Here is a 144,179-nt window from a genome sequence, read left to right as displayed (position 1 = left end):
TGGAAGAGGAAGATCCCAGACAAAAGGAAAAAGGGAGCAATGGACTATAGTATAGAGTGCGTCAGGAACCACAAGGAGGCCCAAGTGGATGGAGCAGAAGCAGCACAGTGCAGAGGAGATGGAGTTGGAGATAACGGTTTGGCTTCTACTTAAGGAAATCGGGAGCCACAACAGGAGTCTGAGCAGAGGAGCAACATGCTCTGACTTGCATTACTAGGATTACTTTGATTGCTATGTGTTGTTTTAAATATTCTTCAGGGTATGGAAGCAAATTATTGCCAGACAGCCTTCCCAAATACTCTAATACACATTTCTACAAGGGATACATGAGAATATTTTACACCTCCTCCTCAATTCTACCACTTAGAATTATTGCACTTTTCAATTTTGCAAACAGGGAGAGAAGTGACATCTTACTGTTACTTTAATTTATACTTCCCTACTTGTTCATGAATATCATTTCATATATTTATTAGCCATTTTGATTTCTCTTATGATAACCAGCCATTTATGTCCTTTGCTTACTTTCTCTTTGGGTTGCCTTTTCCTTATCAATTTGTAAGAGGATTTACATGTTTTATTTTTTCCCCTTTTTAATTCCCTCCCCTCCCTCACTTTCACCCCTGAACTATGGATGTTGCCATTTCCCCTTAATAACTAGATCTCTGAAGGCATGGCGTCTCCTCCTACACACTCACAGCACACCTGGCACCTGACACCCCCGGCGCACTAGGCGGGGCTTGGCACACTCTGGGGGCCTGGCGCACCCGGGGTATGGTCCTTGGTTCCACCTGGGGCATGAGCCCAGGACCTTCTGCACATAAAGCAGAAGTGCTAACCACTACACTATGGAGCCGCCTCCGAGTTTATATGTTTTAGATATTATGTTATGTTGTGTTGTAAATATTTTGTTATATTATTTGTCAATTGTAATTTTTTGCATTTTATTATGGTATAATTTACATACACTAAAATGCACAGATTTAAATGTACAATTCACTGAGTTGTGACAAATGTATACAACCATGTAACTATCCTTATAATCAAAATACAAACCCAGATAGTTCCATCATGACCCTTTGCCATAAATCTCAGCTACCAAGAGGCAACCTATGTTCTGCTTTCCCTGATTTCTATCACCCTAGCTAAGCTGTCTCTTCTTAAAGTCATAAAAATAGAATCATATAGTAACTGAATATAGTGGCTTCTTTTTCTGAATATAATGTTTGAGATTCATATGTTATGACATATATCAAGTTTGTTCATTTTTATGGCTGTCAATTTGTTCATGGTATTTATTTGCCATAAAATAGCTTCTGAATTTCCTGATTTAAAATATCTATCTCTTGGACTATATATAGTCATCTAAATATTATTCTAAGATTGTTTACTTTGTACATGTAAGCCTTTAATTCATTTGGAAATTATTTTGGAAAATGATGAAAATAGGGATCCAACTTTATTTTTCTCAGATGTCTCAGTTTTGCCAGCACCATCTACTAAATGAATCATCTTTTTCTCACTATTCTAAAAATTCCCAAGTGGATATTTATCCATATCACTGACAATCATGAAGTTAAGTACTCCTAACTGACAATACTTATCTCATGCCCAGAATGTTCAAAGATATGTATCTTTCGAAAAACAGACATGAAATCACTCTTCCACTTTCAAAACTCTTTGATGGCTTTGCATTGTCCTTAGAACAAAGATCTCAGGTGGACCATGCAAACCTCCCCAGCATCATCTAACCCCACTCTCTCCCTCACTCCCGTACTCCCATCACACTGGCCTTCTTCCAGTTCCTCAAACTCTGATCTTTCCTGTCTGATCTTCACAGAAGGCCTCAACTGCTTGGGAAGCTTACTTGCTCTTCTCTTACCTACCAGAGCCTAGCCTTCTTTCGCTCTTCCATCAAGTCTGTTTAAATATCCTTTATTCAGATGGTTTTCCCTAGCTGCACAAAAAGAGTTGCCCTACTCCCCTAACCCCTATGTTTCCTCCAAGTCTCTCCCATACTTCTCCCTTACAGCACTGTGCACACTTCGAATTAGTTAAATATTTGCTTCATGTTATCTTCCCCAATTATACTACTGTAAGTTCCACAAGGGCAAGAACCATTTCTATTTTGTTCACCACTATATTCCTGTACATCTCATTAACTGTCTCAAGAAATACTAATCACAAAGAAGTCAGTAAGAAAAATGAACACAAAAGAAGCATCGCAGAATAGCAACAGAAAAGTCACAGAAATACAAAAAGGCAAATAAAACTTGAAGATGGTCAGTGCACTAACGATTAATGAAATAAAAAATAAAACTTAAAATATCTTATTTTCCTCCTACGAGACTGTCAAGAAAAGAAAAAAACCATACGTCATTATTTGTCAAAATACATTGGCACAACCTTCTGGAAGGCAACATGGTAACTAAGCAATTCCATGTCAAAAAATTTATTCTATAGAAACCTTCATACAAATAAGCAAAGATGCATGTACACAGCTTTCTCTGCAGCAGTTTCTAATGCAGAAAAATAAGAAACATCTCAAAAGGGTGCAATCAGGTTTTAAGTAAATAAATTATCATTTAGCTCTACAGTACTATACTGATATGAAAAGGTATCCAAGATACATTAAGTTAAATAAAACAAGTTGCATTTCTGTAAAAATGCTATTAATAAGTTTCTCACAATGAAAAGCTTAAAAAACTAAATAAAAATGACTACAGATTCATATATGTATTTTAAAAACTCTAAAAGAAATATAACAAACAGTGGTTGTATCTGGGAATTGCCATTTCTATTCTAATTTATTCATTTTGATAATATTTAACTATTTTAACTATGAACATATATCACTTTTATAATTAGGGAAAATGTTTTTTTGTGTGTTATCTTGCTAAGCACCCCAAGCACAGCAGTATCAGCAGCTGGCCTGTTAGCAGCTTAGCCTCTCTCAAGCACTAGCAAGTCCAGCACAAGTAAAGAGAATCCACAGATCACTTTGTAGCTCACACCAAGTGGCCCTGGGTAGGGCACAGGTAGTGGTTGACCTTGGCCTGCAACAGAGCCTCTCTCAAGAGGCCTCAGAACAACACATCCAGTGCCAGTTTCAGACATCAGAGCACCACCCAACCACCACCACATACGATACACCCAGGGAGCAAACTGGGCAGGCACCAGAGCCCCACTAAAGCGAATCTTGCTATGTAGGGTCAGCCCCTGCACAACAGGTCCTCCACTGTAGTCACAGCTAGTCCTCACAACCAATCAGCCTGAGGGTCAATCTCGCCCACTGACATGCAAACAGCAACCAAGGCTCAAGTACAACTGGAGGGCACAAACAACCCACACAAGGGACACAACTGGAACACCCTGCTCAGGTGACCAGAAAGACTGTGCCACTGAGCCCCCACAGGACACCTACTACATAAGACCACTCTTCTAAGACCAGGAGACACAGTAGTTCTGCATATACACAGAAACAAAAAAGGGGAGGCAGACAAAATGAGGAGACAAAGAAACATGTCCCAAATGAAAGAACAGGACAAAACAAAACAAACAAACAAAACCCACTAAATAAAATGGAGACAAGCAATCTACCAAACGCAGAATTCAAAACACTGGTTATAAGGATGCTCAATGAACTTAAGGAAAAAATAGATTATCTCAGTGAAAACCTCAACAAAGAGACAGGAAAAAGAAAAATAGAAAATCATAAAAAAGAACCAGTCAGAAATGAAGAATATACTAACTAAAATGAAGGATAACTTGAAGGAATCAACAGTAGATAGAAGAAGCAGAGGATCAAATCTCTGATTTGGAAGATAAGGCAGCAGAAAATATCCAATCAGAACAGCAAAAAGAAAAATGAATTTTATAAAATGAGGATAGTTTAAGGGACCTCTGAGACAACATCAAGTGTACCAACATTTGCATCACAGGGGTACCACAAGAAGAGAGAACAAGGATTGGAAAACCTATTTGAAGAAATAATGATGGAAAATTTCCCTAACCTGGTGAAGGAAATACATACCAACCCAAGAAGTGCAGAGTCCCAAACAAGAGGAACCCAAAGAGGCACACACCAGGACACACCAAATGCCAAAGGTGAAAAACAAAAAGAATCTTAAAGGCAGTAAGAGAAAAACAGTTACCTATAAGGGAGCTCCATAAGACTGTCAGCTGATTTCCCAAAAGAAACTTTGTAGGCCAGAAGGGATCAGAATGAAATATTCAAAGTGATAAAAAGCAAGGACCAAAACCAATATTAATCTACCCAGCAAAGCTATCCCTTAGAACCAAAGGACAAATAAAGAGCTTCCAGACAAGAAATAGCTAAAAGATTTTATCACCACCAAAATAGTATTTTAAGAAATGTTAAATGGGACTTCTTTTATAAAAATAAGAAAAAAAAAAGATCAAAAATATGAATAATAAAATAGCAATAACTATGTATCTATCAACAATTACTTTAAATGTAAGTGGATTAAATTCTTTAATCAAAAGACAAAGGATGGCTGGAGAGATGAGAAAACAGGGCCCGCTACATATGCTGCCTACAAGAGTCTCACTTCAGATCAAAAGATACACACAGACTCAAAGTAAAGCAATGGAAAAAGATATTTTATGAATATGGAAATGAAAAAAAAAAAGCTGGGGTAGCAGTAATTGTCCCAGACAAAATAGACTTTAAAACAAAGGCTATAATGAGAGAGAAAGAAGTACCCTGCAATTCTACTCTGGATATTTATCCAAAGAAACTCAAAACACTTAATTCAAAAAGATATGCATTCATACATTCATGGCAGCATTATTTACAAGAACCAAGATATAGAGGCAACCTGGGTATCTATCAGTGGATGAATGGATAACAAAGAGGTGGTAAATATATACAATGGAGTAGCCAGAAAAAAAGAATGAAATCTTGCCATCTATAACAACATGGATGGACCTAGAGGGTATTGTGCTGTGTGGAGTAAGTTAGACAGAGAAAGACAAATGCCACAGGTATCACTTATATGTGGAATATAAATAACAAAATAAACAAAACAGAAAGAAACTCGTAGATACAGAGAACATTTTGATGACTGCCAGATGGGAGAGGATGAAGGGGAATGGATGAAAAGAGGGAAGGGATTAAGAAGTATAAATTGGTAGTTACAGAAATAAACATGGGAATGTAAAGTACAGCATAAGGAATATAACCAATAATACTGTAATAACTATGTATGGTGACAGATGGGTACTAGATTTTGGTAATCACTTTGTAAGTTATATAAACGTCTAATCACTATGTTGTACACCTCAAACTAATAATATTGTATGTCAACTGTAATTGAAAAATAAAAACTACTTTTAAAAAAATAAAAATATTTTTCATTCTGATAGACAAAATCTAAGTATCCTCTCTATTCAAAAAACAAAACCTACTCTGCAATTAAATTTTTGTACATCTCAAAAAATGGGAAATTAAGAGCTAATATTATTTAACATTTTTTGTACTAGGCACTGACTTGTATTTCTTGGTGCCCTCTATCAACAGAGACTAAGACAAACTACACAAAGGGCTCTGAGAAGAATTAACCTTTCAGCTAGAGATTGTGAGATAAATTTAGTTTTGGCTTTAAACTTTTTTTCCCCTTAGTTTCAACGGTGCTTTGCAATTTTTTTGGAGAGCAATTAAACTGTACAATCAGAAAACTTTAAAACTGTGCATGCTATTTGCTCTGCTAATTCCAATTCTAGGAACTGAACTTAAAAGAAATAATCAGATATATTCAGCAGGTATATATTATCCTCACTGTACTTTTCTATAACAAGTAAAACCTAAACATCTTATAACATGGGTTTATACACTTGGTGATGTGATATGACAAGAAAAATGACTAAAGAAAAAAGTACAGGAGAAAAACAAGAAAAAAGTACATTTAGAACAGTCCATTTTTTCCTCACCCCACTAAAATGAAGTACACAGAAGCAAGGACTTTCTTTTACTTACTACTTTATTCCTAGCAGTTAGAACAATGCCTGCCACACAGTAGCACTCAAAACCTTACAAAATGAATGAATTTGAGTAATCCAAGTGCATACAAAAAAGATTTTTAGCTAGACATAATAGCAGAATCACATAACATATCCATTTACTGGAATTCAACTGTCCAGACTAAGCAAAACAAAAGAACAAAATAATGTAAATCAAGTAGCCTGGCCTGCTTTGGAATGAGAGTAGAGGGAAAAGCTTTATCTGCTGTTCCCTCAATAGATTTCAGGTCCCTGGGGCTCTCACACAAACCACACAAACCAAGTGTGATTCTGGTATTAAAAAGAGGATTTTTTGTAAATACAATATGGCCTCTAAATATAAGCCAATTACTAGCTCTGTTACTTCACCCCCGCACCCCCCAAATAAAAAGTAATATTCTCCAAAGTTGAGCTTTTTAAAAGAATTTCCAAGAGGAATTTTGACTATATAGAAATACTGCCTTGACTTCAGAAGGCAACTTAAGATAATTTTAGAACAGCCTTCCCACCTCCAAATATAATGTGTATCTACTGTATGCCATGGGGATAATCTCAGATATGAATATGCATGATTTCCTTGTTTTTAGTTTATTTTCTAATATCTCTACAATTAGCAAATGTTGCTTTTACCATAAGAAAAAAAGCTCTACCTAATTTTTTATTAGTCCATAATAGCTCTTTCTACATTTATCATGGATATGCTAGATCTGGTATCAATATTCTTCTGTTTGACCTATAAAATAACACTACTCCTATAGTATATTATCATTTGTTAAAGAGGTTACATGTGCAGCATATTGTTTATTTTATCTCAGTGCTCTATGCTATTTTAAACAATTTCTTAATAAACATATAACTCAAGCTATATATATTTTCAACAATAAGGCAATTTTCTATTTCTATTAAGATGCACTTAAATTTCTATGAAATAAAAAAAGTAAGTTCTTTATTAATAAACATGCAAGTTTTTTAAAAAAATCCAAAATAAGTTACCTGAACATCATAGAGTGCTACAATATTTTCATGCTGAAGTTCCTGTTAAGGAAATTAAGAATTCAAAATATTTGTATTTATTCTTATAATATAAATATATTTCAATATACAAATATAAGCATATACATAGATACATACATATATACTATTTCTAGCATATTGCAGTTTTATTACTAGGTTAGAACAATTCAATCTACTAAAAAATAACAAATATGCTTGATCAAAATTTACCTGGAGCCTAAACTTTTTTCACCACTATCATTTTTTAGACTCAAGGTACTTAAGAAAGTACTCTTGTTTACAAAACAAATGACATAGTAAGCATGACCAAGACTTTCTGCTGGTCTTTTAAATTTAATATACAACTTCTAATAGTAATAGAGGCATAAAATTCCAAAACTGCACATTATTTGCCTGAAAGAAAACAAAGTATAATTCTTAGCTCAAAGAGCTGCCTACAGAATAGTTTTGATGAAAGTTAGTGTTAGATGAGGGTTCCATGTTCATATTAGCTTGAGAAACTCTAAACTGGTTTCCTCACTGTGTAATTTTTCAGACTTTAATGAGTCAAGTGCTTTGCAACTCTCAAAGAAGTATTTAATAAACAAAATTTGACCATAGAACCTTTTTCTCCTCAAAGCATCTCACTTGGATAACATTGCTTACGAATGATCTAAAAAGACCACTTCCAAGGAAAATAACTTTCCTCAACTTAAGAGGATAAAAGATCCCAAGTTCCCCTAGTCATCCAAAAAACTTAACTGTAATGTGAAAGGGATCAATAGAAAAAGTAACGTATAAGAGAGGCCTGGATCCCCCCAAACAATCACACAATAACTAGGGGAAAGAAGAAAAGAAATTATAAGAATCTAAAATCGGTGTTAATAGACTCTAAGTATTGGGAAAAGCGACAAACATCTATTTTTAAAAATAGCTTCTGAGTACTCAGTTTTAAAAAACTGAGCATGCAAAATAAGAGCAACAGGTGAAAATTCTCAAACTTTGGTGCAACTACCAAAATTGCAAAGGACTTCATCACGTAGTCATTTAATTTAAAATAAGTTTTAACCCAGTATGAAATATCACTGTATGAAATTTAAATAATATCACTGTATGAAATTTAAATAATTTAAAATAAGTTTTAACCCAGTATGAAATAAATAAACATACCTTTAAGATTTTAATTTCCTTCCCAAGCAGTATTTGTGATTTTGACAAGTTCTTTTTATTAATACTTTTAATAGCTACCTCCCAATCAGTTTTCTGAAAAGGAAAAACAGTGTTACTCCTGGAAATTATTCCTTGGAAATAATTCAACAGAAAAAAAATCTTATTATAAGCATAAAGATGTTTTTAGCAAACTCATGTACAGCACCGCGGAGGAGGGGTGGGGGGAATGGAAAAGAACCTGAATCTTCAAATGGAAAATGATTTCATAAATTACAACATTGACACCTAATGTCCTACAAGACAGCCACTAAAAAATAATACAAAGACCATATAGTAACTAGCATTAAGTGAAAAAAGAACAGTTTTACAACTATTTAGAAGTTATGGTGAAATGTGGATAATAAACTGGAAGGTGGTATGGTTAAAAGAAAAGTGATAGCTTGGCTGTGTTTTCAACTATTTTTGAGTTTCAAATTATTTCCATAATGAACAGTAGTATTTATTACTTTATCTGATAGGCAACAAAACCAGCCCCTTGGCAATAATCGGAACTGCCAAACCCTTTTATGATTATTTCCACTCCCAAGGTGACTTTCTAAATTCTTTAAATTCTAAAACCTCGTGACCCTATTTACGAAATAGTAAAAGCTTAAAAAAAAAAATGCTGAACCTGCTTTCATATTTATTTAGACTGGAAAATGGAGCATCCAACATCTTTTCCACTCAGAGCCCGCTTATCTAACCCCAAAAAAGGAAGATGGTATCGGACTCATCAGGACGTAGAGGAACCAATGCTAGGAAATGTGATACCACCACCACCCCGAGTTTGAGAAAGCCTCGGGCGAACGGGAAACCAGCCCGTTTTCCGCTGGGTCTGCAATTATCGACCTCAAAGGTGCCTGCCGAGCCCTGGCCGCCCAGGGTAAGGGAAAAAAACAAAGTTCGGTCCACGCCCGAGCCTGGAGCTGTGTAGTCCTCTAGAATTCGAGTACGTTCAAGTGAAAGCCTTGCTTGGGCGGCCAGAGGGGTGCGTCCCTCCGCAGACTCGTTACCAGGCACTTTGACTAAGAGGTTAAATCAGAGCCCGGGCAGTGAGTCGGTAGGTGGTGCGCTGCCTAGCGGCTTCGGCCTCAAAACAATCCTCGCCCAACCAAAACAAACCCTGCAACACTGACAGCGCGCACAATGGCAGGCCTCTGCGAGCCAAGTCAGGGGGCCTCCGCACGCGCGGCTCCGTCAAGCTGCAGGACCCCCCAGTCCGCCTGCGGCCGCGCGGGCAAAACGGAGGGCGGACGGCGGAGGCGCCGCAGGCCACACACCCTGGCCTCGCCCCAGCCCGCGGGGCTCACCTGGCGGTGCCGCCCACGGAAGACCACGGCGAAGGCCCCGTGTCCCACGAGGTCCCTCTTGCTGTACTCGAAGTCGCCCACCACCTCCATGGCCGCGCCCCCGGGGCATACAGCAGGCTGGCGGCGGCCGGGATCAGCACCGTCGGCCCGCCGGTCCGGAAGGCCCCCTCGGGCCGCCGGGCTGGGGCAGCCGCGGCCCCGTCCCCGGGCGGACGTTCATGCCGAGTGGACGGAGCGGAAACGGGAGAGACCGCTGCGCGGGGCCGGGCTCAAGCGAGGCCTGGCCCGGCCCTGGCTGCTCATGGCCCGGCCCGCCGCCGGCCGCGGGTTGGCTGGCGAACGGCCTCGGAGCTGCCGGGCCAGTGGCGCCGCCGCCGTCACTGTGCGCCCCCGGAGACGCCCGCGCGCCCGGGAGAGGTGCGGGGCCCGGTCATCCCCATCCCCAGCTCGTCTGGCCGCTTCGGCCCTCTCCTCCTGGGGCGCTGCTGCTGCTGCGGCGGCGACCGCCGCCCTAGGACCCGCACAGCTACGCTCCCCGCGCGCCTCCCGCCCTCAAGGTAGTGTCCAACGAACAGGCGCGCGCCACCCGCTCCCGCACCGACTGCCGGCCTCCGGCGACGTCAGCACGTCTTGTAGGATGGAACACATGACGAAGCACGCTCTCTCTGCCAGGAAAATGAGGGCGCGCACCGCTCGGGGTTCGGCTCGGCGACGGTACGCCGTCGCTCGCTGAGTCTGGGTGGGCGGGTTCTCACGGTTGTGGCCACAGCTAGTTACCCGCTGCAGGGCCTGGGAACAGATTTGAGCCTGCCACGCCCCGGGTTGAACCCGCTAAGAGGCGGAGTCGGAGAAAAAGGCCTTGAACTCCCGCTGCAGAAGGGACGGGAGCGTACCTTGTGCAATGTAGATCCCAGGGATCCGGTGAGGGCAAAGGAGCATCTCCCTTAAGCCAGGCAGTTCCCGCGCCCTCTAAAACATAAGTCATACTGGCAAACTGCTGGTCTTCCCCAGCACTTCTGCGTTTATTGCTCAGAGTCCCTGAAGACATGATGTAGGGCAGGATCCTGCACCTTTTTGGGTCCCTTTGCTTCTCTGAGAAGCTGATGACAGCTCAGAACCCTCTTCCCTGAGAAATGTTTATTATATGCGCTGTATTGCATATAGTTTCAAGGACTCTAAAAGAACCCCTGCTTTCCACCCTCCTGGTGTCCTTCCACTTTGACCTCAAGGGATCTTTCTTTTCTACCTGATTATTACATTTCAAGTGACGAAGAATTTATTTGTCAGCTTACCCTCAAGAAAATCTTACAAAACCATTTAATAAATTAGGCCCCACATTATAATGTATGTTTAATTTTTTGGCACATTTACTCTCAGGTTATTCCTTACCTCCAGAACTGTATTTCTCACTCCAGGTTAATTCCTGAAAACTGACCTCTGAAGGCAGGTCAAGGACCCTATCCAAACTTGAGGCAGTCAGCCCTGGAATTCTGAAAGGAACCCCTTCCCTTCCTCAAACCTTCAACATGTATTATCTTGGATTTCTGTTCCCACTGTTGTAGCCGCCAGCCCCGGAAAGACACACTGACCACCAGAACTCAGTGAGTTACAGGAAATAACGCTCTTTATTCAGCCAGCTGGGTCTGCCAGGGGTACGCAGACCCCCAAATTAAGCAGCCCCGAAATGTAGAGGTACAGGGTTTTTAAGCCCTAAATCCCATTCCTCATTCTGTCTTAAACACAAAGGTCTATTTTTCTCCTATTCACTACCTGTCAATCCACAGGTCGGTTGTGCAAGCGGGGGTACAGAAGCAGAAAGCTTATTGTTAGAATGTTATGTTCCCATGGGTGATAACCTATGTTCCCATGGGCGATAGCCTATGTTCCCATGGGCAATAGCCAAGCAGTAATTTTCCAGCCAGCACATTCCCCACTGGCCTTAGCAGAAAATCAAATCCTTGATTCTTCATGTGGAATTTGCTCATAGTCTCTATTTTGTAATACTAAAAGTCTAATAGAATTAATTTTCTTTCTTATATATGTAAACAAGAAATTGAGGAAACATGAGCCAAAAGTTAACAAGAAGGTTCAGCTACAGCAGATAGAAGGGTTGTTAGCTATGATGACCAATTGAACATCCTATGAAACCAGTTATTTGATTTTAGTCTCTGTTTTTCCCTGGCATCTAAATTTCTCTGTACTAGTTGTAACCTTTTTCTAATTATTCCAGAGTTATTGGCATAGAAGCAACAGGTTTCACCTAGAGCCATACATAATCTATCTTCTTCTAAGAATAATAAATGTAAACCTCTTCTATTCTGAAGGACTACTTCTGCTAGTGAATCGACTTGAAGTTCTAGCCTGCTGAGCTCAGTTAAGTTTAGGGGAGTTCCTACCCTGACATAGTAAGGGGTTTTTGGGTTTAGGCACAACCGGCAATCTTGTACTATGTCTGGGGTAGTCTTATTTAAGACCTTGTGTATTATCATTAGCAAAGTTATTAATGCTCCTTCTGTTTTCAGTTGTGGCTGGTTGAATGCCTGGGCGAAAGAGGAAAAAAGGAAGAAACAGAGGGTTAGACTTATGTATGCTTGAGTCTTAGTCTTAAGGGCCCGTCTTCCTGAGCTGTCCACTCTCGTGCTGCCTTCACGTGGGAGTGATGAATCCATGATGGGATGCTGTCTACTTTAACTGCAGTGGGCGTCGTCAGGTAGACAGTGAAAGGTCCTTTCTATTTGGGTTCTAGGCCTTTGGAAGTGAACTTCCAGATCCACACAGAGTCCCCAGGCTGAAACTGGTGGGGAAGTCCGTCCTCCGGAGCTGAGTGAACAGCACGAACCCGGGACCAAATCTCCTTCTGTATACTTTGAAGGGCCTGTAAAGATTTAAGTAAGCCAAGGTTACGCAGTTCTGCCTTTTTCTCATCTTAGGTACTAAAGGTGGGGATTTTCCAAAGAAAATTTCAAATGGGGTGAATCCATTAATATATGGAGTACACCTGGCTTGGAGAAGAGCAAAGGAGAGAAGTTCTACCCAGGTCCCACCAGTTTCTAATCCTAACTTGACTAATGTCTCTTTTAGGGTCTGATTCATTTGCTCTACTTGGCCCGAACTTTGGGGCCAGTAGGCACAGTGGAGTTTCCATCGCAAATTTAGGTAGCTAGCCAATTGCTGTGATACCTTTGCTACAAAGGCTGGCCCGTCATCCGACCCTAAAGTTCCAGGGAGACCAAACGAGGGAGAATTTCTCGTAGTAGTTTCTTCCTGGTGGGGAAGGCCTCTACCCATCCTGAAAAGGTGTCTATAAAAACAAGTAAATATTTGTAGCCCCCCACAGTCGGGGTTACCTCAGTGAAATCAACTTCCCAGTGGTCCCCTGGATAAGTTCCTCTTTCTCTATGCCTAGGTTCTTCTATCTTCCCCTTCTTTGGATTAACTTGGGCACAAGCCGGGCATCGTGAGGCAGTCTCCTCCGCAGTTCTCCCTTCTGGAGTATCTTAGTTCGCCCTACGTGTGTGGTCTGGTGTACTTGGTGGGGGAGAGTCCTTCCAAGGGCCAGTGAGAGCCTGTTTTTTCCATCTGGGGTCGTCCACCACCCCTGTTGGTTCTTAGTGGCTTCCTTGTCTTGAAAATATATGTTCTCTTCCGCTGTATAGGTTGGAGACGGAGGCAGTTCTGGGTAAGGGAAACAGTCAGTAGATGTGGTGGGGGCCCCACTAGCCTTGTGGCCGCTGTTCTTGTCTCTGCATTGGCTTTTTGGTTTTCCTCAGCCTCGGGACTATTCCCTTTTTGATGCCCTTTACAAAGAACAATAGCAAGAGCCTTAGGCATCTATATGGCTTCAAGTAAGGCTAAGATCTCCTCCTTATTCTCAATGTCCTTCCCAGCTGAAGTCAGAAGCCCTCTTTTCTTGTAGATGGCTCCGTGTACATGTGCAGTGGCAAAGGCGTATCAGCTGTCAGTGTATATTGTGACTGCCTTATCCTTTCCCCATCTTAGTGCCTCAGTGAGGGCGATGAGTTCTGCCTTTTGAGCAGAAGTCCTATGGGAAAGAGCCTGTGACCAGATGGTGCCAGTTAGAGTTACGACCGCTGCCCCAGCATACCTCCTACCTTCTTGCATGAAGCTGCTCCCGTCCATGAGCAGAACTTCATCAGCCTCAAGCAGAGGGGAGTCTTTGAGGTCTGGCCCCGAGGAACACACAGCGTCAGTGAAATCTGTGCAGTCATGAACAGGGATCTCGGGGTCTGGGTCTGGCAGCAGATTGGCTAGGTTTATGACAGTAGCTTTGGATTTTAGCCATATGTTTGGGGTCATCCGGTGCCTCCCTGTTGTTGAACACCTTCTGGGCTATCTCAACAAGTTGGGACAGGTTCATCCCTGCAAAACCTTCTAATTTTTGTCATTTATGCTGGATATCAAGGGCTGCCTGGGTAGCAAAGGCTATATTAATTGCTTGCTGGTTTTCAGGGGCCTCAGGATCAATGGGGGTGTATACCCGGTATGCCTCGTTCAAGAAATGCTCCAGGGGATTCCTGAGGTCCCTCCTTGTATAACTTCAGTTACCTCAGAAAGATTAGTTGGCTGACGAGCAGCCATCCTAATTCCCCCAATTAGAATCTGGTGGTACCGATCTAATGCTGTTCTCCCTGCCTGAGCATTGTGCTCTCAGTCTGGGCAGGTGGAGGGAAATTCCTCCTCAATCTGTTCCCCTGCTTCCTTGACTCTCCTCCCTCCCGCAGCTATCTTTTGTGTTTTAGTCTGAATGAGTCTGCACTCTTCTGAGGTCAAGGGGATAATTAAAAGCTGTTGGCAATCGTCTCAGGTGAGGCAGTGAGTCTGAAAGACACTTTCTAAGAGTCCCATTAATACCTGGGGTTTCTCAGAGAAAGGCAGATTCTGTGCCTTCCAGTTGTATAGGTCACTAGTCAAGAAAGGCACATAAACCATAAAGGGCCTGTCTGTGTGATGCCCCTGGGGTGGTGCTTCTCGCAAGGGGAGAATGGCCAGGGTGGTGGTATTGGCTGGTGCCCCACTCCGAGGAGGAGCAGATGGCCCATAGGGGTTACCTGCCCGCAGGAGGTGAGGCAGTGCTATTTGGCCTCTGTTGTCCTGGATTATAGGGCGGGGGAAGATCACTGTCCTCCGGTGGAGATGGGAGGACTGAGGGACTGGGCTGTCTTGGAGATTCAGTTGCTGCATGCTTCGGGGTACTCACAACTAAAACTCGTGCCTCCAGAGAAAGGACACACCGACGGAGCCAGGGAGGGGGGCGCGTTCTGAACAAGGTTTAACTGTTGATCAATGTAGGGAAACTGATCAGGATGTCCCGGATCTCCCGTGACAAATGTTTGGACAATCTTCCAAACATTTCTCATTAAACCCCTGTCAAAAGAACCCTCAGGAGGCCAGTTTACATCAAAAGACAGCCGCTCAACTTTACACAATGTTCTTAGTCTGGCCTGGAGAAAACTTTATACCATAGTTAGCTCCTTCTACAAACCCTTCTTTGAAATGTCGCAGGAGACTCCCCAAGGGTGTCTTTTGTGAACTCGGGCTTCCCCCATCGCTTGTGCACAAAACACAAAACAGATACTCAGACGAGAACAATTACTGAGGTGTAGGTGGACCCAGAGAAGTCCGCCGCCTAGACAAGACCAGACAAGACCAGAGACAATAAACAGAACCCGACAACAGGGCACAGGAGGCAGCATCCCGCAGCCTGGCCATGGTCTGGGAGATATGACTGCGTCCAGTCTCTCCACAGACCCCCAATGACCGGTCAACAGAAACAGAAAGGTACCTTTTATCCAGATGCTGAGGCCTCGGAGATTCCAGATTCCCGTCAGGACCAGGAACAAAGAGCGTGTCTTAAAAGTTGTGTCCTTGACAATTGCATTAACCCAGTTGTGGCATTCAAGGGCCCTGGAGCGTCTCAGATTGGCCATCCCTTTGAATCCGTAACAGGGACAGCAACCGCTTTGGAGGCCAGTCCAGTCTTAGATCCCAGGGCCACTCCCTGAGATCTCGCTGGGGCCTCCAAATGTTGTAGCCACCAGCCCTGGAAAGACACACAGACCACCAGAACTCAGTGAGTTATAGGAAACACGCTCTTTATTCAGCCAGCTGGGTCTGTCGGGGGTACGCAGACCCCAAATTAAGCAGCCCCAAAATGTAGAGGTACAGGGTTTTTAAGCCCTAAATCCCATTCCTCATTCTGTCTTAAACACAAAGGTCTATTTTTCTCCTATTCACTACCTGTCAACCCACAGGTCGGTTGTGCAAGCGGGGGTGCAGAAGCAGAAAGCTTATTGTTAGAATGTTATGTTCCCATGGGCGATAGCCTATGTTCCCATGGGCGATAGCCTATGTTCCCATGGGCGATAGCCTATGTTCCCATGGGCGATAGCCAAGCAGTAATTTTCCAGCCAGCACACCACTACTGTGCTAAACTATATAATTCTCTCCCTACTTCAAAATCTGGCCAGGTGAGTGTTAGACACTGAAAATCTGGAGCCTTCAAAAATTAAGAGTAAATCAAGCAAGTTTGTGCATACACACACACACACACACACACACACACACACACACACATCATTTGAAGATTCCTTACCTCTGAAATATTCTCTATAGTATATCTTTAAAGATGAGTATTTAAATAGGATATAGGATTTAATGTACCAAAATTCACTAAAAACCAGCTCTTCAGGAATATGTATGTTCTGCGTGTAGGACCTTGAACAAGTTACTTCACCTCTCAAGCCTCAGTTTCCTCACCTGTAAAATGAGGGTAACAGCAACTATCTCATTGTATTAAGAGGATTAAATGAGTTAAATGTGAAAAGCTCTTAGAACAGTGCCTGCCTTGTACAAAGCGCTATTTAAACATTTGTTAGGTAAATAAAGTGAGATCAAAGCTGGCCTTAGGCAACACTTCCCCAGCCCCAAACCAGTGCCACAGGATCTTTCCCTTTTCCTCCTCTGTATACTCCCTCAGGTGATTCTTCGGTGAACAGAAGCCAAGCTTTTCAGTTCTATGGATGGGCCTCCTACACCTGTGTAGGGGCAGTTTATCTAACAAATGTCTGGAGAAATCATTTCTGTTTAAAAGCAAAATTCAACTGAGTAAATTTTAAACATCTTACTGGCTTTATTCAATGATTAATGAATTGAGCAGCATCCCATCTAGCAGATAGAAACGAATTCTGAGTCTACAGCCGTGCCACCCTGAACAAGCCTAATCTCATTTGATCTCGGAAGCTACGCAGGGTCGTGCCTGGTTAGTACCTGGATGGGAGACCACCAAGGAAGACCAGGTGCCGTAGGCCTAAAAAATAAGGGATTATAAACTGACAAGGTCCTTGCAATCTGTGAGGTCAAGCAAGGGGTGCCTCACCTAAAAAAAAAAAAAAGAAAGAAAGAAAGAAAAAGAACTCTGAGGAGCTGTACAAAATGAAAGATGTTTACAGGCAGAAGGGAGCTGGAATAAGAAGTTTTATTAGCAAAAAAACCTAATTGGTTATTTTTTTCTCTTTTTTTTAAAAATTAATTTTATTATGGTGACATTGGTTAATAAAATCCAGTAAGTTTCAGGTGTATAATTTAACAGTAAGGAATATATATATATATATTGCATTGTGTGTTCACCACTCATAGATTTCTTTCTGTCACCACATATTTGACCCACTAATTGGTTATTGCAAGGTCACTTTCCTTTAGGGGATGGTAGGGATCTATCAGGCAGATTATTTCACTAATGCTGACCAGGCAATTCCTGATTGAATGGTTTAAGATTCCAGTTCTGGGAAAGGCCCAAACTATAATTGTCTCAGTTTAGTAACATGGGACTTAGCATAAAAGACTCCATTTGGGGCCTGTTGGCTTGTTTTTAACACATTCTATAAACGTTCCCAGCAAAAGCAATGAGTATAAAATTTTCAGATAGCAGGAAAGCAATAGGGAGGAGCCTTGTGGGAAAGGCTGCCAGACCTAGTCCAAGGTCTTTCCCCAGACCTTGGACTAGGTCTGGCAGCCTTTCCCACATTGTACCTGGTAGCAGCCAACATCCCAGGAGGAACAGGGGGAATCCTCCCACGCTTCCCAGAGGCAGTCAAAGCTGTTGGTTTGGGGATCTATCAAATGAGGCTTTGTTGGCCCTCAGTACCCTCCAGGAGCAGCAGTTCATCCTTCCTGCTGGTCACTTCACCATCCAGAAGAGGACAAGTATACCCTTTTCCGCTGAGCCAATGCATATTTTATGCATATCTGTGTCTCGCAGCTTCTGTTGTGGGACATAATTAATAATCTAGTCCTGTCAACAAGGTCACATTCACTAGGAAATTAAGCTAATTAAAGCTAATTAATATACAATTTAGAGTTCTTTATATTTAATATCATTAAAATTACAACCCCACACTAGGACATGTTTTAAGAAGCCACCGGAGGCCCTTAATTCAGACCTGCATCACATCCTGTCTGCACAGAGTAAGCATGGGCCCTATAAATACACCCTTGCTTTAAAAAATAAAGGCACACTTAAGGATTTTTGTCCTCGAGGCTCATTATTGAAGAGAAGTGGAAGGGGGCTTTTTGCTAAGGGAATGGTTAGTTAGGACTGTCGGTAGCAAATAACAAACGCCACACGAGGTAAAACAGAAAATAACAAAAGAATGTAAAAGTATAGCTGTGCCTCTCAGTTCACAGACAGGGCCTCAAAGCAAACTTCCGGTAGAACCAGGGACTCAAAGAGGGCTGCTTACCATTGGTGCCCTGCTTTTCTTTTCTTTCACCTCAGCATTCCTTTGACATGGCTGAAGGACATAAGCACTAGCAGCGACCAGTCAGTCTCAAGCCAAAATTCTTAAGGAAGGAATTTCAATTGTCCCAACTTAGGTGAGGTGCACAGAACAATCATCTAAAGCCAGGGATTGGTTTTGAGGGAGTCAAGTCTAGTTGTATAACTAAAGCTGCTTCCCAAAGCAAGCCTTCAGGTGCCAGAGAGAGGGAGAAGGTGATTGATTCCCTAGAAGCAGCTGCTGAAGCAGTAACCCGGGAGGTATTTATCAGAGGTCAAATTTAGGCTTAATTCAGGAATGGAAGCAAGGGAGATTTTTAGTTTGCTTATGAAATCACTCAAAGTTGCCAATCTGATTCACTTTCATTGTTCTTAATTTGTCCTATTGTGTGTGTGTGTATGTGTGTGTATGTAAACCTGACTGTTGATAAACTATTGAAATGTTTCAGTGTCAGTAAATTTTATTATAGTAACTGCAATGAGAGATAAAATTAATTACCAGTATAAATTTTAATATTATAAATTTAGTTTATCAGCCAAATGATGTAGGTTGTTCTGATGATAAAAGGGCCTCTGTCAAAGTAAATGTGAGAAATGTTCACGGCCCAATCTCTTGGGCAGGGAAGCATTCTGAGATTTAGAATAATTACCATTTTATTATTCTCCTCGAATCACATCATTGCTATTGCTTAAATTTGGGTTCTCTTCTTTCTATTCTGATTACACTGCCGATGCTTTTAAATTCTTGTGAATAGTTAGTGTGCACAGCTTTGATATTTATACATGCATAAATGTATTGTAAAATGTAAAAATAAAGTGCATAAAAAGAGATAATAAAGTTTAGATATATTTCTTGCTTTTTACAAAATATCATAACCACGAATCTTCTGAGTCATAAACATATACTTCTGAAATACTATCAAAATAACCTTCAACCTAGGAATTTTCCAATACTATAATTATATGAGAACAGCAAGAAGCATCTTTCTATATTGTACAAGAATCGGTATCAAATTTGCATTTCTAAAATGAAAAAGTTTTATTATTTCAACCAAAAATATGAGCAGCTAATTTTTACTATTGCTGTAACTGTTAGACACAAACAGTGCTCAAAACTTGAATCATTAAACGTTAAAACTTCTACATGCATATTTCATAGGAATGGCCATAATGTTCTGTGAATGCTAATAGTTGAAATAAGGAATATTTGCAAACATCTCTGAGATAAATTTTAAAGAATATCATAAGTCAGTCTCCCAAATAAAGCATTTGAAATATCAAAACTCCTAAAAGAATTATTTTACTGATGTGATGATAAAAAAAATATAAAAATCATTTTAAATTAAAAAAAAAAAATTTAAGCAGGGAGCATTTGAGATCTTGCTTCCCAGCATATGTCGTCAGTTTGGCTCAAATAAACTCTTAAAAAATTGTATACAGGTTTGGATGTTTCTTATGTCGATGTTTATTTGGCATAGTTAGCAGGATTTCTAAGAAGCCCACCCAGGACCACCCTGTAAACCCAGACCCAGTGATAGGTACAAGCATGGGCCCATTGTTTTGTTTGTTTGTTTGTTTGTTTGTTTAAAAAATATGGAATGCTTCACGAATTTGCGTATCATCCTTGCGCAGGGGCCATGCTAATCTCACATTGTTCCAATTCTAGTATATGTGCTGCCAAAGCAAGCACAAGCATGGGCCCATTATGCCCCACCAGCTCCCAGTTTCATATCAGGTGAACTTGGGTGAGTTTCTTTTAGAATTCCAGGCCTCCTTGCTTTAACTTAACTAGCAAGCCGTGACTTTGAGCTGTTCTTATAAAATCTTGGAGGAGGATAAAGGTTGATATAACCAGGGAAGGCAAAATAATAATAATAACAAGTTGCTGTTTTAATTTCGGCTTTTTAATTGGATTGTTTACTAAGAGTCTGAATAAAATCTTTGCTGGTCAAATGAGAGGTTGAACTCTCTTTAACTCTGAATAGCTAATGGGGTAATGACAAGTGTTTCAGATCCCCAAATCCAGAGTGACAGAGCTGGGTGCTTTGAAGTGTCCAGTGTGGTAATGCAGCTAATCAAGGAGAATACCCAGAAGAAGGGCAGGGTGCCCTGGAATAGGCTTACCCCAAGAGAGGGGCCAGAGAGGGGCGTGTGCCTTGCAAAGTATCACAGTTCTGTCAGGGTCTGGGAAGCTATCTCTGGTGAATAAGGATCTTTGTAGGTTGCCTGAGGAAAAATTTTCTCTAGAGCATAAAGCAGTCCTATAGAAATATCCATTGCATTTGGCTCATCCAGGGATGCATATAAAGCTGGTTTTTCCTAGAAATTTGTTCAGATTCTACAGATCTCAAAATTAACATGGGAAATCGTCCCTGTGAGGCTAACAAGCCCCCTGACAGTCATTTTTTCATTAATACTAAGATGGCCAAGATGAGGATGCTTAGATACTTCTAAACTAATTTTTCGTGTGCACAATTAGAAAAAGCCAGCTATAAAATTAGATAAAATGAGTGGAAAACATATTTAATTGGTCACTTGAAGTTTCATAAAGAGGATTTAGATAAATAGATCAATCCATGCTGTCATTTAAGTGTCAAACCAATTCTTTAAGGAATTAAAAATGGCTATCTTTATTTTAAAAGGAGGAAGGTCATTTGGAACTTGACTTGTCAAGTACAGGTATAAATTGTAAATGATTCCAAAACAAAAATTGGATCCAACTGTTCCCTTTTTGTGTCCATCTGTGTATGTCTACATATGTATGTTTTAATGTGAGATAATTTTCTACCTCAAGAAGGTATTGTTAAAATTAATTTAAAGGAAGCACTATTAAGAATTGGGTATGCTAAAATTCTCAGAAAGATAGACACAAACCCAAATGCTTTTAAAGTTTATGTGATCTAAGTTTACTCTTTTGTAAATAAAAACTAGCTTAAGTTTGTTGGTTTGAGTTAAACGGACATGTCTTTATTTTATCTGGGTTTTACAAAACTAAGTCTATGTTAATAATTGACTTTTATGTCTATGAAATATGTTTCTAGAACTATCTTCATAAGTTATGAAACATCTTCATAAGTCTGCTAAGCTAAAGAATGCTAATTGTTTACTTCTTAGTTTTCATTGGAAATTGAGGTTTTAAGGGTCGAAATCTCAACAAATGTAGGAACACCTTTGTGGTATTTCAGAAGGGTCCCTAGAACACCTCAAAAGATTTGTTTTTTATATTAAATTTCATGGGAAGCATTGTAAAATAAGCAATGGAAAACTTTTAGGGTATATTGTATTGGTAAACAATGGTGGTATATTAAACGAACAGTCAGGGCTATGGGAAAGCCAAGATGGTCACTTGGTTCTTCCTGCCTCCCTGGCTCCCATTTTATTTTATTTTTTTACATTCTTTTATGCATCACAGTGCATATAAACTGGACTTAGATTAAGAAACTTATGAGCTGACATTATTGAAAGGAGACATCTTACAATATTGCCAAGGTTTGATAGAGTCACTTCAAGAAACTGTTTCCTTTCACAGCGAGCTCCCAGGAGCCAAAGACTTTAAAGATCGTTGACTGCCACCTGGACATTTTGTTTAATGGATTGGACATTAAATAAAAGACACTTGCCAACCTCATTGGAAGGGATCTTATCAGGTGCCTACCCTCGAATGGACATCTAAAATTGTCTACGAACATTAAAGACTGCTGGAGGACAAGAAGCCACCAACACTGGAGGTGGACAGTGATCCCAAGACATGGACAGGGCCTGTATACCTATGAATTAATACTGAACTCAGAATCCATTTTATTTGATTGTCTTTACCTGTCTTCTAGTGATATTAGTCATAATAATAGTTATACTTGTTTTAGTTATTTAGAATAATATTTAGAACAAGTTATTCTTTGTGTTTTTCTATATAGTTCAATTGTGTATGATTACTGAAGATGTATAAGAAAAATGTTAATACTCTTAACATGGCTTATGTAAATGTTATACTAAATTCCAACTACCAAAAAAAATGATACAGGAGGAAAAACTACTCATGATAACGATAGTTCACAGGATAGAAATTATTCAAGGTTTTTTCCCAATGAAAGCCATAAGACCTGACTGCCATCCATTTATCTGCCCTTCCCTTTTTGGGAAAAATTCAGCCTCAACTCAGATCCAATGGTTATGGTATTGCCCATCCCCAATAGTCAATGAGATGACCTTTATACTGAGAATTCCTGGGAATGAGCCTTCCTAGGGCTTTGAAACCATACTATACAAGTAAAAGGTTGGTCATTAATGTATCTTTTGGATCGATTTATGATCAAAAGGGAGAACTGTGGATTAAAAAAGGGGGAGGTATTCTATGGAAAGTAACCTAACAGGGTGATCTGATCATAAACTCCTAACTGGGCAGGTCATGGTGGGTAGTCAAGCCTCAAGCATATAACTTTTTAGTAAAAAGTTTATCTTTGCCTTAAGCAAGCCCTGTCCATTGCTTCTGTAATGATTAACCACCCTTAAGAAAGTACATAAATATCCAGCAGAGGGATTGCTGGATCATATGGTAGATCAATTCTTAGTTTTTTGAGGAAACTTTGTACTGTTTTGCATAGCAGCTGTACCAATTTGCAGTCCCACCAGCAGTGTAGGAGAGTTCTTTTTTCTCCACATTCTATCCAACATTTGTTATTACTTGTCCTGTTGATATCAGCTATTCTAACAGGTGTGAGATATCTCATTGGGTTTTGATTTGCATTTCCCTAATAGCTAGCGATGTTGAGCATCTTTTCATATGTTTGTTGGCCATTTGTATGTCTTCTTGGGAGAAGCGTCTATTCAGGTCCTCTGCCCATTTTTTCATTGGATTGTTTGTTTTTTTGTTGTTATTGAGTTGTATGAGTTCTTTGTATATTTTGGATAGTAAGCCCTTATCTGAGGCATTGCTTCCAAATATATTTTCCCATTCAGATGGTTGTCTTTTTACCATGTTGACAGTTTCTTTTGCTGTGCAGAAGCTTTTTAGTTTGATGTAGTTCCATTCATTTATTTTAGCTTTTACTTCCCTTGCTTTTGATGTCAAATTCATAAAATCCTCTTTAAGTCCAAGGTTCTTGAGTTTAGTTCCTATGTTTTCTTCTATGCATTTTATTGTTTCAGGTCTTATATTCAGGGCCTTAATCCATTTCAAATTAATTTTAGTGTGTAGTGATAGCAGTCTAGTTTCATTCTTTTGCAGGTGGCTTTCCAGTTTTCCCAGCACCATTTATTGCAGAGGCTTCCTTTCTCCATTGTATGCTTTTGGCTCTTTTGTTGAAAATTACTTGCACACATAAACATAGGTTTATTTCTGGACTGTCGATTTTGTTCCACTGGTTCGTGTGTCTGTTTTTCTGCCAATACCATGCCATTTTGATTATTGTTGGGGATTATGAGGAGCTAGCAAGAACAACATTTAAAATCATATGTAAATTTGACTGTTAGTGCTCAAGTAAAATGGTTTCAATGAGAAATACATATGTAAAAACTTTATTGGACTTTGTACAGATGGTACCAGTGTCATACTAGGTAGAAAGTCTAGCATTTCAGCCAGATTTTTATAAAATTTTCAGACATTTTCATTTGGCACTTAGGCACTATATTCAGTTATCTCAGGATGATGCAACAAATTTGCAAATCAAGTAAATCACTTTAAATCTTTCCTTGAAAAACTTTATATTTACTACCTATGTCAAATAAATAGCAGGAAGAATAAAATAAAATACCTGAAAGGTGAGAATGAAATAATGACAACTGAATGAAGAAGGTGGACTTCCATAGGCAGTATCCTGTTATCTTAAAAGGATAAAGTAGTAAAAAAATTCTATCGATCCTCCTCTACGGAATTTAATAAAAATTGTAAAATGGAAGTGGCTAATAAATAAATAATAAATAAATTTAAGAGTTTGGATTTAATAAATGATATTATACATTAAAATAGAAAAGCCAAACTTTACTTTTACAAGGATACTATTGAAGCTGATAGATCAATTCAATGGTCCTAAAAGCTTTGAGGACTCCTGAAGTTCTCTGAGACAATTTCATGGGTTCTATAGGTCAACACTATATTCATAAAAACACATACATGAATTGTCTTTTTTACTGTATCAGTATTGGCACTGATAATGCAAAAGCCACTTTTCTCATTAAATTTGTTTTGGAAAATACAGTTATTTTTCATAATAATATGTTATTTGCGTTAATTTACAATGGATATATTGTTATCTTTAAATTAATTAAGAATAAAATATCTTTTGAATTTCTTTGTGTTTATTTTTAATACTGTAACTGTCAAGGGTCTTGAGAGTAAAAAGTTTGAGAACTGGATTAATTAAGAAAATTATATAAGTGACTGAATATATAAAGCTAAGTAAGGGAAACTATGAAAAGGGAGTGAAAGAAAAAAATAAAGATATTTGATATGCTATTAGAAATAAAATGAAGTATCAATTCTAAGAGAAAACTTTTAGGTTGTTTAATTATATGAAAATGAACTTATTTAATGACAAAAATGAAAATTACAGTAAACTTTTAAATCTTTCTATTGACCAAATTCTCAAATTTGTTCAAATGATGTTTTAGCTCCAAGGAGTGAAAATGAGCAAAAATTAATATAATTGTGCCAACTAATTAAATAAGTCATACTAAATAATTTTATATATACTTGATAATATGTTGAATATGAAAAAAAAACCACCCTGATATTATTACAAGGATTAAGAGAGGACTCAGAGCCATGAACAATATAGTTGATATTAAGAGACATTCTCTACATATTAAAAATACAGGTCATCTTGTGGCTTTAAATTCAATGGAGAAGATCTCGAAAGCTAAACAGAGTTGGACCTGGTTAGTACTCGGATGGGAGACCACCTAGGAAGACCAGGCACTATAGGTATGAAAAATAAAAAATAAGGGATTGTAAACTGACAAGGTCCTTGCAATCTGTGAGGTCAACCAAGGGTTTCCTATCTAAAAAAAAAAAAGAAAAAGAAAAATTTAATGGAGAAGTCATAAGAAGTTTGTTATAGCTACTTATTGTTAAAACATAGTTTTGACAGAGCCCTCATTTAACTAGTGACAGCCGCATAGACAAATGATCACCCAACAATTTCAAAATATTAACAAATTGTTTAGAAATTATCAGTCATTTAATAAATAATTTGTGCTACATCCTATATGTGTTGGTAAGAAGCTTTATAGGATATATTGTTTAGTTTACTCAGAGAAGGAAATAGAATGTTTGAGATTATTTATTTATTTGTATATTAACAAATAATGTTGTTAAATGTTGTTATGTTGTTTATACAGTATTAAAAATTGTCAAATATTTTTAACATCACACCCCAAATACAAGAAAGATTTGGTCCCAATCCTCAGTAGCTGTTCAAGGATGAAAATTGTTTCAGTAATCTATCGCTATTTTGCAAAACTTAGTTACTTCGAACAAGAATATTTTTTAAAATTGTTCATGATTCTCTGAGTCAGGAATTGGGTAGGGCCCGTCAGGAATGGCTCATCTCTGCCCTACATGGTATAGGCTGTGGTGGCTCAACTAGGGCTGGAGAATCCAAGACAGTTTCACTGAAATGTCTGATGCCTCTTTCAGGTCATGGATTGAAAAGCTGGGGCTGGCAGAGCCAGGCTTCTTCTTGTGGGGTGAGCTAGATTCACTCTGAGACTCCCTAGTGCTCCCATCTAGTCATTACCCCAAAAAGGGTAACTTCTAGATTTAGTTCGGTCTGGTTTGTGTCTGGCTTCTTTTACTTAGCATTATGTATGGGAGAACCATCCAAGTTGTTGACTGCAGCTGTCATTCATTCATTCACATTGCTATTCAGTATCACATGGTATGAAGAACCCATGACTTACTCATCCATTCTGCTATTGATAAGCACTTAGGTAGTGTCCAGTTTATGTCTATTATAAAGAGTGCTGCTATGAGCGCTCTAGGACATGAATTTTGGTGAACATATGCATACTTTTCTGTTTGGCATCTATCTAGCAGTGGATTTTCTGGTTCACAGACAGTGTACATATTCAGCACTGATTGACCCTAACAAAGTGTATTCCAAAGTAGTCAGACCAATTTACACACCACCAGCCAAGTATAAGAGTTCTAGTTGCTCTATGTTCCTACCAACACTTTGGGTATGGTCAGTCTTGTTTTACAGTTGGTGGGTGTGACAGGATGGTCTTACTTCTTCTTGGAAGGTTGTAAGCTGCATTATACCATCCAGGGAAATCCCAAGGGGCTGGTGTCAGGGGGCAGAGGAACGGCCACCTCACCTCTGGAGCTACAGGAGCAGCCCTCAGGGATAACAACTTTCTGGGAACTGATTGGACAGAGGGTGATTTGAAAATCAGTGGAAGTTAATTTGGGATTTGGGTAGTAGTTTTATTCTCTTGCTTCCCCCAGAGTCTCATGACATCTCCTGAATCAAGAGACCTAGATCTGCATCCTGATTCCTTCCTGTTTCATTTCTCACCTCATCATCACACAACCAGAATTCAGCTCCAGACACTCCATGTGCCAGTCATTTCCCAAATATGCCCACCCTTTCACACCTCTGAGATTTGATTGCTGTTGTAATCTTTCTGCCCAACATGACTCTAGTCTTTATTAAAACCCTATTGTTCTTAAAGGCCCAACTCGAATGTAACCCTCTCCATAAAGTTGTCCTGGATTCTCCAGTCCTTCCTGGATTCCCTTGCTGCAAGTTCCCCATGACTTGCATGTCTTTGCATCTGCTATCCCTGGGCTTGGAAACCTCTTCCTTCCACATAGCCCCTCACCTCCTTCTCATCTACTTTACCTATTTGTCTCTCTAGTGTCTGTCTCCTCCCACTGGAAAACAAGCTCCAAGAGGGCAAGAATACGTGTCCGCTTCATTTATTGCTGTAGCCCCCATACCTAGAAAGGTGCCTGACACACAGTAAAAGCTCAATTTGTTGAATGAATAAATCTTGTCTCTCGATTTGCATGTCATGCCGTGGCTGGGGCTTTTCACAAGCTAAGGAGATATGTCGAAAGCAGAACTAAACCTACAAGCAACTAATCATATCTAGATGGAGTCAGGTGAGGCTAAAATGGTGTTTCAGGTGAATCTGGAAAGTGAGTCAGGTGTACACAAGAAAGAAAGTGTTCTCAGGTCAAGTTAGCAGCTTGAGCCCAGGTCTAGCAACCGTAGATAACCCAGTGGGGTTGGAGTATAGGGACTGAGTAGGGGATGAAGATGAAGCTAGGAAGGTAATGAGAGAACACGGCATTTTTTCATTCAGCACATATTCATTTAACACCTGGACAAGAGAGATATTTGGGACTCATCAGTGAATATGTAGGAGATAAAGCAATGAGAAAGGTTGAGGCAATAGAGACAAGAAAAGAGAGGAGGAGGAAACTTGGGCATGCCAGTGTGAATCTTGAAAGGAAGTGGGAGCCATTGAAGCATCTGGTGGAAGAGTATTTTAGGGTTCCTATGCTTTCATTTAAAAAAATTATTTTCATTATTTTTAAATTGAAGTATAATTGACATATAAGCTTGTATTAGTTTCAGGTGTACAACATAATGATTTAATATTTGTATGCATTGTGAAATGATCACCATAATGAATCTAGTTAACATCTGTCACCATACATAGTTACAAAAATTTTTTCTTGTGATGAGAACTTTTAAGATATACTCTCTTAGCAACTTTCACATATGCAATACAGTGTTACTAACTAGTCACCATCCTGTACATCCCATGACATTTATTTTATAACTGAAAGTTTGTACCTTTGACCTCCTTCACCCATTTTGCCCATCCCCCATCTGGTGGGAGGGTATTAAAAAATCTTCACTGATTTTTGTTTATAATATTATCTTTACTTATAATAAAAGCAATAACAATTCATTGTAGAAAATTTTGACAATACAAAGGACATCCAATCTTGGCATAAGTACTCACAGTTTCTTGCCTGATATGTTTACAATTTTTAAAAAGAGTGATATTGATAGTGTGTCTGAATACCTCTGTTTCTTGTATGTTTTATCATTTTAAAGTTTATTTGTAAAATCACTTATGTAGATTTTCAAAAAATGTGTAAATATACTATACATGCTAGAATTTTGCTTCCGTACTCTCTTTTTTGTTTATTTTACTTTTATTTTTACTCATCTCCCCCATCTTCCTTTCTCACAAGACACATGTTAACTTTTTACCTATTATGGATTTTCCCTATGTAAATACAATCATATAGAAACATATATAAGCAGATGCTCATAAATATGTATGTGGAAATATACCCTTACCATACACATCAGAGTTTGACAAACACAGGATCATATGATACACACTTCCCTGCATTTTGCTGTTCTCACCAATTACCTGATGGAATGCATTCAAGTTAACTGGAGCAAATATAGTTAATCTTTTTAATGGTTGCATAATAGTTCATGGTGTGGATGCAACAGAATATATCCAATCATTCTCTGTCGTTGGATATTTATCATTTGCTGTTGATGTATGTATGCATGGGTGTGCTTATTTGCCACTATGAACTATGCTACATTACATTTATCCTTTCTGTATTGGTCTCTTTATTTCTTGGGATAGATTCCCAAGAGTGGATTGTTAGGTCTAAGAGCATATAGATTTTTTAATGTAATAAATTTTTCCAGATTGTTTTCCTAAAATGCTGCCACAGTTCCCATTTCTACCCCTTTAATTTTTGCCAGTCTAATGGCAATGGCATTTCATTTTCCTTTAATGTGCTTTTTCTAGAAATTAAAGAATATGCACATCTCTTCAATTATTTGTAGGCCATTTGAGTTTGCTCTTATGTGATGTGACTGTTTTAATATTTGGCAATATGTCAGAACTCTTTGTAAATGTGAGATAATAGAAAATATATATACTGATCTCTGCTTCTGGTTTCTGGCACAGAGCTCCTAAAACCGTTGTAATTTCCTAAGTGATAAGAACACTAGGAGTATTTTTTTGTCCTAATGAGGCAACTCTGGGTGGGCTCCTGGCTGGGGCTGGTCACTAGAAAGACCAAACCATAATTTAAAGTTTGGAATTTTCAGCCCTCTCCCCCATCCTTCAGAGAGGGGAGAGGGGCTGGAAATGGAATTAGTGCCTACATGAGGAAGCTCCACAAAATCTCAATAGTATGGGATTCAGGGAGCTTCCAGGTTGGAGAACGCATCCACTCTGGGAGGGTGATGCACCCCAACTCCCCAGGGACAAAAGCCCCTGAGCTCAGGACCCTCTCAAAACTTACCCTATATATCTTCATCTGGCTGTTCACATGTATCCTTTATCATATCCTTTAATAAGCTGGTAAATGTAAAGTGTTTCCCTGAATTTTGTGAGCCGCTCTAGCAAATTAATCCAATTGAGGAGGGGGTCATGGGAACCTCTAATTGCAGCCGAGTAGGACTGAAGTTGTGGGTAAACTGGGGACCTACTACTTGTGAACAGCATCTGAAGTGGGGACAGGGTAGGGGGCAGTCTTGTGGGACTGAGGCCTTAACCTGTGGGATCCAACACTATCTCCAGGCAGATAGTATCAGAATTGAGTAAAATTGTAGGACACACAGCTGATGTTGCAGAGAATTGCTTGTTGTGGGGAAACCCCCACACACATCTTGTCAGAAGTGTTGTGTCAGCTGTGTGAGTAGTAAAGGAGACACATAGGAGATGGAAAACTGTAGATTTTTTATAATACAGTGGGGCTGTATAATACACACACACATTATTTGCCTTGAAAATATTGTTTTTCCAAATCGATAATTACCTGTTGGCTTAGTTTATGGCATCCTTCATGATACATTTTTAAATTAAATCTTTTTTTATTAAAATTATTGGGGTGACACTGGTCAATAAAATCAAATAGGTTTCAAGTGTACAATTCAATAATACATCATATTATATTGCATTGTATTTTCACCATCCAAAGTTAATGTCCTTCCATCACCAAACATTTGATCCCTTTTACCCCTGTCTACCTCCTTCTTACTCCCTTCCCCTGATAACCACTAAACTGTTGTTCATGTCCATGAATTTCTGTTTGTTGCTTTCAGTTTATATCCCACATACTGTTGCAGAAAAATTGCAAAACTCAGATCAGCGAGAAACCAAGCAACACTCGGAGGGTTTGGAGAACTCAGGTTTATTACGCTGGTGGTCCCAGAAGAGCCTAGTGCTCTGAAAATCTGGGCCCTGAGCTTAGGGGCAGTTTCGCTTTTATACCCATGTTGTTACAGTTGGCATGGGCTGATTTACAGACCCTGGGAGTTGCTATGGGCTACGGGCAGTTACAAAGCATGGATTTTCAAACAAGCACTAAGGCAAATCATCTGTTCAAACAGGCACTAAGGCAATACATCTGTTCAAACAGGCACACCAATCAAAGGGGAGGGCGAGTTTTCAGTTGATTTCGAGACCACTCTGCCCTTTGGCCTATGCAGCAAGCATGTCTACAGAAGCAGAACAAAGAGCTGTTACAGATTAGCCATTTGAGTGAAAAAATTCCTCTTTAATACCAGCAAAATCATATTGTTCTCACCTTTTTCTTTCTGCCTAATTTTGCTTAGCATGATAATCTCAATAAAGATCCATCCGTGTTGTCATAAATGACAGTATTTCATCTTTTTTAGATGAAACATTTTTAATTTTCAAAATATCTTTGGGGTTCTCCCACACCCCCATCTTTTGGGTTTCCTGTCTTAGTTGAGAAGTTCTTTATTCCTGCAACTCTCACTAGTTGCACTGGGCACTAGGTCAGGCACCAGGACTACCGTAATGGAAGTGTGCATAGTAGACACATTACGGGAAGGCTACTTGTATAGAAGTTTGGCGCTGAGAGTCAAAGCTCAAAATCAGCACAATGGCTTGCAGCAGAGTTTATGCGAGATACTTTAGAGAAAAAAATATATAACTCCCAAGTCATCAAGATCCGAAAGTTGAGCATAACTTTAAAAAGCCAGGGCCAATCAAAGGGAGGCTGGGGACCTTGGAAGAATAAAAAGGCAGAGTCAAGGAGACAATGCGGGGAGAGAATATTGGTTAAGATTTTCATTGTCTTGGCATAGATGAGTGCCTCTGATACCATTACCCAAGATCAGCAAATAAACTTGGCTCTGATTCCAGCTCACTCAGTAGCCCTGAAGCTTTGGCTTCCCGTGTGGCTTTGCAGTTATGAGGCATGTCAGGATCTTCTGATACAAGCATTCTAGCCCACCAGAGAGTCATTTATTCACTCATTCAACAAGTTTTTATGTGTGAACAAAACTGACAAGATGCCTACCCTCAAGGAGCTTATTCTCTAGTGGGAAAAACAGGCCATAAATAAGGATAAATAAAATTGATAGAATGTTAGCTAGTGACAAGGTATCAAGGTGAAAATCTGGGAATGGAGATAGGAAGTATAAAGGGAGAGATATAATTTTAGAAAAAATGACCAGAGATGGCTCCATTGATAAGGTAACATCTGAGTAAAGACTAGAAGGAAGTGAGGGTGTGATCCATGCAGATACTTAGAAGGAGAGCATTTCAAGTTGAGGCAGGATCATGCCTGTAGCCCCAAGTGCCTGGAGCTAAGCAAACAAGGGGAAGAGTGATGGAGATGATGCTACAGAGAAAATAGGCTAGATGCTAATGAGTCTCATAGGTCATTATAAGAATGGCTTTTTCCTTGGGTCAGATAAGAAGACCTTGTAGTGTTTTAAACAAGGGAACAACACCATATGGTTTACTTTTTTAAAAAATAGACTTTATATTTTATAGCAGTTTTAGGTTCACAGCAAAATTGAAGGGAATGTACAGAGATTTCTCATATACCCTCTGCTCCGTCACATGCCCAGCCTCTCCTGTTATCAACAACCAGCACCAGAGTGGGACATTTGTTACAACTGATGAGCCTCCACTGACACATCATCACCCAAAGTCCATAGTTTACTTTAGGATTCACTCTTGGTGTTGTGCTTTCTATGGGTTTTGACAAGTGTCAAAATTAAGAGAGGTTCTCCTCTATTCCTATTTTCTTCAATTTTTATCATGATTGGGTACTGGATTTTGTCAAGTGCTCTTTCTGGTTTACTTCTTAAGAGCTGAACTTTTCCTCATAAATTAATACACTTGATCTTAGCCGAAAGGCCAAGAAGCGATCTCATACATTAATAAATTAGCTCTTTGGTAAACTCTGGGAACTTGACTTATGTGAACTGTTCTTGAGAGAATCTCTCACGCTCATGAAATCAGGTTTGTGTGAATTCTCTAGAGGAGGCAACCCTTAGTGAAGCCTTAGGGAGGATAGAGGAGCCGTCAGCTTCTCTTGATGTTCCCCCGCCCTTCCTGCCTCAGTCAACCAGTGCTGAGGGCTAACCTCGCCATATGCCTCAGGGCTTTCCTTCCGGGTCTACTGATGTCTGCTTTTTCTGCACTGAGACCACATGCACAGTTTTAGTTCTTGTTGCCCGTGGGTTCTGCTTCTTCCTTCCTTTGAGGAAGGCTCACACTCTCCATGAGCTTCCCTCTCAAGAGTCCCAGCATGTCAGCTATGTGGCTAACCTCAGGCAGGGATCCAGGCCAGATCCCCGAGGCAGATGAGATAGCTTTGGGCCCTGCAGTCAGGACAAAATATCACTTCCTCTTGAGCTGGGTGAAGACATCAGATCAGCAATTCTCATCACAGTGGGGAGAAAAAAGGAAATCTCTGTTTCTCAGTATTGGCAATTATACAACTATAAATAAATCCTCATGATTAGAGATGTTTTGAATGAGGAACCAATGGCCTGCACAAATGCTGCATCTGTGCTATGAGAACAGCCTCAGAAATAAGATTATTAGGAAGGCTTTTTTTTTTTTTAATAAACCAAAGAAAACCAACTCTTCACACTCTTCATAATAAATCGAGACCTTTTGATTGCACTACTAAATGTTTCTCAAGTCAGAGAAATTCTCTCACTCTGCCACCACCAGCTGCTGAAGCATCACTATCTGCATTTCTACAGATGACATGAGGCTCAGAAAAGTGAAAGGCCAAAAATCCCACAGCAAAGATGTGGCACAACTGTATCTACTTTCATGTAAACAGCACAGTGTAGATAAGCTCTGGCCTCCTTGCTATGGCTTCCATTGGTAGCCTCAGGTTGGATAAGTCGGGTATTTCTCAAACTTTTTCATCTCAGAAACCTTTCTGAGATGTTTTAAAATGTTTTGACGATCTGATCTTAAAGAACTTTGATTTATATGGGTTATATCTATTGATGTATACTGTACCAGAAGTTAAAACAGAGAAATGCTTAAAATATTTATTTTAAAATTCATTTAAAAAGAATGCTATAATAATAACACAAATTACATATTACATATTTATATATGTAATTATATAAATATGAAAAATGATACTTTTAAAATGAAAAAAATTAGTGGATGTTTTGCATTTTTGCAAGTCTCTTTTTTGTCTGGTTAAACAGAAGACAGCTGGATTCTCATAATTCGCTTTTGCATTCATCCCTTGTTTTGGTTGAAGCATATGAAGAAATTCTAGCGTCACAGATATGTAGTTGGAAAAGGGAGGAGTGTTTTAATAGCCTTATGGATATTCTTCTGTGATACTCCACCAAAACTTGACAACTGTTTCTTAAAAGTTAGTGGCAATGTAGAATCTGAGACCATATCAATGAGTTTTTCATACCATTATATTAAAACCTATTGGTGGTCCTTGCACCTTGAATGAATCTTTTAGCTATGCATGGTTTTGTACATCATGTATCGGTCATTTGAAAATTATTAGTTCATTGGGTTGTGCAGATCTTCCAAATGTTGACAAATTTCATCATACAATATGATGTATGTAATTTTAAAAGATCACAATTGTTAATCAGATCTCATTAGAAATGCCTTTAAGATCGGAAGCTATCAAGCTCGCACTGATGAATACCAGCTTCCTAAAATTCTCATTTTTGCTTGCAAACTTGAATTTTATCCTTGGCAATAAATACTGTCAGTATTTTCTTCTTGAAGTGACAGGCTCACTTTATTCATTTTCAAGAAAGTCTTTTAAATATCCAAGTCTGAATAACCAGTTTGTCAGTTGTTCTTTCATGGTATTCTATGACAACAGTGACTAGTTCTGCTCACTATTCAAACACTTGCATAAGTGCTTTTCCTGGGGAAGACCATGATACTTCAGTGAGCAGAAGTGCTTTATACATACTTCCCTTTTTGTTCCCTGTATTAAAAAAACATGTACTTGCAGGTTGAAATTTAATGAAATAATTATTACTGCTTCATCAAGGAAATTCTTATGGGAAACTGGCTTTTAATAATTTTTTTTTTAATAGCAGGCTCTTGGTGGTGTAGAATACTAATAGTTTAGCGTCACTGTCCAGATTCCTGCGAAGGTGCTAGAAGTTTCACCTACCATTGATTTTGCATTATCAGTGCAAATATTCACATGGTGAAAACGCAATTAATGTCTTAGTGTTATTCTGAAAATAGTTTTGACCTTGCAGACCTCCTGAAAGGGTCTCAGGGACACTCAGCCACCTGTAAATCATGCCTTATAAACTGCTAGACTAGCATGAGAGAGATCTCTCTCCATATCAGTCTCTTGCTAGGAGCAGGTAGGGAGCCCTTCAGCCCCTAAGGTATAGTTCTGATCCTGGGAAGATGGAATGCCATTAGCTGGGCCTGGTTTATTTAAAGCAAATCCCCTCCTCTATCACCAGAACTGTCTCCTAGGCCATGCTCCCTAGGATCAAACTCAGGCCTTCCGTGGGAAGCACTTACTCACATTCTGCTGGAGTAGACCCAGAACCAACCCTTGCTGATGCCAAATTGGATGTTGTGAGACCTGTGCTAAGGGGAAATTAGATGGACTGAGCATTAGGGAAGGCTTTTTGGAGGAGGAGGAGGAGGAGGAGGAGGAGGAAATGAGTTCGCTTTCCAAGACGAGAAGGACTTCCTTAGGCAGACTGTGGGGGGGAAGACATTTTGAATTGTGGGCATTGTTTGAGCAAAGGCATGGGCTACGAGGTATAAAAACCCACTAAGGAAAGAATGGAGAAAGGTGTAGTTTAAAGTCTAGTGTTCCAAGGTCTAGGAAGCTAGATCAGTCAGGGCCTTAAATGCTAAATAAGGAATTTGGACTTTATCTAGCAGACAACAGGAGTTCATTAATGATATACGCGATCCTGTATTTAAGGCAAATCCCTATTTACCTAATGAAAAAATTAGGGTATTAACTTAGTATTTAAATTTTCAGGAATGTTGATAAAATAGTCAGATGTCTAGTTATAATATCTAATTTATTAGTTACACACACATATTTAAAATAACATTATATACAATAATACAGTAATACAAAATATTGCTTTTTTCTTCCATTCATATTTCAAGTAACAATTTTATTCAAACTCTCTACATGCATCTTGGACATCAATGTCTTCATCATTATTTAGAGCCACAGTTTCTCAAAGCGTTATCTCCTTCACTTGCATCTAAGTTGTTTGAGATGCAGCATTTTAAAATACTTGTAGGACTATGTCATTGGAAAGTCTGATCCAAGTCATGATGTGAGGACAATCCTCCCCCACCCCAACTTACATGTAGGTGCATGTTTATAATCCTTACAACAAAACTATGTACTCACTTATTGCTTTTGAAATTGCTCTTTAAAGGCTGGTTTACAAAATTTAACTCTTGTAATAGTGAGGGAATACCCCCAGGAATAATTACTAAATTTCTTCCCTCTTCTCTTTCAATTCATTCCAATAGGAGCAATCTATAACCAAACAAAACTTGCATCATTGGAGGTTGTTGCAGGCTAAAATGTGAAGAAAAACCAGAGGTAGAGCAGTTGCAGGAGACGACAAAATCTGGTTATAGGTGTAACTGAAGAGTACGATATGTTTTGGGGAACAGAAAAAGACAGAGCTCTAGGTTGGGTTGTTGGGTGGATCATCATGATGGATAGTGAAGTTTCCTGGGCTGAGAATGAGTGACAAAAGCTGTGAGCGGTACATCAAAGACCTGGAGAAAGATAGTTAGGAGTGCCTTGGAGCTGGGTAGGTGGCAGAGATGAAAAAATAGCCTTCCTAGGTAGCAATGGAGGAAGTGGAGCAAGGATATGGAAGTAGCACTGGCCAGAGTAGGTGGTCATGATCAATGCTGAGACAAAGACCTGGTCCAGTTGAGTGGGAGTGGTCTGCATGCGTCAGGAATATGAAGAAATTATGCTATCCTGAGGGAAAGAAAGACTGAGATGATCAAGAAGTCTGTGGATTACAAAAGGGGGGTCCACCTAGATTTTGCACCCCCCACCCTCCAAATAGTTCCTTTGCTTACACCCATAACACTCATCACATGAACTTGTCATTGTTTTCTAGACTGCAAGGAGGATAGGCAGTATATTTATCCTCGGTACTGCTGTATTCTCAGCAAGTAGAACAGGCATAAAACAGACCCTTAGGAAATACGTGCTGAAGGAAGAAACAGAGAGGGAGAAGTGAGAAAGGGAAGAAAGAATGAGATATCAGTGGCTTATGGAAGAGACTTGAAACAACAGCAGGAAGAGAGAGGTCAGGAAAGGCATGGTTAGGACTTCAGAGAGAGTTGGCATCAAAGACTAGGAGAAAAGCTGGAAGGAAATGGACCAGATAGCATTTGTGCAATAGGTTCCACTGGAACCATAGGTGTGATTCCAACAGCCTAAAGTCTTGGCCCTGGAAGAATATGTCAGGTGCACTGCTCCCAGCAAAGGCACTGAGGGCCAGGGAGCTGAAGACTGTGGGGCTGAGACTGGTCTGTGGCTTCTTCTAAGCCTACCCCAGTGGGAGAGACTTGCCTCCATGGTCTCAGTGTGGTTTGGGTGTTCTTGGCTTTGATAAACATCTGAATGCTAATAAAGAATTTATTGTTTGAGTGAATCATGAGTAATAGGTTTCAAATTACGTTTGTGTAGCATGGGCATTTCCAATGAAAAAAATAAAAAAATTCATTGCCCAATTTACAGGAAAGATTTTAAGGCAGTGATTCTCAAAAGTGCAGTCTCTGGAGCAGCAGTAGCATCATCTGAGAATCTGTTAAAAATGCAAATTCTTAGGCCCACTAAAATCCTACTAAAACTCTGGGGATTTGGTTCAGCAATACATGTTTTAACAAGTTCTCCAGGGGATCATGATGCACGTGAAAGTTTAAGAACTACTGCTTTAAGGTAATGGATAGAACGTTTTTAATTTTAAAGCTACAATCCCCTAAGTTTTTCTTAAACCTTTGACATCTGCTGTACTAGTTTTTAGTGGGTACCAATAAGCAGCAAAATGAGAGAACCACCACCAAGTTGAGCATAGCAGAGGAAGAGGGCACTCTTGCTGCCTGGATTTGATTTCTGGCTGTGAGACCCTGGAGAAATTCCTTTCCCTCTTAAGTTCAGTCTCATGGAAAAGTACTATTTTAAGACTGTCATAGGGATCGAATGAGATGGTGCCTGGCACACAGTAAATACTCAGTGATGCTGGTTATTATTATCATTCAAGTAGAACTAAGAAGCAGCTAATGACCTCACTGAATCAGCTTGGTGGCTAGCTAGGTTTTTCCAAGATTGAGATTCTGTATCACATGCATAGAATAACTTCAAACTAGTCTTGTTCCTAGTTTCTAAGAATTCACATTTCCCAAAGTTCTGGAGAGCCCCACAGGGCTGAGGCTGACTCTGTGCATTTTTAAGCCTTATCTTATTTAGAGAGAAACTTTCCTTGATGGCCTCAGACCTCAAGGTGTCCACCCTATTGTCAACCAGGTACTCAACACCTAAGTATGTCTAGTCTTGTGGTGAGTAAATGGAATAGCACAGCAATGGGTCCTCGAAGGGCTCTGGAAGGAAAGTGCTCACAAAAGGGTGAGGTGAGAGGTCACAGAAAGGTGACCCCTCTCCCTGTGGGCCTTCTCCCTATGGGTCCGGAAAGCTTGATAACTTCCGGTAGGACTTTGGAAGGAAAGGGTTTTGAATCACAAAGGTCATCTTGTGTCAAAAATATCAGCACATATTTTAGATGAAACTTCCAACTTTTATCTCCTCCTCAGTTGAATGGAAGCTCCAAGGAGCTCAGAGTTTTATTCCTGTGTCCTTGCACCATAAGTGCCTGGCATTTAGTAGGTATTAAAATACATCTAAGTGAACATTTGATAAACCAGTAGTTCCGTAATTGGAAGAAACAAAGATTGCTCTTTGTCGAGATGCTCTTTGCCAAACTTAAGGTGTGGATGAAGCTCTTGAACTTCGGTGAGCCTCTAAGGCTGGGCCCCTACCAAGAGCTACACTAGTCTGGAGGCCCAAAGTGCTTTACAGCTACAGCCTTTTTCAAGACATGTATGGCATGTGAGATTCTTACCGTGATGTAGGCAAAGGCCAGCTTGGGATCATTTAGAGGTGTGGCCTAAAGGTACATTCAAGATAGGGGACTCGGATATCTGAAGATGGGGGAAATGCCAGTCATCACAATTCTCTATTCTCTTTTTGGCAAATCCCAGCTCCCATCCGGCTGAACTTGTCTGCTCTTTCTAGGCACCTTGCCCACCCACCACAGGCTGAGCTCAAAGGGCCCGGCTGCCCAGCCTGGGCTTGCAAGTGCTACTTGGTATACAGCTAAGGAGTAGTCCTATAGGCGCCTCAGTGGTGCCTGGCGGTGGTGGATACACTACCACCCTTAGGCAAGGGGCTTAATTATTCCAGGTGAGTTGTGTGTGAGTAGGTGGTCTGAAGGTAACAGACTGAGGAAACATTTGCATAAAATTACTAAGGCAGAAATACCGCCCAATGTGACAGGAAAGCAGACAGACTTCTCTCTCTGAATATAAAGGACCCCTGGACCTTTGCTCATACTGGTCCCTCCAGTGCCATTTCGGTATGTCCAAAACTTACAGTACCATACTTCCTATCTGAGCCATTCCCAATCCTGACCAAGTAGAGGCCTCCTATGTGCCCACAGTGCTCACCTGTAAAAGGCCTCATAGGGTAACTATTAGTGTGCGTCTCCTAAGTTGTAACCTTGAAGGGTTTTGCTGGGATTTTCTTCCACTCAGCCAATGGCCAGAGACCTTGCTAGTACACAGAAGTGGTCATTTACAAATTTTTCTAATTATTGCCCTCCAACATTTTCAGCTGATATCAGTTACTCACTAGTAGACATGTCCTCTATTTCTGGGTTTATTATAGTTGCTGTAAGCGGGGATGGTGTTTGTCCTTTAGAAGGGTGTTGGGAAGGGTGAGAAGGCCCTGGTCCAGAAGGCCTGAGTTCTAATGGTGACCATCCCACAACAGGGCAAGGACCTACCCTTTTCCTGTGTCTGAGTAACTTCTCCTTGTAAAAGTGAGGGAGTGTCTTTTAGTTCCATTAGCTTAGGATTCCGTTTTGAGAGAATACACAAAATGAGGAAAGTTTACTAAAGAAAACTTCTCTAGAATTCAGTGGTACTGAGCACACATGAGCATTAGTAATGAGAGCAGTCTGGTAGTATTTTAGTCAAGGTCCTTTTGGTTGCATGTAATAAAAACTCACTTTAGACCGATTTTTAAAAGCCAAATTTCATTCTAAGGCTACCCAAGGGATTAATGGAGTCCACACAAGGATGCAAGGCTAGATCCAGAAACCAGCAAAATATTCAGGGCTACTAAGGCAGCTGCTCTTTCTGATGTACCTTCTCTCATGTATTTCTACTTCTAAACCTTTCTGCTTGTCCATGTAGTGCTGGATCAGGAGTCCTAACTTTTTAAGTGACCCAGCCGAGCCACCATTCGAGATGGTGTCTGGTATTCCTCCTCCCTCCTGCAAAATTCTTAAGATAAAAAATTTCTTGAGCTTGTTTGGATCAGGAATTCAATCCTGGTTTAATCAGCTGGTATGTGGGGGAAGGGATGAGGGGAAGGAAAAGGTCAGTGTTGTATCAACACGGTCTCTACTCCTGCAGGAGTAAAAAAGGGTAAGTGTGAGTCAGGCAGGTACCCCAAACAATGTCATTAGAGGTCAGCCACTTCATCAGGTGCTTAGCTATCACCAGTACTTAAACAACAAAGAAGTGTGTAATTTTCTACAATCCAGTGATCTTCCCCTGCAAGTTCCTATTGAACTAGTCAAAGCTCCAGTACTGTAACTTACTTACATTTCATAAAGCTCTACTGAATACTGAAGCCAAATATAAAAAGTTACAAATGTTGCTCCCTGTTTTATTGCTCTTCATTGGACTCGGCTGACATTTGCTTTTTAGTTTCATCAAATCTTACAGGAGTGATAAAGACACACCAGGTTACAAAAGGTATCACTTTCTCACTAACATTTTTTCTAACAATTTGCATTGTCAACAACATGATACAGATGGATATTCAATTGATTCCTTGAACCTATAAAAATCCTGCCAGGAAATCATATTTTGTGGACACACTGTACAGAGCCTGAAACACAGTGGGAGCTCATTGTTAGATGACTCCAATTCCAATTTAAATATAAGTACAAGGATCTGCTTTAGATCAAATATTAAATCTGGCTAATAATTTGAGGTCACATTCTGTGTCTGTGTTCCATGGCAAGTGGGGCAGAAAAAAGTAACCTAGTTTCAAACTTGCTTTTCTTCTTAGAAGAACCAGACAACTATTGACATCCCTAACTCAGAAGCACAAAATGTATATTAAAAATGACTAAATAATATCTTAAGTGAAAACACTAGTTTAAATAGCCTAGAATCTTACAGAAATTGTTATTCTAAAACATGCAGAGGCAGCAAGAGTCACCCAAAACCACATTTTATTCTATGACCTTTATATTGCTTTTCTGTTATTTAAAGATTGAAGCAAAGTGAAATGGATGGAATTATTTTGTTAAAAGAACAAAACAGGTTAATCATAGCATATACACCTCATAAAACTTCAGACCTATGTCATACACTCCAAACACAAGGCTAAGTCCAGCAGTGGCTCATGTTCTGGGTTTCTGTAAAGCAAATGGAACTATTTGAAAGAATCAATACATTTTAATAGAAGAGCCATAAATGCCCTGAAAGCAGAAAGTTGACACAATTTTAAATATAATTCATATATATATATATATATATTTTAAATCAAACACAATTAAATAGAATACGGTTTAAGTACATGAATACTTCAGTTTTAGAAGAATAACAGAGGTGGTACATAGTACCAAAAACTTATACACAGCCTTTTTGTTTCTTCTGTTGATGAAACAGTGTGCCTCTATATAATCAAATATTGCAATGGAATAAATTTTCTATTTATTCAAGACTTTCTCAAGGACAGAAGTGATTAATAATTATATATTTATATATTTATATACTTTTTTTTGCAACGTCTGAGCAAAAGCAGTAACGCCCAAGAGAATGTTCTTTCTCTTAAAACAGTCAAAGCATTGGCACCGCCTGGCCAGTGGAGTGTGTTCACCAATAGGGTAGCCTTGCTGAAGCAGTGCAGTTCAGACCCAGAAGCCAACTGAGTTTAAGTGAGATGAGGGAGTCTCTTACTGTCCTAAAGACAGAAAGAATAAAGGCCACCAACAGCACACTTCCCAGCTCACAGTAAAGAAAGAGGAGGCAGTCAAAATTGAGTGCTTTTCCTCTCCCCAACCCCTGCCTGCCCACCTTCTTAAAAAAATCATATAATCTAGGAATAAACATTTTGTTCAAGATACCACAGGGGCAACACTGGAGTGACTGTTGTTTATTCCTTTCCACATGTATTCTGAAGGGAAAGTTAAATAACCTGGAGCACAGAATTCCAGAGGAGCAAGTCCTAATGCTTAAAAGAAAGGATATTCACTCTTTAGTTAGCAGGGGATAGACTGGCTTTAAGTGTACTGTATCTCAGGAGCAATTAAAATGTGAAAATTGTATACTGTCATCAAAAGGAAGGACAATGTCACTGAGACTTGACCCATGACCTGTCAGCTTCCTTTTAAATTAATGTCTTGTGAAGGAACACTACGCAATGAGCCTTCACCCTGTTCCACTGAAGAAAAACGACCGGCTAGCACCACACTGCCACTCTGAGCTGCCTAGCTTTTGGAGGGGCTGACTCCCCTGTTAGTTTTAAGAGGCCAAAACAAAGCATTTCTGGTACCTGCTTTATGCTGTTAAAGGTGGGTTACTGCTACAGAATGTCCAGCAAATATCAGCTCTACATTTATTTATCTGCCTCCCACAGTATGTGGTCCCTGCCTATTCCAGTGGACTATAACTCTCTAATAAATGGGTTATTGCCACTGAAAAACAACTAATTTTCTAGTAATGTAAACAATACCACTTGTCTCTTTATGACTTTCACTGTGCGAACATCATGTGCAGCAAATGCCTACATGTCACTCTGCTTATGGTGGAAGTCTAGGATTGTCTGTCATTCTTCAGAACAACAGATATATCAGTGAAAAGAAATACAATGCTTTGTTTTCATTGGCTGTGTTGAAGAATCCAACCAAAAGAAAAAAGTTCTCTTATTTTTCAAAAGCCGATTTCCTTTATCTCAGGTATTGAGTCATAGCTGAAAAAAAAGAAAAAGAAAAAAAGGTAAGCTATATTTCTATAACCAGTGATACATTTTGTTACAGATTAAGGAAAAAGGGAATCATTGTTTGGTGAATGTTTTCTATACACCAGTGATATGATAGCCAGAATTTGACTACAGCGTGTGAGGTAAAATACTACGATTCTCTTCACTTACATACATGTGAATAGAAGCTTAAAGAGGTCAAGTACATTCTAAGGTTACATAACAAGAACTGGCACGCAGACTGGCTTTTATCTTTCAATTTCGGCAATAGATGTTAGAAAAAAATACCTACTTTTGACAGGGTAATTCTTCTAGGAATTAACCCAAAGGCATACTCTTATGAGAGGCAAAGACATATACACAGACACTCATTAAAGTATTGATTGTAATAGGGAAAAACCAAAAACAACCTAAATAACCATCCACAGGGGGTTCATTAAATGAAGACAGAGCCATAATATGGAAAAGTCCAATGCCTTTGCAAAGAAAAAAAGACCCTGTATATTCATAGTATTGGATAGGAAACATATCACAGAAGACATAGTCTTTGATATTTGTGAGGTGGGACATATATACAAGAAACAATTCAATAATGCTGTGAGGTAGTTTATGTTAAATGCCAAGTACATTCTATAAGCAATGTAGAGTAGGAGAGTCAAAGCAGAGAGGTATCTACGTAGGTAAAAAGAGGCTGGCCATTCCTGTATGGAGTAGCACTTCTTATATTCCTAAAATAAAGGAATGAGTACTAGAAGGGGATCTTATAAGATTTTCTTGTCCAATTTCTCTGATGTATTGATGAAGAAATAAGGGACTGGAGAAAGAAAATAACTTGCAAAAGGTCACACATATTGACTAAAAATGGACGAAAATAGTTCTGCTAGCCTAGTGCTTCTTCCATACCAGTACACTGCTAATCCCTAAAGGGCAGGAGAATAGATATCCTGGCCAGTCAAAAAGAAGGCCTAGCAAGATTAAAAAACAAAATACAGCAAAATATATCTGTATATCCTAAAAATGAAAAGCATGTGGTAACAAAACATGAACATACAACTCAAACAAAAAGCTTAATTTCAAACATCTGCATTCTAAGATGGTTTCTAAAAGACATTTTCATATTGTCAAACATTTGACCATTGACATCATTTATGGGAAATCACAAAATAACTACCTTGCACTTTTTTCCTACAATTTTTTTCTTGTTCTTTGCTATTTTAGGTTTGACTGAAGCAGTAAAGATAAATATAGACAAAATCATCATCCTTACATAGAAAAGAGGATAGTCTACAAAAGTGAAAAGTGCTATGGTATGAATCAGCTCAGTGAAAAGTTCAAAATTAAACTAAGCTCTTGTGATGATGGTTCTTAGAGTAAAAAGTTGTCTAGAAAGTTAAAAAGGAAAGGGTGATGCTGGACCTAAATCTAAATTCAAGACCTCCAAACTACTGAGGCTTAAATGGGATGTCATCTGAACATATTTAACTGATTCCTAATTTTTATTAATATAAATGATAGAGGAGTTTAATGCATTTACAAAGAATATGAACAGAAATTCTCCTATGAAAATAAGTCTTTGTGAATCAACTCAAGATGGAGAAAGTAATACTGTTGAAAAAACTGAGAAATGTTTGGCTTGAAGAAAAGCCTAGGAAGGGACTAAGTGGTTGTCTTCAATTTTCTAAAGTTTATTTGTGTGGCTCTTGTAGACAAAACTAGAACTAGCTGGTGAAGCTATAGAGAAAAAGAATACTAGCTTGTGGCAAGTTATAATTTCCTAACAATTATAGCTAATAACCTCCAGGTAAAGATGGTGTATTGATCATACCCATTCGATATACTCCTCCTTGAAACAGCACTTAAAACACACCAACACACAAATTTACATGAATGAGAAAACCAAGAAAAGAGGCAAAAACAACAAAATTTCAGAAGCTGGAAGCAAATGGGTGAGTGGTAAATGACTCAGTAGATCTAAAAATCTCAATCTGAAGGGTAAAGTATAAAAAGCTGAGAGGCAACCCGATTTACAATGAAGAGTCCCTCAAAGCCTGGAAACTGGTGGCACCAGTACCTGTGGTAAACAGAATGGGGTAGATGTAAACACAAGGATTTCTTAAAAGACTGTTAAAAATCCACAGTTATTGTTCTGCAGTTCTGATCAACCATGTCACTGCCCTTGTCCAAAACCCAATCCAAGTAGAAAAATCTGAGATTTCTTTTCTGAGCAGACCAAACCAAAGGGTCTTTTGGCTAAGGTACGTTTGGTATGACCAAGGACAACAATGCTGTACTGAAAAGAGAGGAATTAAACAGGATACCTATTTCATAAAGCCACTCTGCCAAAACTAGGAGACATAGCAACTCTACTTAATATATAGAAACAAAAACAGGGAGGTAACCAAAAGGAGGAGACAAAGCAACATGCCTCAAATGAAAGAACAGAACAAAACTCCGGAAAAAGAACTAAATGAAATGGAAGGAAGTAATCTACCAGATGCAGAATTCAAAACACTGATTATAAGGATGCTCAATAAATGTTGGGGAAAAACAGATTACCTAAGTGAGAACTTCAACAAAAAGGTAGGAAACATTAAAAAGAAAATAGAAAACATTAAAAAAAATGAGTAATACAATAACTGAAATGAAGACTAAATCAGATGGAATCAACAGCAGTTTAGAGGAAGCAGAGGATCGAATCAAAAATTTGGCAGAGAAGGTAGCAGAAAACACCCAATCAGAGCAATGAAAAGAAAAAAGAATCCCCCCCAAATGAAGCTAGTTTAAGGGACTTCTGGGCCAACATCAAACGAACCAACATTTGCATTACAGGGGTACCAGAAGAAGAAGTGAGAGAGCAAGGAATTGAAAACCCATTTGAAAAAATGACTGAAAACTTTCCTAACATGGAGAAGGAAATAGACATATCAGCCCAGGAAGTGCAGAAAGTCCTAAACAAGATGAACCAAAAGAAGCCCACAAGAAGAAACATTATAATTAAAATGCCAAAGATTAAGGACAAATAGAGAATCCTAAAAGCATCAAGAGAAAGGCAGTTTGTTACCTACAGAAACCCCCATAAGACTGTCAACTGATTTCTCAACAAAAACTTTACAGGCCAGAAGGGATTGACAGGAAATATTCAAAGTGACGAAAAGCTAAGACCTACAACCAAGACTACTCTACCCAGCAAGACTATCATTTAAAATTAAAGGGAAAAAAATTAAATTAAATTAGAGATAAAGAGCTTCATAGACAAGAAAAAGCTAAAGGAATTCATCACCACCAAACCAGTATAAAGAAATGTTAAAGGGAGTTCTTTAAAAAGAAGGGGGAAAACAACAACAGAACATAAATATGAATAATAAAATGGCAATAACTATGTACCTATCAGTAATCACTTTAAATGTAAATGATTAAATGCTCCAATAAAAAAATATAAGTAACTGAGTGGATAAGAAAACAAGGTCCATACATATGCTGTCTACAAGACACCTACTTCAAATCAAAAGATACACACAGACTGAAAGTAAAGGGATGGAAAAAGATATTTCATGCAAGTGAAAATGAAAAAAATCTGGGGTAGCAATACTTAGACAAAAGAGACTTTGGAATAAAGGCTATAAAAGACAAAAAGGTCATTACATAAGGATAAAAAAATCAATCCAACAAGAGGATATAACCCTTGTAAACATGTATGCACCCAACATAGGAACACCTAAATACAGAAAGCAAATATTAACCAGACAGATTGACAGCAATACAGTCATGGCAGGGGGCTTTAACCCTGACATCATGGGATAGATCTTCCAGACAGAAAATCAACAAGAAAAAATCAAGAAGTGGCCATAAATGACACATTCTTTCAAATGAATTCGATATTTTCAGAGCAGAATATACATTTTTTTCAAGTGCACATGAAACATTTCCCAAAATAAATCACATGTTAGGGCACGAAACAAGTCTCAATACATTAAGAAAACTGAAACCATCCCAAGCATCTTCTCTGACCACAATGGTATGAAACTAGAAATCAATTACAAGAAAAAAACTGAAAAACACAAAACATGTGGAAGCTAAATAACATGCTACTGAACAATAAATGGTTTAACAATTAGATCAAGTAATAAATCAAAAGATATCTTGAGACAAATGAAAATGAAAACACAATCACCCCAAATTTATGGAACACAGCAAAACAGTCCTACGAAGGAAACTAACAGCAATACAGGCCTACCTCAAGAAACAAGAAAAATCTCACATAAACAATCTAACCTTACACCGAAAGGAACTAGAAAAAGAAAAAAAAGCCCAAAGTTAGTAGAAAGAAAAAATAATAAAGATCAGAGTGAAAATAAATGAAGTAGAATTAAAAAAAAAAAACAACAATACAAGAGATCAATGAAACCAAGTGCTGGTTGTCTGAAAGATAAACAAAACTGATAAACTTTTAATCACTCACCAAGAAAAAAAGAGGACCCAAATAAATAAAATCAGAAATGAAAGAGAAGTGACAACTGACAGCACAAAAATACAAAGGAAAGGGATATAAGAAAATACTATGAAAAAATTAGACAATCTAGAAGAAATGGATAAATTTCCTCGAAACACACGTTCTTCCAAGACTAAATCAAGAACAGATAATCTGAACAGACCAATTATTACTAACGAAATCGAGTCAGTAATCGAAAAACTCCCAACAAAGAAAAATCCTGGACCAGATGGCCTTACAGGTGAATTTTACCTAATATTCAAAGAATAAACACCTAGCCTTCTCAAACTATTTCAAAAATTCAAGAGGATAGATGGCTTCCAACCTCATTTAATGGGCACCATTATCCTGATTCCAAAGCCAGGCAAAGACATGACAAAAAAAGAAAATTATAGGGTGAGATCCCTGATCAACAGAGATGCAAAAATCCTCAACAAAATATTAGCAAACTGAATTTAGCAATACATTAAAAAGATTTTACACCATGATCAAGTGGGATTTATTCCTGGGATGCAAGGTTGGTTCAAAACCCATAAATCAATTAACATGATATATCACATAATCAAAATGAATACAAATGATATGATCATATCAGTGGATGCAGAAAGTGTTTTACAAAATCCAGCATCCATTTGATAAAGACTCTCAGCAAAATGAGAATAGAGGGAACATATCCTAGCATAATAAAGGCCATATGTGGCAAACCTACAGCTAACATTGTACTTGACAGTGTAAAGCTAAAAGCATTTTCCTTGAGATCAGGAACAGGACAAGGATGTCCACTTTCACCACTTTTATTCAGCATAGTATTAGAGGTCTTAGCCACAGCAATCAGACAAGAGAAAAAAAAAAGGGCAACCAAATTGGAAATGAGGAAGTAAAACTGTCATTATTTGCAGATGACATGATACTATCTATAGAAAACCCTAAAGTCCACTCCCTCCCCCCAAAAAACTATTAGAACTGATAAATGAATTTAGTAAAGTAGCAGGATACAAAATTAATATTCAGAAATTGATTGCATTTCTATACACCAATAACAAATTATCAGAAAATTAAGAAATCCCATTTACAATTATATCGAAAAAATAAAATACTTAGGAATAAACTTAACAAAAAGAGGTAAAGACTTGTACTCAAAAATATAATAACATAATGAAGAAAGAAACTGAAAAAGATGCAAATAAATGGAAGGATATACCATGTTCATGAATAGGAAGCATTAACATTAACATTAACATTGTTAAAATGTCCATACAATCCAAAGCAATCTACAGATTCGATGGAATCCCTATCAAAATACCAATGGCATTTTTCACAGAACTTGAACAAATAATCCTAAAATTTACTGAAGCCACAAGAGACCCCAAATAGCTAAAGCAATCTTGCGAATGAAGAACCAAGTGGAGGCATCACAATACCGGATATCAAACTATACAAGGCCAGAGTAAGCAAAACAGCATGGTACTAGAATAAAAACACACATAGATCAATGGAACAGAATAAGGAGTCTAGAAATAAACCGACACCTATATGGTCAATTAATCTATGACAAAGGAGGAAAGAATACACAATGGGGTAAAGACAGTCTCCTCAATAAATGGCAGTGAGAAAACTGGGTACACATATGCAAAAAAACACACACAAAAAAGGACCATCTTCTTACACCATATACAAGAATAAACTCAAAATGGGTTAAAGATGTAAATGTAAGATCTAAAATCATAAAACTCCTAGAAGAAAACACAGGCAGTGTTTTCACTGACATTGTTCCTAGTAATATGTTTTCTGATATACTGTGTCAAGCAATGGAAACAAATTGACATTGTTCCTAGTAATAGGTTTTCTGATATACTGTGTCAAGCAATGGAAACAAAAGATAAAATAAACAAATGGGACTACATCAAACTAAAAAGTTTTTGCAAAGCAAAGGAAATCATTAACAAAATGAAAAGACAACCTAGTGAATGTGAGAAGATATTCGCTAATGATATATCCAATAAGTGGTTAATATCTAAAATGTATAAAGAACTCATACAACTTATCACCAAAAAAACTAACAATCCAATTAAAAAATGGGCAGAGGACTTAAATAGACATTTCTCAAAAAAGGCCATACAGATGACCAAAAGACATGTGAAAAGATGCTCAATGTCACTAAATCATCAGAGAAATGCAAATTAAAACCACAATGAGATATCACTTCACACTTGTCAGAGTGACCATCAACAAGCAATAAATAAATAAGTGTTGGCAAGGATGTGGAGACAAGAAAACCCTTATGCACTGTTGGTGGGATTGCAAATTGGTGCAGCCACTACGGAAAACATTATGGAGGTTCCTAAAAAAACTTTTTAAATAAAACCACCATATAACCCAGCAATTTCACTTCTGAGTATTTATCAGAAAAAAAACCCAAAACACTAATTCGAAAGATATATGCACCCCTATGTTCACTGCAGCATTATTTATAACAGCCAAGGTTTGAAAGCAATGTAAGTGCCCATCAATAAACAATTGCATAAAGAAACTGTGGTATATATATATACACACTAGAATATTACTCAAATAAAAAAGAATGAAATATCACCATTTGTGACAACATGGATGAACCTAGAAGGTATTATGCTAAGTGAAAGACAAATACCATATGATAATCTCACTTACATGTGAAATATAAAGAACAAAATAAACAAGCAAACAAAAGAGAAATGGATTCATAGATTTAGGGAACAAGCTGATAGCTGCCAGATGGGAGGATATTGGGGGGAAAGGTGTAACAGGTGAAGGATTAGGAAGTAAAAATTGGCAGTTACAAAATAGTCATGGGGACATAAAGCATAGGGAATATAGTCAATAATATGGTAATAACTATTTAAAGTACCAGTTGGGTACTAAACTAGTCAGGAGGATCACTTTGTAATTTCTATAAATGTCTAAACACTATGCTGTATACCTGAAACTAATATAAAATAATATTGAATGTGAACTGTAATTGAAAAATTAAAAAAGAGAGTGGAAGGTGAAGATGAGTAAGAGTTTCAAATTTCTAGGAGATAAAACAAATAAGTCATCGGATATAGAATATAGTGAATAATACCGTAATAGCATTGTATGGTGTCAGACGGTTGCTGGACTTATGGTGATTACTTCTTCAGGTTTATAAATGTCGAATAACTATGGCGTACAGCTGACATTAATACAATATTGTAAGTTAGCTATATATATTTTTAAATCTTTTAAAATGTTGCTAAGTGAGATCTTAAAAGTTCTCATCTCAAGAAAAAAATTTTATAACTATATGGTGATGATGATCATTTCCCAGTATATACAAGCATCAAATGGATATGTTGTAGACTTGAAACTAATAGTGTTATATGTCAATTATACTTCAATCATCATCATCATCATCATCATCATCATCTTGGAGAGAAATGACACTTTAACAACATTGAGTCCTTTTTTTAAAAAAATTAAATTTACTGTGGTGACATTGGTTAAAAAAGTTATTTACAATTCAATAATATATTATCTGTATATTGCATTGTGTTTTCACCACCCAAAGTCAAATCTCCTTCCGTCACCATATATTTGAACCCCTTTACCTTTACATACCTTTCTTCCTCCTCCCTTTCCTTTTGGTAACTACTAAACTGTTGTCTATGCATTTTTGTTCGTCTTATTCGTTTGTTGCTTTCAGTTTTATATTTCACATATGAGTGAAATCACATGATTTTCAACTTTTTCTTTCTGAGTTATTTCACTTAGCATGATTATCTCAAGATTCACGTTGTCACCAATGGCAGTATTTCATCCTTTCTTATGGCTGAGTAATATTCAGACTTTTGATTCAAAAACATGATTTATTTGTTTTTATTTAAATCTTTAATTCTGCTCAGTCGTTTTGTAGTTTATATTGTACAAATCTTTCATGTACTGTTAATGCTATTACAGATTGTATTGTTTTTAAATTTCAATTTTCAATTTTTAATTGCTAGTATATAGAATTGCAATTAGTTTTTGTATTTTAACCTTATATACTGCAGCACTGCTAAACTTATTAGTTGTAATAGCTTTTCTGTAGATTCCTTAAGACATTACTGTCCAACAGAACTTTCTGTGATATGAAAATGTTCTGTATCATTCATACATAGTTAGTCACTATGATACTGGATGATGCAGCCTTAGAAACTTCTACATAAATGATAATGTCTTCTGCAAAGAAAATCAGTTTTATTTCTTCCTTTACAATCTATGTGCCTTTTTCCCCCTTGCCTTTTGCACTGGCTAGGACCTCCCATGCCATTGTTTTAGATTAGATATCCTTGCCTTTTTCCTACTTATTAGAAGGAAGTATTCAGTCTTTCCCCATTAGGTATCATTTTAACTGTCAGTTTTATCAGGTTTAAGCGGTTGCCTTCTGGTCCTAGCTTCCTGAAAGTTTTGTCATCAATGGTTGTTGAATTTGGTCAAATTCTTTTTCTGCATCCATTGAGATAATCTATGTTTTTGTTTTGATGAATTATAGTAATTAATTTTCAAATACCAAAACAACCTTGCTTTCCTGGGATAGCTCCTACTTGTTATGCATGATGTATTATCCTTTTTATATATTCCTATCTGTTTCTTTACATTTTCTTAAGGATTTTTCATGTTATGTTCATGACGGATACTAGTCTGTAGTTTTCTTGTAATGTCTTTGTCTGGTGTTTGGTGTAAAGTTAATGCTAGCCTCATAGAAAGTTTTGGAAAATTTTACCTCCTCTTTAATTATGAGGAACTTCGTCTAGAACTGATATTATTTCTTCTTTAAATTCTATCTGGGCCTAGAGTTTTCTTTGTGGGAAGGTTTTTAACTACAAATTCAATTCTTTTTTACTACACCCCACAACTTTATTGATATAATTAACATTATGTAAGTTTAAGGTGTGTAACATGATGACTTGATACATATATATATTGCAAAATGATTACCACATAAGGTTAGTTAATACACCTATCACCTCACATAATTACTTTTTAAATAGTGAAATTATTTAAGATCTACTCTATTAGTAACTTTTGAGTACTTAAGACAATATTGTTAACTACAGTCGCCGTAGTGTACATCAGATCCCCAGAACTGAATTATCTTATAAATTATCTTATAACTGCAAGTCTGTACTTCATTTTCCCTAACCCCAAGCCTCTGGTAACTACTATTTTACTGTTTCTATGAGTTCAACTTTTTTAGATTACACATGTAGATGAAACCATACAGCATTTCTTTCTCTTATTTCTCGTAGCATAACGCCCTCAAGGTCTAACCTGTTGTTGTTGTAAGTGGTAGGATTTCATTTATTCTTTTTTTTTAAATTTTTTATTTTCAATTACATTGACATATAATGTTATATTAATTTCAGGTGTACAACAAAGTGGTTAGACATTTATAAGACTGTGATCACAATAAATCCTTTACGTATCTGATAAAATACATAATTATTACATTATTGAAAATCTTCTCTATGCTATACTTTAAACACCCATGACTATTTTGCAATTACCAATTTGTACTTCTTATTCTTTTCTCTATTTTTACCCATCATCCCATCCCTCTCTCATCTGGCAACTATCAAAATGTTCTCTGTATCTATGATTTTGTTTCTGTTTTGACTGTTCATTTTTTGATTCCACATATAAGTAAAATCATATAGTATTTGTCTTTCTCTGACTTACTTCACAACATAATATCCTCCAGGTCCACCTATGTTGTTGCAGATGGCAAGATTTCATTTTTTTCTCATAGCTGAGTATATACCACTTCTTTATTCATTCATCTACTGATAAATACTTAGGTTGCTACCAAAACTTGGCTACTGTAAAATAATGCTTCCATGAACCTATGAATGCATGCCTTTTTGAATTAAGTGTTTTGAGTTTCTTTGGATAAATATCCAGAGAAGAATTGCAGGGTACTTCTTTCTCTCTTGTTATAGCCTTTGTTTTAAAGTCTATTTTATCTGGTACAAGTATTGCTACCCTAGCTTTTTTTTTTCATTTCCATATTCATAAAATATCTTTTTCCGTCACTTTACTTTCAGTCTGTGTGTGTCTTTTAATCTGAAGTGGGTCTCTTTGTGGGCAGTATATGTAGGGGGCCTTGTTTTCTTATCTCTCCAGCCATCGTGTCTTTTGATTAAAGAATTTAATCCACTTACGTTTAAAGTAACTGTTGATAGATATGTAGTTATTACCATTTTATTACTTATATTTAATTTTTTTTCTTCTTCTTAAAAAAAGTCCCTTTAACATTTCTTGTAATACTGGCTTAGTGGTGATGAACTCCTTTAGCTTTTTCTTGTCTGTGAAGCTCTTTATCTGTCCTTTGAATCAAAAAGACAGCTTTGCTAAGTAGATTAATATTGGTTTTGGGCCTTGCTTTTTATCATTGAATATTTCATGCCAATCCCTTCTGGCCTCCAAAGTTTCTGTTGAGAAATCAGCTGACAGTCATATGGGAGCTCCTTTGTAGGTAACTGCCTTTCTCTTGGTGCTTTTAAGATTCTCTCTTTGTCTTTAACCTTTGGCATTTAAATGATGATGTGTCTTGGTGTGGGCCTTTCTGGATTCTTGTTTGGGACTCTGCACTTCCAGGGCTGGTATGTCTATTTTCTTCTCCAGGTGAAGAAAGTTTTCCATCACTATTTCTTCAAATAGGTTTTCGATTCCTTGCTCACTCTCTTCTCCTGTTACCCCTACGATACAAATGTTGGTACACTTGATGTCCCACAGGCCCCTTAAACTATCATTTTTTTGGATTCATTTTTCTTTTTGCTGTTTGAAATGGGTGTTTTCTGCTATCTTTTCTACTAAATAGCTGATTCGATCCTCTGCTTTACCTAATCTGCTGTTGATTCCTTCTACTGTGTTCTTCATTTCAGTTATTGTAGTCATCATTTCTGACTGGTTCTTTCTTATATTGTTTATCTTCATTTTTATGTTTCCTATTACTTTGTTGAAATTCTCATTGAGATCTATGAACATCCTTTTAACCAGTGTTTTGAACTCTGCATCTGGTAGACTGCTTGTTTAGTTTCAATTTGTTTAGATTTTTTTCTGCAGTTTTATTGTTCTTTCACTTGGGACATGTTTATCTCATCATTTTATCTGCCTCCCTGTGTTTGTATCTATGTATACGGTAGAGCCACTATGTGTGTCTCTTGGTCTTGGTAGAGTGGCCTGATGTAGTAGGTGTCCTGTGGGGCCCAGTGGAGTAGTTTCCCTGGTCACCTGAGCCAGGTGTTCCAGATGTGTCCCTTGTATGGGCTGTGTATGCCCTCCTGTTGCAGTTGAGCCTTGTCAGTGGGTGGGAGTGGCCATTGAGATGATTGGCTGTGAGGATTGGCCATGGCTACAGTGGAGGAGCTGTTGTACAGGGTCTGACCCTAAAGAGCAGGATTTGCTTTAGTGGGGCTGTGGTGCCCGTCCAATCTGCTCTTTGGGTATGCTGTCTGTGGAGGTGGTTGGGTGGTACTCTGATATGGTCTGAAGCTGGGACCTCTTAGAGGAGCTCTGGTGCAGGCTATGGTCAGTGATTGCCTATGCTGCGCTCAGGCCATTTGATGGGGACTACAAAGTGATCTGTAGATGGCTGCTACTTGTGCAGGGCTTGGAAATGACTGGGAGAGGCCCAGCTAGGAACTGAGACTGGCTGCCACTAGTGTCGGGCTCGGGACTCCTTAGGAAGTGGTATGGGGCACAGCGAGGCCAGATGTTGCTTGTTTGGGGTTTGTGAACCTTTGAGATATTTTAGGGAAGTCCAGAGCATGAGCCAAGACAGGCCATCTGTATGGAAAAGCCACTGGAAATAGCTTGGGTGGGCCCACAAATTGGATGGGGCAGGGTCTCAGGGAATCATGAGGGTGGCTGAATGGTGTTAGCCAGGTTAATGGAGACTTGGATATAGAGCCCACCTGTGAGTGTAGGCTGGGTGGAGGAGGGCTCAACAAAGGAACAATGGCTTCTGCTAGCACTTCTCTCTAGAAGAAAGCTGTCCCTCCAGACCTCATCCCAGAGCCAAACAATTCGGTGCCTCCCAGTATGTCTCTGGCATCTTTCTAGCTGCTGTTTTACCACTGGAGCTCAGAGCAAATTAAGTCCATGTGTGGGCCTTTCAAGAGGAGCACCCGGGACTCTAGCAGCCTTCGGTCTCACTCAGGCACAATCTCTACTGGTTTTTTACAGCCAGAGGTTATGGGGACTTCTCTTCCCAGCACTGGAACCCTGGGCTAGAAAGCCTGGTATGGGGTTGGAATTCCTTGCTCCTCAAGGAGATTGAGATATCCCTCCCAATTTTTAACCACCGTATGTGTGTGGGACCTGTCCTGTTCCACTTTTCCACTCCTTCTACCAGTTTCCACGTGGCTTCTTCTGTATATCCTTAGTTACAGGAGTTCTGTTCAGGTAGACTGCAGGATGTTCTCAATGATGGTTGTTCTGTAGTTTAGTTGTAATTTTGATGTGGTAATGGGAAGAGGTAAGCACAGTATTACCTACTTCACTATCCTAACTATAAGCCAGGATTTCATTTTTTTATGGCTGACTTATGTATGTGTCTCATGTTTTCTTGATCCATTCATCTGTCAATGAACACTTAGGCTATTTCCATGTCTTGGCTATTGTGAGTAATGCTGAAATGAACATGGGGGTGCAGCTATCTCTTCAAGGTAGCGATTTCACTTCCTTTGAAGATATACCCAGAGGTGGGATTGTTGGATCATATGGTAGTTCTATTTTTAATTCTTTGAGGAACCTCTATACTGATTTCCATAGTGACTGTATCAATTTACATTCCTACCAAAAGTGAACAAGGCTTTCCTTTTTTCTACATCCTCACTGACAACTAGTTATCTTGTGTCTTTTTGATAATAGCCATCTGAACAAATGTAAGGTGCTATCTCTTTGTGGTTATAATTTGTACTTCCTTGAGAAGTGATATTGAGCACCTTTTCAGGTACCTGTTGGCCAACTGTATGTTTTCTTTGGAATAATGTTTATTCACTTCCTTTGTCCATTTTTAATTAGAATGATTGTTTTGTGCGGGGGGTGGGGAGCTATTGAGTTATATAAGTTCCTTATATAGTCTGGATTTTATCCCACAAATTCAATTTCTTTAATAGACTAGCATTATTCAGGTTATCTATTTCTTCTTGAGGGAGTATTGGTAATTTACGTCTTTCAAGGAATTTCTCCACTTCATCCAAGCTGTTGAATTTATTAGCATAAAGCTGTTCCTAATATTCCCTTATTATCATTTTAATTACTATGGTTATATAATTATATATCCTCTCTTTCAATCCTGGTATTGGTAATTCATGTCTAATCTCTTTTTTCCCCCTCAATTATTCTGGCTAGAGATTTATCAATTTAATTGATCTTTTCAAAGAGCATTTAATTTTTGATTTTTCCCTATTATCTACCTGTTTCCTATGTATCTGATAGTTACTTTTATCTTTATTATTTCCTTTCTGCTTTCTTTGTGTTTAATTTACTAATTTTCTCATTTCTTTAGACTGAGAGCTTTCTTCTTGTCTAATATGAACATTTAATGCTATAAATTTCCCTCTAAGAACTGCTTTAGCAGTATCCTGCAAATATTATGTTGTATTTTCATTTGAATTCAGTACAAAATATTTTCTAACTTCTCTTTTGATTTCTTCTTCGACTAATGGGTATGTCTTCTTTGACTTAGAAGTATGTTGTTTAATTCCTAAATATTGTGGGATTTTCTACATATCTTTCTGTTATTGATTTCTTGTTTAATTCCTTTGTGGTTAGAAAGCAGACTGCATGATTTAAATCCTTTAAAATTCATTTAAATTTTTATGGCCTAGAATTTACATGCCAAATATTCCACGAACATGCCGAAAAGAATTTGTATTCTGCTGTTACTGGATGCACTGTTTTATAAATGTCATTGAGGTTCTTGATGAACTGACCTTTTATTATATAAAAGGTTCTTCTTTGTGCCTGGTAGTATTCCTCGTTTTGAAGTTTACTATGACTTGTAGTAATAAAGCCATTCCAGCTTACTTTGATAGTGTCTGCATGGTATATCTTTTCCATCCTTTTAACTGATGTCTTTATATTTAAAGTAGGCTTCTTATAGTACAAGCTGACCCTTGAACGATGCTGGGGTTAGGGGCGACGACTGCTTGCAGAGTTGAAAATCCATATATGACTTGTTAGCCCTCTGCATACACAGATTCTCAACTGCCGGTTGATTCTTGAACAACACTAGTTTGAACTGCATGGGTCGAATGAACTGCGGTCAAGTAAAAAAAATCTGTATTAAGAGTATTTCAAACCTGCACTGTTCAGAAGTCAACTGTATATAATTGGGTTCTACCTTATTAGCCAATCTGACAGTGTCTGTGTTCTAACTAGACTATTTAAACCACTTATGTTTAATGTAATTATTAACATGAGCTGGTTTAAATCTACCATTTTGCTATTTGTCTTCTATTTGTACAATTGATTCTTTCTTCCTTGTTCCCCTTTATCCTGAGTTCTCTTCTATTCAGTTATTTTTTAGTTTGTTTTCTATAGATTGTGTTTTCTTCTGATTATGGGTCAAGTTTTTCTGCTTCTTTGCATGCTTGATAATTATTGATTGGATGTCAGACACTTATTTTTACACTGCTAGATGATGAATTTTATTGTTCCTTTAAAGAGGGTTGGCCTTTGTTCTAGCATGCAGTTTTTACTTATAGAGCAGTTTGGTCCTTTTAAAAGCTGCTTTTAAGCTTAGTAAAGGTGCTTTACTCTAGGGCTAATTTAGCTCCAATAGTAAGGTATGTTTCTGAGGATACTACCCAATGCCTTGTGTGTTACAGGATCTGTCCACAATGGTCAGTAGGAAATTGAATTATTCCTAGACTCATGTTCCAAAAATTGTTCAGCCTACTCATTTCTGGTATTTTTTTCCCCTGGCCATGGACATTTTCATCCAACACATGTACTTACTTGGCCATGGACTTGAAGGGGCCTCTCTAAATATCGCTGAACCTCTCTGTTTATGCAGCTCCTTTTTCTGGCATGCTGTTCTATGACTTCTAGCCACCTTGGGCTCTCTAAACTTCGATTTCTTACTCATCAATTAAGCAAAACTATGAACTCTGTTAGGTTTCCTCCTCCCTGTGCTTTGGAAACTGCTTCTGGGCAGTGAGCTATGGATCACCTCCGTGTTACCCTTTTTTTAAAGATTAAAGCCTTCTACTGCCTGTTGCCCAATATCTGGAAATAGTTGTTTTATTCAGTTTGTCAGTTTTCTAGTTGTTTATGATAAGAGAGACATTCCTATAGTAGTTAATCCTTCAAAGGCAGAAGCAGAAGTCCTCTTATATCTTTTTGGTTTTATATATATGAATCTAATTCTTTTCTGTTTTAAACAAGCTAGATCAAAACATAAGTCATTCTTACCTTTGTAGACTTCTCTAACGGTTGATCATATTGTGCCTGCTGCATAACATCACTGACTATCATTTTAGCAATCTTCCATGCTAGCTCTTCTTGGGCCTAAAAGAAGTAATTCAAACTTTTGATAACAGTTAGAAGAATCAAGACATACATTTTCAGTGTTCTAAACACAACTGTGTATGCATATAATTTCTACTTATTTGGATAAGAAGCACAATGCCATGTATCAAAGAACCTGGGCTACCCTCTGGCTATGATATATTAACATGCCATTCATTGTCTTCCATGGTCATCTACTGAGCATCCAATATTACGACAATTTTCAAGTTAGATGACCCAAACAAAACATTTTTATTTTTCCACTCCATCTCTCAATGTACTTAATTAATATTCAAAGAGCAAGCCTCCATTTCTTAAAGTAAAAATGACAGTGAGAAAGGAAACTTTTGAGCTTTTGTTTCTATGCTGACACCAATGCTTCCTGGTCGACGGAAATTGCATGGATATATTGCAGGGGCCAGAGTCTCTGGACCGAAGATATCTCCACTGCCTCTCTACTAAGGCTTAGAAGGGCCCGCCCTTTGTTATACCCAGGATAAGGGAGCAATAATGTGCCATGCTGCTTCAACATGGGAACTAAAGAAAGAAGAAACATGAAACCTTAGTTAAACAAGGTGACACTAACAAAAAGGAGTCTCTTTACATTAAAAGTAGAATTTACCTCATCAGTATTTCCTTGAACCCATTTCTTCATAGCTTGTGAAAACATGGATCCTAGTAAAAAAGCCAAAGTTGAATGTAGATTTTATGCATAATTTTACATGAAAATTGCTCTTACTTAAAAGCTATTTCTAGATACGAATTTTTTTTTGTATAATCTTCCCTAAAACATTAAGAAATATTATCATTAATTAATAGAAACTGATTATTTTGTTTCTATAACAGAATATTTAACTAACAAACATCATGCTTTGAAAAACCTTTGAAAAGCTGTTTCAGAGTTCTGGATTTTTCTTCTACTGTCCTTACCTGATAAAAGAAAACTATTATTGAGTGTTAGATTTGCAGCAAACTAAAAGAGCAAAACAAAAACCATGACCTGGATTTAATTTTGGATAAGAATCTAGGAATACATCAGAAATTATCAATCTACTTGTTATGTATCCAAACCTTCCAGAACAGCTCCGATACAAAAGGGCTTCGAGTATAGATTGCACTGCTACATGCTATATAAATTACCTGGGTGAGAGCAGAGTTTTAAATAGCCATACTCCATCCTAGCCATAGTCTACCTCAACTTCCTAGGAGAAACATAAGCCTGTCTACAACTGTACTCAGAAGCTGAGGAATCACCAAGGACATACACTAGCCTCTATTTCCATGAATGAAATACACAACTTAGCCTTTCATTAATACAAATAGGCTCGTAGCCTAATTTTGCCTTGACTCAAATGGATGGTAAATTATTTGTTAGGCAAAGTCCTGATTAATTCAACGACTGGGATAGAACTATACATAGCATACATGATAAACACAAAACCTAGATCCTTTTTCCTTAATAATTTTTATTTTTAGTTAAAGTTTGAATAATGGCCTAGTTAAACTTTATGGTCAAGCAGAGTTGACAGGGCCACATTAGAGACTCATTTGAGACTTTAGGCAAAGGATGTAATGTTGTGGCCCTGTCAACTCTGCTTGACCATAAATGAATTACCTAATGCACTGCTCTCCCTTCGTGCCCACCGGCAGAGTCACACTGTTGACAATCTCCTACTTGCTAACACTCTCTTTTTTTTAATACCTAGATTTTGTCTTTCCGTTTGTTTTAATACTCACATCTTTGACTCCTCCCACCTCCTTTAACATGGGGCTTCTCCAGGATCCCATTCCCAGCCTTCTTTTCTCCTTCAACACAATCTCTTTGGGGGCATCTCATCCCCTCTTGTGGCTTTAACTTCCTTCAAAATGCAAATAACTAAAAAAAACCTCACCCTTAGGTATCAAACCCATACTTATAAATTATCCTAAAGGCAACTCAAACTTAGCATGTTCCAAATGGAGCTCTTCTGTCTCCCATCTTATCCTCTATCCTATATCTTCTTATATCCTCTATCTCAGAAATTAATTTAATCCTCTATTAAAAATCAACAATTTTTCATCCAGAGAATCCATGTTTAAAAAATTCAGACTATCTTCATTTACTTTCCACATGAAATGTCACCAAATTCCACTCTTGAATTCCTCCTTGGAAGTCATAAATCTGACCCTCTTTCTAATTCCTGCTACCACTACCTATCTTCAAATCCTCTTTTTCCTCTATCTATATTACTAGCTAATCCTATTACCTGACTGGTTTCATTCATACCAGTCTCTTACTCCAATTCATTCTTATACTACTACCAGAAAAATGCTTCTAGTCAGTATTCTGCTTAGATATCCCTGATGACTATATGACACGAATCCAGGCTTCTTAATATGACATGCAAGTGTTTTCACAATGTTAAGTAAAGCTTCAATTCCACCACTCCATCCAGGCACCAGGGAAGTGCCACTATAGGGACCACATGCTCACAACACCCTTTATAATTCCTTCTTGTTACATGTTCGCCTAGATGATTTGAATGTAACTTCTAAAATTACCTTGCTTGCCCTGAAAACAATGTTCTCATTCTCTCAGAAGCCCTGAGATACACCCTTCTTAAAACTCAACCCTTTCCTCTGTGCTCTATTATCAGGGTTTTAAAATCCAAATTGAAACTATAGGCTGATAAATGATGGAATATTCTTTGCAGCTGCCCTCAGCAAGGAAGGAGAGAAGGGAGAAGTGGAGCTAAACTGCAAACAACTGTTGTCAAAATGGTATTCTGAACCAAAGGCCTGGGTGTTGCCATTAATCTGCCATGTGATCCCTAACAAGTTACAATTTCCCTCATCCTCAAATTCTTCATTTGTAGAATAAGGAGGTGGTATCCACAGATGTATCATCTCAGATTTGCATGAGATTGACATTGCTAAAGAAACCTCCATTATTTGGGGTCTAGGAAGGAGAAAGTGGGGCTCTTGAGTATCCTCAGAGGAATTTAGTGTTTGTGTCATTTTGAAAAATTATTGTCTTCTTAAATAAAATATGACCAATAATCTTACCAACCAGATGATCTCTACTGAAATTTTTCTAGATTAATTAATTAATTCAATCAACAAACATGTTAATGAGTCACTACCATGTGCCAGGCATAATTTTAGAATCAGGGAATATAGTGTCAAATAAAACAGACAAAATCCCCACTCTCAGAAAGGTAATGTTCTAGTCATGAAAGATAGACTAAAAAACAAGTATGCAAATAAATGAACAAGATAATTTCAGACAGTGAATAAGAAAAGAAATGGTATGTTAGTAGTACAGATGATTTTAGATCACGTGGGCTGGGAAGTCCTCTCTGAAGAGAGAATATCTGCAATGAAAAGGAGCCAGTTGTTACATGAAAGCCACGGCAAGACTGTCATGGCAGGGGAAACAGCAACTGTAGAGGCCCTAAAAAGGAAAGAGTATCAGAAAAAGATGAAAGGAGAGTCCAATTAGAGCTTCTTAGTCCATGAAAGGAAGAGTGGTTCAAGGTAAAACTGCAGAGATGGACAGGGGGCATCATTCAAAGATCACAGCAAAGAGATAGGAAGCCACAGGGGAAGAGATGAATGGGTGATTAAGAAGTAAAACATACAGGATAAGAAAATTCAAAAAGCAAATGAAAAGGGTATAATGAAAAGTAAAAGGTATCTCTCTCTTCTCATCCCTAATGTGTTACATTTGTGTATCCTTCCAGGTTATATATGTGTACATACTTTTAAAAACACCATATACAACATCACCTAGATGTATTCTAATCAAAAAGTATAACTCAAATCATCAAGACCTTAGGTACAACTTCCTATTTACAAGAAATATAGAGGAAAAAGGAATAACTAAATAACCCAATAAACAACCAGGAAAATCCAAATAGCTGGGCATTTTATAGGATAGTGTGATAGGCTTACCAAGTCGGGGTCATATAAAAGGGAGTAAGCTAGATTAAAATAAACTCAGACTATACCCTCTTATTTGTATCCTCGGCATCTAGCACAGTGTCCAGCACACAGGAATCACTCAAATGCCTTCTGAGTGAACGAAATGAATCTGTAGGCTTCTATATTACGTCATTCCCTTAACAAAAAAAATACATGACTTAAAGAGACATTTGAACAACTAAAGAAAGCATCAGGATATATGGATCGGTTTACTCGAATTGCAGAAATGACTATTCATTACTTTATGTAGGCATGTGTCAAATTAATGATGCAAGAAACTTGATGGAAAGGCTTGCTGGCAGAGATACAATCCTGTAGCCTCTACCTTCGAATATAACCCAAATATGACCATTCTTCCACTATCTAATCCACAACCACCATCATCATCCCTTACATAGACCACGGCAAGAATGCTGTTTCCCTGTTTCTCCACTTAAACCCCTACACTCTTATTTTCCAAACGGCTGTTATAGCCATTTCTTTAAAACAGATCATATCATATTATTCCCCTGCTCCAACTTGTAATGTGTCCCCAACACTCTAAGCCCCTATGATAGTTTGTGGTAAGCCTCCGAACCTCATTCATCTTCTACCACTTACCCCTTTCCTCACTCCTCTTCGGCTACACTGGTCTTGCTGATCCTTGATTCCTTGATTACGCCGAGCTCTTAAGCTTCAGGGCCTTTATTCTTGTCCCTTCTGCAAAGAATGCCCTTCCTCCAGAAATTGCCCCATTTGCTCAGGTCTCTACTCAAAAAACTACTTCCTCAGTGAGACCTTTCCTGACAACAAATGCTAAAATAGCATTCCTCACATTCTTCCACTTACTTACTCTGCTTGTATGTTTATGTATAAATATATAAAATATATAAGCACATGCACATACACTGTATTTGTTTATCTATTTATGGGTCTCCTCCATGATAACGTAAGCTCCCTGAGAGCAGGAATTTTATTTTCTTCCCAATACTTAGAGTGGTAGATGCATATAGTAGGCACTCATATTTTAGAATGAATGAATAAATGAATAATATGAAGAGACTGAATGAACAGAATGAATATAAATCATGGTTTGGGAAGAAATTTCTTATATATCTTTAACTACTCATAATATACTTCAATTCACATAAAAAAAAAAAGAAACTGCAAACATATAACACCTATACTCTGGAGCATTAATACTTCTTCATGAGCTGTCAGAAGAATAAGACATGCTTTAAAAAACAAAAAACAAAAAAAAAACAAAAAAAACCCAGCTCAGGGAGTCTATTATTACTAGAAACCCTATTACCACCACTGACAGAAGCTACTGTACAATGTAGAAATTTTCCTGGCCAATCCCTCACAGAGGTTGCTTAGCACTTCCTCTGCTCCAAGGTCATCAGTGACTTCTTTTATCCAAGGAAAGACACTACTATACTGTAAATTTCTTAATGACAGGATCTGTATCTTCCAAACGGCCCAGAGAATATGAGTACACAGAAGCACTCAGTTATTTACTAAATGAACTGTGTACACTTCCTTCAGTCTTAATATTTTTCCCAACTGTGTACCTCTGACTTCTCTGGCAAAACAAGAAATAAAATCAATTATTTGGATAAACTAATAAAATTAAATAGGTAGCATCCTTTTTTGGTCTAAATTATTTTAATAATTGTACATTCTGCATACTCTGTAAATGTATATCTAACCCAAAAAGAGACTATTCATCAACCAAAGTGTTATAATTCTTTACCCAAACAACAGCTGTCTTAAAAAATAAGATAAACATAATAGGAATGTAGTCCTATTAAACTAGTAAATTAGGAAAATTAGTAATAGCTTTTAATATTAAACACACTTATCAAAATGAAGCATTTTCTTCTTATAAAAGCTAGTATCTTTTACTCAATATTGTCAATCCAATCACCCTGAAAAATTTCTAGTTATCATCTGAATAAATCTACATTGATTTCCAAAATCTTCCTGTGTAAACCAACTGTTTGGAAGCTGAATTTAGTCATAAAAAAATGCACTCATGAAAAAGGATTTGTGTTTAACTCTTGACATTTGACCAAGCACTCTTCTGCTGTTTAAACAAAGGATCTGTATTTCAACCGTTAATATTTTCCACATATATTTCATAACAACTTTTAGAGATTCAGAGGAAATTTAACAAAAATAAAGGGTCGCAAGAAAAACCTCAAGTCCAACCTGGATTGAGTATTCCCCCATTAAACAAAAAGGTGATGAATATTTTTTCATATATATGTGTCTTCTGAATGGTCAAGCAAGTTCAATAACTTCTGATTCAGAGAGAGACTGTATAGAGATGTGAATGCATGAAGCCCTTGTACTCCTTTCTGACTATAAATAAATATAAGGCGAAAGATATGGCAGTTATTTCATAAAATAAAGTTTAAATCTTAAAAGATCCTTCACTTAAATACAGTCAATAACTATTGTGAGTAAAGGCTTAATACGAAGTATAAAAACACCACAAACCTTTTGATTTCTTTACATCAGGTTCAGGCTCAGATTCTCGGATGAACTGCCCCAAGTCACTGACTCTTCCAAATGTCATCTTCCTAAGTAAATATAAAAAAGAATATTTTCTAACACCCCATTTTAAATTAAGAAGAAAAAAAAACAGTTTTTAAGCATCTCAACTAAATCTAGAAATCCAATTTATAGCCATCCCATGTTATTAAAAATGGGGTTTACTTAAAATAGAACCATCTCCCACAGAAAGCAAATTAATCTTTAATTCAATGCAATTCCACTCAAAATCCCAAAAAGGTTTATGAAACATGACAAGTTAAGAGGTAATTCACAATTCTAAAATTCAAATAGAAGAGAAAAGGCACAAGAATAGCTAAGATAATTTTATAAAGAAAGGACTAAAAGGTAGGATAAAATATATTAGAAAGCTAGAGTAATTATATACAATAATTACATGTTATCAAGCTATAGTAATATAAAGCAAAGTTAAAAGAAAAAACACAGTGAAAGGTCTTATTTTTAACAGCTATTACTAACCAATAATTAATATCCAGAAATACACCAAATTCTAACAAGTCATTAAGAAATTACCCAAAAGAAAAATGTGAAAAGGAGATCAATAATCAATTCATAGAAGAACCTCAACAACCATCAAACATGCCAAAAGGAGCTCTATCTCATGAACATAATTCAAGATTGGTAAAAAAAAAAAAAAAAAAAAAAAAAATTAAAAGTTTGATATTATTTAATATTGACAAGGATGTGTGGAAAATTAATGACAGATAAGAATGTAAAATGTGCAAATATTTTTAAAGGTAAATTGATAAGAGCTGTTAGAATTTAAAATCTGCTTCTTGTTACAAGGAAGTATATTTTAAAAAGTTCTTTGCTATACTGTGGATAACAATGAAAAATTGAAAACAACTTAAATACTCATTAATTCCAAAATGATCAAATAGAGACACAACACACTATGGAATATTTTGCCACAGTTATGAGCTATAATTAATATTAGATATATAGACTACTACAATATAGTTAAAATAAGGTAACTCTGTAGACTAAAAGAAAAATCTACAAAACTCATTATGAATGAAAATCCAAGATACAGAATAAAGGGTTATATCAATTACATAAAAATAAGCAAACAAAAATATACACCATACCATAACTCATCCTGAGTAAGGAAGGAAAGAAATTAAAGCACTGATGTGTGATCAAAGAGGACATTAGCCTTACCTGTAAATTTAATTTTTTATAAGAGTTTAATGTATTCATAATTAAAAATTAGTTAAAAAAAGAAAAATTTTGTGATGCCTGTGTATTATTTCATTTCAGGAAAAATGGATCTTATTTTAGAGATATCCTTCCTAATAAGTCATCATTTCATATATAGGTCCTATATGCCAACTGATAGAAAACTTGTTTGCCTTGAGAAAAATTTCAGAAAGATGCTAAAACCATAAAGTTAAAACACTTAAACTATCTTTAAAGATGGAGAACATCCTCTATTTATGATCCATTTTAAAATTATTTTTTTTAATGTGTATTTATTTTACACACTCCAAAAGAAACTAAGTAAAATATCTTGCAATTGATAGACTTTCTTAAGTAAGGTTTTAAATACATGAACCAACCATTCCTTAAGAATAAATATAATCTTTGGGAATTAACTCATTTAGGCGTACTGTCCACCATTTCCTAAAAGAAATAAAGATTATTACAACCTGACACAGCTGAAGTGTGCATTCCAAAATAATGTGGTCAAATAACCTTTATTTACTTCAAAGTACCTTTCAGACTCCTTAATCTTCCAAATATCACTGTTAACTTTCTGCTAAAAGCAATTAAACATGTTGAAATCCCTTTTTTTATAGGGGACTGGGTTTGGGGTGAAGTAATTAAGCCTTTACATGGGATTATGTGTTAATCAAGCCACCTTTAGGGAAGAGGAAGTGATTTTATAACTTGATTTGTGGTAAAATTCAATAAGTGGAATATCCTGTGAATCACTGTCTTTTTGTTATAGGATAAAATAAACCACCACAGTAATTCTTAAATACAAAGGAGTAATTTTATTCCATAGTCTAAGTATTAGTTATATAGTCCATAATAAATGATGTTGGCATCTCTGTATTTTTATTTTTGCTTTTAAGACAAGAACTCTGAAATAGCTAACATATGAATCAAATGAAATATGGAAGACAGCCCAAAACATACTATATAAATGACACTCATCACTCTTGTATATGGTGATGGAATGATAATGGTAATATTTATGAAGTGCTTATTAGATACCAGGCAATGTTTTAAATGCTTTTATGTGTTATCTCATTTAATACCCTCAACAACTCAATGAAGTAGTAATATCCTCATTTTTTTAGATAAAAAAACTGAGACACAAAGAGGTTAAGTAGCTTGCCAATAAATGGTTGAGCCGAGATTAAAACTCAGTAAGTCATTCCTGAGCCTTCACTGTTAATCATGTTCTACTGTGTACTATATGTAAAAGTACTGGGCATGTAATTATAGATTAGAAACAATTATCAAATGTTTAATTAAAAGATAAAAAGATGCAAAATTCTTTACACTTGTAAAAATTCAAGACGTGTGCCAAACTTACCCTGCATATGTCCTTTGATATAAAGATTCTGGATCCAGACTGGCAGCATCCACAATTATTGCTTCATCAAAATTTTTCAGAATTTTAACACTGGCTTTTTTCACACTGGACTACAACAGAAATTGTAAAATTAATAGTATATTATTCAGGAATCAAATCAGTCTTGGGTTTGGAATATGACAGATTTGTACAAAAACTTCAGTGTTTAAATATTAAACAATATTAAAATTTACATTTGGCATTCATATGCCAAATCTGTTTTTCTTAATAAGCTAAGTTCTAAAAAATATGCTGTCTTCACAGCATTATGTTCCCATGTGTGCAAAATTCCAGGCATATGTATCTTGGCTAACAATGTAAAGCCCAACTTTTACAAGATAAAATGAATGCTTTTAATTCTCAGTGAGGCCATGTGACAAAAGAAAAGCTAAAAAAAACTTTCTAAAATGACCAGCTAGATGAGTGTATAAGTTCCCCTCCAGTATTCTACCTCCCACTCCTCACTTCTACAAAAAAGCAAGTCAGAATTCATATTTCTATGAAATAGAGGCATAAGTTGATCTAGAAATTTCACTTCTAAAAATTCAACTACAGACTCACACGTGATATGACTTGTATATATTCAAGATTATTCACTGCAATATTGTTTAAAATAACAAAAGACAGGAATACACTTAAAGCCCATAATTAAAGTATAGGTTAAATTAATAAAATAAATAACTGAACAGACATTTAAAGAACACTCTATAGGGTGGGAGTACCCAGAAGGGGTATTAAGTAAAAAACAAAGAGGCACCAAAACAGACAGACTACTTCTACGAGGCCATATCTACTCAGATTCCAAAACCAAACATCACAAGAAAAAACAAACAAACAAAACTTCAGACTAGTACTTCTTGAGCACTGATGCAAAATCCTCAACAACATATTAGCAAACCAAATCTAGCAACATATAAAAATAATTATACACCACAACTAAGTGGGGTTTAACCCAAAAATGAATGGTTGGTTTAATATCTGAGAATTAATTACTGTAGTATGACATATCAATAAAGTAAAAACCAAAAGCCTATATATAGCTCAACTGATAAAGAACATATGACAAAACAACACAATTTCCTTATAAAAAAATTCAACAAATTAGGAATAGTAGGGAACTTCCTCTACTTGATAACGAGCATTTATGAAAAACCCACACCTAATACTGTACTAAATGATGAAAAACTGAAAGCTTTCCCCTGAGATCAGGAGTAAGACAAAGACACCCATTTTCACCACTTCTATTCAATACTGCGCTAGAAATTCTAGACAGAGCAATTGGGCAAGGAAAGGAAATAAAAGGCATCCAAAGTTGGATAGGAAGAAAAAAATTATTCCTATTCTCAAATAATATAATTTTATATAAAGAAAATTCTAAAGAACCCACGAGAAAACTATTAGACCTAACAAATGAATTTAGTAAAGTCAACAGTAGAAGAGCAACACATAAAAAGCAGTTCTATTTCTATGCACTATCAATGATGAATCAAAAGATGAAATTATACATAATCAATGTTTCATAATGTTTTTAGAATAGGAGGATATGTAAGGTTTGCTCTCCCAGACCTCAAAAAAAAAAAAAGAAAGAAGAAAAAAAGAAAAAATAAACATCAAAAACATTTCTCAAAAGGAAGAATTTGATTCAAGATTGTAAGAAGTGATAGTTTAAAGAGAAAGTTTTAAGAAAAATATTTACAGTTCAGCAAAAACAACATAAGCACAAAAGCTGAACTGCAAAACTTCAACTGCCTAGTCCTGATTAACTCTTAGGAAGAAAGTCTTCATTAAGGACCCTCTGAAATAAATAAATATAATATAAACGCAACTTAAAGTCACCCAGGGTCTTGATATTTAAAAATAAAAAAAACTTTACAGAATGTTTAAATTGAAAAAGTGGGCAGATATGATATATCTTAGAAATAAAATTTGTCGAATGAAAAAATTTTAAAAAATTCTATTTGTAATAGCATCAAAAAGAATAAAATGCTTAGAAATAAATTGACCCAAGAAGGTATAAAATTTGTATACGGAAAACTACAAAATGTTGCTAAAAGAAATTAAAGACAGCCTAGACAGAATGTTGTTCCATGTTCATGGTGGTGATGACTGCACACTCTGAATATACAAAATGTTATTGAAGTGTACACTTTATAATGGTTAAGTTTAAGTGAATTTTACTTCAATAAAAAAATTACTTGTATTTTTATAAACTACAATAAACAACTTAAATATGAAATTAAGAGAATAATTCCATCTAAAATAGCATCAAAAGAATATTTAGAAATAAATTTAAGAAATACAAAACTTATACTTGAAAACTATAAAATATTGAAAGAAATTAAAGATCTAAAGAAATGAAAGGCAACCCATGTTTGTGAATCAGAAGATTTAACACTGTTAAGATGGCAATACTCCCAAATTGATCTAGTCAATGCAAACCCTCAGAATCCTGACTGGTTTCTTCGTAGAAACTGACAAGCTGATTCTAAAATTCATATGGAAACTCAAGGGACCTCGAATTGTCAAAACAATCTTGAAAAAGAAGAACTAAGCTGGAGGACTTTCACTTCCTGATTTCAAAAGTTATTACAAAGCAACAGTAATTGAGTTACACAGAGTTATCATTTGACCTAGAAATTCTATACCTAGGTATATAAACAAGAGAAATGAAAATATATATCCACACAAAAACTTATCCAGTAGCATTATTCATAATAGCCAAAGGTAGAAACAACCCAAATGTCCACCAACTGATGGATAAACAAAATGTAGCGTGTTTGCACAATGGAAGATTATTTGGCCATAAAAAGAAATAAAGTTCTGATACATGCTAAAAATGGATGAACCTTGAAAAGACTATGCTAAGTGAAAGAAGCTAGTAACAGAAGACCACATATCATATGGTTCCATTTATATGGAATGTCCAGAATAAGCAAATCAACAGACAGAAAGGAGATTAGCTGTAGCCTAGGGCTGGAGGAATGGAAGATTTGAAGAGGACAGTTAAAGGATAAAGAACGGGTTTCTTTCTTGGGTGGGGGGAAAAAATGTTCTAAGGATTGTGGTGATAGTTAAGCAACTCCATGAATATATTATAAACACCACTAAACTATACAATGTAAGTGGGTGAATTGTATGGTTTATGAATTATATCCCAATAAAGCTGCACCAAAAAAAAAAAAGAATACAGTGTGATTTCAGTTATAAAATGACAAGAACAGGTAACACTAATCTATGCTATCAAAAGTCAGGATAACAGCGACTCTGGCAAGGAAGAGGCTAGTGACTGAAAGGGGACATGACAGTTTCTGACATATGGATAAGGTTCTGTTTCTTGATCTGGATGCTGGTTACACGGGTTAGTTCTGTTTATGAGAAGTCTTCAAGCTATTGACAGTTATAATATATTGAGTTTTCTGTATGCATATTATTTCAACCAAAAATGTAAAAACATAGTTAGTACCTAGATCTTTTAAGTGTCTAAATAAGGCCAAAACATTTCAGCCTATGTCAAAAAACAAAATGGCAACTACATACAGCAGGTTACCTATATAACCTTAATAGGAGGAAAAGGTACTGAGGAGAGCCTTGTTGATGGCAATAAAATTGTACCGTCTTATAAATTAAGAAAATTTGTCCAAGGTCTAATGTTGAAAATCCAAAGTGTTATTTGTTTGTCAATATTGATGAGAAAATAATTATGCTGTATTATTGAACTTATGGTAAAGAACATTAGACAAAGAATATAGTTCTGGCTCTACCACTTACTTCTTAATACCTCCTTAAAGCTCTTCTCTTGCGGATAACCCAATTCATGTGATTTTGGGGAGAATTAGATAAGGTTTGATATATGAAAGCACTCCAAAAAAAAAAAGGTTTAAGGAAATGTACAATAGCACTACAGCTCAAAATGAAAACTCTTCAGTGAAATATGACCTTAAGAAATCTAGCAGTTCAATTATTCTATTAAAAAAGCATCCCAAATTTATTTACTAAATTTCCCAAATAATTACACAAAGAGTTCTTCTGAGGCTATAAATATATATATCAAAGTATTTAATTATTAAAAGTAACAGCTACGGTGTCCAACAGCATAACGGCCTGAATGAAACAGCATACCTTACAATATAATATACATCCATGGTACACGGATGTTTTCATTTGAATTTAATCTAATCAAATATATTGATTAGAATATACAATAAGTAGGCTAATTTTATTTCTCCTTTGTTTCTTCTACAACTTACAACTTACACATGGAACCTGTTACTGGCATTTGAAGGAAAAGATTTGTACTCCTTTCTTTCTAATGGTAGAGGCAAACTGGTTAATACCTGAGAAGCTGAGCTGTCAGAACCACCTGCGTGAGAGTCCTCAGGAGGGCCAACAGAACCATGAGCAGTTAGTGAAACATTCCCTCCCAGAAATTCATCCCCTCGAACTGAATGAATAAGATCATTCAAATATTTATAATAAAGATTGCTGGACAAAAAGCCAGGCAAAAACACCTGAAAGAAAGGACAAACATTATTTTAAAGCTGAAATCAAATACAACTAAAACTTTATTCTAAAACAAAATTTTACCTGCAATTCTACCAACTGGCACAAATGATTTTACTTCTCCTTGTTACACTCTAAGTATTATCCTTTTACATATAGATTATACTGTAACTAAAATTATGTGTCCAATTTATAGTTTTCTTTTCCCCAAAACACTTGCCAAGAAACTATTACAAACTTGATAGACCTCTTAGTGACCAGAAAACAGTCCAGGGAGCGGCTATATATTGAAACTAGATTTTTTTGGTTTGCTATAAATATTAAAGTTTTTGTGTATATATTGATTTTAACTTTTGAACTGATTTCCTTATGATAAATTATCAGGAGTGTGATTACTGAGTTAAACAGTATGAACATTTTAGCTTTCATATATATGGCCAATTTACCCTTCTGAAGGATGTTGTCAATTTGTGCCACTAGCAATGTAGACTGTTTTGACACAAGTTTTCCAACACCGGGTTGTGTTTTTTCAAATTATTTTTAAATAAATGCCTAACGGTACAGGGATGTTTTCATGTGAATTTAAAAATTATTAATGATGCTGAATAAGTTCTCATGTTAATTAATGACATACACTATTACAGACTTTTCCTTCATAGCACTTAGCACAATTGTGAATAATTGTGTTTAATATGTGCCTTCTTTATAGACAAAGCTCCAGGATGGCAGAAACCATGTTTGTTTTGTTTATCACTCTAACACCAATACCTAGCACAAAAATATTCAAAGTATTGGTAAACAAATCATCTATGTCTTTTCCCCATTTATCTACTTGATAGTATTCTTAAAAATTAGTATAAATTCTTTACATATGTACATTTAGTAAGAAATATTTTTAGATTTTGTTTTTCTCTGTATTTTAATTTTATTACCCAGGAAGTATACATTCTTTATATGATACAGATCTGGAACTTTTCCTTTAAGATTAGAAAGGTTTTAATTTTAAACATAAAAAAATTATGCCTAGGCAATAGCTGATACTCTACTGAGTTTACCACTAGCTTTTTAATTATCTGATTTTTATATGTAATTCTTCCATATTCCTGGAATTCAGTTTCTGTGTGTGGTATTATATAACAGTGCTTACTTAACCCTTTTCCACCTAGATACATATGACATATATAAGCAACATAACCTCATGGGCTTATCCTAGGCTCTGTGCAATGCCTGGAAAAATCTGTTCTAGTTCATTAAAAGAATAAATCATTCACAAATTCTAATACTTTATTATTAATAAGATATTAGTGATATCCTAGTAAGTGATCATGATACTATACAAAACGAATGCTTCAACCCCGTTGAGGGATATTAGTGAACTACTTAAATTATTCCTAAGCTAACTTTGCCCAATACTACTATCTAATTATTAAGCACTTTATATATTTTACCTCATTTGTATCCTCAAAATAACTGTAAGGTAAATATCCATATAATCCCCATTTTACAGATGAGAAAAATGGCATTAAAAAATTTCAGTAACTGCCTGAGGTCACTTAGCCTATAAAAGTTAAAATTAATACATACCAAGCCAGACTCAAAGACTCTGCTCTTAATTGCTATGCTGCACTTTTTCAATTTTCCACTGCTCTATTACATTTGTTTTTTCCCATGGTACATTTGCTGGGTTCCACCAGTAAAAACTTCTCATAGTTTAATAGTTTTGGAGTTTTGGTTACCTTCTCCATGGTTGTCCAGGCCTGACGTAATGGAGTTGTAAAACAGTTAGGGAGTGGCCCACCTTCCCTGCAGATATTGGATTCAATTTCTAATCTTACAATATCATCAAATCCAAGAGAATGTGTGGCCTGCAGGGAGAAGTACCTATGGTAGAAAGATAGCCAAAGTAAAACCAAATTCCACAGCAAGTATAAGCAACTTCCAGCACCTACACCAGAGAATATTCTATGAGGGTACTTGATTCAGCCTGCAGACCTATGGAACTGGGTGATGACAGCCCTGCTGCAATCTTTATTCCTATCACCCCAAAGGTATCTGAATCAATCTGCTACCTCCCTATCTGCCTTCCATCATCCTTAGTTCTTGTTTAAGATTTTTGAGGGTCAGTCTACGACTGAGGCAAAGAAATCAATCACACATATTTAATGGGCATCTATTCTCTGTTCAGCACTTGGTAGAAAGAAATGGATTTAAAAGAGGTTACCCTTTTTAAATGGTCCTTTCTCTTAAAAAGAGAACAGAAAAGATCCCTGCACAGGATACCATGAGAACACACCATTATAACTATGAGGCATATGTAATATACATGTAGGAATTCAAAACAAAAGAGCACTGAGGGTGCAATAGATGGATGTGATGTATTTAGATAGAATAAATCTTGCTGATGATTTGGAATGAAAAGGAAAAGGAGTAATCAATGACAACTCAAAAGATTTTTATCTTCATAGGATATAATGCAACTAGTGTTTTAGTAAGCTGCTTATAAATGGATACTTTAACAAAAACATTAAAGAAGAAAAACATATATATGTTCTTTTCCAAGCATTCTAGTGGCTTCTAATTACTATAAATGATACAAATACAGAAAGGTTGATGAAGCATGATTGTGCTGATGCATACATAAGATATAAAAACAAACAAGCAGGGTTTGACTGGTAAAGGCAAATTTAGCACAATGAACTTGTCAAAATGACATGCCAGTGGGATGCTATACAGTAGTCTTCATTTAGAAATGGCTCCCAATATGAAAATGGGAAAACAGGGTCTCTGCTCTGTGTGGTTACTGAGCTCCAGCCAGGACCTTACTAGTGCTACTCTTCTGTTACAGCATAAAGAAAACGTCCTTTTTTTTTTTTGTTATCATGTTTTCTTAACAAAATGTGAGTCGTCTATCTAATAACAAATGAGTTGGTAAATATTCCTCCATAATTTGAATTTTTGGGCACCCCAGACCAAACTTCTAAATGTAAACACCTTCTATTTTAATATCTATATAACAATGTTTCTTATATAATATTTCCCACAAATATACTAAAATAAACACTAGTTAAAATTGAGAATTGCACTCCAGTCCAAGTTCTACAACTAAACTGCCCTCTGATTTTGAGAAAGTCACTGCCTCTCTAGGCCTTAGTTTTTTTTTTACCTGGAAGACAGGAAAATCAGACTAGATCCCTGAACTATTCATCAAAATCATCTGGGGTATTTTCTAAAAATAAAGATTCCTGGGTCACACCTCAAACCTCCAGAATCTCTTAGGAGGACTGGAAACCTATTTTTATTAAGTTCCCAGTTGATTCTTATGCAGACAGCCTAATATGAGCCTGCAATGTTCAGGAACCACTGATCTACATGCTTTTAGCTCTCTTCCAACTCTAACATCCCTGGATTTTTCTCTATCCTCAAGTCATCCTCTTAGCGCTTGCTTGTGGATACAACTAAAACATTACTTTTCTTTACAGAGTAAAAAAAGTTAAAAGAAAAGAAGGAACATCATGTGTTATGGAGCTGGCCACAGCTTTATCGCTTGTCTGATGTTTTCAATTCTGTTCACTTTAAGATTTTGCTACCCTCTCATTTTCGGTAATGACCAATGAAAAACTATTATTCATTGAGTAGTTAATCTGACTAAGCAGATTTGCACCAGAAAATAGAAAACACCCATTCAAAGACATTCAGGACCCTTTTCAATGAGTTTTATCTTCCTCCTATATTCCCTACCAAAGTTTCAAATACCCAAACTCAAGTTTTTGAAAGTACCACATTCCCCCAAGTTTCTGTGACTTTGCTTGTGTCCCTGCATTTGGTTAAAATGTTCTTTTCCACCTTCTCTGGCTAGCAAATTTCAATTCATTCTTTAGGATCCAATTTAAATCTTTCTTCTGTGAAACCCTTCCTGAACTCTACAATCATCACCATCTTACCTCCCATACACAAACCTCCCCCATCCCCAGCAGAAAGTCTTGTTCTAAGGACCCCTAAAACTTTACATATACCATATGAAAAAAGCAGCTTTTATGCTGCTCCCTGTGAGCTCCTCAAAAGCAGAGACTAAGTTTAATCATTGTTATTTCCAAAGTAAATATCAAATACTCAATAAATATTTGCTGCGTTGAATACATCTATCAATAAAACTCACTTGTCATATAAAATCATGGCATCGTTCTGTGCCTCCTGTCCATCATACTGGCCCTTTTTGGCAGCAAGCTGAGACTGGAAGTTATCTGCTGCCAGCCAGAACTGTAAGATATTCACTGCATCCTCTTTTTCCATGTACTAGAAGGAAAAATACAAGAGGAAAATAAGACTATAAACACATTTCTCTCATCATCCCTAATTTTTTTTTTAATGCCTACAGCATCTTGTATTCCTAGTTGGTCTCCCATCCAAGAACTAACCAGGCCCAACCCTGCTTAGCTTCCGAGATCAGACGAGATAGGGCATGTTTAGGGTGGCATGGCTGTAGACTCATCATCCTTAATTTATAAGCCCTAACTGTTAAACACGAATGGTACTGGTCCGTGGCCTGTTAGAAACCAGGTCGCACAGCAGGTGAGTGGCAGACAAGCAAGCGAAACTTCATTTGTATTTGCAGCTGCTCCCCAGGACTAGCATCACTGCCTCAGCTCCGCCTCAGATCATCAGGCATTAGATTCTCATAGGAGTACCAGTCTCTGGTGACAAAAAGGTTGGGGACCGCAGACCTAACAGATTCACTTGTTCAGTTAATTCCAGTCAGCAACTTATAGTCATTTGAGATTGAAACGTTTAAAAATATTCAGTGAGAGGGGAAAAAAACAAGTAACAAAAAAACCACCACCACACAGCTAGATGCAAACTTTAGTGAACTGGAATAAAAATTACATTAAAGATGGATTAGTGGTTCCTCACTGTCAAATATACAAAGAGTAAAGTAACGAGACCAAGTCTTTTATACCTGATCATTTCCATCAATACATGCAGCCATAGTAACCTGAACAAATGCTGTCTTAAACTTATGGCAAAGAGAGGGAGTGAAAAAATAAATCAACTGAACTGTATTCTTATAAAGAGACAGAACACAAGTGTGTATTGAAGTTACTGCTTTGTGAGACTGGGAATCTTCCTATTTCTGCTTTGTAATCACTTGCTTTGCGAAAAAGAATTTCATTTGCTGAAGCTTACGAATACCATTATATTAAAATGTATGTCTCAAAGAGATCAATATACTCAGTGCTTACCGCGAATGCTTTACTGGGCAAGCCTATGAAGTAGCTAAAGCAAAAGTAATGATAGTATAAAACATTTATTACTTTTCTCTCTCTCTTCTAAAGTCTAATCTCCAAATATTTGAGCACTGGAATTACATATTAAATTCTGTGGTTTTAAAAATTCTGAATAATTAAAAATGTGCATTCTTTTAATTAGGTTTTTCAAAATTAGAGTTTACATTGAATTTTCATGTTCTCTAATCTAATAAGTCATTAAAGTACTCTTTCCATTTACATGCAACTTAAAACAATAATTTATTTGAAATAAATTATTTAAATAAAATTATTTAAATCCAATCAATCTTTTTGGAAGTGATTTGTCTCTTCTGTTATTTCCTATAGACAGAGCCCGAGCATTTATAGTTTAGAGGCTGAAATGCTCTTAAAGAATATGAAAAGAAATACAGACTTTACCTCAGAGAAATAAAAGAGGGCTGACTCACAGAAGAGAATGTCAGCCAGGTAAACAGTACCACTGGTCAGCACTTCAATCTGGTATTTACAGAAATGGTGACTTCGCAGAAACTCACTAAAGTGCCTGCATATGAACAAAAAAGGGACAATTTGAGGGAATGACCAAGGGAAAGAGCTTAACTGGGAAAAATATACTCTTTCCATATTGTGTTTATTGTTTCTTAAAAGCTTGGTCAACATGTTGTAATCTCTCCCACCTCATAATGACTTTGTAAATCTCCTCTGATATTTAACACATCCTACCGTATATTACAGTAACAAAAGAGCATGCCCTATTTCTCTTATTAGGCTATAACTTCAAGGCAGGACCTATATCTAAGAGTGCTTTGCACAAAGCACCCTTTTCATAAATGTTAAATGAAAGAATACATATGTAGATTTTTTAAGGGCATGCAGCAGTAATTAATAAAAAAAAAAAACCACTTGAAGGCAGTTCAACAAATCTATGTAGATTTAGTAATATGGCATGCATTAAGCTTAAAGCATGCACTAACAAATTAGGATATTCATCTGAAGACATGCACTGTTTTAAATCAATAAACCAATTCTAATAGTCACAATTATACCCAAATGACTTCAGAATTAAAAACAAATTATTTTAACTTAGGAAATATTAAGATTCAAAATAAAAAAAGATTCAAAATAAAAACTTGTTTTATTTTTAATAGAGTTCTCGATTTACATTTAAAAGAAATCATTAACCAAGACAGCCTGAGTATGCCTGAGATCCTGTAAACTTTCGAAATACTTAAATCCTCAAAGACAGTTTGTTTTTATTTGAATGAAGCCCATTCCTAACACTGAACACAAATTCTCAAGAATACAAAATGTGAAATTATGAAATTAACTTACTCTTGCTCCATTGCACTAAAGACTATGGACTGTGCCAAAACAAAACAGTTGGGGTCCACCTGTCCATCTTCTCCACAAATCTTTGCTGGTAAATAATTAAATAATTAAAGAAATAGTAAATAATTAAATTTCTATTGATAGAAAATGTACACATTTGTGAATGAAAATAGGAAATAACTGTAAAGGCATGTAAATTAGGTTTTAAATGGAACTAAGAGAAAACACAGGTGAACAGCTGATTTTGAGGTAGAGAAAGTCTTTGTAAGCATACATGCAAAAGGAGAAACCAAAAGTTTTAGCATAAATTATTTCTATACAGTAAAACACCCCAAAAACCAAATGAAAAGGCAAATTAGGATAAAAAAATTTGCAGCATGTATGACAGTTTACTCTATATATGACAGATTATTATTCATATATCAAGAGTTCTTACAAACTAACAAGAAATATCCTGAAAGAAAAATGAGCAAATATGAAAAGATAATTCACAAAAGAACAAATAAGTAAATATAATTATAGATTAGAATAAGACATTCCAACTTTTGTCTAGGAAATTAGCATAAAAGTGTTTTAACAATCCATATTTCTTATTGTTTAACGATATATACACTTGAGCAAGGGCATGGGAAAATTGACACTAGTGTTAGTTGGAATATAAATTGATGTATCTTTCTAGAAGGACATTTTACAGTTTCTAGCATAAGCTTTCAAAATGAACATATCCTTTCAATCAGCAATTCTATTTCTAGGACTGTAACCTAAAGAATTATAGATTTATGAAAAGGTTTATCTGTAAAAAATTTTATCAAAATATTATTCAATAGGAATTTTAAAACATAAAATGTGCTAAAATTAAAAATTGCCTAAAGTCACTGTAAGACATCAACAAGCTGTTAAACTAGTAAACACGACTAGAAAAAACCATACAACCATAATAATCGATTTCACTTTAAGTTCATGACCTTAATGGGACATTAATGAAACCTAAGGATCCTACTATAGTTTCCTGGTCCATTTACTCTGACATTTTTCTAGACAACACATGGCATATCTTCTCCTCCCTTCTTAAACGTTCTGTTCTCTTTGCTGATGACTTTGCTTCCTACTTCACTAAGACAATAGAAGCTATCAGAAAATTACTTCTATCACTTCCCACCATATCTACCAACCCACCTGCATCTCTACCCATGTACTCTGCACTCTCTCCTGTTATACAGATGAACTGTCCTTGCTCCTACCTGAACAACCCTCTATTTGAGCAATGAGCCCATCCTCTTTTCCCTCAAGACTTCTTTCTTATAGAAGTTGTCCCCTTCTCCTGCATTAAATTTTTTACTATTGCCTTACTCTCACCAGCTTTATACGCTTTTTGTACACTGTGCATATATACTTGTTTGTATGCTATTATACACCTTATATGTTTATAACATGTCACCCTAAAAACAAAAACCACTGTCCTTTAACATCCCCTTCCAGCTCATCTTTAGTGCAAAATGCTTTGCCCATACCTGCTGTCTTCATTCTCCTCCTATTCTCTCTTAAGATTCCAATTAAGTTCTTGTCCTTGAAAGTCCACTGTAATTAAGATGACCAGTGGCCCAGATGCCCATCAGGTTGCCAAATTCATTCCATTCCTACTATTCATCTTATTTAACCCTTTCAGCATGATTTAACATCTTTAATCACTCCCTTCCTCCCAGAAACATTTTTCACTTGGCTTCTTGATACATAGTGATATAGGAAGGCCTACATTACTACTACTGGCTGTTACTTTTAAGTCTCCTTTGCCAGTTCTTCCTCAACTGACAGACTTCTAAATGTTAGGCCAGCCCCAGAATTCAGTCTTTAGACCTCTTGGTTTCACATATTACACTCATTCCCATTGTAATCCAGTTTCATGACTCTAAACCCATCTATAAGCTGATGACTTCCAAACATGTATCTCCAACCTATACCTCTCTCATCAACTCCTAAAGCAGATGTCCGACTGCTTACTTGACATTCACCATTTGGATGTCTAAAACCCAAACTCTTGATTTTCCCCAAAATAAGCCATTACACTCAAAATCCTCCTTATCTTATAATTGGTAATTTCACTCTTCCAGGTATTCAGTCATGCTTGATTCCTTTTTTTCCTCTCACACCACTAACTTCCAAGCCACCAACAGAATTCTGTCAGTTGTACCTGCAAAGTATTTTTAAAATTTCACCACTTCAAGGATTTGCAGAAGAAGGAAGAGGGAGTAGAAGCATAGTTTTAGGGTCATTCTGAATCCTCACATAAAAACAGTAAGTAGACAGCAACACCGAAAACACACGAATAACATTTACGATAAAACTAGGCAAGAAGGATACAGAATAAAAATAGCTAAAGTGGAGACCTCTTCAAACTGTAACTCACTTAAAGTACAGCTATATTAAAATGTTACCACTGTAACAGGAGACAAATAATTAAAGCAGGATTCAGAAGAATGAGGCTCAAAGAGGAGAAGTGACTGGTAAAGACATAGAGGTAATTAACATTTTAAAATGCGTAATAATAGACAATGGGATAGAAATTTTCTTGGATCTCTTGATCACTAAATCTTATCAACTTGATCCTTCATAATATTTTTCCCCTCATGGAATTATATCATTAATTTGACAAAATTTAAGAAAAGGAAAATTAGAATTGCAGTCACATTTCATTCTTAAATAAATTATTTGGCTCAAAACTCTCTCCTTTTCTCCCCTACTCCAATTTGGTTACCAAGAGGTACAAACAAATGCCCAAAGGAATCACTAGCCAACCAATTCCTCAAATAGCCAAATTCTAATCAGTTAGTACACGCCAGTTGTATTATTAGGAACATTCAGTCTAGGGAAGTCTGGAAGATGGTAGCAACAAATTCTCACATAAAAAAATAGAGGAACAACATAGAAAAATCAAAAACCCACAACAAAATTTGCAACAAAACTTGGTAAAACTCCCAAAATACAAGCAGATAAGGACAAACCACCAAGAGTCAGTAAGACCTATGTGTTATAGGTATCTGTGTGAGAGAAAGAAAAGGAAAACAATGGGGGCAGCATCTGATGGACCCCAAAATAGCCAACAATTAGTTGTTCACTGTTATAAAGCATGGTGAGCGAATTTAAGAACCACAGCTGAGAATGGAGGCGGTTTCACTGTCTCCTATGAGTGCAGTAAAGACTGAAAGAACCCCATGCTGGAAAGAATCTGCTAGGAGTAGAATAACATGCTATATTTCATATGTCAAAAATACCAAGTTTTTGTAATAAAAATATAAAACTTAGAACTAAGACTTAACGACAATATTTGTTCAACAGATACATTTTATCTGTGATTACAGGTGCACCCAAGGTCTTTCTGATGCAACAGTTAAAGCTTTCAACCTTTTTATTTTACTATATTTACACAGAAATATATTTGTGACTCAGTATACACATACATATATGTATATACGATGGTAATAATTTCCTGAAATGTTTGTTGACTCTTATTACTAGCACTTTGATTTTTCTATTCTAGCATTTTTTGGGCAGGGGGATGAGGACAAAAGAGATTGGTTTCAGTCCACGGTTTGAAAGAGACTGCCAAGAAGCATGCTAGTTAATGTGTAGGGGTCTGATTTCAAATCCTGACTGCCATTTCTGAGCTGTGTTACATTGGACAAATTATTAACCCTCTCTGTGCTTCAGTTTTGTCATATAAAATAATAACCGTATTCATGCTGCAAGGTTCTTTAGAAGGTTAAATGAGTTTATTCATGGAAACAGCTTAGAATATTGTCTGGGACCTGGGAAGTACTCACTAAATGTGTGCTATTACTGCTCTTTCTGCTATTGTTATTCAAGTCAAAGTCTAAGAATTTGGGTCCAATATATGAGAAAAAGTTCGTAAGTGAACTACAATCATATGTAATAAAGTACTCTGAAAATAGATTAGGAAAGGATATATTAAATTCCACGTTCATAAAAAATTCTCTTAAATTAGTAACCAAAAATAGGCATTTTATTTTGTCAAAGCTTCAAGCACTGCTTACCTATGATGTCATTTCTCATTGCTTCTGTTATTGGTATTGGTTTAGCAGCATCTGGAGATATATATTTGGTAAAAGTATTCACTGCATCTTGTTCTATACCTGCAAAGGAAGAAGGGGACAACTTCAAAAATCAAAACACAACTTGACCTAGTAATGGACTATGTTCCTGAATAGCAAGGTTTAGTTTGCTGTGTGCCCAAGCACATAGATGTGTGCACACACATACGTACAAATATATATTTGTATTTGTAATTATAAATGTGCGTGCGTGTGCGTGTGCGTGTGCGTGTGTGTGTGTGTGTGTACATATATTTGGAACAAAACAAGCCTCATCATTCTATTGCTTTTTCACTGTTTGGTTTATAGAACAGCAGAGTTATATGTGAATTACCCCCTCCACTTCTCGCCTAAGCTAATAGCAATAATTTATGCATGTTTTCTTTCTACGTCTCTGCTTCAAAGTCCAAACTTGAAGGATGTGCATAACAATATAACAATAGGAGCCCAAAAATTATTTATAAATTTAAGTTTTAAATATTTTACAAAATGTTTTCACATTCATGAATACTACCTTTATTCGACCTTCAAAACCTAGGTTAAAACAATGAATCTCAAACTTTTTGGTCTCAGGACTTTGAAATCTTAAAAATTACTGAGGACGCTAAAGAGCTTCTGTTTATGTGAGTTTTATTTATAGATATTAAGTTATTAGAAGTTAAAATGAAAAAAATTATTAACAATATTAAATCTGTTAGAAGTTAACATAAACAAAATTTTTAAATAGAAAATAACTATTTTGCTAACTGAAAAAATTAGTGAGGTCATTATTTTACATTTGTCAATAGCAAACTATTGGACTCTCATATCTGCTTAAGTATTCAATCTGCTGTGCTATTTTGTTTTGGTTGAAGTTTATTGTGATATACTTCACAATATATAAGATATAATAAGAAAAATATAAATATATAGTCTTCATCCTGGTTCCTGGCACAGAGCTTCTAAAACCCTGGGAATTTCCTGAGTGGTAGGGGCGATATAAGCATCTTCTGTTATTTATAAGCCCCTTTCAAGCCCCTTTAAACCCCTTACAATTCAACCATAGGGAAGTTTACAGTAATGAGGTGACTGGCAGAATGAAGGCTGGTTGCTAGAGGAACCAATCATGTGATTAAAGCATTGGAACTTTCAGCCCTACTTCCTGACCTCTTAGGAAAGTAGAGGAGCTGGGAATCATCAAATTATTCACTAATGGTCAATGATTTAATTAATCATGCTCATATAAAAGAACCATAAAAACCCTCAATGAAGTAGTTCAGAGTTTCCGTGTTGGTAAATGCATCCGTGTACCAGAAGGGTAGCACACCCAAACTCCATAGAGATAGAAGCTCCTATACATAAAACCCTTCTGGATCTTGCCGTCTGTACCTCTTCATCTGGTTTTTCATTTGTGTACTTTATAATATCCTTTAAAATAAACCAGTAAACATAAGTAAAGTGTTTCCCTAAGTTCTATGAGCCATTATAGCAAATTACTGAACAAGAGGAATGGGTTGTGAGAACCCCTGATTTATAGCTGGTTGGCAAGAATTACAGGTAACAACTTAGAACTTGCAACTGGCATCTGAAGTGGTGGTGGGGGCAGTCTTCTGAGACTGAGCCCTTAACCTGTGGGGTCTGCACTAGCTCCAAGTAATGTCAGAATGAATTAAACTATATGATGCCCAATTACTGTTCACAGAGAACTGAAGAATTGCATGGTATAGGAAACACGCACATTTGGTATCAGAAGTGTTGTAAACAGGGAAACGGATTTCTTTTATACATATTAAGAAAATTAGGCCTCAGAGGTGTATAGTTGGGAAAAGGAATATTTTAATAGCTTTTTGAGATAATTGTGGATATATGCTTTGATAACACACCAAAACTTGATAAGTAATAGTTTCTTAAAGGTTAGTTAGAATGTAGAAACTGTATCAATGAACTCGTTGTATTCTGTTACATTAAAATCCACTGGTCTATCTCCCACGGTTAATGAATATTTTACTCATGAATGATTTTATAGTATCAGATATTTTCAAATATTTTGGAAAATAATGGTTCACTGACTTATCTTCTAAATGTCGATACACTGCATCATGTAGCAGGGGACCCAAACCCACTAGCCACGACCTGTTACCAGTACTTGGCCTGTTAGGAACTGGGCTGCACAGCAAGGTGGTGAGCAGTGGGCGAGCCAGTGAAGCTTCATCTGTATTTGTAGCCACTCCCCAGTGCTAGCCAGCATCACTGCTTCAGCTCCACGTCAGATCATCAGGCATTAGAATAGGAGCGCAAACCCTATTGTGAACTGCACATGTGAGGGATCTAGGTTGCACGTTCCTTATGAAATCTAATGTCTGATAATCTGAGGTGGAGCTGAGGCGGTGATGCTAGTGCTGGGGAGCAGCTGCAAATACAGATTAACATTAGCAAAGAGGTTTGACTGCACAGAGACCATAATAAATCAATTGCTTGCAGACATATCAAAAATCTGTAGTGAGTGGCAAGTGACAATTAAGCTGTATCTGGTGGCAGGCTTTAAGTCAGAATCCAACAGTTATTTTAGTCTATGTGTAGCCCATGCATTATTTTATTTACCACTTTCATCCGTGCCTCCTTCCCGCACTGTGCACTTATCTCAGCCACAAACTAACCCTAGCTAGATGAGTAAAAAACAAATATCACTGGGAAGCTTCTTTGAAAAGGAGAAAGACCCAATGGTGAGACAGCAGAGTAAGACTGCCAACAAAAAGACAGCTGCATTAAAAAGAAAATACCAAGAGTCCTACTTAAATTACAGGTTCACTGCAACAGGTGATTCACATTCTCCAAGCCCACTTTGTATAATATGTGGTGACCGGCTATCCAACAAAGCCATGAATCCGTCAAAACTGCTTCGTCACATGGAAACCAAGCACCTGCATTAAAAGACAAGTCTCTGGAGTTTTTCAAAAGAAAAAAGTGTGAACATGAAAAATAGAAGCAATTATTAAAGGCCACCACTTCATCAAATGTGTCTGCACTGAGAGCATCATTCTTAGTGTCTAACTGCATTGCTAAATGCTAAGAAGCCCTTTACTATTGGTGAAGAGTTGATCCTGCCTGCTGCTAAGGACATTTGTAGTGAACTTTTAGGAGAGGCTGCTGTTCAAAAGGCAGCACTGTTCCTCTTTCAGCTAGCACCATAACTAGAGGAACTGATGAAATAGCAGAGGGTATTGAGGCACAACTGTTAGAGAAGATTAATGAGTCACTGTGGTACGCAATCCAGAATGACGAGTCTACCAACATTGACAACAAGGCAACATGCTTGTTTTTGTGTGATATATTTTTCAGGAGGATGTGCATGAGGATATGCTGTGTACACTTTTGTTGCCAGCCCACACCACAGCTGCAGAACTATCCCAGTCTTTGAATGATTATGTATCAGGAAAACGGAATTGGTCATTTTGTGTCAGTATATGCTCAGATGAAGTGGCTGCCGTGACCGGACGGCTTTCTGGTTCCACTACTCAAGTCAAAGAGGTCACCTCTGAATGTGAGTCTACACACTGTGTCACCCATAGAGAAATGCTAGCTAGTTGAAAAATGTCACCTGAACTTAACGCTTTGCAGGATGTGATTAAAATTATCCACCACATTAAAGTACAGGCCCTTAACTCACATCTGTTCGTGCAGCTCTCTGAGGAGATGGACGCAGAGCACACGTCTTCTCTTCTACACAGATGTGAGATGGCTTTCTAAAGGTAGATTACTGGCCAGAGTTTCTGAGTTACTGAGAACCACTCCAGACATTTCTTTTGGAAAAAATCACTGCTGGCAGCAAATTTCAGTGACACAGAATGAATCACAAAACTTGCTGACTTGTGTGACATATTCAAACTGCTTAACCAACTCAAGTCATTTCAAGGGAGAATGACAACTGTGTTCAAGTCAGCAGATAAACTGGCTTACATTCAAAGCCAAATTGGAATTATGAGGGTGATAAATGAACACTGGAATTTTTGACATGTTTCAAACATTAGCAGAGATTTTGAAAGAGACCAAGTCAGGCCTTCTTTCTCCTAGCTGGTGCATGATCACTTATCTCAGCTTTCAAAAGAGTTTGAGCATTACTTCCCAATCACAAAAGATCCCCAAACTGGGAAGGAATGGATCTACAACCCATTGGGGAATAGCCAGGTGAATCGACTTTGTCCGTGCTAGAAAAGGATCTGAGATCGCAAATGACTGTGGCCTTAAAAGTATATTTGAGACAACTTCAAACCTCCATACGTTCTGGATTAAAGTCAAGGTGGAATATCCTGAGCTTGCCACAAAAGCACTGAAAAGCCTGTTTCCATTTCCAACATTCTATCTTTGTAAAGCAGGATTTTCTGCAATGACAGCAACCAAAACGAGATTATGGAGTAGACTGGACATAAGAACACACTTAGGCTGTCACTGTCTCGCATCACCCCCAGATAAGACCATCTAGTTGCAGGAAAACAAGCTCAGGGCTCGCACTGATTCTGCATTATAGTGAGTTGTATAATTATTTCATTATGTATTACAATGTAATAATAACAGGAACAAAATGCACAATAAATGTAATGCGCTTGAATCATTCCAAAACCATCTCCTGCCACTCTGGTCCGTGGAAAAGTTGTCTTTCACGAAACCAGTCCCTGGTGCCAAAAAGGTTGGGGACCACTGCCATATAGTATAGAAAAAGGAATCACATCGATACTATCACCAATGACCTTATCAGAAATTCCTTAAATCTGTCAAAGCACACAGTGGTGAATACAAGTTTCCTAAATTGGAATTTTCACTTGAAAAGCTTAAATTTTACTCTGGGCAAAAATACTGTCAACTGTTTTCCATTAAATGACAAGTTCACTTCATTCATTTCCAAAAAAAATGTCTGCCAAATATCCAAGCTGAATAACCATAGTTTGTCTGTAGTCATTCTTACGAGTAAAAATGGTATTCCATTTAAAAAGCAGCTAACTGAACTCAAAAAAATAATCAACTACACATGTAGTATGCAGAAGTGCTTCTGCATATTTCCCATGTGTCACGCATATCATTTAATAAAATTAATTATCTACTTTTCCAAAGATCCCCTTAAGTAAAGCAGGCACTTAGTTTTACTGGTAGCACACAATGACTACTAGTACAATTTGGTTCAATGCCAGCAGGTTTTCCTACAATTGCCTTTCTACCACTATTACAAATGTCAACATAGTGCAAAGACAGATAACATCTTAGAATTGTTTTGGAAATAGTTCTGATCATATTGACCCCTTGGAAAAAGTCTCAGGGATCCTCTATGGCTGTGCGATCCATACTTTGAGAACCCCTGGGTTAACAGAATAGATTATCCCTATTTTTATATAAAAGGAAACTTATGTACAAAAAATTAGAATGACTTAGTTGAGTCAAAAAAGTACTGGGGTGCAGAGGGGGCCAGGGTATTGATTAAAGTTAAGCTGTTATCAGCTTAAAATAGATTGTTATCACTGTAAGATCTTTTATCTAAGCCCCATGGTAACCACAATAAAAATACCTATGCAAGATATGAGAAAGGAATCAAAGCATGTCACTACATTAAAAATAGATACATAAAAGAAGACAGCAAGAGAGAAAAAGAGAGACAAAAGACCTAAAAGACACTCAGAAACAATAAGACAGCAATAGTAAATTCTACCCTATCAATAAATAATTTAAATGTAAATGGATTAAATTCCTCAAAAGATAAAGTAGTTGATTTTTAAAAAAATAATCAAGAACCCACTATATGCTGTCTATTACACAGTTACTTTAAATTTAAGGATATATATTGGCTGAAAGTGAAGGGATAAAAAAGATATTCTGTGCAAACAGTAAGCAAAGACGGGGGTGGGGGAACGGCAGCTATTCTTATATCAGACAAAATATACTTTAAGTCAAAAATGGTCACAAAAGACAAAGGAAATTATATAATAATAAAAGAGTCAATCCACCAAGAAGATATAGTAATCATATATATATGCACCCAACATCAGAGTACATAAACATATAAAGCAAATATTGACAGAAGTAAAGGATGAAGTAAACAGCAATACAGTTAATAGTAGGAGACTTCAATACCCCACTTTCAACAACATAAAAATAAGAAAACAACAGGCTTGAAAAACACCACAGAGGAAATGGCCCTAAAAGACATATAAGAACACTCCACTTAACAGCAGCAGAATACACACTCTTCTCAATGCATATAGATAATTCTCCATGACAGATTACATGTTAGGTCACAAAACAAGCCTTAACAATTTTAAGACTACAGAAATCAGACCTAATATCTTTTCTGACCACAATGGAATGAAACCAGAAATCAACAGCAGCCTGTCCGTTTGGCTGCAGTCATCAGGTAAGCCAAGATGGGCACTTACAAGCACATCCAGGAGCTATGGAGAAAGAAGCAGTACTATGTAACATGCTTTCTTCTCAGGGTGCACTGCTGGCAGTACCGCCAGCTCTCTGCACTCCACAGGGTCTCTCACTCCAACCAGCCTGATAAAGCATGCAGGCTGGGATACAAGGCCAAGCAAGATTAAGTCATATATTGGATTTGTGTGCATCATGGTGGCCACAAACGCTCAGTTCCTAAGGGCACAACCTACAGCAAGCCTGTCCACCATGGTGTTAATCAGCTAAAGTTTGCTCAAAGCCTTCAGTCTGTTGCCGCGGAGTGAGCTGGACACCACTGTGGGGCTCTGAAAGCACTGAATTCTTACTGGGTTGGTAAAGATTCCACATACAATTTCTTTGAGGTTCTCCCCATTGATCCATTCCATAAAGCTATCAGATGGAATCCTGACACCCAGTGGATCACCAGGCCAGTCCACAAGGACAGGGATATGCTAGGGCTGTAATGAGCCGTGGCTTTGGCAAGGGCCACAAGTTCCCCTGTACTACTGGTGGTGTTCACCCTGAAGCTTGGAAAAGGTGCAATACTCTCCAGCTCCACTATTACTGCTAATATAAGTTTGTAAAATTCTTACCTGATAAACAATTTAGGATATTAAAAAAAATCAATGGCAGAAAGAAAACTGGAAAATTCACAAATATGTGGAAATTAAACAAACCACTCTGAACATCCAATGGGTTGAAAAAGAAAGCAAGAAAGAAATTTAAAAATATCTTGAGACAAATGAAAACACAACATACCAAAACTTATGGGATGTAGCCAAAGCAGTACTAAGACGGGAATTTAAAACTATAAATGCTTATATTAAGTAATACCAAAGCCAACCAATGATATTATAAGAAAACTACAGAACAATGGCATTAATAAATATAGATGCGAAAATCCTCAACAAAATACTAGCAAAAAAGAATTCAATAGTATATTAAGAGGATCATACACCACAACCAAGTGAGATTCATCTCTGGGGTGCAAGGATGGTTCAACACAAAAAGAAATCAATTAAAATGAAATGCTACATCAAAATGAAAGATACAAATCATATGATCAAATCAACAGATGCAGAAAAGCATGTGACAAAATTCAACACTCTTTTATAATTTAAAACTCAACACACTAGGAGTAGGAGAAAATTACCTCAACATAATAAAGCCCATATATGCAAAACTCACAGCTAACATCATACTCAATGGCAAGAAACTGAAAAGTTTTCCTCTAAGATTAGGTACAAGGAGGATGGCAACTCTCAAGACTTCTATTGAACACAGTACTAAAAGACCTAGCCAAGGCAATTAGGCAAGGGAAAAAAAGGTATCTAAATTGTAAAGGAAGAAGTAAATTATCTCTATTCACGGATGACATAATATTACATACAGAAAACCCTAAAGACAAATAAAGAAATCTCAGAGCAGACAGGGAAAAGAAGACGATAACCTATAAAGGAAAACCCATTAGATTATCATCGGACTTCTCAGTACAAACCTTATAAGCCACAAGGAAATGGAATCAAATATTCAAACTATTAAATGAAAGGAACTACCAGACAAGAATAATGTATCCAGCAAAGCTCTCAATTAGATATGAAGGAGAAATAAAGACTTTTCCAGACATATAAAAATTGAGAGAATTCTCCACTACAAGGCCTACATTACAGGAAATACTGAAAGGGTTCAACTCACCTAAAACAAAATGACAATAAAAATACATAATTAAGAGTAAAGTAACTAGCAGGCAGACAGAAGCAGAAGAGTGAAATCTTTACTAAGAACAGAGCATTAAAAGCTTAAACAATAAGAAGAGATTTGCTGTAGCAAGACAGTAATGAATGTTCAGCATACATAGGAACAAATTGAGATAACATGATTGAAAAGGAAAGGATTCAAAGATCCAAATTCGCAAAGGGCAATGGAGATAAGGCATGTGCAGAAGAAAATGGATGACTGTATATATGTAATTATCCTTTACATATTCATAATGGTAACCACAGACCAAAGATTCAGAACTGAAGTATATAACATAAAACAAGAAGAACCAGAGGGAAAGCCAACAAAACCCAATCAAAATAAAGAAAACAGAAATACAAGGACAAGGAAGCAATGGAAACACTGAGATACTAGAAAGCAAAAGAGAAAATAGCTATAAGAAGACCTCATATTTCAATAATCACCCTAAATGTAAATGGACTGCACTCACCAATAAAAAGGCACAGAGTTGCTGATTGTATCAAAAAACAAAACCCAACCATACGCTGCCTCCAAGAGACACATCTCAGCTCCAAAGACAAATATAGACTCAAAGTGAAAGGGTGGAAAATGATGTTTCAAGCAAATGCATCCAGAGAAAAGCGAAAGTAGTAGTACTAATAACAGATGAAACAGACCTCAAACTAAAAAAAGTAAAGAAAGATACTGAGGGACACTTCATAATAATAAAGGGAATCCTGCACCAAGAAGACATAACACTTATTAATATCTATGCTCACAATCAGGGAGCCCCGAAATACGTAAAGCAATTACTAACAGAACTAAAGGGAGAAACAGACCAAAACACTATCATAGTAGGGGACCTAAATACCCCACTGTCAGAAGTAAAGGATGAAGCACTCCTGGATGTGCTTGTAAGTGCCCATCTTGGCTTACCTGTCAGATATGGACACATCATCCAAACAGAAAATCAATAATAACATCCTTAAATGACACATTAGACCAACTGGACATGACTGATATTTACAGAGCCTTTCATCCCAAAATAGCTACTTATACATTCTTCTCTAGTGCACATGGAACATTAACAAGGATTGACCACATACTGGGACACAGAGATAGCCTCAACAAATATAAGAGGGTTGAAATCATACCAACCAGATTCTCTGATCATGATGCTTTGAAGCTAGACGTCAATTGTAAAAAGGAAGTGGGAAGAACTTCAAATACATGGAGATTAAACAACATGCTACTGAAGAATAACTGGGTCAGAGAAGAAATAAAGAGAGATCAAGAGATACATAGAAACAAATGATAATGACAGTACAACATGTCAAAACTTTTGGGACACAGCAAAAGCAGTCATAAGAGGAAAATTCATAACATTACAGGCCTATCTCCAAAAACAAGAACGAGCCCAAATAAACAACCTAACGCTTCATCTTAAAAAACGAAAAAAGGAAGAACAAATGAAGCCTAAAATCAGCAGAAGGAAAGAAATAATCAAAATTAGAGCAGTAATAAATGAAACTGAAAAAAATAAAAAGAAAAAGAAAAAGAAAGAAAAAAATAAATGCAACGAAGAGCTGGTTCTTTGAGAAGGGTAATAAAATTGACAAACCCCTGGCTAGACTCACTACAGAAAAAAGAGAAAGGACACAAATAAACAAAATCAGGGATGAAAGAGGGGAAATTATGACAGACACCGCAGAAATACAAAGGATCATACAAGAATATTATGAAAAAGCATATAATAGCAAATTTAATAATCTAGAAGAAATGGACCAGTACTTAGAAAAATACAAGACTTCCTAGACTGAATCAAGAAGAACTGGAAAATCTAATAGACTGATCAGCAATAGGGAAATTGAAACAATCATCAAAAACCTACCAAAAAGTAAAAGCCCAGGACCAGATGGCTTCACCAGTGAATTCCACCAAATAGTCAGACGATTTAATACCTATTCTCCTCAAACTGTTCCTATACTCTAATAATGAAATGTCAGAAAAAGAAGTAGAAAAAATAATTCCTTTTGCAACTACAACTGCAAAAAGAATAAAATATCTAGGAAGAAATCTAATGAAACATGTGAAGGACCCAAATAATGAAAACTGTAAGACTCTATTAAAAGAAATAGAAAAAGATACAAAGAAATGGAAAGATACTCCGTGTTCTTGGATTGGAAGAATCAGCATGGTTAAAATGATCTTATTACCTAAAGCATTATACAGATTTAATGCAATCTCCATCAAAATCTCATCAGCATTTTTTTAAAGAAAAAGAAAAAAAAATATCATCAGGTTTGTATGGAAGCACAAAAGACCCTGAATTGCCAAAGGCATCCTGAGAAAAAAGAACAAAGCTGGAGGAATCACTCTGCCCGACTTCAAATTACTACAAAGCAACAATAATCAAAACAGCATGGTATTGGCAAAAAAACAAAAAAAAACCAGAAAGACCAGTGGAACAGAATAGAGAGTCCAGAAGTAAACCCCTGTTTACATGGGCAAATAATTTTCGACAAAAAAAGGAAAAAGATACAGCAGAGAAAGGAGAGCCTCTTCAATAAATAGTGCTGGGAAATCTGAAAAGCCACTTGCAAAAGAATGAAACTAGACTGTCGTCTATTGCCATACGTCAAAATTAACTCAAAATGGATTAAAGACCTGAATATAAGACTTGAAACAATAAAATGCAGAGAAGAAAACATAAGTACGAAACTCAAGGACCTTGGACTTAAAGAGGAGTTTATGAATATTACCCAAAAGGCAAGGGCAGTAAAAGCAAAAATAAATGAATAGGACTACATCAAACTAAAATCTTCTGCACAGCAAAAGAAACTGTCAACAAGGTAAAGAGACAACCATCCAAATGGGGAAATATATTTGCAAGCAATGCCTCCGATAAGGGCCTAACATCCAAAATATACAAAGAACTCATACAACTCAATAACAAGAAAACAAATGATCCAATCAAAAATTGGGCAGAGGACCTGAACAGACACTTCTCCCTAGAGGACATATAAATGGCCAACAAATATTCGAAAAGATGCTCAATACTGCTAGCTATTAGGGAAATGCAAATCAAAACCACAATGAGATACCATCTCACACCTGTTACAGTAGCTGATATCAAAAGGACAAGTAATAACAAATGTTGGAGAGGATGTGGAAAAAAAGGTAGGACTGCAAATTGGTACAGCCACTATGGAAAATAGTATTGAGTTTCCTAAAAAAACTAAGAATTGATCTACCATATGATCCAGCAATCCCTCTACTGAGTATGTACTCCAAAGACTTGAAAACTCATATCCGAAAAGATATTTGCACATTTATGTTCACAGCAGCATTATTCACTGTAGCCAGGACATGGAAGAAACCGAAGTCTCCTATGATAGATGATTGGAAAAGAAGCTGTGGTACATATATACAATGGAATATTACTCAGTCATAAGAAGAGATGAAATACTGCCATTTGCGACAACATGGATGGACCTCGAGATAATTATGCTAAGCGAAATAAACCAGATAGAAAAAGTTGAAAATCACACGATATCACTTATATGTGGGATGTAAACTTAAAAGCAACAAATGAACAGGACAAACAAACAAAGATTATGGTCATGGACAAAAGACTAGTGGTTTCCAGAGAGTAGAGGAGAAGGGGGAGGGAAGGGGGAAGGGAAAAGTAGGTGGGGTAAACAGAGCCAAATATATGGTGATGGAAAGAAATCAACTATGGGATGAACACGCCTTACTGTTAAAATGTACAGCTGATTTCATAAGTACTGATAAAATGTACTTATCTGATTTCATTAACCAATGTCACCATAAAAAAATAATAAAAATTAAAAAAAAAAGACTTTAAAAAAATTGTTAGAAATAGGATAATTATGAGAGTTACAGGACAAAAATCAACATACAAAAATCAGTTGCATTTCTATATACCAACCATGGACTGTCCTATCAAAAATGGAATTTAAGAAAACAACCTCATTTACAATAGCATCAAAAAGAATATGTAGAAATAAATTTAACCAAGAAAGTGAAAGATTTATACACTGAGAAATGTAACACCTTGCTGAAAGAAATTAAAGACGCAAATAAATGAAAAGACATTCTGTGTTCATGAACTGAAAGACTTAAAATTGTTAAGATTCCAATACTACCCAAAATGAACTATAGATTAAATGCAATCTCTGTCAAAATTTAAATGGTGTTTTTTACAGAAACAGAAAAAACTATCCTAAAATTCATACAGAACCACAAAGGACTCCAATAACCATAACAACCTTAAAAAAAAAAAAAACAAAGGTGTAGACATCACACTACCTGATTTCAAAATATATTATAAAACCACAAGAATAATAATAGTATAATGGCAGGAAGACAGACATATAGATCAATGGAACAGAACCACAATGAGATATCATCTCACATCTGTTAGGATGGCCATTTATCCAAAAAAAAAAAAGAAGAAGAAAAAGTTGGATATACAGAAACTGAAGCCTTTGTACACTGTTGGTAAGAATATAATATGGTGTAGCTACTATGGAAAACTATATTGAGATTACTCAAAAAAAAAAAAAGTGTATGCACACATACACATTGAATTAGTGTTTAGCCATCAAAAAAGAGGATATCTTAATGAGTACAATCCATTTAAATGTGTTCCTACTGTTGAGTATTTAGGTTGCCTCCAAGTTTTCACTTTAACAAAAGCTAATTCAATAAACATCCTGTACATAAAACAAAAAAAGGGGGAGCCTATCCTACCATATGTGACAACATGAATGAACCTTGAGGACATTATGCTTAAGTGAAATAAGCCAGTCAGAGAAGGACAAATACTGCATGATTCCACTTACATGTTGTATCTAAAACAGTCAAACTCATAGAAGCAGAAAATAGAATGATAATTGCCAGGGAGTGAATAGAAGGTTGCTATTAACAGGTGTAAAGTTTCAGTTAGGTAAGATGAAAAAGTTCTAGAGATCTGCTGTGTATCACTGTACGTACAGTTAACAATATTATACTGTACACTTAAAAATTTGTTAAGAAAATTTGTTCATGTATTTCTTCACAACTAAAAAAAACTAAAAAAAATTTGAAAATAGAAAAGAATTCATAGTAAAAAAAAAAAGTGCCAGAGTTAGTACTAAAGCTAAGGTCTAACTTCATAGCCAATACCATCTCCAATATACAGAGTTATAAAATTATAGATATGTTTTTGGGAAGGGAGGCTATGCTTGTTTGGTGAATTAATCCTCTCTGCAACCAGGGCCTTGATGAAAGGTATCAATTATGAAGATCTGGGGGGATTGTTTTGCATTTAACCAGATCGAAAATAATCCAAGCTAATTCCATTATTTCAATAAATATTTATTGCATAGCCACTAAGAGCAAATTGCTAATTAGAACAGAGATATTGGTTTTGCAGAAAATGTCTGTCAAAAAACCTAAAACTCAGAACTTGGGTTATTTCTAAATTTTTGCTTTTCCACTAACTAAAAACAGCTGCCAATCCCAAACAAATGCTTAAACAACTTATATAGATAGCTGTTAATGTACATTTGTTTTCTGGGGATTAAACTCACTGAAAGAACTTATGATACCCTTAAATAAAATATTAACTACATTTCACTTTAGAAACATAGAACGAGGTTGTACCCTTCTTTTGGATCTAGAAAACTCAATTTTCACTTCTTTAAGAATAAAAAAGCATTAACATATTTTAAATATTTTAATAAACATTTTTAACCCAATAAATACTGGGCTAAGACAAATGCTCTGGTCCAGTTTCTAAAATACTCTTTAATAAAAGAACAAAGGAACATGGAAATTGCTAAAAACATGTTTTGTTTTTTAAAAACATAACTTTTTAGGGACTATGAGGCCAGATTACTGGAAATAAAGAACTTCAATTAATTGAGCGATGTTTAAAACTACAATACTCAATTTAGTATTTCAATAAGAAGTTTTTAAATATTTAAATAGCTGAAACCATGTCTTTTAACTGAAATTAATCCTTAACCACAACAAACCTCAAAACACAAAATACCAACTGACTCCATAAGATAATACAAACATATCTAGAATTTTACCCAAGACTTACATGTAACCAAGATACAACAGCATTTCATTAAAATGGACATATCTTAAAGACAAAGCTGTGATAAGATAGTTTCAGGGTGCATAAATAACAGAGTCAAATATGAACAATTCAGGTACAAAAGATAAAAGTTTAAAAAAAAAAAGAAATTCTTTAGACTACAAACTTCATGCATTGAACAAAAATTTTCCTGAATGCCCAGCCTGTGACTATTTCATTTATTTTTGCATCCGTGGTACCTGGTATTATATAATAGGTGCTTAATGAATATTTGTTGAAAGAACAAACTTACCACAAAGAACTGCTGAAAGAATGAAATTTATCTCACATATTACCATTTTTTTCCTATTATTTTAAATTATTAGCAGCATCCTTATGAAAAACCTTGAGGTCATAAATTCTTTTTAGTCAGAGAGGTAAGATATCTTGTGATAAAGATGGCTTAAAGCAGAGAAAATAATCAAAGGGGGCGTGGAGTCCAGCAAAGGAACATGTAAGCCTATTCCTAAAAGATCATGCATGCATTAGTCAGCCAGCTACACGTGGCTATTAAGGAGAACGTGTATTAGCAAAATGTGAAATAAATACATTTACAAAGTCAGCTCAGAAGAAATCATTTTGTTAACCTCTACCTCTATGCATAAATATCCTATAACCAAACTTAATATCTATTTAAATGAAGTATAAACAACAGAATATCTTAAAGAAGATACTCAAGATGAAATTAAAGGCTGCTTTTGAGCTCTTTTGTGTAATTCCTCCTTTTAGTTACAAAAGCTACATAGGTCATTACAAAACCCTTCATTGGTAAAAAGGAGTTACAAGAACACACTCCGAAAACCCTAGGCCCCCTGAGAGTGATATATGCAACTACAAAAAGAAGGTTTATTCAAGAAAGAGATTTTCTATCACTTATGAAAAGCACAAGCTGGAACCAGGAGGAGGAAAGTAAGAATTTCTAGGCTCCAGAAAAGCTTTAAATACAAATACAAGGTGTTAAGATATGGCCACCTTCTATAGCTCAAGAAGCTTTAATACAATGAAAATAATTATAATAGGAATCACCAGAGGCAAACGTTAAACCATTATCTTCCTAATATATTTACTTTCTAAGGGAGAAAAAAGCAAATTTACATAGAAAACATATCACTTGATTTGACTTGAAATACTGAGTATGTCAAGATGAAATAAACAACTCCATTCCATTTCTCCCACAGAATGCAACTAAAAACACTGGACAAATATGTCTGAGGACCTGAAAACATAAATAATATAGGCAGATGGAGGAAAAAAACAGAACTTGAGCACCTCCATATTGGAGGCAAGTTTCCCACTTTTTGTTTCTCCAGTAGTTCCCACCCTAGACTCAAAAAGTCAAAACTGCATAGCAGATGCACAAAGAAAAAGCTCCAGAGAAGCCCTCTATTTCTGGTCAAAGGAGCAGAAAAGAGGGCTCCTATGGAAAACAGAAAGTGAAGAAAAAATCCCCTTTTAGTTTTTCCCTTTCACTCTAGTCTTGGCCCTCAAGCAATAGCAGGGCAGCACTGGTGGCAATGGCAGCAGCACCCAGGCAGGCTCCAAAAGCTCCAAAAAACCCCTATTCTTTGACAGATACTGTAGTCCCAATATGAAGGGGAGAATCCCCATTTCTTTTATTCTTTATCCTCTTGCTACTTGGCCGAAGAGGCTGACACAGCTGTGGGAAGTGTGCTCAACTGTGAGGAAACTAAAAGCCCTACCTTTCTAGCCAAATAACGAGGAAAGTGGGCTCCCTAGGAACCAGAAAGTGTCAGATCACAGAGAGGAGGAAGTTTATGAAAGCTTATAAGGTTATGTGTGTAGTACTGGGCTCGCCCCTGAACAGAACATGCATGAATCTGACTGTAAGATCATTCCCCAAGGGTGTGAGAACTAAGCTATGACCTGTCTACCTACCAGGACTCAGACTGGGCACTGGGAGGCATATATGCAGCTAAGATTCAAAACTGAACTGACTGTGGAACCACAAACTACAGAATGCTGGTTGGAACTTGTAGCCTAAACCTAACTAGGACTTTTGCTTGCTAAAGCAAAATTTCAGCATTTTACACAGGATTTAAACATGACCCAGAACCATATAAATCAAACTGTCCAGGATACAATCCAAGATTAACTGCCAGTCAAAGAACCAGAAAATCTCATTATCTCACTAGAGAAAAGACAATCAAGATGACACAGAAGCTGGAATTGTAAAAAAAAAAAAAAAATTAAGAAGCTATTATAATGTTCTAAGAAGTAAGGTCAAACACTCTTGAAACAAATGGAAAGACCACCACCACAGAGAAATACAAGATACAAAAAAGAAACAAAAGGAAATTTTAGAACTAAAATCAAAACAACTTAAACTTAAAATTCAATGGAAAGACTCAAAGCACAATGGAAATGACAGAGGAAAGAATCAGTAAATTTGGAGATAGAGGAATAGAAAATTTCCAAGCTGAGCAGAATAAAAAATTTAGAAAAAAGTAAATAGAGCCTCAGGGACCTGTAGGACAATGACAAGGTATAACAATTGGGTCATTAAAGTTTCAGAAGTAAAGGAAAAAATTACAATGCCAAAAAAAACTTGAAGAAACAATGACTGATGCGACAACATGGATAAATCTAGAGAGTATTAAGCTAAGTGAAGTTAAGTCAGACAGAGAAAGACAAATACCATATGATTTCACTTATATGTAGAATCTAAAGAGCAAAATAAATGAACACACAAAACCAAAACAGACTCATAGATACAGAGAACAAAATGATGGTTGCCAGATAGAAGGGAGCTTCAAGGGATGGGTGAAAAAAGGGAAGGGATTAACAAGTACAAATTGGTAGTTACGAAACCGTCATGGGGATATAAAGTACAGTATAGGGAATATAGTCAATAATATTATAGTAACTATGTATAATGCAATGTGGATACTAGCTTATTGGGGGTATCACTTCTTAAATTATATAAATGTCTAACCACTACGCTGTACACCTGAAACTAATATAAAAAAAAAAGAAAGAAAAAAGAAACAAAGACTGAAAACTCCTACAAACATGGCAAAAAGAAAACACCACACTTACAAAATTAAGAGGCTCAGTGAACCTCAAATAGGAATAAACTCAAAGGACTCCATGTCCAGACAGTATAACCAAACTGCTGAACACAAAAGACAAGGAAAATATCTTGAAAGCAGCCCAAAAAACCTTACATGTTAAATATAAGATAATAATGATTCCAAGGCTGTAGATTTCTCACCAGAAACTATGGAGGCAAGAGGCAGTGAACAATATTTTTAAAGCAGTAAAAGAAGAACTATCAACCCAGAATTTTCTATCAAGTGAAAATCACTTCAAGAAAAACCAAAATAAAGGATAACTGAGAGAATTTGACAGACCTATTCTAAAAGAAATAAATGCTAAAGGAAATTCCTGAGACACTAGTGAAACAACAGAAATGATAACTGAACTTCAAGAATGAAGGAACAGCAAGAGATACAGCAAATATCTGGTTTAAATATAACAGACAATTTTTTTCTCTTAAATTCTTTAAATTGTGCACAACAGTTGAAAGGAAAATTTGTAACATTGTCTGATGGCGTTTTCAATGTATGTACATGACATCTACAACATGTGATCAAGTATTAATTTTAAGCAGACTTAAATTATATATGAAAAGTATATATATTGTAATCCCTAAAGAAACCACTAAAAAGTTTAAACAAAGAGATATAATTAAGAACTCAATAGACAGATGCTAAAAAAATTTAAACAATCCGCAAGAAAGATGAATACAGGAAATCAAGGAAAGAGAAGCAGGAACAAACAAAAAAACAAAACAGTAGACTAAACCCAAACATTAATAATTATACTTAATAAATTACATTTAAGTTATAATAATGTCAATAATTTTTACATATTACAATGTAAATAACCATGCTGTAATAATTACATTTAATGTAAATAATTATGCTAAAACTTATACGGAAATAAATTTACCAACAAAAAAATAGTTGTCGGATTAAAAACAAACAAACAAACAAACCATGACCCAACTATGTGCTACTTAAAAGAAACTCACTTTAAAAATAATGAATGATAAAGGGAGGTCAAAAATAAAGGCATGAAAAAAGATACCAGGTAAACACTAACCAAATGAAACTGGAGCAGCTATATAAATCAGCAGCAGATATTTCTGAACTCAGAATAAAGAAAATTACCACACAGATAAAGAGGAACATGACATAGTGATAAAAGTCAATTCACTCAAAAGATATAATGACTCTAAATATGTACACACCTAACAACAGAGCCTCAAAATACATGAAGCAAAAACGTACAGAAAAGTAGAACTGGAAATACCCACAATTATGGTTAGAGACTACAACATTCCTCTCTCACTAATATAGACAGAACAAGCACACAAAATCAGCAAGGATACAGAAAAATTACACGTCATTATCAACCAACTCAATCTAACATTTATAGAAAACCATCCAACAACAGAATATACATTCTTTACATGAGATATTCATCAAGATAAACCATGTCCTAGGTCATTTAAAAAATTTAACAAATTTAAAAGAACTGAAGTGATTCAAAATATGTTCTCCGACCACAATATAATTGAGAAATCAGTAACAGAAAGAAGAAAAAAAATTCTCCAAATACTTGGAAACTAAATAACATATTTCCAAATAATCTACAGGCAAAAGAATAAAAATCAAGGGAAATTAGACATTTCATTTTTGCTCAAAATATCAGAATTTGTGGGATGTAGCTGAAACAGTGGTTAGAAAGAAATTTATAGCATTAAATGCTTATCTTAAAAAAGAAAAAAAGGTCTCAAATCAGCAATCTAAGTTTCCACCTTAAAAAACTACAAGAAAAAAATAAATCTAAAGCAGGAGGAAAGAGAGAATACAGAGCAGGAAATTGAAAACAGAAAACTAGATAAAAATTAATTACATCAAAAGCCAATTCTTTCAAAAAGACAGATAAGCCCCTATATATACTGAAAAAAAAAAAAAAAGACACAATTACCAACATCAGGAATGAAAGTAGAACATCACTACAAACCCAAGACTATAAAGATATTAAGGAATGGTTGATAATTACATGCCCATATATTCAAGAATTTGATAAAATTAATGATTCCTTGAAAAACATAAACTACTACAATCCACTCAAAAATAATCTGGTGCTCGCTTTGGCAGCACATTTACTAAAAGAAAATAGATAATTTGAATAGTTCTACATCTATTAAAGGGACTTGATTCATAGTTACAAGCATTCTGAAAAAACAAAACTTGAGGCCCTCTCAAATTCTACCAAGCATTTAAAGAAGAAATAATACCAATTCTACATGATCTCTTCCAGAAAACAGAAGAGGTGGGAAACTTCCCAAATCATTTTATGGGGCCAGTATGACATTGATACCAAAGCCAGACAAAGGCAGTATAAGAAAACTACAAACCAATATCCATCATAAGCATAGAAATAAAAATGCTTAGAAAAACAAATCCAGCAACATAAAAAGGATAATATACCATACAACCAAATGGGTCTTACCGTGGGGATGCAAGCTTATTCAATATTTAAAAAAAAACAATGTTACAGTAACAGATTTAAAAAAAAGAGAAAATCACATGGTTATATTAAATAATAGAAAAAAATCTGACAAAATTCAGCACCATTCGTGATTCAAACAACAGCTCTCAGTAAACTCTTGAGAAGGTAACTTCATTAACTTGCTAAAGGGCATTTACAAAATTCCCATAGCAATCACATACTTAATGGTGACTGTGTTCAAACTGCTCCTAATCATTTCGGTACAAGGAGTCCTAGCTAGTGCTGTGGCAGCCTGACCCTGCCTGACCATTTCCTGCTCAAATGAGTTAGTTCCAGACTACACCTCCCTTTCCAGGACTCTCCAACTGACACAGCAGTCCCAAAACCTGCTTAAACGTTTAAGCCGGTTTTCTTATAGTTTGGCAGCCAATCAATGTTCTCCTTCCTTATATGGAATATCTATAGCCATGTAGACATGCAGAAGTACAAGATGGTATAAAATTGCCCGAGATGTTACATTCGGGGCTCAGCCTTTGGGTAAGAATCCTCTGGGCCAGTGCCAGAATCAATAAATGCTGCTTCCTACTTATAGCCTGGGTGTCCCATCTCCCTGTTCGAGAATCCTGCAACATTGCTGGGAGTTTGTCTGGAATGCAGAAATGGTGATTTTTTGCCTCCCTTGTCTTTGAGGTCTGGCCCCCGGGACATTGGGAGAAGCAGATTTCACCCGGCGTGCCAGTGGACCTATTGTCTGTAGGGGAAAACAATTCTTCTAGCAGACCAAGGTGGTGGCTCCAAGAGCACAATGGGACTCAGAGAGGCGCAGGAACCAGCCTGGGAGCACCGCCCGACTGAGTGGTAAGGACCCGGGTCCCAGGAACAGCCTGTCAGAGGACAGAGGGGAGTCTGATGAACTCCTGAGGTCATGTGATTACATTTGTTGGAGGAAACCGTGACCTCTCAGGTACATAAGGGCAGAGGGTGGAGTGTGTTTGGTGTGTGATTGCATGTGACTGAGATGTGTCTTTACTACAAAGTGAGAGTTGAGCCCATATCCGTGGTTCCATGGCGAACCTCATACGGCTTAGGGTGGTGTCACTGGATCTCTGTGAGTCTACTCCAGTGATCCGAGTCGGGGGTTTATATTGACCCACCAATTGCTAAGAGGCACCTGAAATATCCTCACAAGGGGAGCAGCTGGAGACGGCTGAAGCGAATCTCTGAGTGCATGTGCGACACCGACCATGAGTGGAAAGATGGTTGGACAACAGAGTAAACAGACACCTCTAGGTTGTATGCTTAAGAATTTCAAAAAGGATTATTCAGCACCCCTCAGAAACTACACACCTTTTGTGAGATCGACTGGCTCTCTTTTGGTTGGGTGGCCAGCAGAGGGGTCGCTTGATAGGGAAGTCATTGCAAAGGTCTCTCAATTCATTACTGGTCAACCTGGCCACCCAGACCAATTCCCTTATATCGATTCTTGGGAGGCAATAGTTCACACCTAATCCTCTTGGTGGAGCCCTAGTCTTGGCACCCTCACAAGGTCAGTTGAAGGAAAGGAAGCCTGTGTTGCCAGCAGATCCAGAAGTCAGCCAATCTTTGCTTTCCAATGGGAAAGCCCTGAAAGTGGAGACAAGGGCCAGTTGGCATGGACACGACTGCCTATCTTTGAGACAGCTCTAGCTTTGGATTTAAAGGCCTTCCTGGCAGACCAACACACCTTTACATTACTCCAGTATGCAGATGACCTCCTCTTAGCAAGAAAGACTTATGAAGAATGCATGGAAGGAACAGAACTATTCTTTGATCTCCTCTGGGAAGCGGGTTACAAGGTTTCTAAAAGGAATGCTCAAATCTGCCAAGAAATAGTCAAATAACTCGCTTCCACCTGTCGCAGGGACAGCACCAACTCGGCCCAGAAAGGAAACAAATGGTCTGCTCAATTCCTGTCCCTACCTCCCGGCTACAAGTCCGCAAATTCCTCAGAGCAACTGGCTTCTGCAGAATCTAGATACCTAATTTCTCCATCCTGGCCAAACCCCTCTATGAAGTCACAAAGTAGGGAGAACAGGAACCCCTGCTCTGTGAATCTACACAATAGAAGGCCTTTAAAGAAATCAAACGGGCACTCACTAACGCCCCTGGATTAGGACTCATAGACATAACCAAATCTTTCTGTAGGTACACAAGTGCATGCATGTCGCAGTAGGGGTCTTAACCCAACTGCTAGGATCTTGGCACGGTCCCGTGGCTTATCTCTCCAAAAAGCTTGACTCTATTGCCCAGGACTGGCCACCCTGCTTGCAAGCACTCGCAGCAATGGCCTTCCTTGTGTCAGAGGCTGACAAACTGACTATGGGACAAGAACTGACAGTTCAAGTACTACATTCGGTAATAACATTACTGAAGTACAAGGGACAATATTGGCTCACCAATGCCCAGATAGTCAGATACCAAGGAATGCTGTGCGAGAATCCACACATCCGCCTAGAGGTAGTGTGAACCTTGAACATAGCCACCTTGGTACTCGTTGGGCCCAGCCAGCCAGACCACAATTGCATTAAAGTCATGGATGAAGTGTTTTCCAGTCGATCCAACTTGACAAACCAGCCCCTCAAGGACCCTGATGTAGAATATTATACTGATGGTAGCAGCTTTGTGAGGGGAGGAGAACGCCTTGCAGGATATGCTGTGGTGACCCTACATTCCACCACTGAGGCAAAACCTCTGCCTAAGGGAATCTCAGCACAAAAGGCAGAGCTCATCGCCTTGACCTGCGCCCTTTAGCTGGCAGTAGGAGTGTGTGCTAATATATACACTGACTCTATGCCTTCGCCATTCTCCATGTACAAAGAGAAAGGTCTAATCAATTCTGGAGGAAAAGACAAAATATGGAAAGGAAATTCTAGGACTCTTAGATGCCATGTGAGCCCCCAAGAAAGTAGCAATCATGCACTGCAAAGGACATCAAAAAGAGGACGCCATAATAGCCCGGGGCAATCGCAGGGCAGACCATGTTGCCAAACTGGCAGTGGCCAAAGAGATGGCCATCCCTGTAGCTCTAACTGCGTCCCTGTTTCCCAGTCCCTTAGCCAAATGGGACCCCAAGTACTCTCCTCAAGAAGAAGCTTGGTTTAAGGCTGAAGAGGGAAGACTCCTCCCCAGTGAATGGTGGAAGTTCAAGGACAAGCAAATTGCAGTCCCTGGGACCCTAGCTCCAGCTTTTGTCAAGCAGTTTCACCAAAGGACTCATCTTGGTCGCACTGCCCTAGAAACCACTCTAGGCCAGTACTTCTACATCCTCCAGCTCTCTAGCATCTCCCGAGCAGTGTGTAAATGGTGCGACAACCCCAGGCAAGGGCCATGTGCCCCACCAAGGGTCCAAAGTGTCAGCGGCACCCCTTTTGAGGAATTCAAAGTAGATTTCACTGAAATGCTTTGATCGCGGGGCCTCAAGTATTTCTTAGTCTTTGTATGCACCTATTCCGGTTGGGTAGAAGCTTACCCAACCTGGACTAAGAAGGCCCGAGAAGTAGCCAGACTGCTCCTTCAAGAAACTGTTCCACAATTTGGCCTACCAATTACCAGTGGCTCGGATAATAGACCAAACTTTGCAGCGCAAATGGTGCGGCTACTGGTCAAAAATTTAAATATTAAATGGAAATTACATACCACCTACTGACCAGAGTTCAGGGCAGGTGGAACTCATAAACAGGACCCTTATGACTCAGTTGGGAAAACTATGTCAGAAGACACATCTACATTGGAACGAAGTCCTCCGCATTGCACTATTAAGAATCAGGTTGGTCCCAATTAAGAAGGCCGGGTTCTCCCACTATGAGAGCCTATATGGGCATCCACCACCACTCATCAAAGGACGAGGAGACTTCAAGGAAATAAGTGAACTGACTCTGAGACAACAGCTTCAGGCTCTAGAGACCACCTTCTAGACTCTCAGCCAATGGGTTAGGGAAAGGCTCCCTGTTAATTTAACCACTGAAGTTCATCCCTTTAAGCCAGGAGACTCTGGGTAAAAGAGTGGAACATTCAGCCCCTAAAATCCCTGTAGAGAGGCCCTTTATTGTCATTTTGTCTACCCCCACTGCAGTCAAGGTTGCTGAAATAACACCCTGGATACATCATAGCAGACTTAAACCTGCAGCTGCAGAGTGGGAATGTGTTCCAGACTCTTCTGAGCCCCTCAAGACAACCCTCCGGAAGTAGATACCGCCTGTGCCAAAAGACCAAGGGTAAAATATTAGCCCCGCTTTGATCACCCCAGAAGCTGACTAATCTATGCGCAGAAGCCTGAGGAAGCCGACACCCCACAAAAATGGCCAACATATCCCTCAGGACTCTATTAATGCTTCTCATAAGCTTGCCCTTGAGGGTGGCCACTGAGACTTAATGTGACAAATGTCTATGGGCTGTCCAAATAGATGGTCAGGTCCAGCAGGCCTTTACCTCATATACCCATCAACCAGCTCCTTGTTACAAGTCAGCTACCATTTGCACTTACGCTGGCAAAAGGTACTGGATGGGATGGATAAAAACCAAATATTTAGTAGGACACACTTGCCAGGGGCCAACCTCAGGGGGACAGGGAGATGGGCCTGTTGGATATACCTTGGGTATGTAGGTACCTCAGATGGAGGGGGAGTCCAATACTGCGCCTGAGCACAGCTAGTCAAAGTAATAGAACAGACAAATCCTAAACCATCTCCAGGGCCCAGTCCAACTTATGACCCACTTAAAAGTGTCTTAGGCCAAAACTTAGACCTCCCAACCCTGGGAAAAAAACCTCTTTGTGGACCCGGCTGAGAGGATAGCCCATGAACTTGGTGTCACTAAATGCTGGGTTTGTGGAGGAGCACTCATGAGCGAAGATTGGCCTTGATAGGTAACTAGCCTAGATGCCTTTTACCTCCTCCAGTGGAACCACACCATGGCTCGACACGAATAGGGTTGACCCCAGAGATGGGTCCTCTCCTCAGAGGTAGTAGGGGAAGAATGTCTTGGCTAGATAGGTCCAAGATACATTCAGTGGGTTGGAGAAACTCCATGTAAAAGAATGCTATTTTTAAATTACACAGACTAGACTGGTGGCCCAAAGCTCCTTCATGGTATTGGACCAACAGTACAATTAGCTCTTCTTTGTGCCACTCTCTTTACCAAAGCTCAACTGTCACAAACTGTACTATAGAGAATGGCACAGTCCCTAATCCCTTCCACGCTATCTCAGCTATTGGCACATTCTGGGAAACCCTCAATTCCGCTAGCCCTGGGATTTGGAAAGCACCCAAAGGGCTCTTCTGGATTTGTGGAAAGAAGGCTTACATTCAACTCCCAACAAACTGGAAGGGAAGTTGCACCATCGGGATCATTCGGCCTGGCTTCTTCCTCCTACCGAACCAAGGAGGAAATGAGCTAGGTGTTCCTCTATATCAAGACTTAAAGGCTAGGACTAATAGGTCACTCAAAGTAGGGGGACAACAAATGTAGGGGGAAGATGAATAGCCGCCCCACCATAGTATTCAATACTATGGCCCTACAACATGGGCCCAAGATGAAAGCTGGAGTTACCGGATCCCCATATACATGCTTAATCGAATCATCAGGTTACAGGCTATACTAGAGATCATTACTACAGACAGCCTCGGCCCTAGAACTCCTGGCCACACAGCAGTCCCAGATGCAGGCAGCAACATATCAAGACCGTTTAGCTTTAGGTTATTTGCTAGCAGAAGGAGGAGTATGTGAGAAGTTTAACTAATCCAATTGTTGTCTCCAATAGATCACAATGGCAGAGCTGTGACTGACATAACTACTAATATTAGAAAAATAGCTCGTGTCCATCAAAAGTTGGAAAGGATGGGACCCTAGTAGCCTCTTTAGAGGCTGGTTCTCCACTTTTGGTGGCTTCAGGACCTTAGTTGGGATAGTACTTCTCCTCCTTGGGACCTACCTCCTCCTCTTATGCCTATTGCCTCTTGTTATCTGGTCAACTATCTCCCTCATAGAGTCTATAGTAGAAAGAAAAACTGCAGCAAAAGTCCTCATGCTATGGAAGTAGCAGCCCCTAAACCAAAAATCAGAAAAAGATGATGCTCTCTGACCCAGTCCTGGGTCCGAGCATCAAAGGGGGGAATGTGGCAGCCTGACCCTGCCCGACCATTTCCTGCTCAGACGAGTTAGTTCCTGACTACACTACCCACTTCCCAGGACTCTCCAACTGATACAGCAGTCCAAAAACCTGCTTAAACATTTAAGCCGGTTTCCTTATAGTTTTGCAGCTGATAAATGTTCTCCTTCCTTATATGGAATATCTATAGCTGTGTAGGCATGCAGAAGCACAAGATGGTATAAAACTGCCCGTCGGGTTACATTCAGGGCTCAGCCTTTGGATAAGAATCTGCTGAGCTGGTGCTGGCAGCAACTTCCTGCTTATAGCCTCGGTGTCCCGTCTCTCTGTTCGAGAATCCCGCAACAGTACAATAAGGCAAGGAAAGAAAAATACAGAATGGAAAGAAATAACATTGCCCCTATTCAGAGAAACATGAATGTCTATGTAGAAAATCCCAAGCACTCTACCATAAAGCTCCTAGAAATGATAAGTGAATTTACTAAGTCATAGAAGGTCAACATATAAAAGTCAATCATATTTCCATATATTAGCATTAAAAAACTAGAAACAAAAAAAATTTTAAATACCATTCACAATAGCACCAAAAGAGAAATACTTAGATATGTCTAACAAAACATGTGAAGGATGTATATGTTGAAAACTATCCAATGCTGATGAAAGAAATCAAAGACATAAATAAATGAAGAGGCATACTATGTGCATGGATTGTAAGACAGTATAGTTGACAGAAATTCTCCCCAAACTGCCCTATAGGTTGAATGCCATTCCAATAAAAATTCCAGCAGGGTTTCTCGTAAATTTATGTGAAAAAGAAAAAGAAACTAGAACAGACAGAACAATTGTGAAAAAGAAAGAACACACTTGGAGGACTCGTATTCCCCAATTTTAAGACTTACTATAAAGCTACAGTAATCAAGGCAGTGTGGTATTGGTGAAGGAACAGACACATACATCAATACAAAACAGAGAATGAAGAAATAGACCTACACAAATATGGCCAAGATACAAAGGCAATTCAATGGAGTGAGTGTAGTCTTTTTAGTTAGTGGTGTTGGAACTATTAAGTATCCACATACAAAAATAAAAAATAAAACAAAAAACTTGACCTAACCCCTACACCTTATACAATATTAACTCAAAATAGATCATATATCTGAATTTAAAGTAAAAAAACCATACTTTGTTAAGAAAAATAGGTGAAAATCTTCATGATCTCTGATTAAGCAAGAGCTCTTATGTATGACTCCTAAAACACAATAATCTATAAAATCCATAAAAGCACAATCCAAAATATGTTGATAAACTAAACAATCGAAAAGTCCTTTTGCTCAGTGAAAGATACTGTTAAGAGAATGGAAAGTCAAGCTATAAACTAGGAGAAAACATTTGCAAGTCACATAGCCAGAAAAGGTCTTACATCCAGAACATACAAAGAACTCTCAAAATTCAACAATAATAAAACAGATAATCTGGTAAAGTGTGGAAAGATTTGAGCAATTCACCAAATACGATATATAGATGGCAAATATGCACATGAAAAGACATTCATTATCATTAGCCATTAGAGAAACGCAAAGTAAAAACACAGTGAGATTGAAGAGGAATTTTCACTCAAAAGGCTAACCTTATAATCGGCTCTTTGTTCTGCTTCTGTAGACATGCTTGCTGCATAGGCCAAAGGACAGAATGATCTCTAGATTAACTGAAGACTCACCCCTACCTGGATAATGGTTTGATTTCAAAATTTGGAAGGAAAAAGTTGGATGGCACTTGACCCTTCATTTGTTAATTCTGCTCAAGTTCTTCTTAGAAGATCCAATCACTAGAGATAATCCTTCTGTTCCTTTTTCATACACTGATCCTACTCCAGGGCACGCTCCAAATCCTCCCAAATTTGCCAGTGGGTATGGGAGAAAAAATATTCCAATACTTATATTCCCCATCTCAAGTTCCACTTTGTAAATTGTCTTAAAAAACAGGAGAGAGAGAGAAATAAATCACATACTTACTTTTCATTAGTTTTCCTGATAATTCTTTTAGTGGAGAAGAGGAACTATTTCTACTGGCTACTGTAAGTCTGGAGGAGGATTCTTGGGTCTCTATGGAAACTTGATGAGCTCCTCTTCTGGCCATTTCAAGATGGAGAGAATGGGCACTGTCACATTCCTGGGAAAGCAGCAAGTGATTCTGAGTGTTGCTAGTTCTATTATTCAGGTCAATTCCTTCTGACTGAGTCATAAGCAATTGGGCTGAACCAGAATCCTCTAATCTCTTGTCAAGAGACTGGGTTACAGAAGATGCTGCAGTTTCTTGCTTTTTAGATGGAGAGACGGCTCAGCCAATGAGCTCTGCTTCACTGTGTTCAGACTGTGTGCTCTTATTCTGGACCAAGTTGTAGAGTGAAAACTCTCGGCTTCTAACCAAAATTTAACCAAATGCTCCATTCTCCGAAGTTCCATGAATTGAATGAAATAAGGGAGGACAATAGTGTCATGCAATACTTGTTCAAGGGTCTTTGAAAGACTTGATTTGGTCTCTTGAGTCTGATAGTCCAGACAAGATCTGCCTAAAAGCAAAAGAATTAGCAGTTCAGTAACAAATAGTTGAGGACTGACAGATTACTCAGTCACCATGAGCATCAGGGGTATCAGTTATTAAACAAAGTTTAGTTCCTAGCAATTTAAATTAATAAAGAACTAGAAATACTATGATTTTGGTTTCTAAACAAGCAAAGAATCAACTGTCCAAAACATGTAAATTATTAAAAAGCTCTTTGTTACTCAAATAATCCTCATATCTCTTTTAATGGCAATTCAAACCATGTAAATTCTCTTTAAAAATTTTATACTAGTTCCAAAGCAAGAAAAAAGGCCAATAAAAACATGCAATAAAACCTCAATAAAAACTCCAGCAAATTAATATAAAATAACATTTTTGCCTGTCAAACTGGAAGATGTTTTTTCAAAAAATAACAAGGGCACAGAGAAACAGGAAACGCTCTCAGGCACTGATGAGAATGTAAACCAGCAAAATATTTTGGAGGAGCATTCAGTAACAGATAGCAAACCTTAGCAATCTGCATGATTTTCAAACCAGTAACTCTGCTTCTAAAAACTTATCCTGAGGAACAATTGTGGATATGTGTGTCTAGATAGAAAGATGTTTTGAACTCTCAGCATTACTTAAAATAGAATAAAGAGTAGCTCTGGGATTTTATCTTGAAAAATTAAACTTAATAAAATTTAAAATAAGTTTATTTTACATTTAATTAAAGTTATGATATAATAACCACAGCTATTAGAATAAACAAAAATCAAATCTTTTTAACTGCCACAGGATGGCATAAAGATGTTCAATTTCATAAAATTAACTGATGACTTCATCGATTTTTCAAAAGGGCTTTTCATAATCCTTTGATATTCAAATCTTTTTCTTCTGAAGCATTTCACATGTTATTATCTTTGCTGTCTTATTGTCAATGTTAACTAGTCATTTTGTAGACACCAGTTTCATGAACTTCAGGAAATCCTGGTCCCCTGCAAGACTTACAATTTTTCTTAACGAAACTTTTAATTTTGAGATAATGGTAGGTACACATGCAGTTGTAAGAAATCTTCTGCATGTCTTTTCTTTTTTAGGGGGTGGAGTGAGAGGAAGGAATTATTTTAATACAATAGGGATCTTCCTACTATACATACTGCTATACCTGCTTTAACATAGTAGACCTTTCTCCATGTGTTCTTCAGACTTTCAAATGACTACACAGTATTCCAGAGTATGGATACTCCACAATTCAACTACCTTTCTATTAATCAGTATTTACATGTTGTTCCTAATTTTTTCCTATCACAAACAATACTGCAATGAATAGCTTTATACATACTTGTATGTACATCTTTGTACATGTATGTTAGTATATCTGAGGGCTAGATCTTATATATTTTGATATATACTTTCAAACTGCCTTCTAAAAAATCTTCACCAATTTACAACTGCATTAAAAAGGAGTGGCTATTTCTCTGTATCTACATTAACATTCAAATTATCAAACTTTAAATATTTGCTAATGTGTTAGGGGAAACATTAACTCATTAATTTGCATTTCCCTGAATATAAATGTACTTCCATACATTTAGTGGCCAAATACTATTTCTTCTTCTGGAAAGGACTGATTTTCTACTGGGCATGCTTCATATTTTGTACTTATGCAAGCAGAACACGGTACCATCCATTACACTTACAGCTGTTATTTTAATTTAAATAGAGTATTTTCAAGGTCCCTTCCAATTAAACAGTTCAGTTTTCTCTGGCAGGAGTTTCACATATTATATTCAACTCCTTCCTCCTACCTTAAGTAAACAAAAAGTGACTGTCACTTACCCAAGTCACCAAAATGAGCGGCTTCCATGTGGCTTGGCTGCTTCTTAAGTGTTGCTGTCCTGCTACTTGAAAAGGAGTCCATGTTGGCAGAAATGGCATTGATTGCAACATGACTTGGTCCTGCAGCCTCCAGCAAGGCATGATTTTTAGTGCTTTTTTGTGGGGAATGTACGGATATTGAGGCTATAATTTTTCAAAAAATTGTCAAAAATTAAACAAAATTAGATAGTCTAAAACTGTCTCAAAAGAGGGCTTTAAGAGAACTTTAAAAATTAAGTTTTATAACACCTCTCTTAACTAACACTGAACAAAAGGGAAAGGTAAATTAATCAAGCACCAGAAAAGTGAAAACACCATGTTATTATTTATAACTCTCAAAATACTGTGCCAAAAATGGAATTTCAAAGAAAGATCTTTCTCTGATAAGTTTTACTGAGGATAGACAGTACCAAAGCCAGGAAACATTCTGAAATATGACTTTCCAATTCCTTAATCCTTGCTTGCCCAAAGAACAAAACTAAAATTGCAAAATAAAAGCTTGGGTGGGGGTGGGGGGTGGAATTTTAGAAAAATTCTCTTCAGATTACTTATTTTTCTTTTTAACTGAGTAGGAAAATTTCTCCATCAAACAACAACAACAAAAATTATGATCAAAGTTCACGCTGCTTAAAGATAAAACACACTTAAAATTTTATAAAATATATTTTCTTTAGTAATCTGAAGAAATATTAAAATCACCCTTTTGATTTCAGAATAAAGAGATTACCAATGTGTTAACAGGAAATAGTCAACTCAATATTACAATACTATCAAAGTCACCCTATGAACTTGTTGATAAAGCTGAATTAAAATCCTGCCTATCCTATTTATTCCACACAAATATTAAAGATTCTATGAAAAAGTTTTGGTTTAGCATATTACTATAGCAAGAAGGATAAAAATGATAAAGTCACTAAGCATTCCATACCCTCAGGATACTCACAGATAACTAAACTTGAATTTACTACCATTTCTTTCATTGAGCAGTCAAAAGACAGGTGCTCTCAATCTTAGTAAACATTTCCCAGACACAGAATCTGAGTAATACTTGATAATATTTATTATGAAGAATACACAGTACTATAATTCAACCTATTGCTCCTTGAGGTGATCATGAATAAAGTAGATAAGAACATGAATGTCCATACCTGTTTTCCAGGTATCTATATTTATTAGTTATTCAACAAGAGTTAGGAGAATTATGCAATGAAGCTGTCTTCAAATGATTTTTTTCAATTAAGTCAGTGAGTGCTAAGCACAGATTATGTACTGTCATAAACAGAGTACAAGCACAGAATTTTTTTAGCCTGGTACAAATTAGAAGTTAGGTAGGCCAATCTTCTCATTCTACAAAAGAATCTGAAGAAAGTTAAATGGCTTCCGAAGGTCATACTGTTAGTGTAGAAGACTGGTGTGCTGAAATATCAAAGTCCCTTTCTACTGCAATCAGATCTAGTCTTCACAAACCTGCTTGCTAAGGGCTTTTAGCCTTTATCATTTCCAATTAAAGTTTGCTTAATGAGGGCAGTATGAACTAATGAGGAATCCAATTGGCTTTAAATTATCAGACATAAGCAGAAAATAATCTTACAAATCTCTTAACAAGTTATAATTAGTCTCTCCGGAAAACTGAGCATATAGTTAATACTCAATGTTAGTCACACAACATACAAACATTTGAAAGAAAAATCTAAATAAGTAGCAACCCATATATTTCATGTAAATAAATTACATTTATGAAACTGATATATAATGCTATGGAAATAATTTCCATTATAATCTTTGTACATTGACAAAATGAAATCAGTCAAAAATACAGCAAAGATTATAATCTAAGTATGTCTTATAAATAAGGACAATATACTGATTGCAATAAAGTATTCTGAATAAATTTTAAGTTAAGGTCATGCATCCAAAGTAATAAAGTGAAAACTATAATCATCCATGCTTCCAGATAAACAACAGAAAACCAAGCCTTATAAAGGAGCAGCACTTTCAATCAGTTGTCAGACTGCTCAGTTAAGAGAATTTTTTGCTTTTTGTTGTTTTAAAATAAAGTCAACTAATCACTTTTGGGGAACAATCAAATGTGTGATTAATATGGAGGGCACTGGTTCAGTGTAATCACCAGGACAATAAATGCTTAGTAAAAGCTTAATATATGCTAGGTGTTGAAGAGTATATAGATTAAACACTCACAATCATAAATAATTCTAAAAGAAGAAAGAAATAATTATTGGCAAAAGGGAGATAACAGGATTAAAGAACTCATAAATGCAAAGCACAGCACTTTTTAATAAAACGGAATGTTGCTGAACTCACCTTTAATTGACTTGACATCTGAGGTCTTATCTTGTTCTTTGCCTTTCACTAGAAGATAAAATAACATCATAACCAATTTTTAGTCAAAAAGATACATTCTATACATTGTAAAAATTAGACAAGCTTTATTCTAACAGATGAGTATTCAAAGTAGCAATGGACTAACTGCCATGGAAAGGGGAGAGGGCCAGGGCAGGCAGTCATCAGGGAACATGTCTCTAGAAGATATCTCTGAACAAGTATTCAGTCAAGAACACTGAGTGTGCTTATAGACAACCAATGTCAGAATACTTAAGTTGAAATTCTGGCTGTTACTTAGTTTGAAATTCTAGCTGATAAATCCATATTACCTTGGACAAGCTACTTTACTCCTCTGGGTCTCAATTTCCTTGATTTATAAAATTAGGCCATTAATAATACCAACCTTAGAGGCTTGTGGATAAAAAAATAAATACTTGTAAAGGGCCTAGGAGTAACTAGCACACAGTAAACTTAGGCTGTTAACTAATATTATCACCATGTGCTACCCACTATTAGATGCATCCTGAAGAAAGAAAATTCTTTGGTTGAATTTATATCTTATTTCTATGTATCCCCCCGACAGCATCAAATACAAACATTCTAAACTTACAAACATTCCAAACTTCAAATACAAGATTTAACAACTTGTTTATTAAAAAATTATAATCTTTCCTCTATTATACAAAATAGTGGAAATTCTACTGCATATACACTAACAATATCCAAGAAAAGAAAGTAGATAGCAGCCTAAACCAAGTGTTAACTCTTACAGGATCTAAGATAAGACTATTTTAATCCTCTTATGTTTTGTGTTTTTTCCAACATTTAATTTTCTTTAACCTCACCATGAAAAGCCTATCAAAATAAAAAATCCCAAAATGTGACCAATCTCTCTACTTATACTTTCAAACATTAAAGTCAAGTTGAAAGGCTAGTAGCAGGAAACAACTAGCTCTCATAGTACCTGATAAATCTATCAACAAATAACTGAGTGCTTAGTATGTACCAAATACTCTTCTGGCTCAGAAAAGATAGCCCTGCCTTGCTGAAGTCCACCTGCAAGTTATGTGAAGACAAGCAGATAAAAATAAGATCATTCCAACTGATCACTGCTGTCAGGAAGATAAAATAAGGAAATGTGGTAGGGTGAGTGGTTTTAACAGCCCTGTCAGCACCATCTGCCAACGGACTACATCTCCTGCTTGAAACATGAACTTGTCTTGGCTTCCATGGCATTCCACTCTTCGTGTTTTCTAGCCACTCCTAATTTATCTCCTTGCTGACTTTTCCTTTGCCCACTGGGAGTTTCTCAGGGAAAGGATTGGGATCCCTTTTCTTTTTACTACATATACATATATATTTCCTGAATAATCTTATCCAATCTTAAGGCTTTCAATACCATAAATATGATGTGACTGCTAAATTTATATTTCTAGACTAAATCATTTTTATATATCATTTTACATATCCCATAATTCCATTTGTCCAAAGCAAAATGTACCATCTTTTCCCAAACCTGTGTCTACTACAGTTTTTGTGATCTCTCATGAATGGCGCACCATCACCTACCAGTTTCTCAGGCCAAAAGTCTGGGAGTCATCCTTAACACTGTCTCTCCCTTACCTCCCACACCCAAACCACTTCTAAGACCAACTGATTCTACCACCAAAATACTTCCACAGTTTCACTTTGCCACCCTCAATGTATTCCCATCTTACCAGTCATATCTCCTATTCAATATTTCAAACATGCAAGTACACACACAGCCCTTTACCAAATATTAGCAGTTTGCCTTATTTCCCCGTTATACATATAGTTAAAGGTTCATACTAATCACTACCTGATCTCAATGCTCTTCTTCTCCTCCCAGTGATAAATACCATGCCAAATTAGATGTGTTTATAGCTATGCATGTTTTAGACTATTGCTACATATGAACGTATAAAAAGGTAAAACAAATTACTCTGCACATCTTTAAAAATTACATAAATGGCAATGGCATACCTCTTTAATTGCAATGCACTTTCCTGCACTTTGCAGATACTGAGTTTTTTACAAACTGAAGGTCTGTGATGGCCCTGCACTCAGCCAAGTCTACAGGCACCATTTTTCCAAAAGCTTTTGCTCACTTTGTGTCTCTGTGACACGTTTTGATAATTCCAGTAATATTTCATATGTTTTCATTATGTTTCCTATGGTGATCTGTGATCAGTCATCTTTGATGTTACTATTATAATTGTTTTGGGACATCACGAATAGTTCCCATTTAAGACGATGAACTTAATCGATAAATATTTTGTGTTCTGACTACTCCACCAACTGGCCATTCTCGTCTCTCTCCCTCTCTCCTCAAGCCTCCCTATTGAAATTAGGACAATAAATAACCCTACAATGGCCTCTAAGTGTTCAAGTGAAAGGAAGAGTAGTATGTATATCTGCCACTTTAAATCAAAAGCTAGCAATGGTTGAGCTTAGTGAGGAAAGCATGTCAAAGCCAAGATGGGTAGAAGGCTTAAGTCTTTTGCACCAAACAGCAAAGTTGTGAATGTAAAGGAACATGTAAATGATAAGAAAGCGCAACAGCCTTATTGCTGATATGGAGAAAGTTACAGTGGTCTGGATAAGATCAAACCAACCACAAAATTCCCTTAAGCCAAAGCTTAATCCAGAGCAAGGCCCTACCTCTCTTCAATTCTATGAAGGCTGAGAGAGGTAAGGAAGCTGCAGAAGAAACACTGGATGCTAGCAAAGGTTGGTTCATGAGGTTTAAGGAAAGAAGCTGTCTCCATAACATAACATAAAAGAACAAGTGAAGCAGCAAGTGCTGATGCAGAAACTGCAGCAAGTTATCCAGAAGATCTAGCTAAGATAATTAATGAACATGGCTACACTAAACAACATATTTTCAGTGTAGACTAAACAGCCTTATACTGAAAGAACATGCAATGCGGGACTTTCAAAGCTAGGTAATGTCTGGTTTAAAATTTCAAAGGATGGGCTGACTTCACTTGTTAGGAGCTAATGCAAATAGTGACTTTTAAATTAAAGCTAATGCTCGTTCACCATTCTAAAAATCCTAGAGTCCTTAAGAATTATACTAAATCTACTCTATCTGTGCTCTATTAATGGAACAACAAAACCTGATGACAGCCTATCTGTTTACAACATGGTTTACCTAATATTTTAAGCCCACTGCTGAGATCTATTGCACAGGAAAAAAAATTCCTTTCAAACTATTACTGCTCATTGACAATGTACCTGGTCATCCAAGAGCTCTGAGGGAGATGTACAATAAGATTAGCGTTCTTTTCCTGCCTGCTAAAACAACGTCCATTCTGCAGCTTGTGGATCAAGAAGTAATTTCAACTTTCAAGTCTTATTATTTAAGACATATATTTCATAAGGCTATAACTGCCACAGATAGCGATTCCGCTGATGGATCTGGACAAAGTAAATTAAAAATCTCTGGAAATGACTGACCATTCTAGATACCATTAAGAACATTCAAGATTCATGAGAAGAGGTCAAAATATTAACATTAACAGGAGCTTGGAAGAAGTTGAGACCAATTCTCATGGATGACTTTGAGAGTCAAGACTTCAACAGAATAACTGCACATGTGGTGAAAATACCAAAAGAACAATAATTAGAAGTGGAGCCTGAAGATGTGCAATCTCATGACAGTAATTTAAAAGATGAGGAATTGATTCTTATGGATAAACAAAGAAAGTGGTTTGAAGATGCTGTGAAGATTCTGAGATGACAATAAAAGATTTAGATTATCACATAAACTTAATTGATAAAGCAGCAGCAGGGTTTCAAGACTGACTCCAATTTTGAAAGTTCTACTGTGGGTAAAATTTCATCAAACAGCACTGCATGCTATAGAAAAATCTTTCATAAATAGAAGAGTCAATCAATACAGCAAATTTAGTATTGTCTTATTTAAGAAACTGCCATGGCCACTTCAACCTTTGGCAACCACCACGCTGATCAGTCAGCAGCCATCAACATAGAGGTAAGACCCACCACCAGCAAAAAGATTATGACTCACTCAGATGATGGATAGCATTTTTTAGCAATAAATCTTTTAATTAAGGTATATAAATTTAGACATAATGCTACTGCATACTCACGATCTATAATATAATGTAAACATAACTTTAATATGCACCAGGAAACAAAAAATTCGTGACTCACTTTATTATGTTTGTTTTATTGCAGTGGTCTAGAACTGAACCCACAATATCTGAGGCATGCTTGTATCTCATACTTGTAGTCATTCAATATCTTTGAGGCATGCTCATATTCATTCAATAATTCAACATTTGTCTATATTAATACAATTCTAGTTTTCATGTAGCTTTAGTTCATTTTAGTTGCTTAATTCTTTTAAATATACCTACTTTTATATACCCATTTTCCTGTTAACATTTAGGTTTCATTTTCTAGTTTTCACTATCACAAACATTGATGTGAATATTCTAGTACATGTCTTTCTATGTATATATGTAAGAATTTCTCTAGGATAAATATCTAGGAATGGAACTGCTAGGTAACAAATTACATGCATTTTTTATGACCTAGGTTATGGAGGGCCACGTGTAAGAAGCCACTGGAGGAAGTGAACAAAGGTATTTTGAAAATACAGGGGTCAAAAATGGAGGAGAAACCAAATTGAAGGCTAATAGCAAAATAATGCTGCTTCCTTGATTTTCATAAAACCAGCTTCCTCTTGACATTTAAGCTGAGGCTGGAATTAAAGAGGACTTCTTTAATCATCTAATCTAAATAGGGTTGACTGCACAGACCAGGATGTTAAGGTATGGGACGGTGAGAAGTGGTTGGATTTGGATATACTCTGGGATAGACCTAACAGATTTGCTAGTGGATCAGATATAGAGTAAGAGTGAAAAAGAGGTTCAAGAATGTACTAAAGTTTTAGCTTGAGCAATTAAAAGGTCAGAAATGCAATTTATTGAAATGAGAAAAACTGATGACTAAATCTGGAGTTGTTTTAAATATAGTAAGTTAAATATTTATCTATTAAATAGCCTATTTATTAGATAACTATTAGGTAAGAAGTATAAAGTGGACTGACAGTTGGATATACCAGTCTGGATTCAGCACGGACGATCCAAGCTGGAGATGCATACAGGTGGTATTTTAAAATGGTAAAGACTGGTTGGGATCCCTAAATAAGACCATCTCCAGCTTCTACTCTTGTCACATCCAGTCTCCATAAAACATCAAGAATGATCTTTTAAAATAATCAAATAAGACAAAAATCACTTATTAAAAATGTTTAATATTGTCTCTGCAGCTGGAATAAAATCTTACCATAGCCTAAAAAGCTCTGAATCATCTGATCCTCGTTCCACCTCTCTAAGCCTGAGTCACATGGCCATCTTTCCTTTCTGAAGGGCACCAAATTCTTGCCTCACCACCTTTGAACATGCTCTTCTGTGCCTAGAATGCTCTTCTCTGGCCTCTACATGTTATCCCTGCTGATCCCTCAGCTCTAAGTTTCAAGGTCACTTTCTCAGGCCTTTCTCTAACATTTAATCTAAATGTTTCCTCGGTCAAGTTATCTCTTTCATAACACTTTATTCAATATGGAGAGAGAGAGAGAGAGGAAGGGAGGGAGACAGATTTTGATTGTTTTATTGTCTACTCCAGCACACAATAAACTCCGTGGGTACAAGGACTTGCCCAGTGCTCTACACTGAGGACCTAGCACAGTGCCTGGCAAACAGTAGACATTCAAAAACATCTGTTGAATAAATAGAGACAACAGTCTATTGTGCAACATGTAATGTGTCTCAATATACACAGGGCACTTTTTTTCCTCGTTAAAAAAAAAAAAGACAAAAACACCTAACCACTTCAAAACTGTTAAATAAATTAGAGTTATTGACTACACAAAAGTACCTTACTTCCTTTATCACTTTTACCAGTTTCATTCATTCACCAAACTTTGTATGTACTTTAAAGAAATTCTTTAAAGAGCTGAATGGAGTCTTTAGGAATTATCTAATGCTTAGTCGAGAGAGGAGAGCAAAGACAGTTACACTTTTCTGTCCCCCAGGTTAACAGATGGCAGAGCTGTCATGTGAGCTCGAGTCTATGATTAGTGTTTTTTCAAAACCAGTTTTTTTCGTCTGGTACATTTTCTCTGAACCAGCAAAAATTGATACAAGAACCACCATCATGTCAAAAGACAGCTGTTCACTTTGGATATGTATTTTAATGAAATGCACCAATCCAGTACACACACACACACAATCAGGCTGCTTCTACTTAAAAACTGGGCAGCTATTATTGAAATTGAAAATCAGAAATATAACTAATTTGTTTATAAAGTTAGTGTTCCAGTAGTTAGTACTAAGTGGTTAGTAACTTACTAAGTCATCACAAAAAGTATTCTTCATTAGGAAACTTTTAGCAATGTTATGTTAGAAACAGTAGAACCTCCCCTTACCCCAAAAAAGGAGAAACTGGAAAAGAGCACTAGTTGAAGAAAACAATTTTTTCACGTGTTGCTTTTAGATAAAATCGTCAATATTCTTAAAAGTCAGACTTCTACAACACGGTACTAAAGGAATTTCATTTTTCTTGATCCACAGTGTACACACACACACGCGCACACACACACACACCCAAACAGGTATCAGGTTTGTATGTTTCTGCAAACACTTTTGGACCAGAGGACGAATCCCCTCTGACCTCGCACGCAGAGGCCACCTTCTCCCTCCCTGCAGAGTCCCGGAGTAGAGCGAAGCACTTAGGGGGCGTCTGCACGGAGGCCTAGAGCCTCGCCACCGCCCAGGAGGAAGCCTTTGTAGGCCTACGATCCCCACCGCCGCCCTTGAGGCCCGGCCAGGCTCCCCGCAGGGGCCCCCTCTGCTACCTTTCCGCCGGAAGAAGGACATGGCGGGGCCCGGGTCGGGGCGGAGGGCGCGGGGGGACTGTCGCGGGGAGGGCCCGGCTCCCTTCATTCAGCAACTGGCCCGGACTTCCGGGTCCGCAGCGTTCGCCGCACTAGCCCGAAAAGAGACCCTTCCGGGTGTGGGCCCCACCGCCTCCTCCTGATGCCCAGAGAGCTCCCGCCGCCATATTATCAACAAGCCGCCCGCCCAGAGTTCCGGTCCTTCCTCGCGCGGGGCTTCACGGGAGGCCGCGCCGCCGGCCCCGCCCCCTCCCCGCCTCCTTTGATGGGTGCGGGGACACGCGCCGGCTCCCGCGCTGCCCGCGTGGCCCTGCGCGTGTTCTGCTGGCGCCTCTTCCACCGAACTTAAATGCTCTTAGCTCGCAGAGGTCATCGGCCTCAGCTTTCTGGTGACTGGTGCAGGCCCAGTTCCTGCAAGACTAACCCTCCTGAAGCGAGAAACCCTGGAACTGGGATGGCGCGGCGCCTCAGGACTAGACGCCTGGCTGTGGGCACCTTTCAGAGCATGTCCTTCTAGAAGGCCGAGCTAACGACCCCACGCTACAGCTTAGCACCCCCCTACTTCTCATTCGAGATAGGTTAAAAGGCTCTGGCTGACTAGAGTAGCTTTACCGTGCACTGCCTTTCCCTGCTCTCTCCCAGGAGAGCAGAACCCTCCTCCGGCTCCCTGGCGCGCGTGTTCTAGGCGGTCCCGGGTTGCGAACTAGGCGGCATACCCTGCTGTTATTCGGCTGACTCCCTCGATTAATGACCTCGGCAATAAAAAAGGAGTGGTCTTATTTTCAGCAATTTGAAAAGGACAAAACAAAAACCTCGCCAGTATTTACCAGGCAAACTCCAGTGAATCATTCTTGAAATCTTGTTCAAGTGCCATTCTCCCGTGAATCTGATGACTACCCCTAAAGCAGAGTTGAACAAGCTTCCCCACTTTAAGTGCCCCTCACCACCCCGTAAGTGTGATCAGGGACTGGGTAATAATTATAACCTTGAAGTTTTGCAGAGAAGAGGCCTAGAAGATAGCAACTCGATAAGAGTTGACTGTATTTTAAAAATCTATTAAGTCCATCATTTGACTGATAAGGAAACTGCGATCCAGAGAGAAGAGGCAACTTGTCCAAGATCAGTGTGTCGATATTGAGACTATAACTAGAACCCGGGGTCTTTTGACCAAAGCAAGTGAATAGATTAGTCTATTTTAGTTTGGGGCCTATTAGGTAATCACAGTTGATATTTATTGAGAATGCTATGCGCAGGCACTATGCTAAACCCATTAGATTAATAATAGTCCTTGGAGCCCGTCTTGGAGAAAACTAGACACACAAAAATAACCTGCCCAAGGTCACAAACTAACTAAAGGTGAAGCCTGAATTTCAAACCTAGAGAGTGAGCCTCCAGAGCCCAAGGTCAAGCCCAAGGTCTCCCTGGTTAAGGAGAGTGTCCCCACAGGAGCAAGAGAGACTGGTTGAGGCTCTCCATGCCCCAGTGTATCCTCAACCAGAGCTGGTGCTGAGAATGGATGTCTATCTGTGTCCTTCAGGCCTCAGTAGAGGCTGCAGAGGGGTCTGAGTAAGTAGCGCTCCTGGAAGTCAGAAAAGTCCCAGAGGATGTGCTCCGGAGGATCTACTTTGCTGAACCACGGATCATGCCCCGCCCTCACTCCACCCCACCCCACCCCACCCCACCTTTCTCCCAAAGTGGAGATTGGCTGAAGCCAGGGAGGAGCAGGGCTGGGGTGCTAAGTGAGATTTCTCCACAGAGTCTGTATACAGGAAGAAGTGGAATCTAGTGTAAGCACAAGACGTTTACACTCTTAGCAAGGAAGTGCACCACCCTTCTCTGGTTCTCTTCCAGGAGGCCAATCCTTTGGCAGCAGCTGTTTTGTATTTGTTGAGTGATTAGTTGTTTGGGATGGGAGGGGAGAGTGAAAGAAATCCCCTGAATAGCTCTGGGATAGGAGCAGCAGGATATGGGAGGAGCCTTGTAGTTTCTCAGTATCTCCTCAATTTTTTCCTCATTCTCTTGAAGTAAGCATAGAATCAGTGTAAAAGCAGTGTCCTACCCTAACTTCCATTGTGATTGCTGCTCTTGAGCCCCTCCTAGCAGAAATTCCAGAGCTGCCTTTATTCCCCCAGGTTGCTGAATACTTCTCAGTCAGGTAATAATAGCCATATTTATTTATTTATTAAATACTTGTATGTGCTCTGAATGTATTAAGTGCTTTATAATCTCAACCTCACTTAATTCTTTACCTTCTCCCCTCAGAAAGGCCCTGTGAGATGGCTACCATCATTATCCCCAGTTTTCAGATGATGACTCTGAGGCTCAGACTAATTTACCCAGGATCACGAAGGTAGTAAGGGATAAAGACAGGATTTCAATCACTGTCAGTCTGACTCGAAAGCCATTTGCTTATACCATATTGCCTATCTTTCCTTCCTCCTCCAGCTAATACTCATTTATCCAGTGTCACAGTATAGGGTATCTGTTTATTGGGCAAGTATAAAGTGATATCTAACAGTGCAAATGCCCTCTAATCATAACCCATTAAAATGTTTATATGCTTAAAGAAGCTTTAAGAGTATTGTCATTTAATCTTTTGAAATTTGATGACCCATATATGAATAAAATTAAAATAAAACAAAAATATAAAAATAAGCAAGACTATTTCATTAGCCTGAATACTTAATGTGGTAGACTGATACTCTGCATTGCAGTTCCAAGTTAATTTGTTAGAGTCACTTTAATTTACATGTAAAAATAAATTTTACCAGGAGTTCCTTTAATTATACTCTTAATTTTAAGGGAATCATCACAGTCTTTTTATACCAGTTGTATCAGTTACAAATCAGTGAGGTAGAATCAGCAAGTCAATTATCACAAAGCCAGTAAATAAAATTAATCTCTTATGACGAACACTGTTTACAAATCTAATATGGTTCTACAACAAACATTCTAACATGTAGTTTTCTATATCAACATTCATAACCTCAAGGAAACTATTCAAATAAATCTTTTGATAATACAGGAGAAGAAAGCTACTTGTCTCTTTTTAGAAAACAGACAAAAACAAACTCAGATTTATGACAAGAGCCGGAATACGTATTAATATCTTAAAGTTCTCATTTTAACTGTCTAAACAAAGACTAACTCTTAACTCAATATTTTACATTTTCAAAATCATTTGCATCGATAGCTTTATAAAAGTCATCTCTAAAAAATTGTGGCCCGGAAGGTGAACACACAGTATAAATATATATATATGCCTTACTGTTAAAGTGTGCAGTTGAAACTTATTGGATTTCATTAACCAATGTCGCTATTAAACAATTAATTAATTAATTTTTTAAAAATTGTGGCTCTGCCTCGGAAAAACTTAAAAACATGAACAAATCATTAAAAGACACTGGGGCAATAAAAAGATAATAAAGGATTTCCGGGTGAAGATAGAGAAGAAAAAAAAAATCTAGCAAAGTAAGTACTGCATTTGGGGCCACTTGTACTGGAAGAACTCACTGTTCATGAAAAAGATTGAGAAGCTAAAAAGAGCAATGCTTTTGACAGCCTCACAGACTAAAGGACAAAGTTGGTTTGGGATTCTGAAAAGACTACACCAGAAGTAAACCAGCTCTTGCAGGGATTGCAACCCAGCCTCAAGTCATCTGGGTGGCCCAGGAAATTTTGAAGCCCTAATGGTTAATTAAGGAAATCTTGATTGCTGATACCCCCAAGTATCTTATAAAAGCAAATGAAAATATCCTCTTAGAATAAGATAACATCATCCAAGTTCTCAAATTATTTCCACAAACAATTTTTCAAATGTAATGTCTGCACACAATCACAGATATCAAGCGCACAAGAAAATAAGATATTAAGAAAAAGAGCCAAGAGAAATGACAAGAAATAGAAACAAGATAAGACATTAGGAAAATAAGATATTAGGAAAAAGAGCCAAGAGAAATGACAAGAAATAGAAATGACAAGAGCTCCTAATAGTGGAATTATTGGACATAGATTTTAAAATAACTGTGCTAACTATGTTCAAGGAGATAAAAGATGAAATTTGAAATTTGGGCAGAGAACTAATGAGACGATGAAAACTAACAAAGTAGATATGAAAAAGAAGCAGTTAGAAATTCTAGAACTGAAACTATAAGCTAAGATGGATTTGTAAGCAGAGTTATAACTAAAGAGAATTTGTGAAATTGAAGACGGGTCAAAAGAAAATACCCAGAATGAAGCATGTAGTGAGGGTAGGAGACATGGAGAATATAGTGAGAAGGTTTACAATACATTTGATCGAAGTCCCAGAATGGGAGAAAAGAGAGAATGAATGTAGAAGAGGAAAGTATTTGAAAAATTAATGGTTGACCATTTTCTGAACTGATGGCAGAAATCAACCCACCAATTCAAGAGTCACTATGAACCCCAAATAAAATAAATAAGAAGAAATCCACACATAGATTATTAATAACAAAACTTCAGGAAATAAAAAAGCAAAGATTGCCCGAAACTTTTAAAAACCTAATTTTAAATTAATTTTGGAGAAGCAAAACTTGGATTTTGCCCATTCACTACCATAACCTTGGGAATTAAAGATGAATCAATGATTTCACTAATTTAGAGTTAGGAATGATGATATGTGCAATTGCTGGTGTGATGCTTTCTTTTTCCTGTTTAGAAAAAAAAAGTGTAGCTTGCTTAGGAATGCTGCATTTTCTAGAATTTGACATTTTCAGTGATCAAACTACTGAAAACAGAATGCTATAAATAGAATGATATCATTTGTTTCCAAAGACTATTGATATGCTAGAGCAATGCGAAAATAATAATAAAAGAGAGAGATTTCATGCAAACTTTGAGGGTAAGTTTAGGGCTATCATCTATAAGTTATATCTGAGCAAACAGGAAAAGGGTTAAGACATGCTTTAGACTATTTCTGAAAATAGTTTTGTTAAGCAATTTTAGAACATAAACAAGATTTCTGGGGAAATGAACTAAAGAAAACAGTCTGTTTTCAAGTATCCTCAAGCACCTATTTTCATACAAATCACGGGCATGCTGATTAAAAATCAATCTTATTGGTACAGCCGCTATGGAAAGCAGTATGGAGGTTCCTCAAAAAACTAAGAATTGATCTACCATATGATCTAGTAATCCTTCTACTGGGTGTTTACCCCAAAGACTTGAAAACTCATATCTCAAAAGATATTTGCACAGTGATGTTCATAGCAGGATTATTCACAGTGGCCAGGACATGGAAGCAACTGAAATGTCCTACGATAGATGACTGACTAAAGAAGCTGTGGTACATATATACAATAGAATATTACTCAGCCATAAGAAGAGATGAAATACTGCCATTTGCAACAACATGGTTGGACCTTGAAATAATCATACTAAGTGAAATAAGCTAGACTGAAAAGGTTGAAAATCACATGATATAACTTATATGTGGGATATAAACATAAAGCAACAAATGAACAGGACAAACAGAGACTCATGGATAATGGACAAGTGGTTACCAGAGCGGGGGTAGGGGAAAAAATAAAATGTTAAAAAATAATAATAAATAAATAAATAAATAAATAAATAAATAAATAAATAAATAACAAAGTCATCCCTGGAGAAAAAAATCAATCTTATATAGTCATTATAGGCAGATCCCAAATTATCGCCACTAAGCAACACTGGGATAGCTAAAATCTTGTTGCTTTAAATATCCTAGAGTAGAACACCTGCATTACATTAAAAGACAATTTTTAAATTCAGATTTTCACTTATTTAAAATGGTTTTGCCTCCAAATTATCATGGCTTTCCTTTCTGTAAAGGAAAGAAAGGAAAGGAGCTAGCATTTATTTACTAGGTACTCTGGACTGGATATTTTCACATTTTTAAATACCATTTAATCTTTATGACAGTTGTGTAAGCAGTTGTCATTATCCCTGACTAACGGATGAACACAGTGAAGCTTAAACAACAAAATAAATAATGATCATAGTGAATTATGGTCCATAGGATAAAATAAATATTCATGAGTCCATAGTGATATAAATAAATAATTGAATAAATTATATCAATGGGAAAACTGATGAAATACTAATAAGGCATGTAGTTTTATTAGTATTAATGTATCAATGTTAATTGATAATGGTACTATGGTTTCAAAAGATGCTAACATTAGGAGAAGCTGAGTGAACTGTACACAGGAACTTTCTAAACTATTTTTGCAAATTTTTTGTAAATCTAAAATTACTTCAAAATAAAGTTAAAAAATTGTGAGACTCAAAAAAGTATTAAAAATAATTGGGGGTGGGAGCAAACAGATTACCTTTAAAGGAATTTCATTAGGCAGAAAGCTGACTTTTTCAACAATTTCAGTGGAAGCCAGAACACTGTGAAATTAAATCTTTACTATGTGCTGGAAAAAGTAACTACCAACCTGGAATCCTATACCCAACAAAAATACATTTCAAAGATGAACAAAACAAGACATTTTTAGACCAAAAAAATATGTCACCAGCAGAGTTCACTAAAACAGTCTAAAGAATTTGTTTCAGGCAGAAGGAAAGTGGCATCAGTTGGAAAATCTGAGGAGGCCGTTACAAAGAACAAAGAAAGTGGCAAGTATATGGACAAATGTAAATAAATATTTAATAACATGAAAATCACCAACAGTAATGTTAAGGGACACAGTCCACACAAGATCAGCCTTACTTCTGATACCAATTGCAAAACGACCCTTAAGTTTGATAATTTCTTAGAAGGACTTTGCAAAACTCACTGAAATCTGTTAAACTCGTGGTTATAGTTTATTACAGCTAAAAGATAAAGATTGGAGTCAGCCAAAAGAAGAAAGGCAGAATCCAGGTAAGTACCAAGCATACAGCTTCTAATTGTCCTCTCCCCATGCAATTGGGACAATGTTATTTTCCTAGGACTGATAAATGATATATATGGAGTATTGCCAATTAGGGAAGCTTACTCAAGAGCTTTGGTGTTCAAAATCTTTATTGGGACTCTGCCACATACACATAGTTGATTGCCCTTGTGGCTGCTCTCAGTCTCCAGCCCCTCAAGAAGTTACACTAATACAGACAGCATGACCCAAACTCCTCACCCCAAATCACATTGCTGCTATTGTATATGGCTGGCCCAAGGCCCTCAGTCAAAATATAAATACTCTTATAAGCCATGACAACCAAGAGCCTAGGAATGACTGCCCAGTAGCTGAGGGCAAAGACCAGACCTCTTTGGGCAAGGTTAAATTCTTTTCTACACAAACATCCAACAGGTTTAAAATTTTCACAAGTATGGCAGACTCCTGAATTTTTGTAAGGGTTATGTCCCACCTTCTGACATCTGTGTGTCTTACCAGGGCATCCAGAATACCATTTCATTCTTACTAGATCTAATTAGCATGATGTCATCAATATAGTGCCCCAGTGTGGTGTTCTGCAGAATGTCCAGACAATGAAGTATTCTTCAGACCTGCACTGTCCAATATGGTAGCCACCAGTTACACATAACTAGTTGGCATTGGAAGTGTGAGTAATTAAATGAAGATGTGTTTTAGGTGTAAAATACACACCTGATTCCAAAGACTTGGTTTGAAAAAATAATGTAAAATATCTTATTAATATTTTTATGTTGATTATGTTGAAATGATAATATTTTAGATACATTGGGCTAAGTAAATATATATTATCAATTTCACTTGTTGCTTTTTGTCATTTTTTTGTGTGGTTATTAAAATTACATATATGACTCACATATTTCTATTAGACAGTGTTGCTTAGACTGTTTTAATAGTGTGATGGTTAATTTTATGTGTCAGTTGGATCAGCCACAAGGTGCCCATAATTAATAATAATTAAACATTATTTCCAGGTGTGTCTGTGAGAGTGTTTCTGGATGAGATAAGCATTTGAATTACTGGAGGAAGCAAAGTAGATTGCCCTTCCCAGTGTGGGTGGGCATCATCTAATTCATTGTGGGCCTGAATAAAACAAAAGATGGAGGAAGGAGGAGCTCACTCCATTTTTATGACTCACAGCTTGAGCTTAGACATATCATCTTCGGCCCTCAGACCGAGATTTACACTATCACCAGTTCTCAGGACTTCAGACTCGGAGTCAATTATGCATTTCTCCTGCTTGCAGATGGCAAATTGTGAGACTTCTCAGCTTCCAAAATCACATGAGCCAATTCTCTATAATCAATCAATCTCCCTTTCCCTCTCTCTCCCTTCCTTTCTCTTTCTCTTTCTCTTCTGTTTCTCTAGAGGACTGTGAATAATACACTGAGAGCACTAGAGTTAACATGAACTGGACAAGACTGAATTTGTGCTGTTCTCCATCCCAAATGAGTTCTCCATCCCAAAAGCAAACCTCTTTTGATCCTCCTCAATGGAGTTTGAAAATAATGCATTTGCTAAATTAATATCCACATACCGATTGTCAGAGGCTGTATTAATCTGGAATAGCAATAAAAATTAGGGCTACATCTTGGTTAAATTTATAGCATTCCACCATCGTCCATCATGATCTATCTGAATTTTGCAGGAGTCATATGCCAATGAATGAAATAGAAAGTAGAATGGAAACGGCCACTGATGCTTTAACTCTTTGAGGGAGGCACTAATCTATCATTCTACCTAGGATACAGTGTTTCTTGATTTAGTACCTTGGCCAAGGGTTAGAGTAAGTTTCAGGAACTTCCAGTTGGCCTTTCTTTTGCTTTTTCCTTTTTTTTTTTTTAATTTAATGACTCTCACTCAGCATGTCAAGGAGCCAATGTGAGGGTTCTGTCAAATGCTAGAAAAGTCCATACTGATTATGCCTCATGGGGCCATGAGATCAAGGAGAAATGACCACAAGGTGAGTCTTCAAACCTATCAGACCATGCTAAGATGTACTTGGGACCAGGACTTTATTTAATCACAGGATCTTCAAATTGCCCCCTCCCCCTTTAACCGGAGACCACAATAATGTTTTAAGCCCCTGGTATCAGCTTAGAACCTAAATCCAATACCCCTTGAAGGATCTGAGTGTTCTCTTTTTCTCAGTTGACAATTATTCTGGTAAATGACTGAAGGCCTGTTTAGAGAAAGGATTGGGAGAATATCTACAATATATATTTGTTGTGGCATTTTGGGGTTTTTCCTCAAAGACATTTAGCCACCCTTTCAATTGTTAGGTCTAGATCTTAGAACAATCTCAGGTTTGGAAACTGATGAAAGATCATGATTTTTCTATCATGGAAGCGACATCAGCTTTCTGATATCTGAGCTTGATCTTCTTTTAATTGTATAAGTCAAACAATACTTTTGTATGCTGCTTGTCTTAGTCTGTTCAGGCTGCTATAACAAAAACACCATTGACTTGGTGACTTAAACAACAAACATGTATTTGTCATAGGTGTGGAGGCTGGGAAGTCCAAGGTGTTGGCAGATTCATATCTGGTGAGGGCTTGATTCCTGGTTCATAAATGGCTGTCTTCTCTCTGTGCCCTCGTTAAGGCAGATGGTGTGAGAGAGCAATCTTGGGTCACTAATTCCACTCTTGAGGGCTCCCTAATGACCTAATCACCTCCTAAAGATCCTACCTCCTATAAACAAAAGTTCAGAATCCTTCTGAAAATTAAATAGTTTAATCAGATAATGATTCGCAAACCAGGGAATATAGGCCTTAGTATGAACCTATAATATACTCTGAAATGGGTGGGGGGCACAGAATAGAGTAAGGTTTTTAAAGGCATAAGTCACAAGTAGCTGATAATCAAAGAGATGGGTTGCTAGGGGAAACAAGACCATAAACTTACATCATTTGTTTTCTGATAAGTAAAGGCAACTGGACTTTCAACGGTCATCTGACTCAATGGTCAAGCAAGTGAGATTGTGAAATGAGAACAATGGATAATATATGATTAAGCTTTTATCAATCCTTGTTTCAGCCCAAACTTATAGAACAAAAAGGTTTTTTGATCGCACAATTATAGTACAGGGAGGGTTATTTATTGACAATGCAAGGAATATGATTTATCTAACAGTTCAATCGGCATAGGGGAATACAATCTGCCGGCAGTTTCAGAACTCAAAAGGGCAAAGTCATACCTTGTAAGCAGCTTCAAAGCTCAAGCTGCAAAAATCCAAATGCTGGGCCACAAGTTATGATATTAAAAGTCTTATAAGTTTTATTTTAATTGGCTCAGTATTAATTGTCTCCCCTGGAGTAGTAACATTCTTTACTGACTCTGCCATCGGAGTATTGATTTTCTTAGGAAGGACAGGCAGCTTTGTATCCGAGAGAGTCCTAAGAGCCAGTGAATGAATCCCATTTTCAGGGGGCACTGAAACTTGTGTGGCACCACCTGAAGAGAGATGGAGGCTCTTAATTTAGATAAGTCTTAACCATTTATGGGGATGGGACACTTAGGAACATGTAGGAAGGAATGAGCTATAATCTTAGATGCAGTCTCACAAATAAGGGGAAGAGTAAATTATCTTACCTTAGGCTGGCCCTTTATTCTTGTCACTGTGCAATCAGTATTGGAGACATGCCCAATGGGTAGGGTCAGGATAGAGTAGGCAGCCCCAGTATTTAGCAGAAATTCAGTTTTCCATTGTGGAGTTTCCTCAAAAAACTAAGAATTGATCTTCCACATGATCCAGCAATCTCTCTACTGCGTTTTTACCCCAATGACTTGAAACCCCGTATCCAAAAAGATATTTTGCACACCGATGGTCATAGCAGCACTATTCACAGTGGCCAAGACATGTAAGCAACCAAAGTGTCCACGATAGATGATTGGCTAAAGAAGCTGTGGTACATATATACATTGGAATATTACTCAGCCATAAGAAGAAATGAAATACTGCCATTTGCGACAACCTGGATGAACCTCAAGATAATCATGCTAAGTGAAATAAGCCAGACAGAAAAAGTTGAAAATCACATGATATCACTTATATGTGGGATATAAACCTAAAAGCAATAAATGAACAGGACAAACAGAGACTCAGGGACATGGACAATGGACTAGTAGTTTACCAGAGGGTAGGGGGTGGGGAGGAGGGAAGAAGTAGACAGGGTAAAAGAGATCTAATATAGGGGGACTGGGGGAGGGTGAAGTGGATAAAGGGGATCAAATATATGGTAGCTTAAGGAAACTGGACTCTGGGTAGTCATCACACAATAGAATATATAGATGTCAAATTATAATGTACACTTGAAAATTATATAATTGCATTAACCAATGTTACCCCAAGAAACTTAAAAAAAATTCAGTTTTCCTAACAGTCATGCCAAGGGTGACCTGAGGCTCCACTGTCATAATGGCAGTGGATCTCTCTAGGACCAGAGCCAGTGAATGCTTGGGCCTCCTCAATTGTAGGAGGTGGTTCTCTTATCTGAGAAGCTAGCCATGAGGGGAGAGGGCTTAGGAGGTTCACCCTTTTCCAGGACTGAATGGACATACCTTTCCAGTGCCCTTCCTTTTTGCAGCATGCATGTTGATTGTGCCCCAGTCCTGTCAATGTTGACCAAGATTGAGGCCCTCCTGGCCAGAAAGGCTTTTATTGCCTAAGATCACCTCGAGATGGTCCCTGCATTATGTCAGCTAAACTTTGCACCTTTTTTTCTACTCTCCTTTCTTTTCTTCCTCTGCCCAGTCCCGGTTACTGAACACCTTAAAGACCTCTAACACCAAGGCAGCTTATGGGGTTTGGGGTCTGGCTTCCAAATTTGGAGATTCCTTTGAATAACTGGCACAGCCTGAGTTATGAAATGCATAGCCAGGAGTGTCTGGCCCTCATCAGACTTTGGGTCTATGTTAGTATATTTTCTAAAAGCCTTAGAGAGCTGGTTAAGATATATGGTTGGATTCTCGTCCTTTTTCTGAGTAATTTCTTTTACCTTAATATAAGTCGCTGGCTTAGTTTGGCATCTTTTTTTATTTCTTCCAATATGCAATTAAGAAAGTGACCCATCTTTAGCTGATCTCTCCCATCCTCACAGTTCCACTGGGGATTGTGTTCTGGGACTGCCTCATTAGCTGCTTGATAGGTAGCAAATTCCCTGGCCTTCCCTAGGATCTGAGCCTTTTCAGCATGGATGCAATCATGAGTCAGAATTACTATCACATCCTGCCAGGTTGGAGAAAAGGTCAGGCCAAGCTTAATGAATTCATCCCTAAACTTATCTGGGTTATTGGTAGAAACGGCCAAATCATTCTTTACACTGGCTTATACTGACATTGAGAAGGGCACATGAACCCTAGCAGGCCCGAAATATAGACGTTCACATAATTATTAGCAAAACTTAGTTTTTACTATTGTGGAGATTTAGATTTTTTTTTTTTAAAGTAACCAACGACCTGGTTAAGACAACATAAAACAGAAAATTATTTTGATGAAGCACAAAATCCTTGTTTTCTACTCAGAAAACTTTTCCATAATGTCAGTAGTAGACCTCCTTAGTTCAAGAAACACTTATTTAACAGAGAGCGAAAACCGAAGTCTAATTTTGCATTAGCTTACTTTTGATATTTAAATATATTTACTTAATTCTGTTTATTCTGAGAATAAACAAGAATTATGTTTATTCTTGTTTAGCTTAACCATATATATATTATATAAAATTTTCTCTTAATCTCCCAGTGAAATGAAAGCAAGGGGCCAAGAGGAAGAGACAGAAGACTCCAGGGACTCACCCATCCTGTTGTGGTCAAAAGGTGCTGCGCAGTCTTAATATGGGGTCTGGGTGAGGTGGTCCCTCAGCAAGTCTTCTTTGCAATTCTGATGAGAGGCACCAAGTTTCAGGGAAGTTAGAGGAAGAGAAATAGTAAAGGCAGGCGGGTTCGATGGACACCCGCTCTGTCAGAGGGTTGACCTCAACCAGATCCCCAGAACAGCGTCAGCCGTTGCCCAAGGCCATTTGATCTACATGGCTGGGGATGAGTTCCCAGTCACCATCCAAAAAAAGAGGGAAGTCATGGAGAACCTGGGTGAATCATGTTTGTGTCTTTCTATCTCTTCATGGTTTCCAGGAAAGATGATGCAGGATAGGATAAATTCCCCTAAGTGGAAACTCAAGTTCTACATCAAGAGAGAGGAAACGCAGTAAAGAATTCAAGTTCACACCAGAGTTAGAAAAAAAAGAAAAGTTTATTAGAGAAGCAATAGTGGTCCACGGACAGAGCATGGTTTGCTCTTGAAGACAGAGAATGAGAGAAAGTCAAAGTTTTCGAGGAATTAAATTTATATCTGATTCTTAGTTTCTGCAAATTACAGTTTAAAGACTTTGTTTCCGTATTTTCCTTTGATGGTAAGGGTATGCAGTGTGAAAGGCATGTTAGTAATCTCAGCCTTTGTTCTGTATATTCTCCATGAAATGGCTGTAGAGAATGAATGGTTGGGTTTATTTTGTGTAGGGTATGACTTAAAGACTCTGTTTTCCTTTCATGGTGTGGGTAAATAGTTTGTTAGTAATTTCTTAGAAATCTTCCTTTGTTCTGAAAGTTACCCATTGTCTGGCAGCACATTGCAGACTCTGAATAAAGCTTGTCATCTTGTGTAGTTCTGATGCTTCTTTCCTATAGTAAAATGACTGGGAAAATATTATATGTATGTATGTATGTATGTATGTATGTATGTATGTATGTATGTATGTATGTATGTATATGTAGGTATGGTGGTGTTGCAAGGTTTTTCCTTAAGGGGGCTTGGCTTCCCTTTCAAACAATGAGCTCTGGGCCTGTGAACTGACTTACACCTGGGAATTTGGGAGGGAATATGATTTTTCATCATGACAGGTAACATTAGCCTTCTGCTCATGAGCTCTTGAATTTTTAAAGGTTATATAAATAAGCATGTCCTAATTGGCTATTAATCTTTCTCCCCACTAAGAGCACCATGATCCATTAGCCATCTCTCCAGATCCCTATCAGTCAAGGAACCCTGATGGCTAGCCCAGCCTTACTTTCCAAATACAATAATTATATTCACCTTCCTTTGATACTTAAATACAGTCAACTGGCCTCTGTCATTCCAGAATCTCATTATTCTCATTGATAGTAGCACCACTTACTCCCCACACTAGCCAAAATTAGGCTGCCACCATCAAGCAACTCAGAGATGTCGATGGCCTTAATAAGGCAATGTCCTCTGATGGGTTCTCAGGGCTTACACAGTAAATCAATTCCAACATTCCCACCTCCTTAACCCGTATAACCTTTCCTCAGTATTATGCCAAGGAAGTTCTGGTAATATCCTCCTCATTTTCCTAGGCCAATTTCCATTCCAATAGTCTATTAAGACCAGTACAGGGTATTCTTTTTTTTTTCTTTCCAGAATTAAAAAAATAATAATATTTACTTAAAAGAAAAATGAAAAAAGGAAAGCTTCAAAACTAGAGTATGCTGCCATGTTAAGACTGTCTAATGTACAAAGTATTTGTAAAGAAGACATTTTACCAAAGAGCAATGTCATTAGGACGTATGGATTGCAATTATTAACAGATAATTTTATAATATAAAGGTGCTCATGGAAACCAGTGAAGAGAGGAAACATTGGAAATGGTGCAGAACAATGGGTAGGTGCTTTGGGAGTAAGGCTCTGAAAAAGAAGGACGCTGTCCCCAAGTCTGAGGTGGATACCTGGCAAACCATCTGGGTTCCAAGCGGGAGGAATACAACTAGTAGGATTTGAGAACAGGGCACTGCTATAGCCTTCAAACAAGTCTCTAGTTTTTACTCCTAAGTGGATATGCTTTCCAGACTTCAACAAGGCCTCCTCAGGAGGATTTGCTTTCCAACATGTAGTAGTAACGATACAAGAAACCTAAGAGAATAGCATCTATGATGGGAAAAATCCAATGTGATTAGCAAATTTTGCATGTGTTATTTTTCAAAGGGTCCTTGCTTCCAGTTTCAGCTTTAAGGTCATTCAGATGCACATCACCAATATAGTACTGCTTTAGCATTTCTCTGGCACCAGAGGAGTGGCCTACGTCTTTAAAGCTTTCACTTGCATCTGCACCAGCAGAACCTCTTTTCCACCAGGATGTTTGTTAAGGACTTGCCAGTGGATCATCAGCCATATCTCTTTCAAGGAGTTGGACTTTGTCATCTCCTCTAAAAAAGTAACAGGTGACAGGGGTCTCCACCTCTTGCTCTTTTCCATTGCTGCCGCTTGCTTCTACAGTCACCATTGGGCCCGAGATACCTCTTCACCCAGCTCAGGGTATTCTTGCCATAGCTCTGGATTGTGACTTGTGGATGAAGGCCCCCAGGTGGGAAAAAACTCCCCTTACTCATGCTTATATTTCTTCCCTTCTCAATCCAACAGCTTCAAAATCTACTCTTCTACATGACCCCTTGTCTCTTCTTATACACAGCAGCCAGGGCCTGTGAGTCCTTTGGCATGTGTGCTATTTTCTCCCAGAGCTGGGACTGACTTCCTTGCTCAAGCTTTGTGGAGGCATGACTTTGGTTATTTGCTTTGAAACAAATCAAGAGTGGAGAGGTGGATTTCAGTAGAATGAATGACATTTTGCAGGGCATCTGCCTCAGCTGAGGTCACTATACAGTCTCCTCTGTAGAAAAGAAGGGGGCTTGAGGAGTCTGCAGATTCAAGCTTCTGAGGCTTATCTGCTGATATGCTCCTATTTCACAGTTCAGATCTCTCACTTTGACTAGGAGACCTGTCAAGACTATACATTCTGTCTCTTTTTCAAGTCTGCCACTCCTGGGCCTGCTCTGCAGAACGTCTGTCCTATGGCTGCTTTTAAGGGGCCCTGTGGCTTTCTTAGTGTGACTGAAATTGGCTACCCTGAGACTACTGTTTTCTTTCTTTAACCAGGAGCCAGACTACTCTACAGTCCTAAAAATATCATTGCCTCCATACAATTTAAGTGCCACAGCTACTACCTATCCCCAAACTTTATCTCATTAATCACAGGTGAAATCTGAGTAATTGTGACATGCAGGGCTTACCCCTGCTTGCATGGGGTTATTTGCACCTCCACTCATCATCAGCAATAGTGTTTTTATTGCTGTCATACTGGTGAGTACTCTAATTCCAAAATCTCAACCACTCTGTTAGGCATAAACTGGGTTCCCTTTAAAGCAAAGCTTACTACATAGGACTCATGACAGGGCTATGTTAAGGAGCACAGTGTCAGGAAACAAGAGTGACCAACAAGGGGAGTGAAACAGGGAAGAGGGGAGAGTCAATGTGAGACTGTGTTATAGATTAGGCTGCCACTAAGTGGGAAGGATTGCAGGGTCTGTAGGATTGTGCCCCAGGAACCTATATAAACTTCACCTGTCATCTCCCATTGATCAGAGGTTCACTCCACAGACTAACTCTCTTGTACTTCAGGGCTGCTCATACATACCTCAGGGCATTGTCAGTATGGAAATCCCAGAGCAGTGGGGGTGAGAGGCACAGTAGTGGCAGAAGATGCTGTCAGGTTATCCCTGTGTGAAGCCATCAGGAGCACATGGAGAGCTAGGACCAGAGCCAGATGAGACAATGAGAGTCTGGTACAAGAGAAGGGTCAGAAACGGTGGGCAAATACAACGTGCTCCACCCCAACTACAGATCATCAAGTTCAGAGTGGCCAGGAATAAAGTCAAGGGAATGTGTGTAAGGGTCTCAAAGTTACATGAATTCTAGGGTACTGGTAGGGCCCAATGGTTTGATGGCTCAATCTTTAATGTGCTTCTGGGAGTGAGGACTGTAAAGAAACTGAATAAATGGAATGCTAGAATGACCTAGTTGGGTTGCTGTTGTGTTGCTGTTGTTGATTTGTACATATAAAAGGGGAAGTTGAGTCAGATGTAACCCATCAAGAGCAACTGAGCTTCCAGAGTTAATTATGCTACCCCATTTATAGCTCTTGCATGGTCTTTTATCTAAGATGTTTCACCAGAGACCCCTAAAATCAGTGATTGTTAAAACTAGAAGGGATGTTAGCAATAGCATCACACAAATCCTACACTCTGTGGATAAGAAAACAAAAAAAAAGTCTCTCATGATATAATTATAACAACAATAATTACCACCACAATGATAATGTCAACTATCATTTTTGAGCACCTACTAGATACACTTTTTTAAAAACTTGAGAGCTTTCATTTTGCATATGAAAAAGAGTCTTAGATAGGCTCTGATTTAATCACACTGGGTGATTCTAATGACTAGAATGTAGACACTGATATTTAACTTAAAATTGTTTTGTTTCTTTCCCCCTGTCGCCCTTGTCCAAAAGGAGACTAGTGAACCTGAACCTTATAATCAATCCTCTCATTCCCTTCTTTAACTGCCTACCTATCCTCAGTATCTAGGTAAAAGGATAGGGGTAAGATACTAACCTCTGATTCATTTGAAATACAGTGTTGGAGGAGAGCTCTATGGATAATCTGCACCACTAAAAAGATGAACAAGTGGGTTTTAGAGCAAATTAAGCCTCAAACATCACTGGAGGAAAAAAATGACAAAACCGAAGCTGTCTTAATTTGGGCACATCATGAGAAGGCAGGGCTCTTTGGAAAAGACAATAATGCTGGGAAAATAGAAGGCAGCAGGAAAATAGGAAGACCAAATATGAGCTAGGTTGACTTCATAAAAGAAACCATAGACATGAGTCTACAGGAGCTGAGCAGGGCTGTCAATGACAGGACACTGTGGACATTACTAATACCCAGAGTTGCCAGGAGTTGGAGCCAACTGATGGGCACAACACACACACACACACACAACACACACACACACACACACACACACACACACACACACACACAGAGAGGCTAACATTTGTGGAGTGACAGATATTCCAAGAAACTCTTCATTTGATTAAAGTGATGTTGCTTTTAATTCTTGCAACAGCCTGGGATGCCTCATTTTGCAAATGAGAAAAGTTTTCAGAGAGATTAAATGAATTGCCTAAGACTTTTCAGCTAATAAAAAGCAGAGACAATGATTGGAACACAGTTTCGTCTACCTACAAATCCCTTTTTATTGATGCCATACAGCATAAAGATTGGGTTTGACAATTCTGATGGTTCATTTCATTTGAAAATAACAACGAGCTTTCACATCTTTCTGACAATGTAAGTGACTGAGAGGTTTTCAGTTCCCAATTTTCTGGCTTAAACTCCCTCTCTTTGACCTGATGTAAAAGAATTAGAAAGCAAACATTATGCATAGGTCTGCATGCAGAAATGAAGGACAGGCCCAGAGAGCTTTTGTTTTCAAGTCAAGCAAGGTTGCATAAAAACAGGGGGCTGCTTATCAGATTTTCTCTTAACACTGTAGGGATTCAGAATGAGTCACCCTAAGATGTGCGTCCGTAGTAAGCAGATTATTTTGGGCTAAAGATAACTGAAACCCTGGGGACTCAAGAGAAAATTCTGTGTCCTCCCTTAACTAATTAGAAGAATTTAAATTATAGACCTTGCTTATCATAAGAGATCATCAGAGATAACCTTTTCGATCTATCTATATAGTAGGCATACTACTACATCTGCTCTTCTTATTACCCTGCAATGACCTTCCTCCTCTCTGAAGCCCCAAGGTACCTTACCTCATTCTTAACTCAGAAGGCCATATATATCTCATTTATGTGGGGTCTCTGACTCTCTCATGTATGTGGGGTTCCCATATGTACATAGATAATTAAATTTGGTTATTTTCTCTTGTGGCTCTGTCTCATGTAGATTTAATTATTAGACCAGTTGAAAGAACCTTGAAGGATAGAGGAAAGTTTCTTCCTCTCCAATAACACATTCTTTCTACTCGTTCCACAGTTTTGTCAGCAGCTAACAATTAAGTTTAAAGGAAAATTTGGAAGAAAAATTTTCAATAGAAAAACTTCTCATTTCTTTTATTATTCATAGTCAGTGTTCAAAAGTCAAGAAGTACAAATAGATAGATTCATATTTTTGGTGGCCAGGAAGCCAGTTCCAGCTCAGATACTGAATTGCCACAGGACTCTGAGCAAAGTTCTGTGGACCAAAAAGGAGTACTGTAGTAAATCTAACCAAAAGTAACCTCACAGGGTGATCTGATCATAAATTCCTAATTGGACAAGACATAGTGGTTAGTCATGCCCCAGGCATACACCTTTTTTTAGCAAAATGTTTATCTTTTCCTTAAGCAAGCCCTGTCCATTGTTCTTGTGCATCTAGGTTAACATACGTTTGAAATGCCAGTAGTAATTCTCTTTTTCAGACTCCTTAAAGGCATAACCACCCTCAAGAGAGTATATAATATTAACTATGCTGTAATCCAACCCTGCCTTGCTTTCATGTGACCTTCCTTACATTCCTCCTTAATTCCAAATGTGTAAAAGAAACTGCAAAACTATCATTCTCTGGAGCATCTGAGATCTTGCTTCCTGGAATTGTCATCACTAAAATAAACTCTTATAAAAATTCTTTACAGGTTTCTATGTTTTTTACATCATTAATCCTTTACCCTCTCTGCATCTCATTTTTGCTTCTACAACACAAGAAGGATGAGTTGATTGACTCCTGAAGAGCCTTCTATCTCTTTAGGTCTGTGGATTTCCTGTGAAATCTCAAGTCTAAATGGGTTCCTACAACCTTCATTTCCCTTCTGATGTTTTCTTCTCTGACGGTAAGAATCCCTGCTTAGTTAATCAAATGTAGAAGATCCCACTTTTGTGGGAATAGGTTGCTTCTCCCCATTCAACACAGAACCCCAATGTTAAAACTTTCTGGTGGCCCTCCTCAATCTGTGGACATATCATAGTATATGGAGGTGGAGGCTGTTACTCTTTTTTAAAAACCGTAGTACGGAACAGAATAGAGAACACAGAAATAAATCCATACCTGTATGGTCAATTAGCTTACAACAAAGGAGGCAAGAATATACAGTAGGATAAAGATGGTCTATTCAGTAAGCGGTGTTGGGAAAACTTGACAGAGACATGCAAAATAAATGAAACTAGGTCACCTTTTTATACCATATACGAGAATAAACTCAAAATGAATTAAAGACATAAATGTAAGACTCGAAACCATAAAACTCTTAGAAGAAAACATGAAATAAATTCACTGTGGTGAATTTTACATAACATAAAATTTATAATTTTAACCATTTTTAAGTGTACAATTCAGAGGCATTAAGTACATTCACTTTGTTATGCAACTATTTCAAGAAAACATGAAATAAATTCACTGTGGTGAATTTTACATAACATAAAATTTATAATTTTAACCATTTTTAAGTGTACAATTCAGAGACATTAAGTACATTCACTTTGTTATGCAACTATTACCACTATACATCTCCAGAACATTTTCATCTTCTCAAACTGAAACTCTGTACCTATTAAACTCTAACTCCCCATACCCATCCCACAAGTCCATTGGAGTCACCAGTCTATTTTCTGTCTTTATGAATTTGGCTATCCTAGGTATCAAATATAAGTGGAATAATATTTGTCCTTTTGTGTCTGGTTTACTTCACTTGAATAATGTTTTCAAGGTTCATTGATGTTGTAGCAGGTCAATTTTATTTGTTTTTAAGGCTGAATAGTATTGAATTGTACGTATATACATATTTTGTTCATTCATTCATCTTGTGATGAATATTTAGGTTCTTTCTAACTTTTGGCTGTTGTAAATAATGCTGCTATGAACATTGGTGTACAAGTATTGTTTAAGTCCCTATTATCAATTCTTTGGGATACATCTTTAGGAGTGGAATTGCTGGATCATATGGTAATTCTATATTTAACTTTTTGAGGAACTGTTAAACTGTTTTCCAAAATGGCTGCACCAATTTACATTCCCACCAGCAATGCACCAGTTTCCAATTTCTCACCAGCACTCTTTATTTCCTGTTTTTGTTTGTGTTGTTATAAACAGCAACCATCCTAGTATCTATTGGAAGTGGTATCCCATTATGGTTTCGATTTGCCTTTTTCTCATGGCTAGTGATGTTGAACATTTTTTCATGTGCTAATTGGCCATTTGTACATCTTCTTCAGAGAAATGTCTATTCAAGTTCTTTGCTGAGCCTGTAGGAGCTGATTCTGTACTTTCTCCAGACCAACTGTATCAGTCAGTATAGACTAGGTTATGCTGCAGTAACAACCAACTCTAATATCTCAGTTGCTGAAGACTAAAAAGTTTATTCCTTACTCATCTTACATGTCCAATACAGGTCCGTGGGGTAGCTCTGCTCAGGATATTCAGGAACACAAGTTGATGATGACT

The 144,179-nt window shown here is 37.3% G+C and overlaps 2 protein-coding genes, 1 non-coding gene and 4 pseudogenes across 4 annotated transcripts in view; 2 read left to right on the top strand and 5 right to left on the bottom strand.

Annotated features, from left to right (window-relative positions):
• The window catches only part of ULK2 (unc-51 like autophagy activating kinase 2), a 96,499-nt gene extending 86,340 nt beyond the window's left edge, over nucleotides 1-10,159 (bottom strand). Inside the window, exons 1-3 of one of the 2 annotated variants that reach the window (XM_039847474.1) lie at nucleotides 9,534-10,159; nucleotides 8,185-8,277; nucleotides 7,015-7,056 (exon numbers count right to left, since the gene is read on the bottom strand). In XM_039847474.1, the coding sequence (XP_039703408.1) occupies nucleotides 7,015-7,056; nucleotides 8,185-8,277; nucleotides 9,534-9,623 (225 nt within the window). In that variant the 5' untranslated portion in view covers nucleotides 9,624-10,159. The remainder of the gene's footprint in view (nucleotides 1-7,014; nucleotides 7,057-8,184; nucleotides 8,278-9,533) is intronic. The other variant, XM_039847475.1, reaches the window with a different exon arrangement.
• A 6,583-nt stretch (nucleotides 10,160-16,742) lies between these two features.
• On the top strand, nucleotides 16,743-16,861 carry LOC120589938 (uncharacterized; annotated as a pseudogene).
• Nucleotides 16,862-19,914: 3,053 nt separating this feature from the next.
• Nucleotides 19,915-20,017, bottom strand: LOC120589964 (U6 spliceosomal RNA). The gene has a single exon (XR_005649596.1). It is a non-coding gene; the product is annotated as a U6 spliceosomal RNA (small nuclear RNA).
• Nucleotides 20,018-40,554: 20,537 nt separating this feature from the next.
• On the bottom strand, nucleotides 40,555-123,133 carry AKAP10 (A-kinase anchoring protein 10). Its single transcript, XM_039847482.1, is given in 16 exon segments — nucleotides 40,555-42,886; nucleotides 58,845-58,940; nucleotides 59,563-59,615; nucleotides 65,388-65,470; nucleotides 68,008-68,117; nucleotides 72,381-72,554; nucleotides 74,283-74,427; nucleotides 76,703-76,839; nucleotides 78,228-78,351; nucleotides 79,140-79,224; nucleotides 83,186-83,284; nucleotides 111,231-111,551; nucleotides 111,554-111,787; nucleotides 113,602-113,784; nucleotides 115,963-116,010; nucleotides 122,894-123,133. Coding segments are annotated over 16 exon segments (1,986 nt in total). The 5' UTR covers nucleotides 122,982-123,133; the 3' UTR covers nucleotides 40,555-42,880.
• Nucleotides 76,913-77,031, bottom strand: LOC120589931 (uncharacterized; annotated as a pseudogene).
• On the top strand, nucleotides 89,629-90,230 carry LOC120589759 (60S ribosomal protein L15-like; annotated as a pseudogene).
• Nucleotides 123,134-137,722: 14,589 nt separating the features above from the next.
• On the bottom strand, nucleotides 137,723-138,145 carry LOC120589835 (cytochrome b5 type B-like; annotated as a pseudogene).
• Between the last annotated feature and the right edge of the window lie 6,034 nt (nucleotides 138,146-144,179).

This window comes from Pteropus medius, unplaced genomic scaffold, assembly GCF_902729225.1.
Source record: "Pteropus medius unplaced genomic scaffold, Ma_sr-lr_union100, whole genome shotgun sequence".
Lineage (NCBI taxonomy): Eukaryota > Metazoa > Chordata > Mammalia > Chiroptera > Pteropodidae > Pteropus > Pteropus medius.
Note: the sequence above shows the minus strand (reverse complement) of the source record. Positions and strands in the feature narration are given on the sequence as shown.